General features: G+C 45.5%; 3 protein-coding genes across 10 annotated transcripts; all 3 read right to left on the bottom strand.

Moving 5' to 3' along the window:
• Window positions 1–23,069: 23,069 nt before the first annotated feature.
• On the bottom strand, window positions 23,070–68,966 carry LOC139411072 (tet methylcytosine dioxygenase 3). 5 transcript variants are annotated; one of them, XM_071156896.1, is made up of 11 exons: window positions 68,835–68,966; window positions 67,963–68,022; window positions 41,504–44,501; window positions 39,271–39,361; window positions 33,211–33,304; window positions 32,154–32,362; window positions 31,674–31,824; window positions 31,385–31,474; window positions 30,965–31,102; window positions 30,038–30,398; window positions 23,070–28,278 (listed from the first exon to the last, which is right to left on the bottom strand). In XM_071156896.1, exons 3-11 carry the CDS (start codon window positions 44,451–44,453, stop codon window positions 26,519–26,521), a joined length of 5,844 nt encoding a protein of 1,947 aa, XP_071012997.1. In that variant the 5' UTR covers window positions 44,454–44,501; window positions 67,963–68,022; window positions 68,835–68,966; the 3' UTR covers window positions 23,070–26,518. The 5 variants fall into 5 exon arrangements, with proteins under 5 accessions (XP_071012997.1, XP_071012999.1, XP_071012995.1 ...); XM_071156898.1 differs by lacking the exon at window positions 68,835–68,966 and having other exon boundaries at window positions 41,504–42,292; window positions 42,473–44,501; window positions 67,963–68,048; XM_071156894.1 differs by lacking the exon at window positions 68,835–68,966 and having other exon boundaries at window positions 67,963–68,048.
• An 18,106-nt stretch (window positions 68,967–87,072) lies between these two features.
• On the bottom strand, window positions 87,073–99,711 carry LOC139411071 (adaptor related protein complex 3 subunit mu 2). Of its 4 annotated transcripts, none has more exons than XM_071156889.1 (10): window positions 99,598–99,699; window positions 98,832–99,109; window positions 97,352–97,523; window positions 96,920–97,057; window positions 96,698–96,783; window positions 91,646–91,779; window positions 90,129–90,152; window positions 89,435–89,642; window positions 89,066–89,210; window positions 87,073–88,362 (listed from the first exon to the last, which is right to left on the bottom strand). In XM_071156889.1, exons 2-10 carry the CDS (start codon window positions 99,102–99,104, stop codon window positions 88,262–88,264), a joined length of 1,281 nt encoding a protein of 426 aa, XP_071012990.1. In that variant the 5' UTR covers window positions 99,105–99,109; window positions 99,598–99,699; the 3' UTR covers window positions 87,073–88,261. The 4 variants fall into 4 exon arrangements, with proteins under 4 accessions (XP_071012990.1, XP_071012992.1, XP_071012993.1 ...); XM_071156891.1 differs by lacking the exon at window positions 99,598–99,699 and adding an exon at window positions 99,386–99,469; XM_071156892.1 differs by lacking the exon at window positions 90,129–90,152 and having other exon boundaries at window positions 99,598–99,711.
• Window positions 99,712–104,786: 5,075 nt separating this feature from the next.
• LOC139411070 (histone acetyltransferase KAT6A-like) lies at window positions 104,787–142,382 on the bottom strand. The gene is made up of 17 exons (XM_071156888.1): window positions 142,181–142,382; window positions 138,850–140,226; window positions 122,798–122,906; window positions 122,372–122,487; window positions 122,057–122,138; window positions 121,578–121,692; window positions 118,721–119,046; window positions 118,125–118,237; window positions 116,896–117,011; window positions 116,618–116,759; window positions 116,074–116,235; window positions 114,238–114,331; window positions 113,504–113,735; window positions 113,073–113,256; window positions 112,289–112,978; window positions 111,854–112,109; window positions 104,787–110,323 (listed from the first exon to the last, which is right to left on the bottom strand). The coding sequence occupies exons 2-17, from the start codon at window positions 139,519–139,521 to the stop codon at window positions 107,064–107,066; spliced, it is 6,669 nt and encodes a 2,222-aa protein (XP_071012989.1). The 5' UTR covers window positions 139,522–140,226; window positions 142,181–142,382; the 3' UTR covers window positions 104,787–107,063.
• Window positions 142,383–144,179: the final 1,797 nt, after the last annotated feature.

Below are 144,179 nucleotides of genomic sequence, written 5' to 3'. Positions count from 1 at the left end.
ATTGCCAGTGAGCTATAAGGGATGAGAAGTAATCTGTCAATCATTATGACGTTTCTACTGGATCAGAGCATTACATTTTTCTCTTTCATGTCGAGTGGTTATCGATCTGGAAATATTTTTCAAATACTTGACTGCCTCCTCCTCAGACTCAAAGTTAAGATCATCCATGGCGAAGGAGAGCATCTATTCAGAAAGTTCGCCCCAGGGGTTCCTCCCGTTTTCCCTCTGGGTGGGCCAGGCTGCTATTGTCATTTTCAATTGATTCTAAAAACACTTTGTTTACTTGCTTTCTGAGGTGAAGAAAAATGACTTTGAGAAGCTCCACAGCTCAAAAGTGGTGGTGAGTTAAGACAATAAGAAATACTATCAGACGTCACCAATTGGGCACATGTATAGGCCTACATTTACACGCAGGCCAGGTAGACGAGCCCTACTTCTACACTCAGCAAAAAAAGAAACGTCCTCTCACTGTCAACTGCGTTTATTTTCTATATTTTCACAAATATGTGTAAATATTTGTATGAACATAACAAGATTCAACAACTTGAGACAAACAGAACAAGTTCCACAAACATGTGACTAACAAAAATGGAATAATGTGTCCCTGAACGGGGGGGGGGGGGTCAAAATCAAAAGTAACAGTCAGTATCTGGTGTGGTCACCAGCTGCATTAAGTACAGCAGTGCGTCTCCTCCTCATGGACTGCACCAGATTTGCCAGTTCTTGCTGTGAGATGTTACCCCACTCTTCCACCAAGGCACTTGCAAGTTCCCGGACATTTCTGGGGGGAATGACCCTGGCCCTCACCCTCCAATCCAACAGGTCCCAGAGATCTGGGCTCTTCGCTGGCCATGGCAGAACACTGACATTTCTGTCTTGCAGGAAATCACGCACAGAACGAGCAGTATATGGCTGGTGGCATTGTCATGCTGGAGGGTCATGTCAGGATGAGCCTGCAGGTAGGGTGCCACAAGAGGGAGGAGGATGTCTTCCCTGTAACGCACAGCGTTGAGATTGCCTGCAATGACAACAAGCTCAATCTGATGGTGCTGTGACACATCGCCCCAGACCACGACGGACCCTCCACCTCTAAATCGATCTCGGTCCAGAGTACAGGCCTCGGTGTAACGCTCATTTTTTCGACGATAAATGCGAATCCGACCATCACCCCTGGTGAGACAACCGTCAGTGAAGAGCCCTTTTTGAGGATTGTCTGGTCCAGCGACGGTGGGTTTGTGCCCATAGGTGATGTTGTTGCCGGTGATGTCTGGTGAGGACCTGCCTTACAACAGGCCTACAAGCCCTCAGTCCAGCCTCTCTCAGCCTATTGCAGACAGTCTGAGCACTGATGGAGGGATTGTGCGTTCCTGGTGTAACTCGGGCAGTTGTTGTTGCCATCCTGTGCCTGTCCCGCAGGTCTGATGTTCGGATGTACCAATCCTGTGCAGGTGTTGTTACACGTGGTCTGCCACTGCGAGGACAATCAGCGGTCTCTCCTGTCTCCCTGTAGCGCTGTCTTAGGCGTCTCACAGTATGGACATAGCAATTTATTGCCCTGGCCACATCTGCAATCCTCATACCTCACGCAGATGAGCAGGGACCCTGGGCATCTTTCTTTTGGTGTTTTTCAGAGTCAGTAGAAAGGCCTTTTTTAGTGTCCTAAGTTTTCATAACTGTGACCTTAAATGCCTACCGTCTGCATCTTCATGTTGCATGTTCATTAATTGTTTATGGTTCATTGAACAAGCATGGGAAACAGTGTTGAAACCCTTTACAATGAAGATCTGTGAAATTATTTGGATTTTGATGAATTATCTTTGAAAGACAGGGTCCTGATAAAGGGATGTTTCTTTTGTTGCCGAGTTTATATGCGTAATCAGGTGCGGTCCTTACGCTACATTGACAGGAGCATTTCAAACAAAAGACAATGAATAAATTGACAAAACTCGTAAATGAAATAAATAGAGTTGTTTCTCATAAGTGTAGCATAGGTTGTGAGTCCTATAAACAAACAGTCCATTACTGTAGTAATAATATACTGAGTGCATTAAGAGAAACGATACAACCAAACAAACATTGCAGATTAGAAATTATGGTAATTAACAGTAAATGTAGGCTACTACTGGTGATTCATTTAATGGGGAATTGATAGGCACAGCTAACAATGCACACAATGAATTCAATGAATTCCCACGAAATGGCGGGAGAGAGCGCATTCTGGAGAGAGACATGCCTTGTGCATCTGAGCCACAATCCACAAATTCTTGGACTGTGCCATCCCCGCAGCCTCCTCAATGGAATAATCCACTGAGACAGGAGCAAATCACACAGGTGTCTCATGTGCCATGAAAAAATATTTATATTTGTGACTGCTTGACAACAAAAAAAATAATGTTTTCAATAAAGACCCTTTTGTCATACATATTCCATATAAGGTACCTTATGAAAGTTGCACAGTATACCCTTAATCTTGTAATAAATCAAATATAATGACAGACAACTTGACATTTCTGCCATCCATTGGATAACCAACCTTCCAATGAATGGAAATGCATTTCTTAGTCGCTGTAAATGCTAGGTTTCACAGTGTCTTCTGATAACAGTCTCCAAGATGAACATTTCCAAGAAAACAAAACCAGGGAGAAGGGAGAATCTGTGACACTCTGAGATAAAATAATACTCTTTGCCAGAATTCTGCCAGCCTTCACAAGATCATAACATATGCAAATATGTCCCCTTTTGTGTGTTACACCTCCAGCAAGGAATTACATTTCTGAGTGCATTATATTTAGTTTCACTGGCAAACGTCAGTAATTTATTTCTGAAATTATGTGAACATGACTGGGCACTCAAACATATCTGTATCCATTCATTATCATCCATAGTTTGTTGTGTACTGACTGTGCACCATGATAGTGTCACAGGTGTAGAGAGGAGTAGGCAGGAGGCAGTCGCAGGTTTAGAACTACTGAATTTATTAAAGCACCATAGATCAAAGCTGGACAAAACCCAAAGTGCAAAATAATAAAGTACTCAAGAAATAGTAGGAGAGATTCCTCTCAGGAGAACAAACAACATTTACAATGACCAACAAAGACAAATGACAGAGGGAGTATATATACAGTGATAGAATGGAGATTGGAATCAGGTGTGTGTCATGATGATGAGACAAGTCCGGGGTTGATGAGTGAAGGGCGTTTTCTAGCAGCAGGTTCGGCAGCAGCTAGAAGCCCTGCGACGCCGAACGCCTGAAATGGACAGGACGGGGAGCCAAAGCAAAGGCTGGTGTGAGATATAGTGTAGTCTGTAGAGCTGTTTATACTGTGTCAGTGTGAAAAGTAGGGAATTAGCTGGGCAAACTGACAGATCAATAACATTACATTGCTATACTGACTCTAAAACAAACTCACATTGGGCTGTCAAAAAACGTCAGAATATCTGTCTTCAATCATTTGTCCACTGGTTTCATTGTTTGATTCAGGTCTAGTGTGATTGAGGCAAAAATAATAGCTAAAGTTAGTGAGCTAGCTAGCTAATGTCAGTCAACTTTTGGCTAGCTCTAATGGTACATCAACTGCCGAAAACTAGCCAAGTTAATTTACTTCTGTTGAAACGGGACAAAAAAGCTACAAAACATTTCCATACACACAACAGATGTTAGATACTGCTACATTATCTGATAGATACTGTAGCTAGAGGCTAGAGCTGAACGAGCTGTAGAGCTGAACTAGCTGTGGGAGCTAGCTACAGCTAGCTAGTAGCTAGTTCAGTCTCTTCAGACAGAACTTCAGTTGAAAAGGAATGAAACATTAGCACTGAGGCATCTGCATGGTCTTACTTTGGCAAGAGGAAGGCAATGTCAGTGTTGGCAATTTTCGGGTTTATCATCCCAGCTCTAGTACATAGGCCTACCCTCAACCGAGATGTAAAGTAACAGTGGATTCCTCTGGACAATGGATAAGTAACAGGTTGCATAAAACATCTTAAGCTTTAAGGATTTCACTGGTCTCTTGTAGCTGATTTAGTTCTGGGTGCCGAGATTAGGGTTTCACTTAAGGGGCTCTATTTTAACAGAAAAAGTCACATCCGGTCAGTAGCTGTATCAAAGTGGCGTGAAAATAGTGTTTCTCGGAGGCGAAAGGGCTGGGTTTTGATGAAGCAACAAGTTGTGGGTGTGTCCAGGCTTGGCCCCTCATTATCCAGTCAGAACATGCTCCATGGCTAAATATGTGGTTTCTTCAAGTTATGTATTTATGGTCTTTTATGTATTGTGTTGATATCAACTCCAATTCAAATGTTAGTCCGATATAGCCTAGTTCATTAAATAACCGGCCCTATATTTGCTAAATATTTTGAAAAATGTTCAGTCCACATTGTTCTAATGGCATTGCTTCAATATGGAAACACAATGTTAAACATACGCTGTAACATTCACACTGATATAGGGGCTAGACCTACTGTAAATTGTAGTCTTGTCATGGACATGCCACCATAGTCAATAAGAACGATTACATGCCTATGTCTAAATACAGTTACAGGCACCATTGCTCCCCATAGGCATATAATACAGACAAGGCTCCACTTAGATTATAGAGGTTTTACGCACATACAAAGTTTTCACAGAAGCTGGATAAAGATCCTATATAAAGAGTGTCGTGTCTTTGGCTATGCCGGATTAATTGTTATGACATGCTATTCTATAAAATACTTTCTCCGTAATTAATATCACCTGATTGAGCTAATCGGGTAAATGTAGTTAACTAGAGAGTCGGGCACCACGAAATAATATTTATAGAGCTGTTATCTTCCATATAAACTCTTAAAGATTTAGCAATATTTTACATCAATAGCAGTCAACATTAATCATCATCTTACTTCAGTCTCATATTCTGAAAGTTGTAAATTCTTGGTTATCTGCAAGAATCCTGGCTAAAAAGTTGCAATAAATATTTACTCTGAGCTGCGCTTCAGTAGGTTGGTGGTAGATGGAAGACCGTGTTGCCAAACCGAGTCCTTTGTCCTTTGAAGAATGTCTCTGGTGGTCACTTGAATAAGTTGTAGTGACGTCGTTGTGTGGTAAAACGCTGTTGTGTGGTAGATGGGATACTCTGTCTGTTCCTTCCTAACCTGCGTTTGCAGCTGCGGTCGCTAACTCAAAGGCTAGAAGGTTCACTTCTGTCGTGAATAAGAGTTCAAAGTTCATACCATTCGCAACCAAAGCTCATGCTGATGTTGGCTTCGTTCTTGTAGTTTTGTCTGAACCATTCTGACATGGGATCGTCATCTCACATCCGCGGAACAGAAAGTTATGTTGTAGTCAAGAGCTTATATAGGAAGGAAGAGGAGGGTGTGTTTGAAAAGTTTTATAGCCTTTGTCCCTTCACAGGGGAGGGCCACTGATTGAGCAGCCCTATCTTATGAAAATCCAAATCTCACATTTTAGAAGCTAAAATCACATTTCATCCCATCACAAATAATTTCATATTCAAACATTTAAATTAAACAACAATTCCATGTGAATCTGATAACTCTGTTGTATAGACTTTCCATTGTGGAGTTTATGTCATCTTATCATTGATGAGAATGTCTCAGATGACAACCGAACTGACATCATATTCATTAAGTACCACTGCATATGTTCAATTGTTCGGATTACCAGATGACCATTTTCCCCACATACTGATATTCCCAGAATCTCTATGTTAACCAAGGGGTTTTTAAATGTAACCTCAGTAGGTTAGAGAAGAGAAAAGGGGGGAAGAGGTATTTATGACAGTCATAAACCTATCCCCCAGGCCAACTTCATGACAAGAGAAAGGGGGAATGTCCACTCACATTTATACTGCTCACATGTAATGTTTAAAACATCATAGACCTACAGTGCCTTGCGAAAGTATTCGGCCCCCTTGAACTTTGAGACCTTTTGCCACATTTCAGGATTCAAACATAGAGATATAAAACTGTATTTTTTTGTGAAGAATCAACAACAAGTGGGACACAATCATGAAGTGGAACGACATTTATTGGATATTTCAAACTTTTTTAACAAATCAAAAACTGAAAAATTGGGCGTGCAAAATTATTCAGCCCCCCTTAAGTTAATACTTTGTAGCGCCACCTTTTGCTGCGATTACAGCTGTAAGTCGCTTGGGGTATTTCTCTATCAGTTTTGCACATCGAGAGACTGACATTTTTTCCCATTCCTCCTTGCAAAACAGCTCGAGCTCAGTGAGGTTGGATGGAGAGCATTTGTGAACAGCAGTTTTCAGTTCTTTCCACAGATTCTCGATTGGATTCAGGTCTGGACTTTGACTTGGACATTCTAACACCTGGATATGTTTATTTTTGAACCATTCCATTGTAGATTTTGCTTTATGTTTTGGATCATTGTCTTGTTGGAAGACAAATCTCCGTCCCAGTCTCAGGTCTTTTGCAGACTCCATCAGGTTTTCTTCCAGAATGGTCCTGTATTTGGCTCCATCCATCTTCCCGTCAATTTTAACCATCTTCCCTGTCCCTGCTGAAGAAAAGCAGGCCCAAACCATGATGCTGCCACCACCATGTTTGACAGTGGGGATGGTGTGTTCAGGGTGATGAGCTGTGTTGCTTTTACGCCAAACATAACGTTTTGCATTGTTGCCAAAAAGTTCAATTTTGGTTTCATCTGACCAGAGCACCTTCTTCCACATGTTTGGTGTGTCTCCCAGGTGGCTTGTGGCAAACTTTAAACAACACTTTTTATGGATATCTTTAAGAAATGGCTTTCTTCTTGCCACTCTTCCATAAAGGCCAGATTTGTGCAATATACGACTGATTGTTGTCCTATGGACAGAGTCTCCCACCTCAGCTGTAGATCTCTGCAGTTCATCCAGAGTGATCATGGGCCTCTTGGCTGCATCTCTGATCAGTCTTATCCTTGTATGAGCTAAAAGTTTAGAGGGACGGCCAGGTCTTGGTAGATTTGCAGTGGTCTGATACTCCTTCCATTTCAATATTATCACTTGCACAGTGCTCCTTGGGATGTTTAAAGCTTGGGAAATCTTTTTGTATCCAAATCCGGCTTTAAACTTCTTCACAACAGTATCTCGGACCTGCCTGGTGTGTTCCTTGTTCTTCATGATGCTCTCTGCGCTTTTAACGGACCTCTGAGACTATCACAGTGCAGGTGCATTTATACGGAGACTTGATTACACACAGGTGGATTGTATTTATCATCATTAGTCATTTAGGTCAACATTGGATCATGCCAACATTGGATCACTTGTTGTTGATTCTTCACAAAAAAATACTATTCATAATATTCATTTCGTGTTCAATAATAGTGGTTAATATGATTTTTGAATGACTACCGATCTCTGTACCCCACATATACAATGATTCCCAGCACAGATTCAACCACAAAGACCAGGGAGGTTGTCCAATGCTTCGCAAAGAAGGGTACCAATTGGTAGATGTGAAAAAAGAAAAGAAAAGAGCAGAAGCTGAATATCCATTGAGCATGGTGAAGTTATTAATTACACTTTGGATGGTGTATCAATACACCCAGTCACTACAAAGATTCAGGAATCCCCAACTCAGTTGCCAGAGAGGACTTAGACTTTTCAAGGTTTTAATGGTTGTGATTTGAGAAAACTGAGGATGGATCAACAACATTGCAGTTACTCCACAATACTAACATAATGACGTGAAAAGAAGGAAGTCTGTACATAATAAAAAATATTCGAAAACATGGATCATGTTTGCAACAAGGCACTTAAGTAATACTGCAAAATAATGGCAAAGAAATAAAAATGTTGTCCTGAATAGAAAGCGTTATGTTTGGGGAAAATACAACACATCACTGAGTATCACTAGTTTCAAGCGTAGTGGTGGCTGCATCATGTTATGGGTAAAATCGGCAAGGGAGATTTTTAGGATAAAAATGAATGGATTACAGCTATAAGAACAGGCAAAATACTAGAGGAAAACCTGATTCAGTTTGCTTTCCAACAAACACTGGGTGACAAAGTCACCTTTCAGCAGGAAAATAACCTAAAACCCAAGAGTTGCTTACCAAGAAAACATTGAATGTTCCTGAGTGGCCTAGTTGGAGTCTTGACTTAAATTGGCTTGAAAATCTATGGCAAGACTTGAAAATGGCTGTCTAGCAATGACCAACAATCAACTTGATAGAGCTTGAATAATATTTTAAAGAATATTGGGCAAATATTGTAAAATCCAGATGTGCAAAGCTCTTAAAGATTTACCCAAAAAGACACAAATCTTGAATCGCCGCCAAAGGTGCTTCTCCAATGTATTGACTCAGGGGTGTGAATACTTATGTAAATATGATATTTCTGTATTTCATTTTGAAAACATGTTTAGCAGAAGTTATTTTGGATGAGCCATGACTAGAATCCAGTATACCTATAAAGTGGGTTAAACAGTAAGGAAACATTATTAAAGTGACTGGTGTTCAATGACTCTATGTATGTAAGGCAGCAGTCTCTAAGATGCAGGATAGAGGACTGGGTGGTAGCTGGCTAGTGACACAGTCTAAGGGTCAGAGCAGGGTACTGTGCAGAGGCCTGCTTGTGGTGACAGTTTAACAGTCTGATGCCTGGAAATAGAATAGAATCTGTTTATTAGTCTCTCGGTCCCATCTTGGATGCACCTGTACTGTCTCTGCCTTCTAGATGACAGCGGGGTGAACAGACGTGGCTCGGGTGGCTGAGGGCCTTGATGATCTTCATGGCCTTCCTGTGACACCGGGTGCTGTAGATGTCCTGGAGGGTAGGCAGTGTTCCCCTGATGATGCGCTGGGCTGACCGCACCACCCTCTGGAATGCCCTGTGGTTGTGGACGGTGCAATTGCCGTACCAGGAGGTGATACAGCCCGACAGGATGCTCTCAATTATGTATCTGTCCCGTGTGGCTCAGTTGGTAGAGCATGGCACCTGCAATGCCAAGGTGAAAATGTATGCACACTGTAAGTCACTCTAGATAAGAGCGTCTGCTAAATGACTCAAATGTAAAACTATAGATGGTTGTGAGGGTTTTAGGGACCAAGCCAATTTCTTCAGTCACTTGAGATTGGCGCTTTTTCACCATGCTGTCGGTGTGAAGGGACCATTTCAGGTCTTCAGTGATGTGCACGCAGAGAAACTTGAAGCTTTTGACCCTCTCCACTGCGGCCCCGTCTGAAGGTGCTCTCTCTGCTGTCTCCTGTAGTCCACAATCAGCTCCTTCATTTTGTTAACATTGAGGGAGAGGTTATTTTCCTGTCACCACTCTGCCAGGGCTCTCACCTCCTCCCTATAGGCTGTCTCATTGTTGTTGGTAATCAGGCCTACCACTGTTGTCTTGTCAACCAACTTGATGATTGAGTTGGAGACCTGCACTACTACGCAGTCATGGGTGAACAGGGAGTACAGGAGAGGGCTGAGCACCCACCCCTTTGGGGCCCTCGTGTTGAGGATCAGCGTGGCGGAGGTGTTGTTGCCTACCTTTACCACCTGGGGTCGGCCCATCAGGAAGTCTAGGACCCAGTTGCACAGGGAGGGGTTCAGAGCCCTGAGCTTAGTGATGAGCTTGGTGGGCACTATGGTGTTGAAGGTGGGGCTGTAAGCAATGAAAAACATTCTTACATAGTTATTCCTCTTGTCCAGGTGGGATAGGGCAGTGTGCAGTGCAATGGTGATTGCGTCGTCAATGTATCTGTTGGGGCGGAATGCCAATTGTAGTGGGTCTAGGGTAAGGTGGAGGTGATATGACCCTTAACTAACCTCTCAAACCACTTCATGATGACAAGTGAGTCCTGCGGAGCAATAGTCATTTAGCTCAGTTTCCTTTCTCTTTCTTGGGAACAGGAAAAATTACATCTTGCAGCAAGTGGGGAGGGAAAACAGACAGTAGGGAGAGACTGAATATGTCCATAAGCACTCCAGCCAGCTGGCCTGCACATGCTCTGAGGACCCTCAAAGCTCATCACTAAGCTAAGGACCCTGGGACTAAACACCTCCCTCTGCAACTGAATCCTGGACTTCCTGACGGGCAGCCCACATGTGGTAAGGGTAGGTAACAACACATCCGCCACACTGATCCTCAACACAGGGGCCCCTTAGGGGTGCATGCTCAGTCCCCTCCTGTACTCCGTGTTCACTCATGACTGCACCTCCAGGCAAGACTCCAACACCATCATTAAGTTTCCTGATGACACAAGTTTGCCTGATCACTGACAACGATGAGACAGCCTATAGGGAGGTGGTTAGAGACACCACCGTGTGGTGCAAGGAAAACAACCTCTCTCTCAACTTGATCAAGACAAAAAAGATGGTCGTGGACTACAGGAAAAGGAGGACTGAGCACGCCCCCATTCTCATCGACGCGGCTGTAGTGGAGCAGGTTGAGAGCTTCAAGTTCCTTAGTGTCCACATCACCAACAAATGAACATGTTCCAAGCACACCAAGACAGTCGTGAAGAGGGCACGACAAACCTATTCCCCCTCAGGAGACTGAAAAGATTTGGCAAGGGTCCTCAGATCCACAAAAGGTTTTACAGCTGCACCATTGAGAGCATCCTGACGGGTTGCATCATTGCCTGTTATGGCAACTTCTCGGCCTCTGACCGCAAAGCACTTCAGAGGGTAGTGCGTACGGCCCAGTACATCACTGGGGCCAAGTTTCCTGCCATCCAGGACCTCTATACCAGACGCTGTAAGAGGAAGGCCCTAAAAATGTAGGTATTTTCTTAAAACTGCATTGTTGGTTAAGGGCTTGTAAGTAAGCATTTCTCTGTAAGGTCTACACCTGTTGTATTCGGCGCATGTGACAAATAACATTTGATTTGATTTTGATTTGACACGGATTGGGATGTCATCTGGGCGGAAGACGCTATGGTATCGGTTCTAATACAAAGTATAAGTGCTGTGACCAATGAATTATTATCCGGGGAAGTGTGTAGTGCTATCTTAGAACATAGTTAATAGAAGGTGTGTATTATAGATGGGAGTGAAGAAATCTAAAATACCCTGAACACTGTCTGGAGTATAGAGCTAGCACATTTTAATAAAGCCATGGAGGCGCTGAAAGAAGTGCACAAGCATTCTACCAATTCGACTGGAATATGGGAAAAATTTTGCAAATTAGATAAAGATTTGACAACATTTTCCTGCTGACGGAGAATTCAAATCAAATAAAGACTTCAGGGAGGCAAATTATGACTTGGCATAAAAACATAAAACCAGAATCAAAAGCTCAATATACCAGCGTTTTGATGTCAGTATTCTATCAACAAAAAATGCATCACGATAAACCCAGAATGAATATCAGTACACTACTTCAGAAGGACTGGGAACAGGAGTGTATTGATAGAATTTGCACTTCTGCTTTGATGGCAGGTTTGAACCCTGTGATCAAAACGGTAATTGGGGGGGCGGTAGATTTAATTCAAGACGATGTTTTGAGACTGGAATATAACTCCGCTCACCTTGCAGACGTGCGAGGGGTTAATAGGGCCATAGAGAAAATCACTAACTATAGTTTCAATGGCAGAGATAAGACTAAGAAACGTAGCGAAAAAACATCAAAGCGTAAGGAGATAGCTCCCTGTTTTAGATGTGGGACTATGGGGCATTGGAAGGTATGAGTGTAAGGTGATACTGGAACCTACTGCATTCGAAGGAAATGCCGTTATACAAGAGTTTGCATCTTTTTCAAAAGAGCAACAACTAATCGTTTTGAGATTAGCAAGAATATAACTTTCATCTAGCGGTGTATAGTCTCTGTTCGATCGATAAGTAGTTCATAGAGATTACAGTTTCTATGTGATGGAAGACGTATGAGATCACGTTCTACCTAACTTTTAGTAGAGTACCTATGGGATTTAAAAATAGTTCCACTTGGTATCATTTTGCATTGAAACAATCGTTAAATGGGTGTCAATTTGTAGGTTCTGTGTTGGTACAATACGTGGATGATTTGTTATTAGCGTCAAAAGACGAAGAAACTCATATGCGAGACCGCACCACATTGGTAGACAATTTGGGGGAACAGGATCATAAAGCATCGTCTGACAAAGCACAACTAGGAAAGCAAGAGGTAACATATTTTGGGATTTCGATTTCTTAGGGCAAGATACACAATTACCCGGGATTGGGTAGAAACCATGCGTTCTTTGGCACGGTCAAACACTCCTCGCACGCTCAGGAAAACTTAACATTTTGTTAGACATTTTATTCCGTCATTCTCTTAAATTGGTGAGACACTTACATAGTGGACGAAAGGGGGGGGGAGGATCGCCATGAGAGGATAGAGTGTAATCAAGAGTGTGAGGAAGTATTTGTCGAGTTAAAGAAGCAATTGTCAAGTGGCAGCATTGGGATTGCCAAACCTAAAATTATCTTTAAAAAAATGTTGTTCATGAACAGGAAGAACATTGTAGCGCAATGGTTACTCAAAAATCAGGAGGGGCAAGAGGAATGCCATTGTGCCTTAGGGCGGTACAGGCAATCGAAATGGTGCTGCATAGCACGGCTTCCATTACAATGGGTCAAAAAGTAGATTTGTATGTTCCACACGCAGTAGCAACCCTAGTGGACAGCACGAAAGCACAACATGTTACTGGTGCAAGATGGACAAACTGGGAGTTAACGTTAAATGGGGAAAATCTACAATTTCATAAGATTGGTGATTTGAATCCTGCATCGTTGATGCTGTTGCATGGGGAGGGTGAATCACATACATGTGACCCAGATCAGATTACACCAAAACCTAGGCCTGATTCGCAAGAGACAGCATTGGAATCTGGAAAAGTATTGTATACTGATGGCTCTAGTAACATGACCACAAAAAAGGAAGCGAGTAACGGGGTACGCTGTGTGTGGTAAGCATTTGGAGTAGTTGATGATTTGGGTACATTGTGGTCACAACGGGGCATGTTAACAGCGAAAGGAACACCAATAAAAAATGGACTGGAGGTAGAGGCATTATTAGAAGCATGTCAGTTAACCAGTAAATTAGCAGTGGTGAAATGTGAGCCTTATACTAGTCGTACAGATAATATTGGCATAGGTAATCGTAAAGCAGACGAAATGGCTAAGGCGGCTGCCTTGGTGAGAGAAAGAGTTAGAGAACCACATGTAATATTGCGGATTCCTTACGATGAGAAATTGGCTAAACACTCCTTGCAAATGCAGAAGGCCTTAGGTTTGTTTAAATCATTAGACATTTTATGTGGTTTTATTTTTAAATACATTTATATTTTATGTCGTCTTATTCTGGAATGGAATTCTAGAATGGACGAAAGGGTGGAGGGGTCACGAGGAATTAGTATAGGGGTTACAAGACCTAAAATGTACTTTTAATTTTTTGGTGTAGTGGTTATGGAGAATCATGGAGAAAAGGAGACCAGTGAATCGCTAGACTCGGTGGAGAGATAATGTCACCGTGTAGTGGGATTTATTGGATGGGGTCTTTTCAATTTAGTTGTGATTGGGATACAGCGAGAGAGAATTGCTGAAGCACGATGAGGGGTGGGGGGCGCTGCTAACATTTATTTGGCCGAGAGTCTCCAGAAACGTATCTCTAAGTGTCATCCTGAGGGGAGGTGGTTTGTTAGGGGAATCACTGGATGACAGCTTGGGACAACCATGAACTGTTTTTTGTTGTCTTTTGTTTTACCCTGTATTCAGAATTGTTGTTACATCGCATCAATGAGTGGTGCTAAGTTATTAAACATGTACTTTGTTTCTCTTTTCTTTTCAAGTCAATATGTTTTTAGGTTTTGTGGAACATGAGGTACATTGTTCCAGAGGAGGGAATGATGTATACTGACTAACTGACTTGAGAATGTGTTTGTATGTTTATAACTGTAGAAAATGCATTAGGAGTAGTGACGTGTGTGTTCTGGGTTAGATGTAATGATAGAGGAGTACAGTGTGTTCTGGGTTAGATGTAATGATAGAGGAGTACCGTGTGTTCTGGGTTAGATGTAATGATAGAGGAGTACCGTGTGTTCTGGGTTAGATGTAATGATAGAGGAGTATCATTCCCCAGAGACTGTATATTGTTACAGGAGATAGCTCATAGAAGAGGGAGAGCAGCTAACTGTACACAATATGGGGATTTAGTTGAACATTACACATACTGTACCTAGATCATGGTGAGAGTAAAAGAGATAGTGGTGGCATATAAGACACTATGGGAAACTTTCACGACATCTGTGACTCAGAGTTTTGTTACTCCCAACTCAGTAATTTTTCTCCAATTTCTAACCGACAGTGAACATTTGACAGATTACATGCAGTTATTCTCATGGCAGTCGCGGTAGGGACAGTAACTGAAGGAGCAGTACTAGTAGCGAAGGATACTATATTGACAGCATGGAATTAGACTACTGTGCAAATGAGGGGTATTGTGAGACTATAGTCATGGGCCATGTTGGAAGTAGCAGTGGTTACTTTAGTACCGGGGTTGGGATATCAGTTTATGACGACTCATGTCACATGGATTGGTAACTGGTAACTGGGGGACCGATGGGAGGACAGGGGATGGTAACTGGTAACTGGGGGACCGATGGGAGGACAGGGGATGCGGTTATTCAAATGTCACAAATTACGTTGTCAGGAAATGACCCATGTGTTGCAGTGTGTATTTCCTCAGGTGAAAGCAGAGATATAACTAAGGGCACGGGCTGAATTCTGGAGATTGAGTGTACATCAAGAGACACCAGGCGGGGATGTTGGGACAAAGTTGGTTTGGGACACACACTACTCCGTACAGTACCTGCAGTGATAAAGATTGTCATGTCTCTCCTTGGGGGGGTGCATAGTTCTCACGTGAAGTGAGGTCCAGCTGCATAATGGGTGACGACACCATGACAGAGGAAGCAGAGAGAGAGAGAGAGAGAGAGAGAGAGAGAGAGAGACTAGAGTCCACTGTAAGACATACAGATGGGTGGGGTCTGGGAGCTACTATAAACATCATAGTTGGTTTGGGATTTAGCTGCTTTATTGGTTAATGCATCATATGATAGAGGATAGAGGGGTAATTGTACTCTGAACAAAATGTTGAAGGCATTGATGTGAAAGCATGTACAGTGCTGAGTTACCTCAAGAGGATGGAACGTGGATTAGGGATACGCACTTGCATATCAGGTGACGTGCCGATCAGCTGAAATGGAGGAGACGGGGAACAAAGTGAAAATGACTTGGGAACACCTCTCGGAACCTGGGGCCTAAAGAGGAAGACTGGGCGAAAGCATGTGGAAGCTTTTTAGAGCTTTAATTTTTGTGGAACCCAACAGGAAAGTATCCTGGAGGCATAGAGCCAGGTGAAGATGGAGTGGGAATTGTCATGGTCTCAGACTTTGGTTTTCATGCATATATAATTATGCATAGTTTATCACATAATTAATACTGTCATGTTTTGTGTATCTTTTTGTTGCTTTCCAATTATTGTGCTACTACTCTCTTAGGAACTAGAAGGGGGAAGTGGAGAAACTTAAAGCTGCTCCATCTGACATAGAACGAGACAGCAGATTCAGCTGGAATGGCTTTTTGTTGTGTGATGACAGATGGAAATGAAACTGTGTGATCATAGTACAGAGGCCATACGTCTCTAAATTTGTAAACCTCGCGGTGAATGTTTGTTCATCGTTTGTTCCATTTGTTAGTTTGTTTAATTCATGTTTTATAATCATTTGTTCGTTTTTTTCATTCATGTTTTATTATCATTGTTTATCCATTTATTAGTAATTTCTAAGTTTATGTAAATTGAACATTAGGATGCTATTGTTCAAGAGGAGGGACTGTTGGATTCGACATTTTGAACATTGAGATATTAAAGACATGATAGATCAGACGCATAGTATATTAATAAGGAGTGAGATCTGTAGAAAGACAGTGGCTGTGGAATGTGCTGGGTGGACGGGAGGAGCTCAAATGATTGCTATAGGGGAGGCAGATGGACACCTGTGGACTAGAAGAAGGAGGGGTTGAGGTCAGGAGGTGAGGTCAGATCCCCTGAAGGGAGTAATAAAGGTTTACTACCCTTTTCCTGTGGAACCATAAGATGTAAGGATTGGAGAGAAGGAGGAGTGTCTTAAGCTGATATGGGAGAAATGTTGGGTTGTCTGAATAACAGCTGTACAGAACCTTCGGGAAGAATTCAACTTTGTTAAAGCTTCTCTTGTGTCTGTGAGTAATTTACTCTGTTAAAATAAGAACCTAACACCCTGAATCAAATGATGAAACCAGCGGCCAAACGATTTAAGATATTCTGGTGTTTTTCTTCAGCTCAATATGAGTTTTTATTAGTCAGTAAAGCAATGTAACGTTATTGATCTGTCCGTTTCCCTAGCTAATTCCCTCCTTTTCACACTGACACGGTATATACAGCTCTATAGGCTTCACTGTGCACAGTCAGTACACAACACTATGCTCATCATGTCTTAGCAGGATCAGATGGTGACAGGTGTCCCTGCAGGGTCAGACAGCCAGGGAAGACCAGTCTGTGACAGTGCAGAGGTGAACTTTTGCAGATGCAACAATTTATTTTCTCTGTGCAGCAAACACTGGACAAGCAAGAAGCTTCAACGATTGACAAGGCAGTCCGACTAACCTCTAAAATTGATTTCCAAACTGTATCAAGGGTTGATAGGCTTTTCCCGATGACACAAAGCATATAAAACAAACATGGGAGAAAGACCTGGGAGACACTATTGATGATGAATGGATACAGATGTGTTAGAATGCCCAGTCATGTTCATAACATCTCAGTCATAAATTACAGCAGTTTAAGACCATCCATAGAACATACTATATGCCAGTGAAACTGAATTACATGCACTCAGAAATGTTATTCCTCTGCTGGAGGTGTAAAACACTAAAGGGGACATATTTGCATATGTTATGATATTGTGAAGGCTGGCTGAATTATGGCAAAGAGAGTATGTTCTTGTATCTCAGAGTGTCTACAGACTCTCTCTTCTCCCTGTTTTTGTTTACTTGGAAATGTTGATACTGGAGACTGATATCAGAAGAAACTACGTAAACTAGCATTTATAGCGGCTGTCACGCCCTGATCTGTTTCACCTGTCCTTGTGATTGTCTCCACCCCCTTCAGGTATCGCTTATTTTCCCCAGTGTATTTATCCCTGTGTTTACTGTCTCTCTGTGCCAGTTCGTCTTGTATGTTTCCAAGTCAACCAGTGTTTTCCCCGTACTCCTGCTTTTTGCGTTCTCCTTTTTCTAGTCTTCCTGGGTTTTGACCCTTGCCTGTTTCTGGACTTTGAACCTGCCTACCTGACCATTCTGCCTGCCTTGACCACGAGCCTGTCTGCCACTCTGTACCTCCTGGATTCTGATCTGGTTTTGACCTTTTTGCCTGTCTATGACCATTCTCTTGCCTACCCCTTTGGATTAATAAACATTGTAAGACTCCAACCATCTGCCTCCTGTGTCTGCATTTGGGTCTCGCCTTGTGCCTTGATAGCTGCTACGAAATGCATTGCCATTCATTGCAAGGCTGTTTATCCTCCCACAATGGATGGAAGAAATGTCAAGTTATGTATCACTAGACTTGATTTATTACAAGATTAAGGGTACACTGCAACTTTCATAAGGTCTGGATGCCTTATATGGAATACTGTACGACAAAAGGAGTTTGTATTGGAAACATGCCCACATCAGGGGAATTACCTATTTAGGCATGCCCTAGCTGCCGGGCAGCTCAGTCCTGACCCTGGGGGTCTGCTGTCCTGTTGGTTGTCACTCTGGCCTTGGCCTAACACACCTGGAACCAATTATGAACGTTTCACTAAGATCCTAAAGCTGAGTGGGGTGTGTTGGGTTGGGGCGCTGCAGGGCTGTGGACCCCTAGGGGCAGGACGGGTTGACCCAGCAATATTGTATTCAAGTAAAAAAAGAGCTCCACGGTACTATTGTGCCTATTATATCAATTATATGGAGGGTCTACTGTTTCTGTGTGTTAATGTGTATGTGTTTTAGAAAACACTTATTTTCCAAACCTTTCCTTGGGAAGGAAGTTGTGTTTTGGGAAGAGTTGACTAGATTGGTGGGGGTCGGGGCGTGCAGGCGGCTTGGGCTGATTGGTCGGTCTGGCTGAAATTTGATATAGAGGTTGTCTTAAGACATTCAAACGTCTTTGGACTTTATCTGTAAGAGTTGTTCATTTGTTAGGCTACTGGTTAAAGGTGCAACACAATATTGACTATTGAATTACTTTTGATCTAGTTCAGTCTTATCAATCTCTTAAACATATTTCATACCTAGCTTGATGATTGTGGTCATTTTTGCTTACTTTGTCATTCTAAATAGAGACCGCTAGAAGGGCCATGGGTCATATTAGATTGTGTAGAAACCTTTAGATGCCCCCAAAGAAGGGAGGACCCCCCCCCCCCCCCAGACCCCTGCCAAGTTATGCCCCCTCTTCCAAAACCAAAGTTGCATCCCTGTGTATTTAATTTGTATTTCAGAGCTGTAGTCTAACTTTCCAATAAATGGTGAAATGATATTAGGATAGCTATGAGGCTCGTATGTGTAAAATAATTCTATTTTGAGACCAAAGTAATGGTGGATTGATGAGAAACATATGAAATGGTTTCTGAGGGAATTGCCCTGGTACTGACATTTTCAGTGTCTTCAAGAATTGTAAAGATGCATTTAAAGGTATTCTCCGGGTTGGCTGGTTGGGAAGTGCTTGTAATGAAGAAGAGAACAGGTGGGAGCCATACTGTAGGTGTAAAGAGCAATGAAATGTATCTGGCAGAAATATCACACTAAGTCTTAAGTCCAGCCATCATCTATTTCAATGACAGAACAACAGATTTGGCACTTATGTGAGCAATTTTGTTGTTTGTTCTTGTGGTGATTTAGAACATTTTGGCAGCAGGGTTAAATGACTCTTGCATTATAATGGTCTTGCTTTTGACACTTAAATAGATTTGCTTAGAAACGACTGCTCCTGGTCACCGTCATTACATCCTGCGGGGCTTTGACATGCTAACTGTACCAAAAATGGAGGGACACTCAGTCAATGACATTGAACAAAGGACAAGTCTTCAGTTCCTATTGATTTTCGCCACAAAGTGCTTCTTGGCAACAATGCTTTGGCACAAGTATTTCCCATTGAGGAAATGATTGAAGATGTGAAATTGAAGTCTTCCACCAGAAAAATAAAACTTAATGCTGGCGTAGACATAGACCTTGACCTTTTCTCAATTGGATTTCCTCAACTCCTGCGTCCTCTCGGATCCTTTTGAAAAAGGTCAAAGGTTATTGAAGGTTGGCGGCGAGGAAAGGGAACGTGGACGAAAATATGTTTGTATGAAATCAAATGTTCTATTATCAGGAAACAAGGTAAGACCCAAGTGTAGACTGTGTGAAGTAACAATGTTTATTGTAACAGGCGCAGGCAAACAACAGGTCAAGGCAGGCAGGGGTCGATAATCCAGAGTAGAGGCCAAGGTAGAGGACTGCAGGCAGGCTCATTCAGAGTGGTCAGGCAGGTTGGTACAGGTTCAGGACAGGCAAGGGTCAAAAACCAGGAAGCCGAGAAAAAGCGAGACTAGGAAAAAATCCAGGCGCTGAGAAAAACCACTGGTTGACTTGACCAAACAAGACAAACTGGCACAGACAGACAGAAAACACAGGTATAAATACCCAGAGGATAAGTGGGGAAGATGGGCGACACCCGGACGGGGTGGAGACAAGCACAAGGACAGGTGAAACAGATCAGGGTGTGACAATTACATTGACAAGATAGTCGAGCAACCACTCTAACAATGGGAATACATGTTCTAAAAGGTGGAAGGCAGGCAGGTGAGAGGATGCGAGACCAAGTGGCACCATTCTAGCCAATGAGAGGGCAGATACGTGTGTGAACAACAGCCACAAATTTTATTCAAAGCTAATCTGCCCTGAGTTCCCTGTAAATGTGAATGTGTCTATTTCTTTGATTTATTCTATGCTATCCTTCCAATTTGAATGGCAGCTGAGCTCTGTGAATGAAATCAGCATATTTGACATATCATTGTGTTTTTTCTCCTGCTTGTGGGATTTTGCAGCATGGGCGCACACACAGACATCTATAGAACACAATATTACTGTGCTACCACCACGTGGACATGAAGAGGTAACTGAACTGTGCGTTGAGTGATCGTTATTCTAGTTCCAAATGAACATGCTATAAATCAAATTGACAACAAACTGTCAAAAATGTTGATCATACCACAAATGATTTTCTTTTAGCTTTTTATTTATCGCGCAACATAAAACAATATTGTGGGTTGTACCACATACACTATGTATTCACATAATACACCATACAGCTACAAAGAGAGACTGAACAAAAACAAAACAACTTTTTTACATACTGCATACTTGACATGAAAAAATAGAACCAAGAACAATCTTTGAACTCAAAAAGGAATGTAGCTGCCAGTTGTGGTGTTTTGTTTGTTTTCTGTTTATTTGGGGCAGGATTTAAGCTTGAGCCCAGCTTGAGAACTGAGAGGGGGGTATAAATTGTGATAATATTTGTGTGTGTGTTTATGAGAAAGAGAAAGGGGGACAGAGAGGGGGGTGAGGGGGGGGGGGGGTGAGGGAGAGAAGGAGAAAAGGATAGAGAGATGGACTGATTATTATATAATTAATTTCAAAGTTGCTGAAATGACAAGTCCACCTATATCAATCAGAGCATTTGTAACAACCTAAGTATTACAATACTTATATTTGATCAAATTAGCCTCACGTAGCCAATTAGCAATTACATTTTTTGTTGACCAAATTAGATTCTCTCTCATTGACCTCCATACAAAAATTCCTCACTTCGTGGTCATATTTTCACGTACAGATTTTGGGCTGCGTAAACCCTCTCACTTTGCCTCTTCCTCTCTGATGAAATGAGACTCTCCTATTCCTCCTGCGTGTCATCAGGCAAATTACGTTTCCAGTGGTGTATGCCAAAATAAATGTGTCATTTTTAAAATTTAAATTAAGCGAATTAAATTAGTTACGCAAGACCTTTTATAGATAAAACGAGACGCATCTTTTTCTTCTTCTTCGGTCATGCTTTAACCTCAGACCTCCAAGGAATCCTTGCAGGAAAGATATCCTCCCATTATGAGAGAAAATAGCGTAATGGCATCAAAGTACACCCTGCAACTGATTGGCGACTCTTTTGATTTGGGTGATGAGGTTGAACGATGTTGGATTGGACGTTGCAGGATGTTTAATTCGGTCCAACATGTGTAATTTGTTGACCTGGTCAGTGGTTATTTCATTGCTACAGTGTACAGATGGGTAATGGAGGGCGAGGCAGAAATGACAAGGTACTGTGTCATGTCCAGAAGTCGTGATAGAGGCAAGGCACAATGAGGTGCAAAATACATTTTATTCACAGCTAATCTGTCCTGAGTTCCCTCCAAATGGGAACGTGTCTATTTGTGTGATTTATTCTATGCTATACTTCCAATTTGAATGGCAGCTGATCTCGGTGAATGAAATCATCATATTTTGCATATCATTGTGCTTTTCCTCCTGCTGCTGGGCTCTTGCTGCAAGGTCGTACATGCGCACACACACAGAGACAGACAGTCAGACAGAGACAGTCAGACAGACAGCGGGAAACAGTGAGAGACAGACAGACAGACAGACAGACAGACAGACAAACAGACAGACAGACACAGTGAGAGAGAGACAGTGAGAGACAGTGTGAGACAGACACAGACAAATAGACAGAGACAATCAGACAGAGACAGTCAGACAGACAGTGAGAGACAGTGAGAGGCAGACACAGACAGACAGAGACAGTGAGAGACAGACAGACAGACAGACAGACAGAGAGACAGACACAGACAAATAGACAGAGAGAATCAGACAGAGACAGTCAGACAGACAGTGAGAGACAGTGAGAGGCAGACACAGACAGATAGACAGACAGACAGAACATAATATTGCTGTGCTGCCACCACGTGGACATGAAGAGGTAACTGAACTGTGCTTTGAGTGATCATTATTCTAGTTCCAAACTAACATGCTATAAGTAAAATTGACAAAATGTTTTAAAAAATGTTGATCATACCACAAATTATTTTCATTTTTAACTTTTTATTTATCGCGCAACATAAAACAATATTGTGGGTTGTACCACATACACTATGTATTCACATAATACACCATACAGCTACAAAGAGAGACTGAACAAAAACAAAACAACTTTTTTACATACTGCATACTTGACATGAAAAAATAGAACCAAGAACAACAATCTTTGAACTCAAAAAGGAATGTAGCTGCCAGTTGTGGTGTTTTGTTTGTTTTCTGTTTATTTGGGGCAGAATTTAAGCTTGAGCCCAGCTTGAGAACTGAGAGGGGGGTATACATTGTGATAATATTTGTGTGTGTGTTTATGAGAAAGAGAAAGGGGGACAGAGAGAGGGGGGAGGGAGAGATGGGGGGGGGGGGTGATGGAGAGAAGGAGAAGGAGAAAAGGATAGAGAGAGAGAGCTGGAAAGTATGTGAGGAAATATGTGAGATGTGTAAGCAGTTAGTGAGTGTATAAGTACGTAAGAAAATAAGTGCATGAGGGAGAAAAATAGCGTGGGAGTACACAATTGTTCCAATATTGTTCCAATATTTTCACATTCTCCCCTCACCATTAAAATGTACAACATACCCAAAACAGTAATGTTTAATAGAATAGCTTCCGCACATACACTGCAACAAGTTTTCAATTAAGATAACAGTCTCTTCACTTCAATATAATATGATCATTCAATCCCCATACCAGTTAAAAGTACCTTATGGGGACAAGGATTAATAAAAGTGTATGTATGAAATGTGTGAGTGCTTCAATTCAACAGTTGTCTTTTGTTTGTTTGTTCACTGCCTTGAACATGAATGGGACGTTCCCATAAGATCAGCACCGGAGCAGTTCCCCACCCACTGAAACTGACATATTTAAAATAATAGTTCCTCTTATCATTCTAAGAGCTCTAAAAAATATCAGTGATATAACCCCCCCCCCCCTCCAACACACACACACTATTCCACGGGGGGGGGGGGGGGGGGGGGGGGGGGCACCATAGCACCAGCCTCCTTTGAGCATGTTTCTGTTATTTCCATCACATCTTGTATAGAAATGTACAAAATTCATCTGAAGAATATAATGACCGGCACCCATTATTACATACTGAATGTATATGACTGAATCATTATAACTGTGTGAGACTCATGCATTGTCGTTTTTTAAAAGGGGGGAGTTTGTTCTTAAAGTGAGAATAGAATACAGTTGAAACAGGATCATGAGTAGTGGTGAGACAAAGGAACAGGCATATTTTCCCCCAGTCCCTAAGTTAGTCAAAGTCCTGTTGGTCATGTCTGTGACAATCTATGACAATTAACAAAAGACAATATTACAAACTATACTACCAGGTATTACCTGGTGTCTTCCAGTAATACACTGTACCTTCAGTCTGGCACTACAAGTGTTAAGTTGTCATGGTTTTTCATTACGGTTACATCGTTTACTACTGTTATAATCACTATCGTTGATAATAATAACCAACAACCACATTAAAAATGAGTTACGGCGGTGGCAACCTCTCACCTCATAGTCTAACACAATGAACAAGATCGATGGCTGGGGCTACACCTCACCTCTGTCACTAGAGTTCTCTCACACATTTCTGATGAGTTTGATTCTGCACCTGTTTGATTCTCGTGTTTAAAAAAAAAGAAAACATATTTTGAGCTCTATTCAATCCGTATCGTTGAAGCGTTAACAGATTTCGTGATAGAAATGTAGTCATTTCCGATTTCGCCGACATGTGATGCATTTAGCGGGAATGCCGTCTCTTCCAACACCAGACCGTTGCGTTTACATTTCAATTGGGCTTTACCACTGAATTCCTGCGATACGGATTGATTACAGAGCCCTTCGTTTAGCATTGGTTCTCAGAACGGACAGCTAGATATCATACTCAGGTTTATAAGCAGCCTGATTACTGATTAGGTCTATCTCTTCTCACGAAGGGGGACTGGTCGGTTGCTGTCAGAGGTATCGTGTAGTACAGTACTAATGAAATCCGGACAGCAGTATTGAGTATACATCTACAGACACAACAACCTATTGGAAATCACTGTGTTGCTTTCTGCTGCTGAAGGCTGTCTGACAAACTGACTGGACTTAAAAGCCTGGAATCATTCATGATTTAGTCATTATCCCTCACCAGTTAAATAATCTTAGCTAAATATTTGTAATATTTACAGTTTTTTTTATCTCCCCCCAAAAAAAACACAAACCAAAAAAACGAAGCTTCAAGTTGTCAATAATCTGTTATTTTTTCAAGATTAAAAGTGCTTTTATAAAATCTTTTCTTCTGTATGTACAATTTGTATTACCTATTAAAAAAAAACGAAAAACAATCATCATTATCATGTAATAAATAAGAATAAAAAAGTGGATTAAAATGAGTTTAGATAAGAGAGCACACAGGGAAGCTGTGGACTAATGTTCATCATGTTTCTCTGTCCTCTGTGGTGCCTGTGTGTGTGTGTTTCTAGCTTTTTGCAACCATGACCAGTGTCTCTGCAACGTTGAGGTATAGAGAGCTCTATATCGACAACTTCATAAGCACCAGGGTTTTTCATCTCAGAAGTGAGCACCAAGCAGGCTCTGGTTCTCACACGCACTTACACGCGCGCACGCACACACACACACACACACACACACACACACACACACACACACACACACACACACACACACACACACACACACACACACACACACACACACACACACACACACACACACACACACACACACACACACACACACACACACACACACATAAAAGCTAAGAGCTGGATACAACATGCAGCACTGCACTGCACTGAGTGAGAGGCCTCTCTAACAGGCTGAGGAGGATCTTAGTGCAAGATGTGGAAAAAAGATTCACAACCTCTTGTAGCCCAGTCCACTGTGGTGCACATTAGATAGAGACAGCTGGGGTTCAACCCACTGACTGCAACACTTGATGACTTAGGGCCAATGCAGAGGCAGCCAGGATTGGTGAATAAGGTTTTACTGGCTCTGTTGTGACAATGTATGCATAGAGACAAACCTAGCTCTGCTTCAAGACAACAAACAGCACCATGCAGAAGCAGGACTGACTGACTGAGCCCTTGGTGTGTCGACATGCGTAGAGAAAGCACCAGTGTGTGTTTAGGAGTGCATTTCTGTCCACACACTATTCCCATCTATGTCTCCGGTTTCAGTGTAAAGGCCTTGCGTGGCCTGTGCTGCCTGCGGTCGTTGGAAGGACCAGACTTTGGCGGCCATGCCTCGGTGGTTTAAAGCAGTAAGGCATAGCTCTGTGCTGGCTGGATGACAAGAGCTTTGTGTGTGTGCGTGTGTCTGTGTGTATCAGTGCACCATTTTACAGGGGCTTACAGGGGAGTCATAGAACTGGAGGGATAGATCTCTCAACCAACACCTGAAGGATGACGAGGACTTCCAGTGCCTGTTGTTCTACTCACTCTACGTCTATGCCATAGAAGCACCCAATTCCTTATATTCAGCATCTAGTGCCATGAAGAGTAGAGAAATGGAGTGACTGACATCCTCCCTGTGAAAAGGATGAAGGTCAACATGAAGCACCAATAGAGTGAGATGGATTGGTAGGGTGAGAGTAACAATGGCGAGAGAAGAACCCTTCTCTTCACAGCAAGGCAGACAAGAGAGGAGTTTTAAAAAAAGAGTTTCGGGGCGTTGCTAAAAATCGGATGGTTCTGAGAAGTTTCTGTGGGTGGTGGCGTTTCTCTTCACTCTTTTTGGAAATGGTTAGTGATTCAAATGTTTAGAACTCCATGCTGGAAAGACTGTGTTGAGGAGCCTTGCAGTGCTGAGAAAGGCCAAGTACAGTCACAAGAATGTCAAAGGCCTACGCAAAAACAACAAAGAAATGGGCAGATTTCCAGAAATATGGGAAAAAATAAAGATCCGACTGAGAGACAGAACCCCTCGGGGAAAAACCAAAACCAATCACATCATTAATAACAACATGAAGGACAAAACAGCCATATCAAACAAAACAAACAAATCAACTCAGCATCATAAAAATAACAATACCTGTAATAACAACATTGACAGTAACAATAGCAATCGTAATAATATTGATAATAATAGTAATAATTAGGAGGATCATTAAAATTCTATGAAGAAGGAGAAGCGATGGAGTCCCCCCGCGGAGGAAAGAGGACGAGCACCACAGGCAGCGTGTCTGTATGGCCCAGGGTCTGGTCCAAACTGCTGCCTGACATGAGGTACAAAAACAAACAAAACAAAACGAGGAGTTAAACCAGTAGTCCCCCTCCTTCCAGCCCAGAGGAAACAGAGCAGGAAGAGAAGGATGGAGAGAGACACGGGACTAAAGGAAGGGCTGAGACACTCCTCCCTGGCCTACTCAGCCCTCTCTCCCTCCACCAGTCTGTGTCTGTGTGTCCATCCATCCTCACACAAAGTGGCTGTAGGGCCCGGTGAGGGTGGTAAAGGCGTAGGGGGATACAGTGATGGTAGAGGTGGTGTGTCGCGTGGAGGCCAGCCGTGTCACCGGCCCCTCTCTCTTGTCTGTGGTCTGGCCAGGCCCCGGGCTGGCCCCTGCTGCCGTGGCCCCCAATTTGCGTTTCTTCCCAGGTTTGATGTCGTCGTAGGGCAGCCCCAGTAGAGCTGCCTCCTGCTGCCTCTCTCTAGCCCGCTCCGCCAGCATCTTCATCTTGGCCTCCCAGATCCACTGGCCGTGGCACGGCTGGTTCATGTTCTTGTGCTGGTAGAACACTAGGGAGATGCGGGTGGGGTGAGAGCGGTCGGGCCTCTTGAGCGGCGTGGTGGCGTGCAGCTCGCGCCGGGCGCACTCAATCAGGATGGACCCGTGGGCGGGCGCCACCGCCACCCCTCCGATGCTGGGGTCCAAGAAGTTATGCTCGCTGTCCGACCACCGCTCTTCCTCCTCGAGGTTCCGAGGAGTCTCAGCCTGGGACTGTCCATCCGACTGCTGTAGGGCATCGGGGAACAAGCGTCCCTCTGGGGCCGGGGACGGTGTACCTGCCATAGAGCCTCCGGAAGACTTCCAGGCCTTCTCCTGGAGCCCCAAGGGGGTCGAGCCCCAACTCTCGCCCGCCTTGGACCACATCTTGTCGGGGAAGCCTCCGACGGGACTGGGGCTATAACCAGCAGGAACCATGCCCATGGGCCAAGCCTTAGGCTGAGGGCTGGAATCAGGGCTGTCCCAGTGGTGGGGGGTGCCGGGGTGTGAGGAGGGAAAGGGGGACGGGGGTATCTTTATGGAGGGGGACGGGGAGGGAGCAGGGGAGGCAGTGGGGGTGTTTGGGCCATGGTAAGAGTTCCACTGCTGGGAGTATGGGGAGGGCTGTTGTGGGGGATGCTGATGCTGCTCTTGGAGGTATGGGGACTGGAAAGTCTGGCGAGGTCCCTGCTGGTGAAACTGCTGCTTGTCTGAAGTGAAGGGAGCCTCCGGGGGGCCTGGTGGTTGGAGGTTGCCTTCCCAACTGCTGGGCACCCTAATGCCGTTGGGCTTGTGCCCATGCCAGGGCCCTCCAGCAGCGCCAGGCTGAAGGGTGGTGCTGGGCATGCTGGGACAGCTCTGGGCATTGACCTCCTTATAAACTGGCATATCCATGGGCTCCTGCTTGATGACGGGGGTCCCTCTGTGGGAGGGCTCTGAGGAGGCTGAGGAGGGACGTGATTGGTTGTAGTCAGGCTGGTGAGGGTGTGGGTAAGCGCTGCGTTGGTGTTGGTTGGCTGGGTCTCCGTGCTGCTGCTGCTCAAGGTGGCCTGGGCTCGAGTAGGAGTGAGCCAGCCTGGCCTGGAGGCTCTGAACGTCTGGCTTCTTGTCCACAGGACTGGGGGAAAACTTGGGCCCCATGTGGTGCCAGGAGCCGTTGCAGCCCTCGTAAGTGAGCTCATGGGGGAAAAGTGTGCTAGGGTTGGGGGGGTAGGTGTAGTAGCTATAGGGCAGTGCTGCCGGTAGATTAGGGCGGTAGCCATTGACAGGGCCTGGTGGAGGTGGAATGGCAAGGGGCTGGCCATTGGAAGAGAGGCCTCCCCGTGCGTAGTAGCCAGGGCGGGAGGGGTAGACGTGGTAGGGGTCGGCAGCCTGGGCAGGGTAGCCCTCCAGCTGACCATGGAAGGGCTGGAAGCGCTGGTCCACTGGCTCCTTCTTTATAGTGGGCTTCACCTCCTGCTTAGGGATGGCTGTGGAGGAGGGAAGATAGAGGGGTGATAAGACAGGTAAGATCAAGCGGTTTTAACCTCTTGAAGCTAGGGGGCACTATTTTTATGTTTGGAAAAATAACGTTCCCAAAGTAAACAGCCTATTTCTCAGGACCAGATGCTAGAATATGCATATAATTGACAGATTACGATATAAACTCTAAAGTTTCCAAAACTGTCAAAATGTTGTCTGTGAGTTAAACAGAACTGATATTGCAGGCTAAAACCTGAGGAAAATCCAATCAGGAAGTGCCCCTGTTTTTGAAACATCTCTGTTGTTATGCATCCCTATTGCCCATTTAAAGGGATATCAACCAGATTCCTTTTTCTATGGCTTCCCTAAGGTGTCAACAGCCTTTAGACAGGGCCCTCCAGCAGCGCCAGGTTGAAGGGTGGTGCTGGGCATGCTGGGACGGTCTTAGTGAAAAGCCAACTGTCCCGGTTGATATATTATCGAATAGATATTTGAAAAACACCCTGAGGATTGATTATATAAAACATTTGACATTTTTCTGTGGACATTATGGATATAATTTGGAATTTTTGTCTGCGTTGTCGTGACCTTTCCGGTGGATTCCTGGGCATAACGCACCAAACTAACGGAGGTATTTGGATATAAAAAATATCTTTATGGAACAAAAGGAACATTTGTTGTCTAACTGGCAGTCTCGTGAGTGAAAACATCCGAAGATCATCAAAGGCAAACGATTCATTTGATTGCTTTTCTGATTTTCTTGACCAAGTTACCTGATGCTAAGTGTACTTATTGTTTTGTCGAGTGATCGATAAACTTACACAAATGCTTGTATTGCTTTCGTTGTAAAGCATAATTTCAAAATCTGAGATGACAGGTGGATTAACAAAAGGCTAAGCTGTGTTTTGCAATATTGCACTTGTGATTTCATGAATATGAATATTTTCTAGTAATATTATTTGACTGCTGATGACAATTATACCGGATCCGGAATGGGTGGTTCAGAGAGGTTAATGGTTCTGGGATTGATGGGTTTGATTCCTGCATGGGCTGCATACTGTAAGCCGACTAGCTATAGGTTCGCAACCGGCCGCGACCGGGAGGACTGTGGGGCGACGCACAATTGGCCTAGCGTCGTCCGGGTTAGGGAGGGTTTGGCCGGTAGGGATATCCTTGTCTCATAGCGCACCAGCGACTGCTGTGGCGGGCCGGGCACAGTGCGCGCTAACCAAGGTTGCCAGGTGCACGGTGTTTCCTCCGACACATTGGTGCGGCTGGCTTCCGGGTTGGATGCGCGCTGTGTTAAGAAGCAGTGCGGCTTGGTTGGGTTGTGTATCCGAGGACGCATGACTTTCAACCTTCATCTCTCCCGAGCCCGTACGGGAGTTGTAGCGATGAGACAAGATAGTAGCTACTAAACAATTGGACACTACGAAATTGGGGACAAAAAGGGCAAAAACATTTTTTTAAAGTACAAATAAATAAAAAAAGACTAGCTATAGGTGTTAAGTGTAGGTCAGTTTAGATTAAAGCATCTACTCTCGGGCTCCCCAACTGGTAGACCATATGTTCCAGCCCACAGACCGTCCGTCCAAGAAAAACGATCCCTGATCTGCTCTATGACCACACTATTATCATCGTACTGTAAAGCTGGTTGGAGTTTTGCTCACAATACTAGAGTGATAGGTTTATTGTTATCATCAACCTCACAGCACTCATAAAGCCACTCTCCTACATGTTTATAGTAGAGTTCAGAGGTCATCTCACCTTTATTGCCATTCTGTCTGACAGGGGAGCCAGCGTGCCGGACCTCCATCTTGATCCCGGGTTTCTCCGGCGTCTCTGTGGGCGTTGGCGGCTGCTGCTTGCCCTTCTTCTTCTCGGAGGCACGGTTCTTAGCGTCCAGGCGGCGCTGGCGGCAGGACTTGGCGCGCTCGGGCAGCTTGCGGACCTCGCGGCGGAAGTTGTTGAGCACCTGAATGGCGCCTGTACGCATCTTTTGACGCTGGCCCTCCTCGCTGCCGAACTCGTCTGTGAGGGCGGCCTTGTAGAGGGGAAGTACGTGGAGCTGCTCGTCCTCTGGGATCTCCCCCACCGTACGGTTGTCCTCTTTAGTCAGCGTGCACACCTGGGGGTGAACAGAGGGGTGTTAGCGTAGCGAGAGAGACAGCGTAACTGCTGTGTGTCGTACAGTTGTCCTGCACAACTTTCAAGTTTAATGTACAAGGGCAATACACTGGCCCACAAAATTCTTACTTGCAAGTTCCTTCGCGACAATGCAACAACAATAAGAAATAATAAAAGATAAGAATATGACCATAAAGTAAATGGCTCAGTAGAATAGAATAAACATTTTAGCATAAGTACAATATAGGAAGGCAGAATTTAAAGTCCAATATTTACACGTGCTTTGTGGAAGGGGGGATTGGGGGGCAAGTGTACCTGGACCGTACAGGGGGAGTGGTAGGGGTGGAGGAAGGGTTAGGGTGGGACACTCACTGTCTGTTCTATCCTCATGTAGTCAGACACAGACTCTATACCAACCCCCATAGTCCCCCCCACACAGCGGAGCATCCATACAATGTCCACAAATAGAGAGGGAAAGAGCGAGAAAGAAGATTGACGAGAGAGTGACGGAGAGAGCGACAAAAAGAGAGAACGAGACAGGGGTAGAGGTAAGGCTGTGTGTCGTACCACAGTGCAGCCGTTGTAGAGGTTGTGCTGGTCCTTGTGGGCATGGGCACAGAAGTCCATACAGGCGGTGACGCCGGAGAACGGCCGGCCTTCCTTCAGACCCAACCTGCAGTCTGTGGCTTTCGTCTCATTCTGACACTGAGGGACAGGAGAGGGGACACAAGTTGGGTTAGCGTGGTTTTACTCTACAGACCATATCTAGCACTCATTGCAGCCGTGAGTTTTTATTTGCACTTTTTGGAGGGAAGGGTCCCACAGAGGGTTCTACACGGAACGGGTTCTACACGGAACCAAAAAGGGTTCTTCAAAGGGTTCTCCTATGGGGACAGCCGACGAACCCTGTCAGGCTCGAGATGGCACCTTTTTCCCTTAAGAGTGTAAGTGCAGGTAGGTGATGGTGTGTGAAAAGGCAGATGTTACCTGGTTACTGTAGGCCTGTGGGGCCAGCTGCTTGTACAGGGGAGCCACCTCAGTGGCCAGATCCTGGAAGTTATCCCTGAGTTGATCCTCCTAACATACACACAAAGACAGATACCCTGGTAGCTCAATCACAGTGTTAGCTTAGTGTGGTGTGGTCAATAATAATAATTGTACACAGGTGGTATGTAGTTTTTGGATATAAACGCGAGGAAGGGAGGCATCTCTTGTCTGTGGAGGCTGCACAACCTTTTTCAAGTCTCAGTAGTACAGATATGGTACTACACATTACCTCTTGGGGGTGGTCTCCTGCTAGTCTGAACTTGCGTGGTGTTTTGCTGCGGGCGTACTTGCAGCCGTTGAAGTACATGCTCCAGGAACAGCCGAAGGAGAAGGAAGCTCCACAGCTGTCGGGGTCCTTGCCTTGGCACGCGCACGTACGACTGCAGGCAGGCAGGGGGAGACAGAGAGCACGAACACAGTCAGCACCACTCACAACCCCCATCAGACACTCACAAGGTAATGTTCATCGTTCAGAAAGAGAACACCTCAGTGCATTGAATGTCTATTGACAACGTCAATGAAGTAGTCTGCAGTCCATAAGTAGACTAACTTGCTCATTTATTTTCATGCACAGACGTTCTGTCTGAAAGCCTCCCTCAGTGCGCCATCTAAACATCTTTGCACTGCTGAGTTTACTGCTAATTTACGAAGAATATAAGCATATTCAGCCGACTCATTCGTGGTTCTGTGAACGTTTCCTGTCACTCACTCGTCGTTGAGTCCACAGCGGCGGCTAGTGGGGTTGCCGAACTGTGTGAGGGTGGCGGAGAGCTCTCGATAGAGCTTGTCGCCTAGCGCCCGGGGCACGCCCTCCCACGCCATGATGAGGATGATGATGAAGGCGTTGGGACAGTGGTGACCCGCCCGGGGACGCACCAGACACAGCAACTTCTCTGTATCACTGCCCCGACGAATCACCTGACGGGAGAGGGCGAGAGAAAGGGAGAGAGAGAGTGAGAGATTGACATCCAGATTCTCCTCTACTCTACTCCTCTACTCAATAGTGTCTGTTGAGAAGCCATGAACCCGTTAGCAGGGTGTCAAAAGAGAGTGACAGAGGTAGAGAGTGACAGAGGTAGAGACCTCTAGCTGGGCAGGAGAGGGCTCAGGGAGACCCCCTACTGGACCCCCTACTGCTTTACTGTCTGAGGGTGAGGCTGTGGTGTTTGTCTACTCCCTCTGCTCTACTCCCCCTCATTTTCACTAATGGCTATTAGTATATAGAAGGAGTGAAGTGTGAAATGTCTGTTTGGTTTTACAATGTCTGGTGAAAGTTGTGTGTTGATAAGAAATTGTTTGTGGTTACCTACACTAGTGTGTTGTGTCAGCCCAAGGGCCAGTCTGTTTGTGCTACCATGTCAACCCCCTGTCACTCATGGTCATGTTTGGCTTGGTAATGAGACCAATGGAGTTGGTTAGAGCACACACAGATCTGGGACCTGGTGTTGACACACAGATCTGGGACCGGGTGTTGACACACAGATCTAGGACCGGGTGTTGACACACAGATCTAGGACCGGGTGTTGCCACACAGATCTGGGACCGGGTGTTGACACACAGATCTGGAACCGGGTGTTGACACACAGATCTGGGACCAGGTGTTGACACACAAATCTGGGACCAGGTGTTGACACACAAATCTGGGACCGGGTGTTGACACACAGATCTGGGACCGGGTGTTGACACACAGATCTGGGACCAGGTGTTAGGTAGGGTTAGGCTTTGTTTGTTCTGTGAGAGGTAGGTTCAGTGTTTTATGTACTCACCCACTTGGCGATGGGACATCCCTGAGAGCTCTTGCCTTCCCGGCCGGTGTAGACTACCTTTTCAATACGGATAGCATCTCCCTTCTCTCCATACCTGCACCGAGAGACAGACAGTACAGTGTGAGTGTATGTCTTCCTGAACACAACAGTTCAACTGATTTGTTTCCAGTATAAAATGTTCACATCGTGCCTTAAAACACCCGTTAGCTGTGGTATATTAACTAATGGCATTATTGGTTAGTAAGCAAGTAGCCTATGAGCCTCTGCATGACCATAATGCAAATGTTTGAGAGTTGAAGGTGTCTTGTCAAACACAGAAACCACAAGCTGGCTGGCCAAGAGGAGTGTTCACAGGACACCGTTGATATTCACAGAGGCGTGACAGGAGTAGCCAAAGCCCAACATAATCTGACCAGAACATTGTTAGTCAGTGTGTCTGACGAAGAGAATGAAACCCGAACCCTTCAGGGCCGTCCACGCCGTGCGATAACTATAACGATAATTATAACCATATCATTTTTTTATTTTTTTTTAATCATTCTAGTTCAAGTGAACAGGAGCATTCGAGGCTTCAATGATAACCACAAAGAGAGCGGAGATCGACTAACGAGAGCTACGGTTTGTCCCTGTCCCTCCGATGATAAAACGTTGACAACCAATCAAAAAACGTGTTCTATTGAAGAGTTTGTCCTTGGTTCTAGGTGTGCGAGGCTGCTTGGAACAGGAGAGAAGGCAAAGTGCACAGTAACGTTGCCTGAATAACTGGGCATGTGTGAGCATATTGGTGGCCACATTAAATTATAGGACGACTTGGGAGAATGATCAACGTCAAAACAGCGCCTATCTGTACGAGAAGGCCATGTTTTCTGATGGTATCTGTTAACGGAGATACAACCCGACATAATACACACTATGACGAGCCTGCTAATGTGCCTTTCTGGACCTTGTAAACTGCAAAGAAAAGTCCCATTAGCCTACTGATCCAAATGGCTGCATAATCAGGCCAAGGCTTTATGCAGTTATATCGGCATGAGTCATTCAAAACAGGACGTTGGAGCAGTTACTCAAATTAGCATATACATCACTGCAGTTTTACAGTCCTGTAGAATGACTGTGTACTCACTTGATACAATAATACATTCCTCATTGCACTGTGTCGTTGTCTCCTAGGTAGAATAATGTTCTTGTTTAAAAATGTAGAAGTAATCAACAGTGGAGCTTTGTGTGCCAGAGGGGAATCAAATTTGATTTGATTTGATTTGACTTGCAGAGCGCAGCCTGGAGAAATGCACATATTTATTTATTTGTCCTGCACTTTGACAGGTAAATATGTATAGCCCTACTATTTAGATAATGACTGGCCTGATATTTAGCTTCTTACTTTGGCTACAACTCTAGCCTTTCTCTTCCAGCTGTTCCAGTGTGCAATAGGCTATATGGCTACAATAGGCTATATGGCTACAATAGGCTATATGGCTACAATAGGCTATATGGCTACAATAGGCTATATGGCTACTCCACTATTGCTCTTCTCGTGAAATCGCAGGAAAAGCTATAGGCTACAAAATAGGACATTTCTTTAGCACTTTTTATACTAGGCCTAATATCATTTTGTGGAGAGAAGCAGGCCTGCTCTTGCTAAAATGTAAAAAAGGCCTTGGGTAAATGAACTGTCAGTTAAGGAGAGAGAGTGCGTTGGTGTGATCCCTTTGGCCGGTTATGATACTATGGTTGCACTGATGCATTGCACATGGTTGCACAGGACATACAGAACGATGAGCACAGTGGAAAAAAAGATCCAAGCGAATTGACGAGCATAAAAAAAAATGGAAATCACTTGCAAACGACTTGAGCAAAGAGGCAAGCAATGTCACGTCAAAGACGTGCAGGCTAAACAGCGTTTGTTGTAGAACTGCTACATTCAAATACAAGTTTCAATATTATTATTCATTTTCATTTTCATTTGTTTAAATAATACCCGCAAAACACCAGTCTCAACGTCAACAGTGAAGAGGTGACTCCGGGATGCTGGCCTTCTAGGCAGAGTTGCAAAGAAAAAGCCATATCTCAGACTGGCCAATAAAAGGAAAAGATTAAGATGGGCAAAAGAACACAGACACTGGACAGAGGAACTCTGCCTAGATGGCAAGGATCCCGGAGTCGCCTCTTCACTGTTAACGTTGAGACTGGTGTTTTGCGTGTACTATTTAATGGAGCTGCCAGTTGAGAACTTGTGAGGAGTCTGTTTCTCAAACTAGACACTCTAATGTAGTTGTCCTCTTGCTCAGTTGTGCACCGGGGCCTCCCACTCCTTTTTCTATTCTGGTTAGAACCAGTTTGTGCTGTTCTGTGATGGGAGTAGTACACAGCGGTGTGCGAGATTTTTTGTTTCTTGGCAATTTCTTGCAAAGAATACCCTTCAATACCCTTCAGAATAGACTGATGAGTTTCAGAAGATTGTTCTTTGTTCCTGGCCATTTTAAGCCTGTAATCGAACCCAGAAATGCGGATGCTCCAGATACTCACCTAGTCTAAAGAAGGCCAGTTTTATTGCTTCTAGTCTAAAGAAGGCCAGTTTTATTGCTTCTAGTCTAAAGAAGGCCAGTTTTATTGATTCTTTAATCACAACAACAGCTTTCAGCTGTGCTAACATAATAGCAAAATGGTTTTCTAATGATCAATAGCCATTTAAAATGATAAACTTGGATTAGCTAACACAACGTGCCATTGGAACACAGGAGTGATGGTTGTTGATAATGGGCCTCTGTATGCCTATGTATATATTCCATTAAAAAATCTGCCGTTTCCAGCTACAATAGTCATTTACAACATTAACAAAGTCTACACTGTATTTCTGATCAATTTGATGTTATTTTAATGGACAAAAAATGCGCTTTTCTTTCTAAGTGACCCCAAACTTTTGAACTGTAGTGTATATATATATTTTTTTTTGGGGGGGGGGACATAAAAGAATGTAAAAACTCCAGGAATTCAGCTTCAAGTGATTTTACTTTAAGAAATCTGTCCCCAAGTATTCACACGCATAATAGAGATACGTGATCATATACAAATGTAAGCAACATGTCGATCTTGTCTTATCGCTGCAACTCCCCAACAGGCTCGGGAGGCGAAGGTTGAGTCATGTGTCCTCCAAAACACCCGCCCGCATAACCCGGAAGCCAGCCGCACCAATGTGTCGCTGACATCCGAGGTCACCCTGCAGGTGCCCGGCCCGCCACAATGAGTCGCTAGAGCGCGATGAACCAATTAAGGACCCCCCAGGTCCAAACCGTCCCCTAACCCGGACGACGCTGGGCCAATTGTGCGCCGCCCTATGGGACTCCCGATCACGGCCGGTTGTGACTCAGCCTGGGATCGAACACAGGTCTATAGTGATGCCTCTAAAACTGCGATGTAGTTCCTTAAACCGCTGCGCCACTCGGGAGGCCCCAAAATGATGATGTTTTAATCAAACATTATACCTGTTTGAGCTCCTTGCGGTCAATTTGCAATCGACAAATTATTTGTAAATATGTTTTGGCCCCCCGACCATCTGCTGAAGAAGAAATCCTCCCGCGGCTGAATCTAGTTGATGATCGCTTGCCTACAGTCTGCAATAGGATGCTTCGATCAGTCGATTGACAGGTGTACTGCAGAACGGCCCTTACTCCAACCTTAAACCTGACCCTTACTCCAACCTTAAACCTAACCCTTACTCCAACAAACCTAACCCTTACTCCAACCTTAAACCTAACCCTTACTCCAACAAACCTAACCCTTACTCCAACCTTAAACCTAACCCTTACTCTAACCCTAAACCATAACCCTTACTCCAACCTTAAACCTAACCCTTACTCCAACTTTAAAATTAACCCTTACTCTAACCCTAAACCATAACCCTAGCAAGCGGTTGCATATCAACATGTGCAGTTGATAATTTGTGGATATTATGACCTAATCTCTTGATCATCTATAGGGAACTATCCAAATCAAGTGTAACCGCATCCGTGTGCGTTGGCTTGGTATATGTGTATGTGCCTGGTTAGTTTCTGGCGCGTGTGTCCCTCGCTGCACAATGTGTAGAGAGATGTGGCTGGGTTAGCTACCAGCATTACTCAGATGTTCCTTCTTCCCTGTGTATCATACCTGTCATGTTGATAACGTCACCCCTGACCGGGTCTATCATGGTGGGACACATGTGGCTTTGTCCTTAATGGGAACTCATTCACCAATCATCAGCCGGTCAAAGTGTGTTGGCTCGGCCTCCACAGGGGTGGGCCAATGGGGTCAGAGGTGAGTCAGAGGTCAGGGGGAGACTATGGAGGGCTTTAGTTCTTACGTCATCTCTCAAACAAAGAAGGCTCTCCCTCCTCTCCTCACCTACCCCCCCCCCCCCCCCCCCCCCCCATCCATCCTGATGAGTCACTGGTCTATAGAAACAGTCCTCTGTCAATATAATGATAATGGCCAGTCACTCTCGGTCCCGGCCCCCTATACAACAATGTGTGGGACCCAACCTAAGCAGCCCCCCCATGTTTAGTCAGTGAAAACTCAGCTGCATTTGAACTATTCCTGTTTTGTCAGTTGATATTTGCGTAAGTATTAGGATACATGGTAAATGTGAATGTTTCCATTCCCTAGTTTCACGTTACCATTCTCCCAAGAGGAATTCTGAAACTGAGCCTATCCATTCCCTAATGCAAATGTACTCGGTTTGATTCTCATTCTCTCTCTCTCTCTCTATATATATATATATATATATAGAGAGAGAGAGATATATATATATATATAATATATATATATATATATAGAGAGAGAGATATATATATATATAATATATATATATATATATATATATATATATATATATAAATATATATATATACCTCTCTCTGTCTCCCTCTCTGTCTCCTCCTCTCATCTCTCCCTGCCTCTCCTTTCTTTGTCTCTTCCCTCATCTCTCCCTACCTCTCCTTTCTCTGTCTCTTCCTCTCATCTCTCCCTACTTCTCCTCTCTCATCTCTCCCTACCTCTCTCCTATCCTCTCTCTATGCCTAGCCCTCTTCTCTGTTTGGTCTGATCTGCTGATGCGGTTATTTCCTGTTCCTCCTATTGGATTCTGGGTCAGGGATTCCCTGGGGACAGGATCACAGGGGTGTTAAGGGGGGGGAGTAGGAGGACAGCAGCACTGGGGAGAGAGAGCAAAATAGAGGGAGGCATGGAGAGAGAGAGAGAGAGAGAGTGGGAAGAAAAGAGAGAGTGATGCTAGCTCACAGCTGTGAGAGAGTTTGATGCCAAGACTCTTGTTCATAGGCAGAGGAAAGGAGAGAAGGAATGGAAAGAGGGGGAGAGAAAGGGAGAGGGCGAAGGGTAGAGAAAGGAAGAGAGAGGGAGATGGGGAGGGAAAGGGGGAGAGAGAGGGAGAAGGAAAAGGGGAGAGAAAAGGAGCGAGCGAGAACGAGAGAGGGAGAGGGGGAGAAAGAGCAAGCGAGAGTGAGAGAATGTGAGGGAGTGGGAAAGGAGAGGGAGAAGGGGAGAGAAAGGGAGATGGGGAGAGAAAGGGGGAGAGAAAGGGGGAGAGAGAGGGAGGAGGGGAGAGAAAGGGAGGGGGAGAGAGAGGGAGAGAGAGGGAGATAGAGAAGAGGAAAGGGAGACAGAGAAGGAGAAAGGCAGAGGAGAGACGGAGAAGGGGAGAGACGGAGAGAGAGCGAGAGGGGGATAGAGAGGAAGAGGGGACAGGAGAGAAGGAAGAAGAGGGAGAATGAGAGAGAGACTGTGAAGAAGAGGACAGCTAGCTCTGCTCTAGGTGAATCAGGAGACTGCCATTGCCAGTTGCGTGGCTGTAATCTAGGGTGCTAAAATCCCTGGACAAGCACACCAGCTACAACAGTATTTTGTAGTGTTTCCTCCACTCACCCGTCAATTTCAGTCCATGCTCCTTTTCCCTGCCTTATCTAGAGGTAAATACTAGTATGTATCATACTCCTATGGTTTCTGAGTTATTTCAGTCTATGTCAGTCTCTTCTCTAACAGGTATCAAGTATGCTCCGGAAGTCTCACCTGGTCTCCATCAGGTCTCGTATGGAGGCCACAGTGGGCCCAGAGCCCAAGTGATTGTAGTACGGACCCTCATCCTTCTCTAGGATTTGCTCTGTAAAGAGAGAGAGAGAGTTACAGACAGAGTTCACAATGCAGTCCAAATTCAACCAACATTGTAACTTCCATTTGTATGATTTGGATTAGTGCAGGACAGTTCTGTGACATTGCAGGTATTAGAAGTAGTAGTGCCCAATTATTCAGATCGAACAAGCCATGGAAACAATGAGGAACCATAGATTGGTGTGACTGAAGCCAGATGTAAAACCACACACACTTCCTGTATCCTGTGACTGACTATGTTATGACAGGGGAATAGTGGTGAGCTTCTGAATAAAGGGAGAGTCTGGGTGGGGACACTACAATAGAAACAAGGGTGTTTGAGAGAGCGAATGAGTCTGTGTGTGTGTGTGTGTGTGTGTGTGTGTGTGTGTGTGTGTGTGTGTGTGTGTGTGTGTGTGTGTGTGTGTGTGTGTGCCTGCATGCGTGTGTGTAAGAAGGAAAGCTAGAGTATGAGAGAGTGTATCTGAGGTCACATTCCTGTGACAGTGCAGGGAGGAACCAAGGCAAGGCGTGGTCAGAGAGAAGCAGGAAATACTACACAGGACTACTAGCCTAAATAGTGTGTGAGAAAATAGTTGTGTGAGGGGGAGTAGTGGTTCCATGTTTGGAATCAGCAGAGTAGAGGGATTTGTAAAACTATGCTTGCTTCTCTGAGAGAGAGAGAGAGAGAGAGAGAGAGAGAGAGAGAGAGAGAGAGAGAGAGAGAGAGAGAGAGAGAGAGAGAGAGAGAGAGAGAGAGAGAGAGAGAGTGGGGAAGAGACAGAGAGAGAGGAAGAGACAGAGAGAGATAAAGAGACAGAGAGAGACAGAGAGAGACAGAGAGAGAGAGAGAGACAGAGAGAGAGACAGAGAGAGACAGAGAGATAGAGAGGAAGAGACAGAGAGAGACAGAGAGAGAGAGAGACAGAGAGAGAGAGAGAGAGAGAGAGAGAGAGAGAGAGAGAGACAGAGAGAGAGAGAGAGAGAGAGAGAGAGAGAGGTGAAAGAGAGGGGCGAATGAGTCCATGTGTTGGTGTGTGAGGGAGTCGGGTTACACATGGGGTGTTTCTGTGTGGTGTTGACAGGGCAGTGTGTAAATAGGCTTCACTATGGAGACCCGTTGTCTGGTGGCCTTTTCTCTTGGTAACAGCCTTACAAGCACACGGCATAGCAAGTGTTCCCTGCAGCTGCTCTCTCTCTCTCTCTTCTCTCCCTCCCTGTGATCCCTGGTCAAAAGTAGTGCACTAAATAGGGCACGCAAATAATAGTGCACATTTGGGAAGCGGACCGAGAGGCCGTGTGCCACTTTGTCAGACATGTAGCCTAGACAGTGGCCTGCTCTGTGCTGTCTGCCAGCCAGACCCTCACAATGGACTCCTTCTCGTGTTGTATTACTCTCACCGTCTCCCTCTGAACCTTGCACTGTAGCTGACTGGAGAGTAGAGGCCTGCATCACACTCACCTCGGCAGCACACAATCCGGCAACACAAACACACTCCGGCTGGCAACACACACATTCTCAGACACACTCATGTGATGTTCAGAGAGAGGAGCTGGAGCAGAAGTGACTGGGCCACTTGATGTATACCTCTTGATAAACTGGGTGGTTGGTGCCCTGAATGCTGATTGGCCTACAGCCATGGTATATCAGACCGTATACCATGGGTATAACAAAACATGTATTTTTACTGCTCTAATTACGTTGGTAACCAGTTTATAATAGCAATAAGGCCTCGGTGTTTGTGATATATGGCCAATAAACACGGCTAAGGGCTGTGTCCAGGCACTCCACGTCGCGTTGTGCCGAAGAACAGCCCTTAGACATGGTATATTGGCCATATACCACACCTCCTCGGGCCTTAGCGCTTAAATATACCTGCTGCTGCCTGCTGTATAGCATCAGCCACTGCTGTACAGTATATTTCATGTTTTCTAGTCATCCTAAATGTATGGAGTAAGAGGATTTCAAGATAGCATGCATGTCTTCTATAGGAGTTTGTTTGTTTCCATACTAGATACTATATCGTTTTCTGGTTTTATTATTGTGTGCAGCCCAGTCACTGGGAGTGTAAAGCATCTGTAACTCTGGGGCCCAGCAGTGGTCGAAATGTAGCTACATTAAAACGGCGTAGTTCAACACAGACACACTACTCACCGACACAGTCGCAGGTGGGGAACTCAGCCTGGAGGTCCTTGGCGGGCATGTCTAGCAGGCTTTTAGTGGGCGTGTCCAGGTAGCGTAGCGGCGACTCCAGGAAGCCTTTTAGGGAGGGGTTGAGGGGGAAGCCGTCCTTAGTGGGGGTGTCGTCCTCGCCCCCCTCAGAGAATGATCCAGTGGTGGAGAGGACAGCCACGTTCCCATTCGTCTCGATCTTCATGCGTTTGGGCAGCGGGGACATAGAGGGGGAGAGAGGCACGGTGAAGGGGTCTTCAAGGACGCGGTGCTGCTGCTGCTCCAGATGGACCTCTTGGCGCAGCGAGAGTGGCAACTGGGCCCCCTCGGGCTGCTCCTCCATGGGGCTCTCAATGCAGGGCGGTGTGGCGGAGGTGTAGGATGCTTCACTCACACCCCTTGTAACATTCTCCTTGTCCACCTCCATGTCCTGGTCTGCTGGTGGGGCTGTGGTAGAAGCTAAGGGAGTAGGGCTGCAGGACTGGGTGGCGGTGCTGGACGGTGACGCGGTCCTGGCTTGTCCTGAGGTAATGTTGGGCTGAGACTCTATCACCACGGGCTGGGCTGAGGCTGAGGGGGACTGGTCCTGAGGCTGGATCTGAGGAGGGCAGGGCACTGGGGCCGAGGATGAACTGTCCCCGAACTCTGCCTCGAACTGGAGGATCAGCTCCTCAAACTTGGGGTCCAGGGAGCTGAGGCCTGGTATGGACTGAGAGGTGGTGGAGGTCTGTGTGGCACCGGCCTCCCCTGAGCTAGCCGGGGCGTCCGGGGCTGCAGGGAGAGGCAGAGGGGTTGAGACGGCTGGACTGTTTACAGAGAAGGCAGGAGCAGTGACAGAGCGTGCAATAGAAGAGTTTAAAATGGATACCTGAGATTGGGCCGGGGTTGGGAGGCCTGCGGCAGCCTGAGTGGGGTTACTGAGGAGGGGGAAGGTAGGGAAAGGGAGAGAACCTGAATGTGCGCTGGCCAGAGGCAGGGCTCCGATCATGGTGAGTGGAGACGGTTTTTGTATGGAGATCTGGCTGTGAGGCAGGAAGGTTGGCAGGGAGGCCTTCTGCTTGGTTTTCTTGATGACTATGGTCTTGGGTTTTGGACCTGGATAGTGCAGCATCCCCGGCTGCTTGAGGAGCGGCGATGTCCCCACCGTGCTCTTCCTCCTCTTGGGCTCCTTGGGCTCCTGCTTGATGGCCACAGGGATGAGGTGGCCCTCGGGGCCCATCTGTTGGGGCCACCACTTGCGGAGGTTCTGGCAGGCCTGGGTAGGCCGTGGAGGGCAGAGGCCTGGGGGGCCGGGGGGGTTAGAGAAGAGGTTCCTCTTGTGGTGAAGGTGCTGCTGCAGGGCTGTCTGGGTGGAGTAGTGGATGGCTGTGCTGCCCGCGGAGAGAGGTGGACCAGGGTACCCAGGCTGCTGCTGGCCGTTCATCAGGCCGTAGCGACCGCCCATGTAGGCACAGGCAGAGCTCTGGTACTCCCCAGAGTTTACCTCCTGCTTGACCTGAGGCATCCCTGGTTCCTGCTTGATGTGGTGGTGTGGGACGGGCAGCTTGAAGGGGTCATTTATGTACTTTCCGCTGGAGTCCCCCAGTAGCTGTTTGAGCTCGGACATGGGGTCGCCAACGCTGTGGCCACCAGATGGAGGGGCGAAGTGAGACTGCTGGGAGTCTGAGTTCATCATCATCCACCGGTTCCTCTGCTCTTGGATTCCCCCAGGGGCCTGCTGCTGCTGCCACTGCTGAGGGTGGGGGCTGCCTGCCTGGGTCTGCCCGGGGAAAAGCAAAGTGGAGGACGGGAGAGGGGAGGCGTGGGCCGGATGACCCTGGGACTGGGGTCTGTGCTGCTGCTCCCACGACCCGGAGCTCTGCTGGGGGTACAGTCCAGGGGGGACAGATTGTGACCGCGAGGAGGACAAAGAGGACATGGGGCCAGGGGAGGACGGGAGCAAGCGGTTGCCGTGCTGGGGGTGTAGAGGGGGTTGTTGGTGGCTGGTGGAGGAGGCCTGGGCAGGAGGGACCACAGTCTGGGGGGCGGTGGCAGACAGCTGGGTCAGGGCCTCGATAGCTATGGCCGTCTGCAGACTGACGTTCTTCTCCTTGGCGATGGAGAGGACCTGAGGGGAGCAGGGGACAGAGCCTGGGTGTTGGCCCTGTTGGTGTGGGTGAAGGGGTGGACAGGAGGGTGGGTTACCTCCATTGACATGGGGGTGAGGATGGTGGTGGGGGTGAGGGGGCAGCTGTGAGTGTGGTGGCTGTTGATGAGGCGGCGTGTCGGCGGCCATCTTGGAACAGGGTGTGTTGTTGTCCTGCTCCTCCCCTGCCCCCGCCTGTTTGAGCCTCTTTTCCAGCCACTCCAAGTAGTCTGGGCAGTCGGGCCCATCACAGTCACAGTTTGGGGGCTTGTGGCCGTGCCTCGCTTGGCTCAGGGCAGTCTTCAGGGCAGTCTTCAGGGTGGTCTGCAGGGTGTTCAAGTCCTCTGGTGGGCTAGCCTGGTCCCCTCCCTCTGGGGCTTGGAGCCTGGCTTGAGCCGCGGCCCCCTTAGCAGTGCCCATCTCCTGGTTGAACTTCTCATACAGCTGGGCGGTGTAGGACTGGGCCTCGGGGATGGGGGCCAGGGAGCCCACATTAACGCTGGCTGAGAAGGCTACCAGATTGCATGCGTCCTCCATGTCTGCCTCGTGGACAGGCTTCCCAGGAGTCCTACCACTACTGCTCCAGCCACTGCAGGGCAGCTGCTTCTGGGGTTGAGGGGCTTTGCCCTGCCCAGGTACCCAACCCTGTCCCGGGGGAACACTACCTGACCGATGGGGCTCCATCTGGGTGTCCAGGCCGGCTCCACCCTCTTCATTGGTGTCACTGGGTTGCCGGATCACCCCATTGGTCGGTTCCAGGCTCAACGAACCGCCTTCTTCGAGGCGGTCATGTGACCCAGTTTCCATCTGGCCTCCTCTTCTGGGGCCATCCACTGAACCAGTGTCCGAAACAGTCTGCGAGAGAGAGAGGGAGGGCACAGAGGAAAGAGGTTAGAGACCAGAAAAAAATTAATAGGAACTGTGCACCAAGTTGGAATAAGCAATAGCAATCAATATACAAAAATATATTGTTTTAACATGTTAACAACAAGTTTTTATTCAGTTGATCTTAGCTTAAAATCATACTCAAACAAAGCATTCACAGAGAAGGGCAAATCAAGATATCATAATGATTATGACAGGGCACTGGCTAGAATCCATTCCTCATTTCAGATGTCTTGGTTTGGGTTCCACGCACACGCACACACACACACACACACACACACACACACACACACACACACACACACACACACACACACACCACACCACACCACACACACCAGTTGGGGAAATGAATTAACTGTTGCTTCAACAGTGTTTCCACAATGATCAGAGTGTTCAAGTCACAGACCATGTGACAACATTGCGCAGTAATGCTCACGCTACTTACTACACACAGCAGTCAGCCCATGTAAAGATTTACCATCCCCCCAAAGGCACAAAGGACCACACAAATGATCATTTAAAAAGTAATCAAATATATAAAATTCATGGCAATTACCGCCACATATCTGTTTTACTCAAGGAAGAACGAGGAGAATGCTGTGAACTACGGGCAGCATTACTGCATCTCTACCATAAACTTTCAACTCCACTTCCCTATTTAAATGTCAACATATTACCAGTGTATATATTAGCTCTATACGTTGTCAATGACTGTCTATTAGCCAAGCGGGGTTCCTGGTTCCTGATCCTGTGGTCCTGAACCTCTCCCTCCCTTCGGCCTTTATGACTGGGGAGTATCTATCTGTCTCTACGGGACTGCTGCATTCAACACCTGTCATATCACCATGAGGTAGGACTAGACACGCTCAATAAATGCATGATGGGTCAACAAACGTAATAAGAATGTGTCAAGGATCTAGAGAGCAAAGATGTAGCAAAGAGTGATGTGGTGATTAAGCAATAACGCCCGAAGGGGTGTGGTATATGGACAATATACCACGACTAAGGGCTGTTCTTAAGCACGATGCAACGTGGAGTGCTTGGACACAGCCCTTAGCCATGGTATATTGGCCATATATCACAAACCCCCGAGGGGCCTTATTGCTATTATAAACTGGTTACTAACGTAATTAGAGCAGTAAAAATACATGTTTTTACTGTTGTTTTTATATTTCCTTACTTATCTATTGTTCACCTAATACCTTATTTTTTTTACTTAAAAATTGCACTATTGGTTAAGGGCCTGTAAGTAAGCATTTCACTGTAAGGTCTACTACACCTGTTGTATTCGGCGCACGTGACAAATAAACTTTGATTTGATTTGATACCTGTGGTATACGGTCTGATATACCACGGGTGTCAGACAATTAGCATTCGAAGCTCCGACCGCCCTGTTTATAATACCAAATCATGTGCATTGATGGTCCACGGTGACATTCCTGATGCCATTTCACAAGTGTGCTTCGTAAGATGATAGTAGAGCCTTGTATGACTCTCACCTCCATTAGAGTCCATTAGAGATAGAGCACGATGATCTCATCTGATTGTTGACGCTGCTCATCCCAATACATTAGCTGTGATGACATCACTGTTTACTGGAGCTGCAGAATGAAGGCTGCAAGGTGACAAGACTATAGGGGAGGATCTGGTCTCCTGGCTCCTGGTTTTGGAGGGGGAAACTAAAAGTGACATTTCGACCGTGTAACCAAAGCACTGCTGTTGTCAAAACACACTATGTTGCTTCAAACAGCCTTCTCAACACGACACTGACTTCAAAACAGGTTGGAAATGCAACCGATCTGTGCTTGAATCGTGTATCTGCAGTGACACCCCTTAAATGGACATCATGCAAGTATTGGAAGGACTGGGTCTGCTGTTTTGCTTTGTCAAAACGGAGCCCGTACTAAGATGAATTGTTTCCTATGAGTAAAACTGTGTCCATATTTTCAGTGTGTCTTCAAACTGTTTACAAACTGACAAGCATCTGACATACAAACAGGGAAGGTGATCTGTTCTACACAGGCTTCCGTTACTTCCTATTTGGAGCTATATGACACTGTCTGTCAGTGGTGTGTATAAAACAGGGAGAACCCAGGTCTGAAGACGATTCATTATGATCTACTGTGTTTGAGGAGGCATAGCAAACAAAGATAATCCAAGTACAAACACAGAGTACAGGTAATGAATATGCACCACAGTTCAAAAGTTTGGGGTCACTTAGCAATTTCCTTGTTTTTGAAAGAAACCCCCCCCCCCCCCCCCCCAAAATGTGTCCATTAAAATAACATCAAATTGATCAGAAATACAGTGTAGACATTGATAATGTTGTAAATGACTATTGTAGCTGGAAACGGCTAAATATCTACATAGGCGTACAGAGGCCCATTTTCAGCAACCATCACTCCTGTGTTCCAATGGCATGTTGTATTAGTTAATCCAAGTTTATTATTTTAAAAGGCTAATTGATCATTAGAAAACCCTTTTGCAATTATGTTAGCACAGCTGAAAACTGTTGTTCTGATGAAAGAATAATTAAAACTGGCCTTCTTTAGACTAGAAACAATACAACTGGACTTATTTAGACTAGTTCAGTATCTGGAGCATCAGCATTTGTGGGTTTGATTACAGGCTCAAAATGACCAGAAACAAAGTACATTCTTCTGAAACTCGTCAGTATATTCTTGCTCTCAGAAATGAAGGCTATTCCATGCGAGAAATTGCTTAGAAACTGAAGATCTCGTACAGCGCTGTGTACTACTCCCTTCACAGAGCAGCACAAGCTGTCTCTAACCAGAATAGAAAGAGGAGTAGGAGGCCCCGGTGCACAACTGAGCAAGAATACAAGTACATTAGAATGTCTAGTTTGAGAAACAGATGCCTCACAAGTCCTCAATTGGCAGCTTCATTAAATAATACCCGCAAAACACCAGCCTCAACGTCAACAGTGAAGATGCGACTCCGGGATCCTGGCCTTCTAGGCAGAGTTCCTCTGTCCAGTGTCTGTGTTCTTTTGCCCATCTTAATCTTTTCCTTTTATTGGCCAGTCTGAGATGTGGATTTTTCTTTGTAACTCTACCTAGAAGTCCAGCATCCCAGAGTCGCCTCTTCACTGTTGGCATCTGTTTCTCAAACTAGACACTCTAATGTACTTGTCCTCTTGCTCAGTTGTGCACCGGGGCCTCCCACTCCTCTTTCTATTCTGGTTAGAGCCAGTTGGCGCTGTTCTGTGAAGGGAGTAGTACACAGTGTTGTATGAGATCTTCAGTTTCTTGGCAATTTCCCGCATGGAATAGCCTTCATTTCTCAGAACAAGAATAGACTGATGAGTTTTCAGAACAAAGTTCTTTGTTTCTGGCCATATTGAGCCTGTAATCGAACCCACAAATGCTGATGCTCCAGATACTCAACTAGTCTAAAGAAGGCCAGTTTTAATTATTCTTTAATCAGAACAACAGTTTTCAGCTATGCTAACATAATTGCAAAAGGGTTTTCGAATGATCAATTAGCCTTTTAAAATGATCAACTTGGATTAGCTAACACAACGTGCCATTGGAACACAGGAGTGATGGTTGCTGATAATGGGCCTCTGTACGCCTATGTAGATATTCCATAAAGAATCTGCCGTTTCCAGCTACAATAGTCATTTACAACACTAACAATGTCTACACTGTATTTATGATCAATTTGAGGTTATTTTAATGGACAAAAAAAATGTGTTTTTCTTTCAAAAACAAGGACATTTCTAAGTGACCTCAAACTTTTGAAATGTAGTGTATGTTTAACCACTTCTACACTGAGACACAAATCCATGACACTCTGAGGATCCAAATAACCAAATAACACATTTCATATTTTTGACTTTGCCTCGGAACATCTTCAAGTCCTATTCTACAATAGCCTAAACTAAATAAGGAAGTCTTCACCATGGCACTGTGGACATGTCAGTACAGGGAGTGCAGTGGCATTGAGGCTATAGCAGGTGAAAGGCAAGCCCTGCTCTTTGCCCCAGACAGACACACGTTGATAACGCTTGATGTCCTGTGAGCTCAGACAGACTGAGCTCTATGAGGATTACACACAGTCATAATCATATCCGTACACTATGTTGTACACACGGTACATACTGTATACTACACCGCCATGCACACACACCGTTTACTGCACACAGTGATCCACATAAAGGTAGACTACACCATGTCAAAAGACTGCCTGTACCTAGAATAGGAACTAGGCTGGTTTGTTGTTTAGAGTTATGATCCAACAGGTCTGTGTGTCTGCAGACTACATCACATCTATATTCACAGTGAGAACACAGCTCTCGTTTGTAGCTCCGACAGTTGGTTGACAGCTGAAGTGGACCAGACACCCTGCTTCCCGTGATTTAAATATATTGAAATTAGCCTTTTGAAGTGTCTAATTATTGGACGGGCCGCTTGCTCGGGCCCTTTGAATTCACCTTCTGTGCCGGGTGTCTGGTGGGGGTCCCTGGGGGGGGTGGAGGGGGGTGAACAGCCGGCCGGCGATACGTGAGAGGCCCCACGTTGCCCCATCACAGACTGATCATCAGACTGAGCTTAGTGGATGGGGGGGGGGGGAGACAGAGTGAGTAAGAGAATTGCAATATATTGAAACAGCGTGGTCACAGAACTATACAACCCAACAACCCCAGAACCAGTCACATTGTTGTTGTTCATCTCCGTTTCTCACAGTCGATGAACTGAGACACTTCCTCTCACACGTACAGCACCAATTGAATCGCCGGTTCCACACGCCCGGCTTAAACCCAAAACACTTTAACAACACGATCATAACGACAGTTCTCATACCCAGTCAACTGGGACTTCACAGATGTATTTAGCCAAATGAGACTGTCACAAATACCTTCTCTCTCTTCATGCACACTGCGTTATACACACCGCGGCACGCTTACACCTGCGGGCACCTACCACGGTGCTTCTGACAGAGCAGACCACGTGCTCGGACAACTACTGGCGCCGCGTGAGAGCCTACTCTTTCCTGCCAGGACACACACACGCACACACATACACACAAACAAACGGCACGCACCGCACAAGGCTTCCAATCCAAAACATCAACACGCCCAACCAGAAGAGACTGCCTAACCTGTTAGACACCCTAAACTCTGAGACTAGTCCCTTTAAATGACACACAGGCAGTACGTTGCCGGCTAAACAGTCAAGCTGGTCTATCCTACAACTGGACCACTACGCGTTTGTCCCCACCTCACGTCCCCACCTCCACCAGACCAGAACAGATGCCTCCAAGGTTGACAGCACAAAGTCAAAAAGGAAGGAGGGTGGGGAGACAAAGGGGGTGGGGGGCATAAAGCCTGGGAGTAGACATAAATCCAAACAGTTAGACGCACGACACCCTCCCTCTCTCCTTCCTTCTACCCCCCCCCCCACTGGCTTTCCTGCCGTGTCTGTCGTCGAGAAAACATGGAGGAGGAACCATGAGAATAAAACCCAGAAAAGAGTAGAGAGCCCCACACAGCTTCAGTACTTACATGGGTCTAGACGTCCTGCCAGTGGAAGTGGAGAGACACAGCAGGGAGAGGAGGGGAGCATGCAATAGTGGTGCTATGAGGGGAGCCACTAGCAATGTGGTGGAGGCTTTTTTGTTGTTGTTGCGGCACACAAGCACCGACACGCACGTACACACACACGCACACACCTCCCCCCATGGAACTCACGGCCGCTCTCTGTCTCTTCTTACAGCCGTCACTTTCTGTTTTCTCCTTTTTCCTTTCTCATTACCTCTCTCTGCTCCTCCCTTCCCTTTTCAATATCCTTTTTCTTTCTCTTACACTCACAGTCTGGTTCTACTTGCAGCCCCCACCTTCCCCTCTCTCTCTCTCTCGCTCACTCTCCCTCCCCCTCTCTCTTCTGTGTGTGCAGAGCGAGAGGCCATTATCTGAGGCACAGTGGGCACGTACGAGGGAATGGAGGAGTGTGCAGTGAGCAGAGAGAGAAAGAGAGAGCTCGGGGATGGACGCTAGCGGCAGCCCTAGAAACAGCAACACATTGCAGGAGAGCGAGAGCTGTTACCAGGCAAAGCTCTCTCTCTCTCTCTCTCTCTCTCCACCAGCACAATCCCTTAGTGAATAGGAACACCTTGAATACATAACAATGTGTTTCGGATAACATGATGTTATGTGTTTTAGTCTATCTAGTCAGGTCTAGTCATTTGGGTAATCTAAGAGCGGAGCGGTTTCTGAGCATGTGGACGCGATGGAAACCACTAGGCGAACGCCAATCTCAGCGGCACTTGCTGGAACATCAACAAGAAAATGAGATCAAAAAGCAACAACATTAAAATGTCCACATATATGTGGTTTGAACTCGACCGATTCAGACTCAGACTTTCTCCTGCGAGACAAGCTGTACGTCCATCTTTCTGTTTCTGTCATAGTCCGTTGGTCGTTACAAAGCCGCTGACGATCTCTCTGTTCGTCTCTCTGTCGTCTACCACAACAACAAAAAAAAACGTTAATAGTAGCTACTTCTTTACAGGTCTGTTACCTGCCCCGGCCGCTGATGTGTCGCTCAATGCGAGGTGATGCCCGGGGGAAGAAGAGAAGCCTAGGACTTGTAAAAGCGAGACGAAGCATAGCGAGTCTCCCACATACCAGAGGACAGCGATGGCTTGAGAGGACTCTCAAAGGTGCCAATACGTTTCACACTCAGTCGTTTCTAAAGCCTACAATCTCCTGATTAATACATACGCGAAAGAGGAGCAAATGGATTGAATGTGATTGAGAGATGGGGACAAAGACTACAGGACTGGAGGCTGGGGAACTGCACAAGCAGCAGTCGATGGCCGTTTGGTAACATACAGATACACAGGGATAAAGGAAGCCAGAGGGACAGTAGAGACGAGAGGAACATCGAGGGGAGACTAAGGAGAGATGTTGAGCTACAGCAATGCAACATGCACACACACACATAACAACCTAGTAAGTTGTCTTATTCGTGTGACTTCGGCTCGGGCGAGAGAGGAGACCATGGATAAGAGGAGGACGAGGGAGCAGAGGAGCAGCGATCGAGCGGCTTGTCGCCTGACAGAGACCGTCCGCAGTGGCATGGTGCTACTAGAGACATCGACAAACGGCAACATCATTTGCACCGACGTCTACGAGGACAGAAGTGATTCCGCTCTCTCTCCTTCTCCATGGCGTGCCTGCTTTCCCTCTCCTCCCATCCGGCCGGTCGGTCACTCTGTCCCGCCAATGTTCTCCCAACGTTATCCCCTCACCATTGCTTCAGCTTTAGCACCACCATTGCTAGCTCACTCCACATGCTACCCCTCTGACCGCCCTTCTCTCTGCTCCTTCTCTTCTCTCTGTCCCCTCTCTCTATCTGGAATCAGATTTATCAGAGAAGAAGGGGGAAAAAAACATGGCCGACGTCACGTCTCTCCTCCATGCAGTTGAGATCCTTGTCAGCTCCTGCACAGTATCGTTTTATTATTATGAATGAGCATGTGGACTCTGCACATTGGCTGGATTTATTTGAGTAATCTCTCTTTCACTCTCTCTTTTTTCCGCTCACACTTTCTCTCTCGTGTTTTCTGTCCATTCCTTTCCATCGCTCCAGGTTCATGGCAGACAGTGTCACTCCAACCCTGTCGGTGGCTTTCGTTGTCTGGCCCTGTGACTCACACAGTCCTCCACCAGCGCTGCCTGGCATTCACACACACCGCACGCGTGCGCACACGCAACCCAAAGACAAACACGGCACAACCCAAGCTGGTGCCTAGTAGTAAAGGGAAGTGTGTTGTGTCACATGTCCAAGAAGCACCAATGAGAGCGTGAGTGAGAGAGAGAGAGAGCTAGTGAAAGCATGTAGTTATGACATAACTGTTACATCATCAGAACCCGCCTGGATGCCCCGCCTCACACAGGCTGGACTTAAGTCTCATATGACACCGTGTGTAGACCCCCCCCCCCCCTTACCCCAATACACACACACACACTCTCATTCATTCACCCTCCTGACTAGCGCTCGCTCTCTCCCGCTATGCAGTGACACAGCATTTCTCGCTCTTAGAGCAAACTTAACCGTCTCCGTTCAGCGTAACACACTCATCTGCTCAACGCCAACAAGAGAGTGCATGTACAACAAAGAAAGAAGCAAACTGTGTACCTCCCCCCACCCCCCCTGTTTTAAGAACCTGAATACGATATGAATTCCCAATATGAATTTGATTAGCCCCAACCGATATCTAAAAGGCTGTTCTGGCCATGTCATATAGACAGTTCAAACAGCGTAGGATAATCCAAATGCTTTTAAGCAACTAGCGGGCCAATCACAGGAGGTTGGGGAGGGCGGGCTGGTGGTAACGGCTGGAGCAGAAACAGTGGAATGGTATCAAATACATCAAACACACGGTTTACAGGTGTTTGATGCCATTCCATTTACTCCGTTCCAGCCATTAATGTGAGCCGTCCTCCCCTCAGCAGCCTCCACTGGCCAATATATAGATGCTTTCTGCTAGTAGCAGACTACACTTGTCAGAACTATACTGTTTTTTAAAATACATTTTCTCTCACATTTTTTGAAGCTAACATTTTCATACAAATAATATCTTCCCAGAAAAAAGCTATATATTATGGTAACACTGGGGGAGTTTTAGGTTAGTGCTACTGTTCTGTGATACACCCCCTGGGATGAGCAGACCAGCAGCCACCACAGCTCAGACAACAGACTCACTTATTTAGTGTGTCAAGACCCCCCTGACGAGCCCTATAGGCCCTTGTAGTCTTCACCTCAGTACGTCAGAGCCACACCAAAGTTGACGGCCCTGTCCATGTGTGGACTCATAAAGGGACAGTTTACTGGACACAGATTAAGCCTAGTCCTGGACACTAAAAGAATTTGATGTAAAATCTCCCATTGAGTTTGTTTCTAGTCCTGGACACTAAAAGAATTTGATGTAAAATCTCCCATTGAGTTTGTTTCTAGTCCTGGACACTAAAATAATTTGATGTAAAATCTCCCATTGAGTTTGTTTCTAGTTCTGGACACTAAAAGAATTTGATGTAAAATCTCCCATTGAGTTTGTTTCTAGTCCTGGACACTAAAATAATTTAATGTAAAAATCTCCCATTGAGTTTGTATCTAGTCCAGGACTAGGCTTAATCTGTCCCCGGTAAACTGGCGCTTTATGTATAGGACGAGATAAACTAACATCCACTCTTGTCAAAGTTAAATGTGAAAAATGATTTTAACTTAAATCGACCCACGATGATATAAATCTATACACATATTAGCCCTACAGTGCCTTGCGAAAGTATTCGGCCCCCTTGAACTTTGCGACCTTTTGCCACATTTCAGGCTTCAAACATAAAGATATAAAACTGTATTTTTTTTTGAAGAATCAACAACAAGTGGGACACAATCATGAAGTGGAACGACATTTACTGGATATTTCAAACTTTTTTAACAAATCAAAAACTGAAAAATTGGGCGTGCAAAATTATTCAGCCCCCTTAAGTTAATACTTTGTAGCGCCACCTTTTGCTGCGATTACAGCTGTAAGTCGCTTGGGGTATGTCTCTATCAGTTTTGCACATAGAGAGACTGACATTTTTTCCCATTCCTCCTTGCAAAACAGCTCGAGCTCAGTGAGGTTGGATGGAGAGCATTTGTGAACAGCAGTTTTCAATTCTTTCCACAGATTCTCGATTGGATTCAGGTCTGGACTTTGACTTGGACATTCTAACACCTGGATATGTTTATTTTTGAACCATTCCATTGTAGATTTTGCTTTATGTTTTGGATCATTGTCTTGTTGGAAGACAAATCTCCGTCCCAGTCTCAGGTCTTTTGCAGACTCCATCAGGTTTTCTTCCAGAATGGTCCTGTATTTGGCTCCATCCATCTTCCCATCAATTTTAACCATCTTCCCTGTCCCTGCTGAAGAAAAGCAGGCCCAAACCATGATGCTGCCACCACCATGTTTGACAGTTGGGATGGTGTGTTCAGCTGTGTTGCTTTTACGCCAAACATAACGTTTTGCATTGTTGCCAAAAAGTTCCATTTTGGTTTCATCTGACAAGAGCACCTTCTTCCACATGTTTGGTGTGTCTCCCAGGTGGCTTGTGGCAAACTTTAAACAACACTTTTTATGGATATCTTTAAGAAATGGCTTTCTTCTTGCCACTCTTCCATAAAGGCCAGATTTGTGCAATATACGACTGATTGTTGTCCTATGGACAGAGTCTCCCACCTCAGCTGTAGATCTCTGCAGTTCATCCAGAGTGATCATGGGCCTCTTGGCTGCATCTCTGATCAGTCTTCTCCTTGTATGAGCTGAAAGTTTAGAGGGACGGCCAGGTCTTGGTAGATTTGCAGTGGTCTGATACTCCTTCCATTTCAATATTATCGCTTGCACAGTGCTCCTTGGGATGTTTAAAGCTTGGGAAATCTTTTTGTATCCAAATCCGGCTTTAAACTTCTTCACAACAGTATCTCGGACCTGCCTGGTGTGTTCCTTGTTCTTCATGATGCTCTCTGCGCTTTTAACGGACCTCTGAGACTATCACAGTACAGGTGCATTTATACAGAGACTTGATTACACACAGGTGGATTGTATTTATCATCATTAGTCATTTAGGTAAACATTGGATCATTCAGAGATCCTCACTGAACTTCTGGAGAGAGTTTGCTGCACTGAAAGTAAAGGGGCTGAATAATTTTGCACGCCCAATTTTTCAGTTTTTGATTTGTTAAAAAAGTTTGAAATATCCAATAAATGTCGTTCCACTTCATGATTGTGTCCCACTTGTTGTTGATTCTTCACAGAAAAATACAGTTTTATATATTTATGTTTGAAGCCTGAAATGTGGCAAAAGGTCGCAAAGTTCAAGGGGGCCAAATACTTTCGCAAGGCACTGTATATTGTAACCATATGTTCCATCAGACTCATCAAAACCAAAGGAGACTACTTTACTCCCAAATGGCAGAAACTATTGTTCTGTGATCTCCTCAGCAATACACCAGAGAGAGGGGTTCTTATGTCTCAACCACCTGCAGACACAACTGTCACGTGTACTTTGAAGTCCTTCAGGCAAACCCCTGACTACCTTGTGTTCCCTAGACCCAAACCGCCAGACAGTCACAACAACTGAAGTCCTTCAGGCAAACCCCTGACTACCTTGTGTTCCCTAGACCCAAACCGCCAGACAGTCACAACAACTGAAGTCCTTCAGGCAAACCCCTGACTACCTTGTGTTCCCTAGACCCAAACCGCCAGACAGTCACAACAACTGAAGTCCTTCAGGCAAACCCCTGACTACCTTGTGTTCCCTAGACCCAAACCGCCAGACAGTCACAACAACTGAAGTCCTTCAGGCAAACCCCTGACTACCTTGTGTTCCCTAGACCCAAACCGCCAGACAGTCACAACAACTGAAGTCCTTCAGGCAAACCCCTGACTACCTTGTGTTCCCTAGACCCAAACCGCCAGACAGTCACAACAACTGAAGTCCTTCAGGCAAACCCCTGACTACCTTGTGTTCCCTAGACCCAAACCGCCAGACAGTCACAACAATTGAAGTACTGCCAAACCCCTGACAGACATATTTTGTTTCCAACTGTAAAGAACACAACTAGCACATAGACAACTCTCAAGCATTACAGAAATGAGCTAAAGTGAGTGCTCTGCTCTCAAAACACTGCAGGGTAGCCACTCTGCAAAAACTGGTCGAATAAACATTGTTTCCACGTCATTTCAACCAAAAAATATAATGTGAGGATGTTGAATCAACGTGGGAAAATAATTGGATATGGAAAAAGTCATCCGCGTAAGGGAATTGAGTCTTTTTTTCACCCAACTTTAGCTAAATCCAATGACATGGTGAAATGTTTTGTCGATTTTACGTTGAATTCACGTTAGTTGACAACTCAACCAAATGTAAATCAAAACTAGTCGTTGGACTGACGTCTGTGGTCAGTGGGTAGTTCCATAGCAACAAGTGGTCAGCTGATGTACTAGTGAATAATAACAAGACAGTGCTGGTTTAATGAGGGGGCCTAAAGAAGGAGAATGTGATGATTTGAAAAAACAAAAGGGCAATTCAACACTTACGGTAGGAGTACTCTATTTGAGCATGAGGTGCGTGGTATGTGGTAACTCAGAAATGAAATAATTATCTGACTAGTTCTCAGATTTATCAGTAGATGTGATTCCACATCTCAACTCTCCCTCTCTCTCTCACAACGCATTGTAGGAGTGATGACAGAATAGAGTGAGTGCAGCTGGGGCCGTGTGTTGGGTTCACCTCTTTCTACCATGACTAAGACGGACTGACTCATCTTTTCCTTCAAACAGTCACCCACACACACTGACAAAGAAAACACACACCCCCTCACACACAAATCAACACATGTATGCGTTTACTGTATCAAGAAGGCACAGGTGGTGGGTGAAACTCAAAGAATGTATCATTTATTTCTACAGGGTACAGAGGAATCCAGCTCTCAGTGTTGAGGAAACAGCAAATATAAGACAGCATGTAAGCCTAGTGGCTGATGCAACTATGCTCAACCCTCTCACCTTATTTGTAGGGAGGCTTGTGTCAGAACATACCATATGTCTTAAGTCACATCTTCTAAAACAACAGAGAGGTCTAGGGCGTGTACAGTGCAAGTCTTCTAAGGAGTAACATAGCCTAGGTCAAATACCATCAATAGATTAGACGGTCCAGCCACCCAAATTAGATCATTGCTCAAGGTTCCTGACAGAGCAGAGACCAACCCCCAACCTAATGTTTTCCTGTCAGTCCCTGACCCCATCCCTCCGTCCCCCAACCCACGTTACACACCCTACTCCCCTCCAGCCTCATGCCATCAAGGTCATCTGGTCTGATACACACTTCATGTAACACACACAGAGAGAGAGAGAGACGCACACAGGCAGAGATACACACAGGCAAACGCCTGGGGAGCACAAGCAAACAGGGGAGCACACGCAAACTGGGGAGAACACGTTAACTGGGGAGCACACGCAAACTGGGGAGAACACGCAAACTGGGGAGAACACGCAAACTGGGGAGAACACGCAAACTGGGGAGAACATGCAAACTGGGGAAAACACGCAAACTGGGGAGAACACGCAAACTGGGGAGAACACGCAAACTGGGGAGAACACGCAAACTGGGGAGAACAAGCAAACTGGGTAGAACACGCAAACTGGGGAGAACACGCAAACTGGGGGGAACACGTTAACTGGGTAGAACACGCAAACTGGGTAGAACACGCAAACTGGGGAGAACACGCAAACTGGGGAGAACACGCAAACTGGGGAGAACACGCAAACTGGGGAGAACACGCAAACTGGGTAGAACACGCAAACTGGGGAGAACACGCAAACTGGGGAGAACACGCAAACTGGGGAGAACAAGCAAACTGGGTAGAACACGCAAACTGGGGAGAACACGCAAACTGGGGAGCACACGCAAATTGGGGAGAACACGCAAACTGGGGAGAACACGCAAACTGGGGAGAACACGCAAACTGGGGAGAACACGCAAACTGGGGAGAACACGCAAACTGGGGAGAACACGCAAACTGGGGAGAACACGCAAACTGGGGAGAACACGCAAACTGGGGAGAACACGCAAACTGGGGAGAACACGCAAACTGGGGGGAACACGTTAACTGGGGAGCACACGTTAACTGGGGAGAACACGCAAACTGGGGAGAACACGCAAACTGGGGAGAACACGCAAACTGGGGGGAACACGTTAACTGGGGAGCACACGCAAACTGGGGAGAACACGCAAACTGGGGAGAACACGCAAACTGGGGGGAACACGTTAACTGGGGAGCACACGCAAACTGGGGAGAACATGCAAACTGGGGGGAACATGTTAACTGGGGAGAACACGCAAACTGGGGAGAACATGCACACTGGGGAGAACACGCAAACTGGGGGGAACACGTTAACTGGGGAGCACACGCAAACTGGGGAGAACATGCAAACTGGGGAGAACACGTAAACTGGGGAGAACACGCAAACTGGGTAGAACAGGCAAACTGGGGAGAACACGTAAACTGGGGAGAACACGCAAACTGGGTAGAACACGCAAACTGGGTAGAACACGCAAACTGGGGAGAACACGTAAAATGGGGAGAACACGCAAACTGGGTAGAACACGCAAACTGGGGAGAACATGCAAACTGGGGAGAACACGTAAACTGGGGAGCACACGTAAACTGGGGAGCACACGTAAAGGCTCTCTGCGGAGTACAGGCTGGCTGGCTTGTGTAACACACTGTTGCACCCTCAACAACTACTGTGATTATTATTATTTGACCATGCTGGTCATTTATGAACATTTTAACATCTTGGCCATGTTCTGTTATAATCTCCACCAGGCACAGCCAGAAGAGGACTGGCCGCCCCTCATAGTCTGGTTCCTCTCTAGGATCCTTCCTAGGTTCCGGCCTTTCTAGAGAGTTTTTCCTAGCCACTGTGCTTCTACACCTGCATTGCTTGCTGTTTGGGGTTTTATGCTGGGTTTCTGTACAGCACTTTGTGACATCAGCTGATGTAAGAAGGGATTTATAAATACATTTGATTGATTGATTGATTGATTGATTGATTGATTGTGCTCTCACTCACACGCATACAATGACTGAAGGTGGCCCCAAGTGGCTCAGTTAGTGGAGAATGGCGCCTGCAACGGCAGGGTTGTGGGTCCGATTCCCACAGTGGACCAGTATGAAGAAGAAAATAAAGTATGAAAATGTACGCACTCACTACTGTAAGTTGCTCTGGGTGGGACCTTCTGCTAAATGGCTGAAATGTAAACAAGGGTCATTGGGTGTGTTGGTGAGGGTGAATGAGCAGGTGCTGAGTGGAACTGGAAGTGTAGCATAGAATACAGATATCTGAGAATCTATCCTCGTCGTTCCGCTCACTCCTTCTCTCTGTTTTTCCTTCCTTTGTCTTATTTTATCTCACACTCTACACTCTCAGAAGAAAAAAAAGAGTTACCTTTTAGGCAGGGTGTCTGTTGTGTGGCGCCAGACATCTGAGAAATGTACCGGACCCATATGCATCGGGGTGCGTAACCTGATTAGGGCGTCCACCCACGGTGCTCAGAATGACAGGAATCACATTTACATTATGGTCATTCATATTCACAGAACATGCAAATTGAGTCTGAAACGATGTGCCGGGCCCTTCTTACCGAATCCTGATGTGCACTTTGAACATGTTAGAAGAACAGTCCACATGTACTTTTCCTCAGCCAACAAGAGGAGTAATGAACAGCAGAATCACTAGCCTATGTCAATCTACTATCACCCATAGCAGAAAAGCGTACCTATTCCATTGGTCAGCTTGTCAGGAAAGAAAAGGTCTATTCCAAACTGACTCTGGGACAGTTGGGGGACGATAGATCCCAAATTCATACAACTAGGCTATATAAGAATGAAAAAAACGTTAAAAGGAATGAGTCAGATGCAACAGATCAGAACTTTTAGCTTAAAATGTTGATAGACTATTATGCTCAACAATGCACACAAGGCAGCAAGCAGTTTCCTCGGGAGAGTTCGTTCCATAATGCAATTAGCAGGAAAACACAGTTGTCAAAAGGGCACGGCACATGCGAGCGGTTTCATGTGACAGAGAGGTACATATATCAATTTGAAATGTAGAAAGAGGTGAGATCTAATAGGCAAAAACTAGCATGGGTTGCTAATAGCATGGGTTGTGTCTTTGGCTACTGGACAATGAAAGAAAGTTGATATAAAATAGTTGCCTCCACAAATATGGTCTGATTTTGGCTCGGCTACTTTGAAGCAAGGTAAGACATGCCTCATAATATGTCTAAAAAAAAATGTTTATGTTTCAAACAATTAAGTATATGTTTTCAAAATGCATACTGCTTCCAGCTCATTGCAAAGTGGCGTGTGACGCGCTGATGAAGCCTGCCTTCCGTTGCCTCAGCGTTGGCTGTTTGCGATGCTGTAGCAGCGGCTCTCGCGCTGTCTGACAGATGTTTAGCTCAAAGGCTCTGTATCTGTATGCTGTTCACGTGTGATAAATAAAATACATAGCAAATATACGCTACACGCCGAAATTCAATTCCACAAGATTATGCTAAATTAACCTATAGACCGATAAACATGACCAGTCAAATGCATTTCAATCCACTGTTATGTCCATCAATGAATAGGGGGGAACATTATTTCGCAATTCGATATTTTTCTTCTTCTCCCGGACAATTGGCCAGCGGCAATTTTATTTATCGGCTTTTCAAAACAAACAAAAACATTGCCCAAAAGACAGCTAATACCGGTTAATGGAAAACCCTGAAGTTTTTACTATTTCTCTGTCTTTCTCCATCCGTTTCTTCTTCTTTCTCTCTTGTTTTCTTTAACTCTGTCCCTGTCCTCTCCTCGGTGTTGTCCCTGACCTGTGAGCTCATCCTCTGCTCTGGGCAGGGACAGAGAGGTACGGAGAGGGGGACAGGGAGAAGGACAGAGAGGTACGGAGAGGGGGACAGGGAGAAGGACAGAGAGGTACGGAGAGGGGGACAGGGAGAAGGACAGAGAGGGGGACAGAGAGAGGGACAGACAGATGGACACAGAGAGGGAGAGGGACAGAGATATGGACAGACAGGGGGGACAGAGAGGAACAGGGAAGTGTAAGGTATCCACTGTGTCATAGCTCCTGACTATGCCCTTCCTGACACATGGCACGTGCAAGTCAGCACGCACACACACACAGCCCAGCTGGGAGGGAGAGGTCTGCCTGCCTGCCTGCCCCACTACACCACTCCTCACAAAGAGAAGGGGAGAAAGGAGGAGAGGAGGGAGGAAAAGGGAGGGGGCGGAGCCACCAAAAGCACTCCAGCACCAGCAGAGGGGGAGGAAAGTGAAGGAGGAATAGTGTTTTTGAAAGACTGGTCTTTGTGGGAAAGACTTGGGACTGAACGAAAAAATAGAGGGAAATATGAGGAGGCAAGGAATGGGTGGAGGGAAGATGGTGGAGAGAGGGGGGGGGGGGGGGGAGAGAAAGGGTGAAAGGGTTTAAAGTAGTAGTGGAAATAATACCCGTACATACTGTAGTTGACAAAGACAGTAGAATTGATAGCAGATGATGTCACTAGCGCGATGAGGTTATACTGTTTAAATCAGTACTAACTTTCAGTTGGAACACTTTGGGGAGGAGTCTGACTTACGACCCATCCATCAAAGACAGACAGACAATAAACAGTACAGGGAGGGAAAATATTAGAGAATAAAACCACTCCGGTGTAACAACATAACACCTAGGGGGAGGGCTACACTGGGAGCGGAATAGAGAGAGAGGGAGAGAGAGAGAGAGGGAGAGGGAGGGCTACACTGGGAGAGAGAGAGAGAGAGAGAGAGAGAGAGAGAGAGAGAGAGAGAGAGGGAGAGGGAGAGAGGGAGAGGGAGAGGGAGCTAGAGAGAGAAATGTATAGATACAAGGGAAAGAATCGAGTGAGAACCTTCCCCCCCCCATATGTTCAAGTCAAGGTCCAGCGATCTCCTTGCCTGTCACGCTGCAGAGAACCTATAGCATCAATCGCCTTGCTCTGTGTCATGCTTTACATCAACTACTACATACCCTACATATCCAACAACCATGACGTTTGTTGTAAACAAACATTTTCAAGCCACTTGAGGCCCTCCTGTATCGCCTATAAGTTTGTAGCCTACACTCGTAGAAAAAAAAGGTGCTATCTAGAACCTTAAAGGGTTCTTCGGCTGTCCCCATAAGATAACCTTTTGAAGAACCCTTTTAGTTCCAGGTAGAACCTTTTTAGTTCCATGTATAACCCTTTCCACAGAGGGTTCAACATGGAACCCAAAAGATTTCTACCTGAAACCCAAACGTGTTCCACCTGGAACCAAAAAAGGTACTCCTTTTGGACCCCTTTTTTTCTAAGAGTTTAGCCGACTGGAACCATGTGTTTTCACACCAGACTCCAATACTGTATCATGAAAACTCAAAACAGAGCTACAGGGATAACTTCTAAATCCTGTCATATAGTCATGGTTTGGCGGAGAAAGGTTGTGGATTGGCTGGATTCATTACTGTACTATACAGAGTTGGTTCCTGTGTAGTGCTGTACTATACAGAGTTGGTTCCTGTGTAGTGCTGTACTATACAGAGTTGGTTCCTGTGTAGTGCTGTACTATACAGAGTTGGTTCCTGTGTAGTACTGTACTATACAGAGTTGGTTCCTGTGTAGTACTGTACTATACAGAGTTGGTTCCTGTGTTGTACTGTACTATACAGAGTTGGTTCCTGTGTAGTACTGTAATATACAGAGTTGGTTCCTGTGTAGTACTGTACTATACAGAGTTGGTTCCTGTGTAGTACTGTACTATACAGAGTTGGTTCCTGTGTAGTACTGTAATATACAGAGTTGGTTCCTGTGTAGTACTGTACTATACAGAGTTGGTTCCTGTGTAGTACTGTACTATACAGAGTTGGTTCCTGTGTAGTACTGTACTATACAGAGTTGGTTCCCAGTCTCCGAGAGAGAGAGCAGCCAGCAGAGAGGTGAGAATTTAAGACATGACACAACAGCCTCCTCTTCCTCCCTCCATTCATTTTTCATTAACCGTGGCAGGCAGCGGTGCTCGGCCGCTCAGCCACTCTGTCCTCCAGGAGAAACCAGACGCCATCCGGCACGGACGAGAGCCACGACACTTCAACCACACAGGGCAGCGCCAATGATCCATGCCAGGACTTAAGCCAAGCCACGGGCACTCAGTCAGCCCCACAGACAAGACCCATGACGGGGAAGAAACATGACTGGGAACTGGGACGAGCGTCTGTTAGAGAGCATTAATTAGAAAAGACACATTACAAGAGAGCTGCTGATGACAGTCAATCCCTTCTTGACATTTGAGTGGTCCCTGGAGTCTGCATCAGGGGAGGTGAATTAGTGGGTGAATGCAGAACATGAATCAAAATGTCATTTCGGATCCCATTGGGGCTCAATATGTTTCCTGCGCATCTTGATTGGTGAGTAATACGGGGAGACAGTCACTTGATTTGAAGTGGTTTGCATAACGGTTTGATGATTTCTGAGTAATAATTCTAGAATATCTGACGTAACCAATGGGAAAGTAATCACGATGAATGATTGTTCGTTGTGCTCGACAAGTTTCGTTCTTAAGACGTTGCGAGCTGTCATCTATAGGACACAAGTGCATTGAGACTCATAGCGGAAAGCACTGACACTTGGTCAATCACATTCAACAATCGGCTCCATTTGAGTTCAATTCCTCTACACGGGGGCACTATAAAACCCCACCTCCTCAATCCAACAAACAGTAGATGGACATTTGGCAACAGGCATCAGGACCATGATTACGTTTCCATGCACAGTAATAATTCGATATTAAACTGATTATGGCAGTAGGCAGATAATGCAATAGTCATGCAAACAACTTACTCTGCTTATCTAAAATCGGCGTCAGGTCAAAGTCGAAGGAAGCATACGCCGATTAAAACACCTGGTTTCCTGAGCCATCTTTCAAATGATTAGGACGTGTCAACACCTTCAAATCGGTGTTCCAGGGGTGTATTTGATCTGTGCATGTGTTAGCACCAGCCGAGAGAGCCTCCCTCTTTTGCCCGAATCAAGTGAGTTCAGAACAACTTAATGAATGAAGTGAGTTCAGAACAACTGAATGAATGAAGTGAGTTCAGAACAACTGAATGAATGAAGTGAGTTCAGAACAACTGAATGAATGAAGTGAGTTCAGAACAACTTAATGAATGAAGTGAGTTCAGAACAACTGAATGAATGAAGTGAGTTCAGAACAACTGAATGAATGAAGTGAGTTCAGAACAACTGAATGAATGAAGTGAGTTCAGAACAACTGAATGTATGAAGTGAGTTCAGAACAACTGAATCTATGCGACTTAGCAATCGTTTTCACATACAAACTTTATATGTCCGAACTCAGAATCAAATACGCTTCCCAAAAAGAACATGGTCGCTGTGGTGGAACGTTTATTTTGAGTCCCATCAGGTAGCCTGAATTCAGATATGTCCATGTAAACAGGATTATTGGGGAAATAGATAGTTTATTCTTTTAAATGAACTATTATATTCATCTGACTATCGACAGTAATCACATCATTGTCTGCCTGTAACCGTATTCAGTGACAGGTCAACAACAACAAAAATGACGCTGAATGTAACTAACCTGGAAGGCCGCACGCTTTCTGTAAATACCACCCCACACACACACGCAACCCATCTCATCACAGTTCAAATTACAGTGATGTCATCTGCCACTCACTGTTACCACATAAACGAGGTCACGGTTAACCCTTTCTAATCTAATCGAGGGTGGGGATTCCACAACATGGCTGTGTTCCAAATGACACCTTATTGCTTATATAGCTAGTGTTTGACTAGGGACCATAGGAGTAGGTTGTCATTTGGGACACAGTACAGTTCAACCAAACCTGCTAGCGCTGTACTTTCCATTTGTAATCAGAAACACAATGACTAATTCATGTCTTTGCTCCGTCTACCTTTCCGGTAACCAGTCTACATGTATCTGCAGATGGTGGAAGTGCACATTTGATGATAGAAAAGGAAATAACTGCGTATGAAGAGAAGAGAAATCACGCCAGCACAGTCTGTTGCAACCGCTCACGTTGCTCTAGTGTTTCCTGAAGAGATACTACAAAGACCAGTAACCCTTCTAGAGCTGAAGCTAAATGTAAAAAAAACAGCAGTGTATACTTCAAATGTATACATTATATGTACAGTTGAAGTCGGAAGTTTATATACACCTAAGCCAAATACATTTATACTCAGTTTTTCACAATTCCTGACATTTAATCCTAGTACAAATTCTCTGTCTTAGGTCAGTTAGGATCACCACTTTATTTTAAGAATGTGATATGTCAGAATAATAGTAGACAGAATGATTTATTTCAGCTTTTACTTCTTTCATCACATTCCCAGTGGGTCAAATTAGTATTTGGTAGCATTGCCTTTAAATTGTTTAACTTGGGTCAAACGTTTCGGGTAGCCTTCCGCAAGCTTCCCACAATAAGTTGGGTGAATTTTGGCCCATTCCTCCCGACAGAGTTGGTGTAACTGAGTCAGGTTGCTCACACATGCTTTTTCAGTTCTGCCCACAAATGTTCTATAGGGTTGAGGTCAGGGCTTTGTGATGGCGACTCCAATACTTTGACTTTGTTGTCCTTAAGCCATTTTGCCACAACTTTGGAGGTATGCTTGGGGTCAATATCCATTTGGAAGACCCATTTGCGACCAAGCTTTAACTTCCTGACTGATGTATTGAGATGTTGCTTCAATATATCCACATCATTTTCCTTTCTCATGATGCCATCTATTTTATGAAGTGCACCAGACCCTTTTGCAGCAAAGCACCCCCACAACTTGATGCTGCCACCCCTGTGCTTCTTCCTTGCTGAGCGGCCTTTCAGTTTATGTCGATATAGGCACGGTCAACTTAGTGTATGTAAACTTCTGACCCACTGGAATTGTGATACAGTGAATTATAAGTGAAATAATCTGTCTGTAAACAATTGGTGGAAAAATGACTTGTGTCATGCACCAAGTAGATGTCCTAACCGACTTGTCAAAACTATAGTTTGTTAACAAGAAATTTGTGGAATGGTTGAAAAACTATTTTTAATGACTCTAACATAAGTGTATGTAAACTTCCGACTTCAACTATATATATATATATTTGTATATTGTATGTGTACACTGGAGAATTAAAGAGTGAAAACTTGATTTTTATAGAGTGCTTCTTCAACAGGGCGTTGTTTGTGTGGATGTATGAGCCAGTCTTGACTATTTTCCAGAATGATCCTTGAATCATGACAACAACAGATGGTGACCAACAGCCTTAGCTGATGAGAAGTATGTGTCAGCACTTGGACCGTAGTAAGTTCACTGAGTTCAAAAGTAGCATGACAACCAATTCCCTGACCGTCTGAACATGTATAACGGAAACCGTGAGGATCATTAGCGCAACAAGAAAAGCCTACGGCTAAACTTGAATCTCCTTCCTCATATTCAACTGATCATCAACATGCCCAAACTCAACTTTGACAACCAATCTTACAATGAAAGAATCCATTCAAAAAACAAGACATACGTCAGAATACTGGACATTGATTAGCTATGCCAGTCTCTCTAAACAGATTGCCAGTTCAGCGACAGCATGGGCGGAATCCTCCGTCTGAACCCAGAGCTCAGAGATTCACCTCGTATATAAACACACAAGCGTGCCACGACTTGGCAGACCAGAGAACAGCGGCGCGCCAGCACTTAGAGGCCACGTGCTAGAGGTTACTATAGTACACACACACACACACACACACACACACACACACACACACACACACACACACACACACACACACACACACACACACACACACACACACACACACACACACACACACACACTCTGCCAGATAAACATGTGCGCATGCGTGTCTGTCTGACCCGCTAACTTTTACTCCCTCGGCCGACTTCCGAACTCTGAGAGGAGGGCCCACTCCCTGGCTCCTGAACCTGTGGGTACGGTTCTTCCTCCTCTCCTCCTTCTCTCATCCTCCTCCTGCTCTCGCTGGCCGCCTCTCTCATCACATGCCTGGATCTGCCGCCAATCGCCGCCCAGCCCGGGACGCTTCAAACCCGGCCCAGCCTCGCCGCCTGCCACTTAATCACAGCAACCTAGCACAAAACGCAGCCGCCAGATAAAGCCTGCGCTCTGAGCTAGCAGCCATGCAGCCAGCTAGAGGGGGAAGATAACTAACTAACTACACACTGCACCGCGCTGCAGTATAAGTCTGTTCACACGCCTGCCTTTTTAAAGGCCTCTCTTCTCCTGTGAGATGGAGCTCAGACAACTCTGAACACAAACCACACGTGGTCACCGGCATGAGCGCCAACAGACAGATGACATGTGGATGTCTATTTACTGTCAGTTTGTCTGTTGATCAAGGGCTAGTGTAAAGCTCCATGATATAAGTGCACGCGTGCACACAAACACACACACACACACACACACACACACACACACACACACACACACACCGGTTTCTGCAGCACTATATGCCCTTCCTCCCTTCTAACGTCTGCAAGCCTCCAACTACTCTTCTCTCTTTTAAACCAACAACACCAAGACAAACAGAACAGACACACGGGGAAATCGCAGACAGATGACAGCCCAGTCAGTGTATCTGTCAGTCGCCCCCCCCCCCCCCCCCCCCCCCCCCCCACTGCGGTAACACGAGGATTCAAGCCCTCCAATCCCACTAATAACCCAGAAATACAGCACATAATAGGCCGTCTGAAAGAGTAGCTCTGTCTCCACAGTATTTGCCCCAGGAGTCTTCCTCTTACCTCTGTTGCCAGACTGGGCTTTACCGACCAGGCTTTCCTGTAGTCCTCAATATGTCCCACCTTTCCAGCCATTCAGGAGAGGGAGAAAGGGAGAAAGGGAGAAGGAGAGAGAGAGAGAGAGAGAGAGAGAGAGAGAGAAATGGGGGGAGAATAACAATCAATCGAACAATGCGACAAGAGCTTTCCAAAGAGACGACACGTCAATCCAGACAACATGAGCACCTAAAGAATACCCTGTCTTCATAATCCCCTTCTCAAATTCTCTCCTCCTGACAGGAAAGGACCCTAACACATATCACTTCTATTTGCCTTCAAATGGCAAGCCAAGCCGGCGCGTCCCCACTGCTATGAGCGAGTGTGAGAGACAGTGAGAGAGCAAGGATTCTATTTTAAATGATAGAATTATGTAATGCATCAGGAACGAGGATGATAGCCTCTGATCACGATTGTAGCAATGTGCCTTTGAATATCACCATGACAACATGCACATATACAATATTTCTGTAAATGGTCATGCATTACAGCGTCTTTATAATTCATATACATTGTTCACGCATAGGTTACGGTCAATGCGATGATAATAACACGTTTAAATAATCCACTCCATCACACTAGAAAGGGGCTGTAACAGTAACAGCAGTAATAATTGAAGTCCTGAAACAATGAACACAGAATAGCAGCAGTGTACATTGGATATGCCCCTCTAACCACTTCTAGCTGTTGAGAGTGCCGGCAGTGTTTTGTCTCCAGCTAACCCTCCTGGTCTCTCCACCCCCCTCTCCTCTATCTCAAATAAACCCCACAGACTCCCCTCTCTCTCTCCCGGCTCTCTGTGTCCCTGTCCGGCATTCTGCCTGGTAATTAATATTTACCCAGTGTGCCAATCTGTCTTGGTGTGCTGCTCTCTCTCTCTCCGTCGGATGGCCGTATCCCCATCAGAGGACTCAAGCTCCCTCTCGTCTAACCTCTACTATCACTCTCTCTCTCTCTCTCTCTCTCGCTCTCTCTAGTCTGTGCTCCAACCCATTCAGGAAGCCATCTTGTGTTTTTAATCCTGTTTTACATTAGCCCTAGTACACACACATTCTCTCCCTCCCTCCCTTCCTCTCTCCCTCCCTCCCTCCCTCCCTCCCTCCCTCGTTCCCCTATGCTAATAGGTCTACCGCACACACACACGCACGAGTGAGGATTTTTTTACAAATCCAGCCTCTGTGATCGTTTTCACTGCTGCTCTACACACTCTCTCCCCCCATTCCTTCTCCTTTCTTTAAACCCCCCTCCTCCCTCCTCTCTTTCTCAGTCTTTCCATCGAGTAAAACTAACTGCACTCGTGATGTGAATACTCCCCCCCTACCTCCTCTTCAACAATACACTCGCATGAACACACGCACACACACGGCCGGCGAAACGTCACGCTACACACCGCACACAAAGAGAGTCAAGCAACCAATCAGCGGCCAGCCTGAGCTCTGCTGCTAGGGTGAAAGAGAGAGAGAGCGAGAGAGAGGGAGGGGGGGGTCTGTGTATGCTTGCTTGCACATGCAGCCCTATATCGAGTTAGTGAGAATAACACAGAGAAAGAGAGAGAATGAGAGAGATAGACGGAAGGTGGACTGGGGGATGGGACCTCTCTATGGCTGTCAATTATCTCCTTGAGCTCAGCTTCCCTAAACAATGCCTCTGGTATGTGGTATAGCTGAAGACCATCTGTGTCAGGGCTGCCTGCAATAACTGGACTGGACTACAGTGCACAGTGCACACACACGGACACACACACACACACAAACACACACACACACACACTCTCTGTGTACCGGGGAACAGACACTTACACAGCACCACAGCCATTTAAACATGCTGACTCAAGATCCACACACACAGACATAATGTAGCAAACATTTCTGAATTGTGCAAATTTATGGAAATTTGTACAAACGTAACACAAGGTAGAATATGAAACATATGTTTGTACCGTGTGAACACTGTGTTGCACAGTTCATTGACAAAAGTTCAAATGAAATTAGAGAAAACACACTGCCCTAATTAGTATCATTCTGAAAGACTAAATAACCCCCAAGGTTGTACAGTAAAATAACTTCCCCTCCATTCTGAGTTGTTCTCTTTTAGGAAACTGACCCTACGAGACTAACATACCGATCATATTTAGGAGGTCTGGGGGGGGGGAGTGTTTTGTTTATGTTGGTTTTAAAGGGAGAGAGATCTGCTAGTACCATCTCAGACGCAGGTAAAATATGCTCTCGGTTTAGCTTTCACTGACACTAGTAATGTGCCTCTGAATGCCAGCCAACTATTGAACAAAGTTGTATCTGGGGTTTACCAGTTTCTTCTACTTTTAAGTCTAGGTGAAGAAGGAAAAGTGGCCGTTGTGATTTCCAAGCTTCACAGAGTGCCAGGCACCTGTAGCGCCGATGTATATGGGCTTACCTGGATTCATTGTTGTTAGTTACACAGGTTTACTGACAATCTCTTTTGAGAGAAGTGTAAAAACATTTTAAACAGCCATTTAGTCAAAGAAAAAGCACAAATCACAAAAATAAAGAGAACGAGTTCATGTTGAAGACAGAGAGAGAGAACGACAGAGAGAGAGAATGACAGAGAGAACGATTGAGAGAGAGAGAACGACAGAGAGAGAGAATGACAGAGAGAGAACGATTGAGAGAGAGAGAATGACAGAGAGAGAGAATGACAACGAGAGAGAGAGAACGACAGAGAGAGAGAATGACTGAGAGAGAGAGAATGACAGAGAGAGAGAATGACAGAGAGAGACAGAACGACAGAGAGAGAGAGAATGACAACGAGAGAGAGAGAATGACAGAGAGAGAGAATGACAGAGAGAGACAGAACGACAGAGAGAGAGAGAATGACAACGAGAGAGAGAGAATGACAACGAGAGAGAGAGAATGACAGAGAGAGAGAACGACAGAGAGAGAGAACGACAGAGAGAGAGAGAGAGAGAGAGAGAACGAGAGAGAGAGAGAGAGAATGACAGAGAGAGAACGACAGAGAGAGAGAACGACAGAGAGAGAGAACAACAGAGAGAGAGAACGACAGAGAGGGAGAGAACGACAGAGAGAGAGAGAGAACGACAGAGAGAGAGAGAGAGAACGGCAGAGAGAGCGAGAACGACAGAGAGAGAGAGAGAACGACAGAGAGGGAGAGAGAACGACAGAGAGAGAGAGAACGACAGAGAGAGAGAACGACAGAGAGGGAGAGAACAACAGAGAGAGAGAGAGAATGACAGAGAGAGAGAGAACGACAGAGAGGGAGAGAACGACAGAGAGAGAGAGAACGACAGAGAGAGAGAGAGAACGACAGAGAGGGAGAGAGAACGACAGAGAGAGAGAGAATGACAGAGAGAGAGAGAGAGAGAGAGAGAGAGAGAGAGAGTGGTAGTAAAGCAAGCAACTAGTCAGTGATACAGCGTTTGTGATGCCTTTCTGAGCCTCAGCCTCTTATATGGCTGGCATGGAAATTCCCTGCTCTGACGTCACTCAGTGTGTGTGTGTGTGTGTGTGTGTGTGTGTGTGTGTGTGTGTGTGTGTGAATGTGTGTGCATAAAGGGGTGTGTTTGTAGTAAGCGGTACAGCAAGAGCGGCTGCGCAGCGTGTTTGTGTTATGGGTGACGACCGAGCAACGTCATTGTACCTGCCGGCGTGCCGTGGTTCCGTTGTGTGGCACGCCTAAATTACCGCTCCAACATGAGTGATACAAATATCTGAGCTAAAGTCTGTTAGCCTCGACTCAGACACGCAACTCTAACGCCGGACGTTTGTGGACTACTCTGCCTTGGGTAGTGTAGTATATATCTCCAACTCATCTCATAGTCAGCACTGACTGATCTGATTACACTGCACCTGGCATCCCCAGACAGCCCTCCCCATTTTCTCTCTCTCTCTCTCTCACACACACACACTCTCACACACTCTCACACTCACACACACACACACACACACTCACACACACACACACACATGCACGCACGCAGGCACACACACACACGCACGCACGCACGCAGGCACACACACACACACAGACACACACACGCACGCACGCAGGCACACACACACGTTTGAGTCATTTAGCAGACGCTTTTATCCAGAGCGAGTTAGTGCATTCATCTCACAATAGCTAAGTGGGAGAACCACATCTCAGTCATAGTAGATATATTTTCCATGAATAAATGTGCTATTAGCAAAGTCAGTGCTAGCACACACACACGCACACACACACACACACACAAAATCCCATCTGCTCAATGACATTACTGTAATCCTGTTGTATAAATAACCTCCCCCAACTCAATCTCAGCTAATTCCCACGTACTCTGTATGTCAGTCTCCCTCACCCCCACAAATGACAGATAACTGTTCTGGTAACCAGGACGTCACCATCTCCCTTACAACTTTGGTTACAACAAATTGAACAAGTGAAGCAAGAATGAGTGGTGTTCAGTCTGGTGTAACCGGGCTACCAACCCGGCAACCCTCCAATATCCTCCTCACTCACCCAGACCTGTGACAACCCACTACCACTCCCACATCCCTCTAGACTAGGACAAGAATCAGGGGGAGGGAGACTAATTACAACCACTTTAACAATGAGTTGTAAAAATCAGCAACTCACAGTGATGAGGGTAGGGGGAGGAGTGGAAAGAGGTGGCCGGCTGTAATTACAACACTATTAACAGTATTAATTAACTAACACTCTGACTTCCCACAGCCGTCCCCTCTGTCCTCTCCTGTCCTTCTCCCCTCTGTCCTCTACTCTCCTGTCCTCGACTCTCCTGTCCTTCTCCCCTCCTGTCCTCTACTCTCCTGTCCTTCTCCCCTCTGTCCTTCTCCCCTCCTGTCCTCTCCTGTCCTTCTCCACTCCTGTCCTCTACTCTCCTGTCCTCTACTCTCCTGTCCTCTACTCTCCTGTCCTTCTCCCCTCCTGTCCTTCTCCCCTCCTGTCCTCTACTCTCCTGTCCTTCTCCCCTCTGTCCTTCTCCCCTCCTGTCCTCTCCTGTCCTTCTCCACTCCTGTCCTCTACTCTCCTGTCCTCTACTCTCCTGTCCTCTACTGTCCTGTCCTTCTCCCCTCCTGTCCTCTCCTGTCCTTCTCCACTCCTGTCCTCTACTCTCCTGGTCTTCTCCCCTCCTGTCCTCTACTCTCCTGTCCTTCTCCCCTCCGTCCTCTCCTGTCCTGTCCTTCTCCCCTCCTGTCCTTCTCCCCTCCTGTCCTCTACTCTCCTGTACTTCTCCCCTCCTGTCCTCTACTCTCCTGTACTTCTCCCCTCCTGTCATCTCCTGTCCTGTCCTTCTCCCCTCCTGTCCTCTCCTGTCCTGTCCTTCTCCACTCCTGTCCTCTCCTGACCTGTGATGTCCTTGTCCTGTTCTCTCCACTCCTCATGTCCTCTCTAAATGACCTATCTGGCTTATTTAGCCTTGGGTTAAATAAAAGTGGCAGTAGACATATAAACACCATATGCATCTTTAAGAGTAATCTACATAGGCTATACTAGTCTTGCGTGGCCTTCCTTCCAAATTATAAGCCTGGCTTCCTGTGACTAAGGCAATAGAGGTGTAAACACCATGAGATGTGTGGTCAGACCTCGTGTCTGGAGAGGAGAATAATAGATGGAGATGATGGGATGTGGTTGCCAAGGCAATGGGGACACAGCTGGTGGACCCACACAGGGGCCAGAGAGGACAGAAGAGGAGAGGGGGATGTGAGGAGAGGGAGATGTTCAACCTCTGCTCAATATAGTTCACCTAAAGAGCACAGCTACAGCTTCCTCTCTCTGTCTATCCTACTCACTGCTGGCCTAACCAATACAATCTTACACTGTAAATACAGTTGAAGTTGGAAGTTTACATACACCTTAGCCAAAAACATTTAAACTCAGTTTTTCACAATTCCTGACAATTAATCCTAGTAAAAATTCCCTGTCTTAAGTCAGTTAGGATCACCACTTTATTTTAAAAATGTGAAATGTCAGAATAATAGTAGAGAGAATGATTTATTTTAGCTTTTGTTTCTTTCATCACATTCCCAGTGGGTCAGAAGTTTACATACACTAAATTAGTATTTGGTAGCATTGCCTTTAAATTGTTTAACTTGGGTCAAACATTTCAGGTAGCCTTCCGCAAGCTTCCCACAATAAGTTGGGTAAATTTTGGCCCATTCCTCCTGACAGAGCTGGTGTAACTGAGTCAGGTTTGTAGGCCTCCTTGCTCGCACACGCTTTTACAGTTCTGCCCAGAAAATGTCTATGAGATTGAGGTCAGGGCTTTGTGATGGCCACTCCAATACCTTGACTTTGTTGTCCTTAAGCCATTTTGCCACAACTTTGGAGGTATGCTTGGGGTCATTGTCCATTTGGAAGACACATTTGCGACCAAGCTTTAACTTCCTGACTGATGTCTTGAGATGTTGCTTCAATATATCCACATCATTGTCCTCCTCATGATGCCATCTATTTCATAAAGTGCACCAGTCCCTACTGCAGCAAAGGACCCCCACAACATGATGCTGCCACCCCCGTGCTTCACGGTTGGGATGGTGTTCTTCGGCTTGCAAGCCTCCCCCTTTTTCCTCCAAACATAACGATGGTCATTATGGCCAAACAGTTCTATTTTTGTTTCATCAGACCAGAGGACATTTCTCCAAAAAGTACAATCTTTGTCCCCATGTGCAGTTGCAAACCATTGTCTGGCATTTTTATGGCGGTTTTGGAGCAGTGGTTTCTTCCTTGCTGAGCGGCCTTTCAGGTTATGTCTATATTGGACTCGTTTTACTGTGGATATAGATACTTTTGTACCTGTTTTCTCAAACATCTTCACAAGGTCCTTTGCTGTTGTTCTGGGATTGATTTGCACTTTTCGCACCAAAGTATCTCTAGGAAACAGAACGCGTCTCCTTCCTGAGCGATATGATGGCTGCGTGGTCCCTTGTGGAGGTCTCCAATTCTTTTTCTGAGGTCTTGGCTGATTTCTTTTGTTTTTCCCATGATGTCAAGCAAAGAGGCACTGAGTTTGAAGGTAGGCTTTGAAATACATCCACAGGTACACCTCCAATTGACTCGAATTATGTCAATTAGCCTATCAGAAGCTTCTAAAGACATTACATAATTTTCTGGAAGTGTCCATACTGTTTAAAGGCAGTCAACTTAGTGTATGTAAACGTCTGACCCACTGGAATTGTGATACAGTGAATTATAAGTGAAATAATCTGTCTGTAAACTATTGTTGGAAAAATGACTTGTGTCATGCACAAAGTAGAGGTCCCAACCGACTTGCCAAAACTACAGTTTGTTAACAAGAAATTTGTGGAGTGGTTAAAAAATGAGTTTTAATGATCCAACCTAAGTGCATGTAAACCTCTGACTTCAACTGTATATACTGAACAGAAATATAAACACATCATGTAAAGTGTTGGTCCCATGTTTCATGAGCTGATATAAAAGATCTCACAAATTGTCCATGCACACAAAAAGCCTATTTCTCTAAAATGTTGTGCACAAATTTGTTTACATGCCTATTAGTGAGCATTTCTCCTTTACCAAGATAATCCATACACCTGACAGGTGTGGCATATCAAGAAGCTGATTAAACAGCATCATCATTACACAGGTGCACTTTGTGCTGGGGACAATAAAAGGCCACTCTAAAATGTGCAGTTTTGACATACAATGACACAGATGTCTCAAGTTGAGGGAGTGTGCAATTAGCATGCTGACTGCAGGAATGTCCACCAGAGCTGGTTTCAGAGAATTGACTGTTAATTTCTCTACCATAAGCTGCCTCCAACGTCATTATAAGGAATTTGGTAGTACGTCTAACCAGTCTCAGAACCGCAGACCACGTGTTAACCTCGCCAGACAGGGACCTCCACATCCGGCTTCTTAACGTGCACGATCATCTAAGACCAGACACCCAGACAGCTGATGAAACTATAGGATTGCACAACCGAAGAATTTCTGCACAGACTGTGAGAAACCATCTCAGGGAAGCTCATCTGCGTGCTCGTCATCCTCACCAGGGTCTTGACCTGACTGCAGTTCGGTGCTGAAACTGACTTCAGTGGACAAATACTCACCATCGATGGCCACTGGCACGCTGGAGAAGTGTGCTCTTTACGGATGAATCCCGGTTTCAACTTTACTGATGGCAGACAGCGTGTATGGCTTCATGTGGGCGAGCGGTTTGCTGATGTCAACGTTGTGAACAGAGTGCCCCATGGTGGCGGTGGGGTTATGGTATGGGCAGGCATAAGCTACGAACAACAAACACAATTGTATTTTATCAATGGCAATTGAAATGAACAGAGATACCGTGACGAGATCCTGAGGCCCATTGTCGTTACATTCATCCACCACCATCATCACATGTTTCAGCAAGATAACGCACAGCCCCATGTCGCAAGGATCTGTACGCAATTGCTGGAAGCTGAAAATGTCCCAGTTCTTCCATGGCCTGCATACTCACCAGACATGTCACCCATTGAGCATGCTTGGGATGGATCGACGTGTTCGACAGCGTGATCCACTTCCTGTCAATATCCAGCAACTTCGCACAGCCCTTGAAGAGGAGTGGGACCACATTCCACAGGCCACAATAAACAACCTGATCAACTCTATGCGAAGGAGATGTGTTGCTCTGCATGAGGCAAATGGTGGTCACACCAGATACTGACTGGTTTTCTGATCCACACCCCTCCCTTTTTTTTATGGTATCTGTTACCAACAGATGCATATCTGTATTCCCAGTCATGTGAAATCCACAGATTACGGCCTAATGAATTTATTTCAATTGACTGATTTCCCCATATGAACTGTAACTCAGTAAAACCTTTGAAATTGTTGCATGTTGGCATTTATATTTCTTTGTTCCGTGTAGTTTGTGTTGTCATGGCCTTATAGTCTAATGCTTAAACACATATGTACACAAACACACATGTACACAAACATGTACACAAACACACATGTAGACAAACACACACATGTACGCAAACAAACATGTACACAAAGACACATGTACACATACATGTACGTACATACAATCGCCCACCCTCTTTCTCTGTGAGGGGATTGTCAGGTTCCGACAGACAAGACATTATTAGTCACATATCATCTATAACTCTGATCTCTCTAATCACACTGTTACCAGGTTGCAATGGTCTGTTTCTATGAGAAAGTCACCATCAATATCATATACAGACGTGCTCAAATTTGTTGGTACCCCTCCACAAAAAAATGAAGAATGCACAATTTTCTCTGAAATAACTTGAAACTGACAAAAGTACTTGGCGTCCACCATTGTTTATTCCATATTTAATAGAAATCAGACTTTGCTTTTGATTTTTTTATTCAACATAATACTGTAAATAATAAAACAAAATGAAAATGGCATGGACAAAAATTAGGAGACCATTAACCTAATATTTTGTTGCACAACCTTTGGAGGCAATCACTCCAATCAAATGTTTTCTGTGGCTCTCAATGAGACGTATGCACCTGTTAACAGGTCGTTTGGCCCACTCTTCCTGAGCAAACCGCTCCAGCAGTCTGAGGTTTGACGGGGGCCAAGTTTCAGCTCTTTCAATAGATGTTTGATAGGACTCAGATCATGACTCATAGAAGACCACTTCAGAAAAGTCTAATGTTATGTTCTTATCCATTCTTGGGTGCTTTTAGCTGTGTGTTTTGAGTCATTATCCTGTTGGAGGACCCATGACCTGCAACTGAGAGCGTAACGTTGTGCGCTAAGAGTCGGGAAGCAAGTTCAGGGAGTGAGTATTTTAATAAAATAAACAGAACATAATACACAACATGAAACACTAACAGCACACAGACATGAAACTGAAACACATGGGGAAGGAACCAAAGAGAGTGACATATATAGGGAAGGTAATCAGGGAAGTGATAGAGTCCAGGTGAACGTTACGATGGTGACAGCTGTGCACCATAACGCGCAGCCTGGTGACCTAGAGGCCGGAGAGGGAGCACACTGACAGAGAGAGGGTTTTCTGACACTGGGCAGTACGTTTCACTCCAGAATGCCTTGATCGTCTTGAGATTCCATTGTGCTCTGCACAGATTCAAGGCACCCTGTGTCAGGCGCAGCAAAGTAGCCCCAAAACAGAACCCAGCCTCCATGTTTCACTGTAGGTATGGTGTTCTTTTCTTTGAAAGCTTCATCTTTTCCATCTGTGAACATAGAGCTGATGTGACTTGCCAAAAAGCTCCAGTTTTGACTCAGCATTTTAGCAAATTCCAGTCTGGCTTTATGTTTTTCTTTCAAAAGGGGAGTCCTCCTGGGTCTTCTTCCATGGAGGCCACTTTCGCTCAAAAAAGCGACGGATGGTACGATCAGAAACTGACGTACCTTCACCTTGGAGTTCAGCTCGTATCTCTTTGGCAGTTATCCTTGGTTCTTTTTCTACCATTCGCACTCTCCTTCTGTTCAATCTGGAGTCCATTTTCCTCTTGTGGCCGCGCCCAGGGAGGTTGGCTACAGTTCCATGAACCTTAAACTTCCTAATAATATTTGCAACTGTTGTCACAGTGATATCAAGCTGCTTGGAGATGGTCTTGTAGCCTTTACCTTTACCTTGCTTGTCTATGATTTCCTTTCTGATCTCCTACTTTGCTTTCTCTGGTCCGTGTTCAGTGTGGTGCACACGATGATACCAAACTGCACGGTGACTACCTTTCTCCTTTTAAATAGGCTGAATGACTGATTTACAAGATTGGAGATATGTGTGATACTAATTAAATAAACTAATGTGCTTGAAATATGACTATAATCCAATTATTTCTTATCTTTTCTAAGCGGTACCAACAAATGCAAGTATACATGATAAAATAGCTTTACATTTCATCACTTTTCAGGAAGAAATAAGCATTATTGCAATGAGCTGTAAGGGTACAAACTAATTTGAGCACGTCTGTATATACTGTTTGTCTAACTTTTAACTAGACCTAAACTAAGCAAAAAAAGAAACATCCCTTTTTCAGGACCCTGTCTTCAAAGATAATTCGTAAAAATCCAAATAACTTCAGATCTTCATTGTAAAGGGTTTCAACACTGTTTCCCATGCTTGTTCAATGAACCATAAATAATGAATGAACATGCACCTGTGAAACTAACAGCTTAAGGCAATTAGGTCACAGTTATGAAAACTTAGGACACTAAAGAGGCCTTTCAACTGACTCTGAGAAACACCAATGAAAGATGCCCAGGGTCCCTGCTCATCTGCGTAAACATGCCTTAGGCATGCTGCAAGGAGGCATGAGGACTGCAGATGTGGCCAGGGCAATAAATTGCAATGTCTGTACTGTGAGACGCCTAAGTCAGCGCTACAGGGAGACAGGACGGATCGTCCTCACAGTGGCAGACCACATGTAACAACACAGGCACAGGATCGGTACATCCGAACATCACACCTGCAGGACAGGTACAGGATGGCAACAACTGCCCGAATTACACCAGGAACGCACAATCCCTCCATCAGCGCTCAGACTGTCCGCAATAGGCTGAGAGAGGTTGGACTGAGGGCTTGTAGGCCTGTTGTAAGGCAGGTCCTCACCAGACATCACCGGCAACAACGTCGCCTATGGGCACAAACCCACTGTTGCTGGACCAGACAGGACTGGCAAAAAGTGCTCTTCACTGACGAGTCGCAGTTTTGTCTCACCAGGGGTGATGGCCGGATTCGCGTTTATCGTCGATGGAATGAGTGTTACACCGAGGCCTGTACTCTGGAGCGGGAGCGATTTGGAGGTGGAGGGTCCGTCATGGTCTGGGGCGGTGTGTCACAGCATCATCGGACTGAGCTTGTTGTCATTGCAGGCAATCTCAACGCTGTGCGTTACAGGGAAGACATCCTCCTCCCTCATATGGTACCCTTCCTGCAGGCTCATCCTGACATGACCCTCCGGCATGACAATTCCACCAGCCATACTGCTCGTTCTATGCGTGATTTCCTGCAAGACAGGAATGTCAGTGTTCTGCCATGGCCAACGAAGAGCCCGGATCTCAATTCCATTTAGCACGTCTGGGGGATCAGAGGGTGAGGGCTAGGGCCATTCCCCCCAGAAATGTCTGGGAACTTGCAGGTGCCTTGATGGAAGAGTGGGGTAACATCTCACAGCAAGAACTGGCAAATCTGGTGCAGTCCATGAGGAGGAGATGCACTACAGTACTTAATACAGCTGGAGGCCACACCAGATATTGACTGTTACTTTTGATTTTGACCACCCCCCACCTCCCCCACCCCTTTGTTCAGGGACACATTATTCAATTTCTGTTAGTCACGTGTCTGTGGAACTTGTTCCGTTTATGTCTCAGTTGTTGAATCTTGTTATGTTCATACAAATATTTACACAAGTTAAGTTTGCTGAAAATAAATGCAGTTGACAGTGAGAGGACGTTTCTTTTTTTGCTGAGTTTACAAAGCTAAAAAGGCAGCTACAGTAAGAGACAGAAAGACAGCTACATGTCAGTGTTACTATTACTATGGTTCAGACCCTAGCTACTGAACAGCAGGTTGAATAGAGGAAGAGTTCCCCTAGAGTTCACTGGTATAATCTATGGTGGCCATAAACATTCTACTTTTAACAACAATGGGACTGAGTGAGAACCTCTGGAAGGTCATATATCCAATCCATAAACACTAGCTGGGCTGCTTCTGTATTCCTCTCTGAGACAGATAGAAGATGTCCTCATGAGTATCATGTTAGATATAGCTGGACGTTTCTACAATGTTAGGCTATAAAAATGGTATAGTCCCTGAATATGGAGTTACTAAAAGTGAATGCAAGACAATAAGTTAGGATAAATCCATAAACGTAAGTTATTCCCACTCAGGACTACTGAAAAGTCTGGGTTTACAACTCCTCTCCAAGAACCTCATCTTCAACTATGACCACATGTGAGGTCTAGGTAACCAATCACAAATTGGGACAGCGAGTGTCTGAAAACAAAGGGGACAGAGTGACCGAGCAGGGGAGGGCAGTCCAGGAGGGAAGCCAAGATTTCCTGTGATTGACTGAACCTGTTCCCCCCTCTTCAGACCTTTCCCCTCTGTCCCCAAGGCTGCAGGCCACCATGTCCTAACTGTCATCCATGTCCCTGTCTACAGAGTCATCCCCCATCCTAAAACACACACACAGAGGGAAAAAGGCCTTCCCTAGCCAGTTCAGAGTTGTTCCTGAGCCCTCCTCCCTTCCTCCTCACTGCTGACTATTTATTTACATTCTTCCTGTCCTCCTGCCTTTCAGCCCCATCCTGTGTACGCACCGCACACACTATCCCCGTCTCCCTGCCTCCCCTCCTCCCTCCGTGGCCCTGGACCTTAGGTCAACCCCCACCCTCCCTATCCCTCCTCGGCCCTGGCCCTAAGGTCAACCCCCACCCTGAGTGTCAGTGCGGGGCCTCAGGGGTCAGGGGAGAAAACGCAGAGGGCGCTGGAAGGAATTCTACACTGCTGCTGTTTGTTGACTGGAAGGAGAAACCAAACACGACCCTCATCTCAATTATTCCACAAATAGAGCTAACGGAGACAGTTCTGCCGTTGGCATAAAACCTCAGTCAAACCAAAATAGAATGTAGTCAAATCTTCTGTAATACATGTATATCAAGTTTTCTATACCCACGCATGCACATAGCGCACATGAACATATACCCACACTTCAGTGGATATCTCACCTGTTTCCATTACTTATAAACAGGCTGGAAATCTGCTGAGTAATAATTCCTCCAACGGATTTACATTGTCTGTTTGGGGCATGGACTGGTCTTCTAGTTGCTCAACAACTTAGTCCATTCCTGCTATTTGGAGCACACTAAAGGCTTCTTCTGCATGCTTCGGTTCGGCTGGGGCTTAGCCGTAATCAGCTAGGCGAACCGAACGAGTGTGCTCCCATACTCCCTTAAAAACCTATGCTTGAAAAATTAGAAAAATGCGGCAATAGTACTATTTGTCCATCTTGAGACGCCGTAGCCAAAACAGTCCAAATGAATCTAAGATAACTCAAGAAATATGTCATTAATTTTGACGTTTTTGTTGATCTTAGTCGCGCAATTTTACATCTAAATAATATGTTTGGTACAGTACTTCTCAAGTGAAAAAATGTGCATGAGAACGAGTCGGCTATCATTGAATGACAACGAACACCTCATTGAAGAATCCCTACTGTTGACCAATGACCGATGAAGGGGCGTAGACTTCGGCTCCCAACTTCGACTTGCCTCATTAAATAATGTTGTGTGCACGAACAGCCGATTAAACCCTTGCCAAAGACCAAAACAAACAAAAACATCACAAACTGTTAATACATGCACAAACTGTTCCGAACTGTTTCGGATGGGAAGCATGCGAACGCCTTCAGGGGTCCCTCTCTCCACCACTGTTTGTTCCTAGGTAAACTTTAAGGTATAGGCAAGATTAGGTGTACTGTATGTGTAATTTGGGTGGACTGTTCATTTAACCAGGCCTTGGGGTGATGCATGTCCAGATTTGACAACTAAAGGATGTTCAAGGGGATCCAGACAGGGGCTTTAACGTCAGCTTGTCATGGCTTTGGTGGTCTGATGAAAACCTTCTAAGACAGCCAGCTGCATGCACTTAAAAAGTTAGCTGTTTTTAAATTAATGTGATTCATCAGTTATCGAACCCAAATACAATCCTCCTCTACTGTGGTATGTACACATATGGTCGTTATCTGTATACCAACTAAACCTAGAAACCCTTTCATGTTTAAACTGTTAAACTTATATGGGTCATGACACTTACATTTTAGGGCCATATATCTTAGAGAGATTTTCTAGTAAACATTTTCAACTTCAATTTCCCTCAATCAGCTCTAAACAGTCTCACACTGAAGTATGAGAAATAGCCACTGGGAATCAGTCTCACACTGAACTAGGAGAAATAGCCACTGGGAATCAGTCTCACACTGAACTAGGAGAAATAGCCACTGGGAATCAGTCTCACACTGAACTAGGAGAAATAGCCACTGGGAATCAGTCTCACACTGAACTAGGAGAAATAGCCACTGGGAATAAGTCTCACACTGAGCTATGAGAAATAGCCACTGGGACTATATCATGAAAATGTGTGTTAGTTAGAAGTTTGGCCAGTCATTTCCACTCACCTCGCAGTCCTTTTGTCCCTTCTTCTTCAGCTGGTCACATTTACGCAGCTTACAGATCTGCTTCCCAATCTTACGGTTCATACAGTTGCTGCAGGTGCCACAATTCTCCTTCTGCATACAGGGTGCACATACGCCGCACCGCCTCCTCTTCTTACCCTGAGGGCCAGCGTGAGGCACTCCATGGGCAGGGGGCCTGAGAGAGAAGAGACCGCCTTGCTGGTGCTCAGTCTGGATATATTCGGAGTGAGGGGACAGGGGCACCGCGGGGCCCTCCATGGCTACCCTCGGGCCCCGCAGAAAGATCTGGGCCCCGGTCTCGTCACCGTCCATGGAGAATTCATAGATGTCCTGGAAGGGTGGGGGACCAGGCCCTCCCTTGGCCCTGTGCATTCTGACAGACAGTAAGCCTAAAGCCTAGCTGCACAGTCCTGGTAGCAATATGAGGGATAAAAACAGAACAGCAGCAACACAGAGTAGTGTAGTCTAATGGGAGAGTTCTGGAGTTGGGAAGGTAATTGTTGTAAGAGCTGAGAAGGGCTGAGACATACGCAACTTCTAGATGCTAGTCTAGTCCATCCTGTCCTGTCAGTCTCCTGGTTGGCCTGCTGGATGAGATTGGTCGTTGGGGATAGGGCATCTTTCCCAGCTACCCAGAGGGACAGATAGGGGTCAGCCATAACCACAGCAGGGGAGGAGGTGTGAGAGGAGACATGGTCTGGTCTTGCCAATCCAGCAGTAGCCTACCTGGTTGCTATCTGAAAGTGGCAATAGACAGCATGGAGAGAAATATGGAAGAGAGAACAGTCACTTACAATGGACAATAGCAATGTGTGTGTTCCATGTAGGCCAATAAACAGAGAAAATATGAGAATACAAATTTACCAGTCATCCCCCCCCACACACACAAATGTATCAATTACTGCTTTACAGGGAAATACATACATCTCGCATCAGGATAGGTATTAGTAGTCTAGACCTGTCATTAGAAATGGCTGGGTCTGGGGATGCCAGTCTATTTTAATATTGTCTGGGAGTCTTACACAGGCAGATGAAATGCACATGGGTCGATATGGGCCTACGTGCAAATTGAGAAAAATGCCGAGTTCTATAATGGCGATCCCTCCCCACGAGGAGGGGGCTTTGTTTGTCCTGTATGAATGAGAAAGGGAGTTTCGTTGATGCCCGCGACCGAGCTCTTTGTTCTGCAGTCAGACTCATTAAACTGAAATGTTTTAACTGCGTCGATACACCCGTTGTAGCCAAATTGTTTCTCCACGGCAGCAGGCCTACGCCGACGTTGAATCACGCTCACGTTGAATCACTGCGGTAGCATTTTGTTTCATATTTTGCATATACAAAGATAGGATACACTCAGAAATGTATAATTCTCCTTTCTAATTGAACGTGCTTTGACGACTTATTATCAGCCCCCCTAATATTGTCAACGTGTCTGGAATTCGAATGACATGAAGAAGATGCTTTTCAGTTGTGCAAATCCGCAGATGAGGTGAAGACTTTATTTTTGCGATAGGGAGAACCCACTAGTTACTTTCTTACTTTAGTTTTGCAATGTTGTCAGTCGTCCCAAACATTGTTACAAAGTCGTTATTATTGCAACATTAGTCACAACCACTATTCAGACGGAACAGTGTGTCATTATGAGAACTTGGGACTAAGGTTCTATCTGCATTTGTATTTTAAAAAGTGTTTTTGGCATAGCCTTGTTTTATTCAATGTTCTCTACCTATATAGTACTTTAAATAACCCAATTCATGTTGTTAAGTTCAAAAGAATACAATAAAATAAAAAAATGCTGACACTATTCAAACCAATGAGGGTTCGGTAATGTAAAGCCAATTATATCAGAATCATCGTTTTGCAAAATTAACCTTTTAGTCCCAAGCTCTCTGATACAAACCAATCACATGAAGTTTGACTTCATTTATTAGGCACGATAGAGACCTAAAAGTCTGCATATTGGGTGTCAATCTTCTACATCCAAGCCTAGGCTTCATCGACCCCTATTGTTGTCCAAAATAATAAATAAATCTACAACCTTTTTAGGAAGCCTATGCATCATCAATGCAAATATATAGATGCCAAATGAAGAGCCTATGGACAGGTGTAACCATGCATACTGAGCGTAAATACAGGGTGAATTGTGAAATATTAGTTTATTTTTGTCTAGTTTGGTTGTGTGCAAAAACCAATATGCATCAAAAAAAGAATTATGCTGGAATGGAAAAATCGTTAAGAAAAAGCCTAATAATAGGCTATCCAATGAGACCTGACATGCTCGCTAATATAGGCCTAGCCACACAATTAGACAGTATTTGGCAACGGGTATTAATTAGGCTACTTTCCTGTGAAAGTCTTGTGCAGAATCAGATGCAATGGCACGTTGCCACAATGCAACACGCGCTCCACTACCCTACTTCCCAAATAAGCACATGGCTTATTCAGCAATTTATACCGGGTGCTTTAACTGGAGGCAAACTCCAGCGCTGTACAAGACTGGTACACAGTCCCATTATTATAACCAACGATGGTTTAACTCGTGTATTAAACACTTTGTCAATAGTTTATTGAAGTGTCAGTTAAAGGGGTTAGAGGGGAAAAAACTTCAAATCGACTTTTCAAATATCACCCTCGGGAGCAAATAGACAAGAACAATGATCAAAGGATAAAAAGTGAGAAAAACATCAGATAAAACAATACACAATTAGATGGTATCAATACATTTACAAAAACCTCAATATCTGTGAAACAGAACACATAAATCTGTTAAGGCATGTGTGAAGTCGCACACATTAAATAATGGGAGTTTATCAGTGGGCCCAATGTGTATTTGACTAATTGCTTTACTGATGAGATACTACTCACTTTCATTTGGTGGAATACACATCCAGATTTATTTCGACAACAAGCTGTTAGGCTATTGGAAAGGCTGATGGCCACAGAAATGAAATAGAGAAATATCTCAAGAGATAGGATACATACCACGTTTGACGGGTGGGTCTTTAAATCCCTCGATTTTTTTTTTATACCTTAGATAAAGTTTATAAAAATAAAACAGCATAAACTCCCCCTTTAAAGGCAAAGCAAAAGTCTAGATATTATTATTGAAAAGTTGTTCGAAGGTGAATTATGAGAAAAATTATGCAAAAATTGCAGTGGAACAGTAACACAAAAAGCAACTCAACTCCCAGAATAAAAAAAAAACGTAGCCAATAAACTTTGAGAAAATGCGCGATTCTTTTACACAGTTGTTCACTTAGTGACTAGTTGAAGGTCCGAGGTCTGGTTAGAGTTAAAAGACGAAGAAAATAATAGCAGAAAACGTTGTGGAGCGCTTAAAGTGATCAGCAAATTACGGAGTGGAGTTCGATACACACAGTGGAACAACAGGGTTAACGCTTCTCCCTATGACGTCATTTTCATCTCAGACAGTACACATTTTTTACGTTTTACACACGAACCCTCAAAATTAAAACATGAAATTACATTAGTTATAAATCATGGGATTTTTTTTAAACGGTAAGAAAACAAATATGAGACGGGCTATGTCCTCCTAATCAAAATGATGAAAATTGGTATTTGCCATGATGTCATTTCCCACATAATAGTAACTGTTGTGGGCTATTTGTCGAACTGTTAAGTTTGGAATATCTGTGCAATTCAAAGATCGAATAAATTGAGAGGAATGTTCATTGTAGCCTACCCATGACGTGGGATAGAAAAGAAGCACAACCCACAACGCGTGTTTATCATTTAGTTCATCAAACCAAAAACATTAAAAGCTCCCATACATCCTCATTAATGGCCTCTCATAACAAGATATCATGACAGAAATGTGTTTGAAGTTAGACATGTAGAAACAGTTGGCCAGATTGATCTACACCGACTACATTGTAGTCATTACAAAGTATCCACTAACTGAGAGGACCAAAATTAACCAATCAATTCTTAAATCTTTAATATCATACCATTGTAAAACTCAAGTTTGAATTAATTTGACAGACACACAAACAAACGCCGCAAACACAAAAGCAAACCTTTTAACATTCTTGATAGGGCAACCCATCGTCATCAAACGGTAGTACGTCAGTCAGTATAGAGTAAGAAAGATACATCTGTGCTGCATTATATAATAGGGCTATACAGTATAGGCTTGTGCTTGGATCAGGATTCAGTCCCTGATCAATCATTGGTCAATAAATAATCATTTAAAAAAAGGTAATCAAGAGTGATTAAGGTGGACAAAACTTCAGGTAGGCCACAGCAAAGTGCTCAACATGACACCTTACCTGATATAAAGAGAGAAAAGCAGTAACATATCACCAGCATAATACAACCGTTAGATGTCCTTCCATATCACATGGTTACACATACAGTATTAACTGATGATAAAACAATGAATATGGTTGTGCATAATTCAGGGGAAGGGATTTCATGTCACATTCTCAAACTCTAATGTGTTGACTTCAGTGTTGATGACAGACAGGCAAACAGACAAATCCATAAACATGGTTCGGAGGACTGAGAAGAAAAATTCAGGAAACAGGGGAGTTTCGGAATAAGTGAGGGGACCGAGGAATAACATAGGAATGTAATAGAAGTAGCACCAGGAGTGTTTCCTGGCCATGTGACCTGACCAGAAGAAACTCTGGGCAATGTTGATGATAAGGAATTGATTGAAGCACAAGAAAAAGGGTACTAGCAGTAGACTGTAGTGACACATCTGAGGGAAGCACATAAACCGTTTTGCCTGCCATTCTCACTCACAAGAGGAACTCAAAAGGATAGCAAAGAGCTTGGAAAGAGAACCAGAAATGACAACAGAGATACCCATTTTAGGCCTGCTACAAAAGCCGTAGCTACGCTGAGACTGGTAACCTCATAACTAACACATTTGACAGTGCAAACAACTCCATTAAAAACAGGATGTTGTGTGTCGTGTCACACATTCTGTAGTAGTTCAGTTAGACAGCAGAGCCTCTAGTTTGTGAGGATAAATCCTGAAATGCATTTACACAGGGAATGCATCATAGCCACACACAACCTCCCCCCCCCATCTGAAACCACCTCCTATCTGTTGTACAGTAGTGGTGCAGAGGCCAGAGAGTGACGAGTCAAGCCTCTATGTCCGGACCTGGAATTTGCCAGCTTTGGTCATGTACTTGATGCCTTTGAATGGCTTGTACTTCTCCCCGTACATATCCAACCGATTCACCTTCAGTCCTGGAGAAGAACAAGGAAATTAAAAAGGAGAAAAGGTGTCACATTGCTATTCAAAATGTATTTCTACAGAAAGTCACATAAAACGTTGATTTGGTCACTGCAAGGGTCGTAAGATACACGTAAACCCCTTTTGGAAACAGATACAAACCTCTCTGAGGATCAGATAGATTAAATAGAGATTGAGTATCTTGTTTCCATCTAATGGGAAAAGGTGTCACTGAATGAGCTGTGTGGATGTCATGTGATTGTCTGCTGAGCATGCTTTGTAATATGGAGTTAGTAGATAGAATATTAATAAGATCTGATCTAGGGTTAGATATTTATTTAGTCCCTGAAATGATTATGGGTCAAGTAAACTGATACTAAATCAGCTGCTAAGTGGCAACGTCTACTCTAGAGTGTAATAACCAATTATGATAAAGGTGTGTGTATACTACTAATAATTTGTGGGGGTTCTTATATTAGTCTGTTAAACACAATTGTGTAATGTATTTTTGTTGTTGCTGCATATACCAACTTCCACTGACACCTGCGGGGTCACGGCCAGGGTCACCATTGTACAGCCCCCCTGGAGCAATTAGGATTAAGTGCCTTGCTCAAGGGCAGAGCAAATTATTTTTTTTACCTTGTCAGCTCCAGTATTTGAACCAGCAACCTTTCGGTTACTGGCCCAACACTCTAACCTCAAAGCTGTGTGTTTTACCAGAGAGGGCCGACTGTTGGATCTTGAACTGGATGTTGATGGTGGGGTTCTCGTCTGGCTTGGAGGCCCCTGCCTGCAGGCTCATAGAGCCTTTTAGACTCGGCAGTTTCTGAGGGTTGATCTTACCCACGTCCCACGACAGGAGCTGCAAAGGGACAACACAATATCCTCACAATGTTATTACCCCACATAGGGAGAAGGGTATAATTATGAATACACAGAGGTGGGTGGGGGGAGAAATCAACCATTCCATGGAATGTATGACCACTGACCCTTATGTAAGTTTACAGCATACACCACCACCTGGTCGGGTTAATCCATATCGGCACACACGCACGCATACATGCACTCCCTTCCCCACCACCTTACCTTAGTGACAGGGTCGAAGGTGTATGTCCCCTGGGTGGGGTTGAGGTTGGTGTTGAGAACTCCGCGGGGCAGCTGGCTGCTGACCAGAACAGCCTCTACTCCCTTCCCCATGGTCTGCTTGGGGCCCAGGGTCAGCTCAAAGCGGCCCTGAGAACTACCCTCCCTGAACGTGATGTTGTGCTTGACGTACACTGGGATGGCCACCAGACTGAGGGGCAGACACAGAGAGTGTCAGAATAACACAAGTAGGACAGACACCGAGACAAAAACATCCCAGAGCACACTGAACAAAGTGTAACAGTGACTAGGACTAAATTAAACAAGTGAATCATTTGCTGCTCAGATGTCAGTTTGTTATTACAACTTTTAAAAATGTGAAACTTCTTAGTAAAAATGTGGAAATACAAATGTAAACTGTCCGGGTCATACTGGCGTTGGTGACAAATATCGCAAAAACCACAAGAGATAATGATCCAATCTATACCAAGACACGTACAGTACTGCACTACATTCCTAAAAACTATACTACTTACATCTAATGCTTTGTCAAATGGGTGTTTTGTGAATAAAAACAGCCATTTAATAATTCATGTAAACATTCAACCAAACACGGGTCTTCATCTAGCTAACACTTTAAAAACAACTCTAGTTTTGGGTCGAGTCACAACTACGATGTCAATTTACTTTGAAATACCTTGCTGACCTTAATGGGTGGAGACTAAAATTAAGACAACGACAAGAAAAAGTCAACATTCAGAAAATGGGAAGCAAGCAGACGTGTGTGCTATGCCTTAAGCACATGCACGACATGGCCAAGACTATGTGGACACCCCTTCAAATGAGTGGATTTGGCTATTTCAGCCACACCAGATGCTGACAGGTTTATAAAATTGAGCACACAGCAATGCAACGTCCCATGACAAACTTTGGCAGTAGAATGGCCTGTACTGAAGAGCTCAGAAACGTTCAATGTGGCACCGTCATAGGATGCCAACTTTCCAACAAGTCAGTTTGACAAATTTATGCCCTGCTAGAGCTGCCCTGGTCAACTGTAAGTGCTGTTATTGTGTAGCGGAAACGTCTAGGAGCAACAACGGCTCAGTCGCGAAGTGGTAGGGCACACAAGCTCACAGAATGAGAACGCCAAGTACTGAAACGCATAAAAATCATCTATCCTCAGTTGCAACACTCACTACCGAGATCCAAATTGCCTCTGGAAGCAACAGCAGCACAATAACTGTTCATCAGGAGCTTCATGAAATGGGTTTCCATGGCCGTGCAGCCGCACATAAGCATAAGATCACCATGCGTAATGCCAAGCGTTGGCTGGAGTGGTGTAAAGCTCGCCGCTATTGGACTCGGGAGCAGTAGAAACGCTTCACCATCTGGCAGTCCGATGGACGAATCTGGATTTGGTGGATGCCAGGAGAACGCTACCTGTTCGAATGCATAGTGCCAACTAAAGTTTGGCGGAGGAGGAATAATGGTCTGGGGCCGACTTTCATGGTTCGGGTTAGGCCCCTTAGTTCCAGTGAAGGGAAATCTTAGCGCTACTGCATACAATGACATTCTAGAAGCGAGGTCCATACAGAAATGGTTTGTTGAGATCGTTGTGGGACATGCAGAAAGACAATGATCCAAGACACAATCAAGTCAACATGAAAATGGTCCAAAAGCAACAAATTTTAAGTTTTGGAATGGCCTAGTCAAAGTCCAGACATAATCTCAATTAAGATGATGTGGCAGGACTTGAAACGAGCAGTTCATGCTTGAAAACCCACAAATGTCAATGAGTTAAAGAAGTTAACTCAGTGACAAGAGTGGGCCAAAAGTCCTCCACAGCGATGTGAGACTGATCAACTACTACAGGAGGCATTTGGCTGTAGTCATTGCAGCTAAAGGTGGCACAACCAGTTATTGAGTGTAAGGGGCAATTACTTTTTTCACACAAGGGAATTGGATTTTGCATAACTTTGTTAAATAAGTATCTTTGTTTTGTTATTTGTAAACTTATGTTCCATTTACCATTACCACATCTTTTTGGTTGAAGATCTGATAACATCCAGTATAAAAAAATAAAAATGCATTAATAGAGAAAATCAGAAACAGGACAAATACTAGTTAAGGCACTGTATGTGGTATAATATTTTAAAGCCAGTGTAAAGCCTGAGAAAACAGAGCAGAAGAATAGAGGTGAACAGAGCTACTGACTTCTGGGAGCTGACGTGGTAGGAGAGCAGCCGGAAGTTTCCATCTGGGGGGATGAAGGAGAGGATCCTCTCCGCTTCCCAGCGCTTGAACCTCACACACGGGTGGAAGCTCACATCATCCAGCAGACGAGGGTTCTGTGACAGGATCAAACAGGGGTATCAAGACAGAGAGAAAGAGAGTGGGAGTGACAGAAACCGATACAGTGCCTTGCGAAAGTATTCGGCCCCCTTGAACTTTGCGACCTTTTGCCACATTTCAGGCTTCAAACATAAAGATATAAAACTGTATTTTTTGTGAAGAATCAACAACAAGTGGGACACAATCATGAAGTGGAACGACATTTATTGGATATTTCAAACTTTTCTAACAAATCAAAAACTGAAAAATTGGGCGTCAAAATTATTCAGCCCTCTTAAGTTAATACTTTGTAGCGCCACCTTTTGCTGCGATTACAGCTTTAAGTCGCTTGGGGTATGTCTCTATCAGTTTTGCACATCGAGAGACTGAACATTTTTTTCCCATTCCTCCTTGCAAAACAGCTCGAGCTCAGTGAGGTTGGATGAAGAGCATTTGTGAACAGCAGTTTTCAGTTCTTTCCACAGATTCTCGATTGGATTCAGGTCTGGACTTTGACTTGGCCATTCTAACACCTGGATATGTTTATTTTTGAACCATTCCATTGTAGAATTTGCTTTATGTTTTGGATCATTGTCTTGTTGGAAGACAAATCTCCGTCCCAGTCTCAGGTCTTTTGCAGACTCCATCAGGTTTTCTTCCAGAATGGTCCTGTATTTGGCTCCATCCATCTTCCCAGCAATTTTAACCATCTTCCCTGTCCCTGCTGAAGAAAAGCAGGCCCAAACCATGATGCTGCCACCACCATGTTTGACAGTGGGGATGGTGTGTTCAGCTGTGTTGCTTTTACGCCAAACATAACGTTTTGCATTGTTGCCAAAAAGTTCAATTTTGGTTTCATCTGACCAGAGCACCTTCTTCCACATGTTTGGTGTGTCTTCCAGGTGGCTTGTGGCAAACTTTAAACTACACTTTGTATGGATATCTTTAAGAAATGGCTTTATTCTTGCCACTCTTCCATAAAGGTCAGATTTGTGCAATATACGACTGATTGTTGTCCTATGGACAGAGTCTCCCACCTCAGCTGGAGATCTCTGCAATTCATCCAGAGTGATCATGGGCCTCTTGGCTGCATCTCTGATCAGTCTTCTCCTTGTATGAGCTGAAAGTTTAGAGGGAAGGCCAGGTCTTGGTAGATTTGCAGTGGTCTGATACTCCTTCCATTTCAATATTAATCGCTTGCACAGTGCTCCTTTGGATGTTTAAAGCTTGGGAAATCTTTTTGTATCCAAATCCGGCTTTAAACTTCTTCACAACAGTATCTCGGACCTGCCTGGTGTGTTCCTTGTTCTTCATGATGCTCTCTGCGCTTTTAACGGACCTCTGAGACTATCACAGTGCAGGTGCATTTATACAGAGACTTGATTACACACAGGTGGATTGTATTTATCATCATTAGTCATTTAGGTCAACATTGGATCATTCAGAGATCCTCACTGAACTTCTGGAGAGAGTTTGCTGCACTGAAAGTAAAGGGGCTGAATAATTTTGCACGCCCAATTTTTCAGTTTTTGATTTGTTAAAAAAGTTTGAAATATCCAATAAATGTCGTTCCACTTCATGATTGTGTCCCACTTGTTGTTGATTCTTCACAAAAAAATACAGTTTTATATCTTTATGTTTGAAGCCTGAAATGTGGCAAAAGGTCGCAAAGTTCAAGGGGGCCGAATACTTTCGCAAGGCACTGTAGGACCATTTTGACACAGTTAACTTCAGTATGTCATACAGAGAGGCAGAGAGTGATCGGCTATTTGCAGGGGACAGGATTGGAGATAAACGATTGGCTACAGAGGTCCGGCTCGCCAGCCCATTCAATCTGTTCAGCGGGAGGTTTGAGTAAAATTAATGTATAATAAAAAAATTATAATAAATAAAATAAATATATAGTACCAGTCAAAAGTTTGGACACACCTACTCATTGCTCAGCATATGTGGGAACTCCTTCAAGACTGTTGGAAAAGCATTTCTCATGAAGCTGGTTGAGAGAATGCCAAGAGTGTGCAAAACTGTCATCAAGGCAAAGGGTGGCTACTTTGAAGAATCTCAAATCTATTTTGATTTGTTTAACACTTTTTTGGTTACTAGATTATTCCATGTGTTATTTCATAGTTTTGATGTCTTCACTATTATTCTACAATGTAGAAAATAGTCAAAATAAAGAAAAACCCTTGAATGAGTAGGTCTCCCCAAACTTTTGACTGGTACTGTACATACATTCACACTCCTCTGCGTATTTATTTTGACTTCTACATTAATATGGATGCTACCATGACTACAGATATTCATGAACAAATCCTGAATAACTACGAGTGAGAAAGTTAGAGGCATAAATCCCCCCCCCCCAAAAAAAAATGTTAACCTCTGCTGTTATTGGCTGGTAATGGTAGGAGGTTTTAGGGGCATGATACACTATATATACACAAAAGTATGAAATCAAGCACACAGCCATGCAATCTCCATAGACAATCATTGGCAGTAGAATTGCCTTACTGGAGAGCTCAATGACATTCAATGTGGCACAGTCATAGGATGCCACCTTTCCAACAAGTCAGTTCTTAAAATTACTGCCCTGCTAGAGCTGCCACAGTCAACTGTGTGTGCTGTTTTGTGAAGTGTGAAAGTCTAGGAGCAACAACGGCTCAGCTGCGAAGAGGTAGGCCACACAAGCTCACAGAACGGGACCGCAGAGTGCTGAAGCGCATAAAAATGGTCTGTCCTAAGTTGCAACACTAACTACAGAGATCCAAACTGCCTCTGGAAGCAACGCCAGCACAAGAACTGTTTGTCGGGAGCTTCATGAAATTGGCTTCCATTTCCGAGCAGCCACACACAAGCCGAAGATCACCATGCGCAATGCCAAGCATCGTCTGGAGTGGTGTAAAGCTTGCCTCCATTGGACTCTGGAGCAGTGGAAACGTGTTCTCTGGAGTGATGAATCACGATTCACCATCTGGCAGTCTGACAGACGAATCGAATTGGAACGCTGACTGCGAGCCTGGCCTAATCGCTCAACATCAGTGCCCGACCTCACTAATGCTTTTGTGGCTGAATGGAAGCAAGTCCCTGCATTTAGTGGAAAGCCTTCCCAGAAGAGTGGAGGCTGTCATAGCAGCAAAAGGGGGGGGCAACTCAATATTAATGTCCATGATTTTGGAATGAGATGTTCAGGAAGCATTTTGTCATGTAGTATTTTTGTGCATCTGTACTTTCCACTGATCATTAAACATGATTAATTCAGAATTATCCATAATCATGGTAGCATCAACATTAATGTAAAGTGTTCAGAAATATATTCTAAATCAAATTTTGAATTACATTTTTTTTATATTGACATACAAATTGGTGGTTACAGTCTTGTCCCATCGCTGCAACTCCCGTAAGGACTCAGGAGAGGCGAAGGTCGAGAGCCAATGCGTCCTCCGAAACACGACCCTGCCAAGCTGCACTGCCTCTTGACACACTGCTCACTTAACCCAGAAGCCAGCCGCACGTACAACTGGCAACCGTGTCAGCGTGCATGCGCCCGGGCCGGCCACAGGATTCCCATCGCGCTCTAGCGATAAGGACATCCCGGCTGGCCAAATCCTCCCCTAACCCGGATGATGCTGGGCCAATTGTGCGCCCCATCATGGGTCTCCTGGTCGTGGCCGGCCTCGACACAGCCCGGGGTCGAACCCGGGTCTGCAGTGACTCCTCAATACCACTGCGCCCAAGATATTATATTCGTATTTACAATAAGTGACTACAAAATGACAATATATAATTTACCATTCATTTCTATTGGGCCCATCACATCCAAAAAGTTCTAAAAAAAGAAGTGAATTTGTCCAAATACTTATGACATCCTCAAAAATGGGGACTAGATACAAAATGCATTCATTTCTAAAATGGTATAACAGGTATGAAAATAGCACTACAAAAAGAAGGTGACATTCTGTTCTGTCGCCTCATAAATAATGTGATCTCAAATACAAGATGGTGTGTAGAGACAAATGTAAATATTATTTGTGGTAAAAACATATTAAAAAAACACTCTTGAACATCTTAAATTATACTGAACAAAAACGCAACAATTTCAACAATTTTACTGAGTTACAGTTCATATAAGGAAATCAGTCAACTGAAATCAATTCATTAGGCCCTCATCTATGGATTTCACATGACTGGGCAGGGGCGCTGCCATGGGTAGGACTGGGAGGGCATAGGCCCACGCACTTGGGAGCCAGGCCCAGCAAATCAGAATGAGCTTTTCCCCACAAAAATGGATTTCTTACAGACAGAAATACTCCTCAGTTTCATCAGCTGTCCGGGTGGCTGGTCTCAGACAATCCCGCAGGTGAAGAAGCCGGGTGTGGAGGTCCTGGGCTGGCGTGGTTACCCGTGGTCTGCGGTTGTGAGGTTGTTTGGACGTACTGCCAAATTCTCTAAAATGATGTTGGAGGAGGCTTATGGTAGAGAAATGACCATTCAATTATCTGGGAACAGCTCTGGTGGTCATTCCTGCAGTCAGCATGCCAATTGCATAGTCCCTCAAAACTTGAGAGACATCTGTGGCATTGTGTTGGGTGACAGAACTGCACATTTTAGAGAGTGGCCTTTTACTTGAGAGAAATAAGCTTTTTGGGCATATGGAATTTTCTGGGATATATTATTGCAGCTCATGAAACATGGGACCAACACTTTACATGGTGCATTTTACCTATTTTCTGTTCAGTACAGATAGAAAGCATGCCAAAATGATCATGAACCTATATTTTAAAATAACTGCAATTTTTTTCTGGCCCGTAATGCATTTGAGGAAACAAATTGCCCCCCCCCCCAAAAAAAATATGGAATTTCGTAATCACGATGTGGCCCTCGAGACAAAATGACTGCCCGCCCCTGGGCTAGAGAGACTGAGCGAAAGAGAGGACTCACCATGAACGAGAGAGTGAGGTCAGGCATGCCTGTTAATTTCACACAGGCATCAATCACCCCCTGGATCTCTGCTGTGATAGTGGAGCCTAACAGTGTGTGAGAGAAACAGAGAGATGGAGAGAGAGAACAACTCAATCAGAAAGTCAAATTCTGTGTTGGTTATTTTTAATGGGTCAGGATAGATTTACAGGAGAGCGTGATGGGGCAGTATGCCTACCATACCTGATTTATCGATTATGGCATCAATCTCCTCCACTACATCAAAGTAGGCCTCGTTGTTTGTGTACTTCACTCCAGTGCGTCGCCATGGCACCACGGACAACTGGCCAGTAGGGAGCTGCTCCCCTACATTGGTACTGCCTACAAAACAACAGTCAAATATAATGACACACAAACAGGATGCACACATTCAGATAGTTGTGTACAGTGACATGGGTCTAGATGCAAAGTTTAAAAACAAATCATAGCCAACTCCCACTGCCAATAATCTGTAAATAAATAGAACTATTGATGAACACATATGTCATGACTAGGGGCCAGAGTTTTTCCTGGTCAAGTTGCGTTGTGTAATACTAGGGTGTTGAGGTTGTTATGGTCAGGAAAAAGTGATGACATAGTGACTGTGCAGAGGCAAACTTGGTCATCTTCAGGTACCTGTGATGGTGTTGACCACTGTGCGCAGGATGGTGGGCGGCTTGATGAGCTCTTTGAGGATATTGGACTCTGTGGCCAGGGGGAAACCATTGTCCAGCATCTCCTCTAGTAGCTCATATACTACCACCACATTGTCCTTGATCGCTGCCTCCGTGCACACCCCAAAGTAGTCCTGACAACAGGGAGGGAGGGAGTGAGAGGCCAGGGGAGGGAGGGATCAGTTGAGGGAATGAAGAGTGAGAAGATATTTTTAACTAAATGAATTACAACATTTTAAAAAGTAACACTTTAACTTAACAATAAGACAATCAGTAACTCAAAGAAACAGTTGGATTACATTGCAAGGTAGACTTAGGGTGCATTTGTAAATTCCCTCTGGACATCTACTCTGATTTCAAAGCGCAGAATAACTGATGCATTTACAAACGCTCAACACCCGTTGAATATATGGCCGGTGTCAGTAAACGTCAGCAAAAAGCGTAATTAAATTGTTGCCAGCAGCACAGGTAGTCAAGCTCTGGATAACATGAAAACAGCCTAACAAGCTCTGCTAGGGTGAAAGATCTGTTCAGAGTGAGGTGTTCTCTCATTTATGTCTGGAAGTAGCTAACTAACTTTAGACAGTTAACTACGGGATCAGTGTCCCTAACCCAGGACAGTTGTTGCTCAATTTGCGATAATGTGACTAGAATGACGTTGTAAACAGCTAATTCCGGGACATAGACATGTTTAATATGGGCAGAAAGAGCAAAAAAAATACCATGCTATTGTTTGAGGATAGTGCACAGCAAAACACTTTTATCACGACAACTGGTTTGATACATTCACCTCTGAAGTTAAATAATGTACTTACATTCTTGCTCTGATTTGTCATCCTGAGGGTCCCAGAGATAAAATTGATTTTTATATTTAAATGTAGGAACTGGGTTCTACAGTTTGACCCTGCTTGGTTCTACAGTTTGACCCCACCCCCCAAAACCTTTTGCACACACTCTTATGGACAACATCTAAATTACACCTAGAATGCTATCCCAATGTATGGCCTTTCTCTTGCATTTCAAAGATGATTGAACAAAAACAACAAATATTTTTTTTAAATGTTTTTTTTGTTTGTATTATCTTTTACCAGATCTAATGTGTTATATTCTACTACATGAATTTCACATTTTCACAAGTGTTTCCTTTCAAATGGTATCAAGAATATGCATATCTTTGCTTCAGGTACTGAGCTACCTGGAGAGTTGGGAATGTCATTTTATGCGAAAATTGAAAAAAAGTGCGAGAGCAAAAGGCTCTGAATTTACAAACTGACAATCTGACAACTCTCGTTCTGACAACTCTCTGAATTTACAAACGCCCTGAGCACATGGAGCGCACTTGGCACTCCAGAGTGAATTTAGGAACGCACCAAGGTGATTAACAACCTGAACATGTGAAAGTGAATGGACGAAAAGTAAGTATACCAAGTCCAAGTACAAACCTGGAATGTATCAACCACCCTGTGTAAGAACTCAATGACAAAGAGCGGCGGCACCTCGCTCTGGATAACTGCCACAAAGTAAATGCGGTGCCTTAGCACACTGATTAGGTAGTGGTGTGGGGTCGGGATGACTGGGGGCACGTTCTCCGGCTCGCTGGCGCGCTCTTGCGCCTCGAAAAAGTAGTCGCACACGGAGCGGCTCACAACGCTCTTCCAGTGCTTCTCCAGGAAAATGTCCCCCGAGGAGTTCACGAGGAACAGGCTGTGGATCATTTTGGCTGGAGGGTGAGACAGAAAAATAACAAATATTTAGCTAGCGACTCTAAAACGATTCTAGCTATACCATCCATGCAGTTGGAATACAATATAAATGAGTTACACAGCGCTTGTGGTACTCTCAATATAGACATACATCTATGATGAGTGACAATGTAACTTGTGATGTGGAGAAAGGGATAGGACAGGTCACAGGCGACACCGTTTCATTAAATATTCGGCTGTGCTATCAGGTTCCGCCGTGGACGGCCGTAATATCAGTAGGCATGCACACGAACCTGTGAAATAAGATGACTACAGATGATGGTGATATATGGTGTTTTACTGGACGATAGGCCTGCCTCTGTATTCTTACAACATCCCCTCCTCGCCGTTGTCTTGTGACAGCAGGCGAGCGCCGTCATACAGCGATGATGAAAACGGAATTATTCATGGTTTGCGCTCAATATTTTAGTGCTATTCCTTATATTCATAACGTGTAATTACTTACCGGTGTCAATCTATTTGTGTTTTCGTCTCGCCTTCGTCTTTTTTCAATGAAAGATTAGAGAAGGCCGTCGCTTGTTCTCAGTTAGCTGGCCTGAATGACGAGAAATCTGACACCAGATAGGACCAATCGGAGACGAAAAAAAGCAAGAATGCCCTCCTCTCCCAAATAGTGATTGGTCCATAGTGCGGAGGTTCGTGCCTGTCTCTACCACTCGGAACTCAATTGTAATTGGACAACGTCCAGTAAACACAGGCTGAACATGCACCTTGATTGGCTAAACGGCACCGTCGTGTCTGACATTTTGTGTCAAGACATCGTCCACGGATCATATCAGATTTCATTTTGTGGATACATTTTGTGGATACAAAATATATATATTTCCAATGAATAAAATGTAATGGAAAATAATTTACTTGGTTACACTGAAACCACCATGTATCTAATCTATCAAACCCATAGCCCATGGGAGGGGTAAAATCTATATATTTTTTAAAGTGTAGGCTTTTTGAATATACATGTGTATATAATTTATATCATTGGCACTTACATACTGTATGTGAAATGGAGATAAATTGGCCTACTGTTAAATCAGAATATAATTGGTCCCTTTGGTAGTGTTTTCCATATGTGAGTCTGTAAATATGATAAATTGGATAATGGACTCACTCATATTGAAGATGTCTTATCAAGTAGATAGCCGTTTATGGGGGTGATTGGCAATTTTCTTCAAATGGATCCTTTTAAATGGATGCCAAATATGTATTTGCATTCAGTCTGACCTTTTGCAGTCACAGACTAGCTTCTGATCCACTCTTATACTGAACAAAAATATAAACACAACTTTTTTTATTTAACTAGGCAAGTCAGTTAAGAACAAATTCTTATTTACAATGACGGCCTACCCCGCCAAACTCGGCCGACGCTGGGCCAATTGTGCGCCGCCCTATGGGACTCCCAATCACGCCCGGATGTGATGCAGCCTGGATTCAAACCAGGTACTGCAGTGATGCCTCTTGCACTGAAATGCAGTGTCTTAGATCACTGCACCACTCGGGAGCCTAACATGTAAAGTGTTGGTCCCATGTTACATGAGCTGAAATAAAAGATCCCATGTGTTTCATATACACAAAAAAGCTTATTTCTCTCAAATGTTGTGCACAAATTTGTTTACATCCCTGTTAGTGAACATTTCTCCTTTGCCAAGATAATACATTCACCTGACAGGTGTAGCTTCTTCTTCAGTGGTGTTTATCGCCACCCTATGAGACTCCCAACCACAGCCGGTTATAATACAGCCTGGATTCGAATCAGGGTGTCTGTAGTGACGCCTCTAGCACTGAGATGCAGTGCCTTAGACCACTGCGCCACAGAATCCTGCCAGCCTGTCCCATTTCTCTTAAAAAATATAAAATATTTGAGATTGTCTAATGACGTTCTACTCAATATACTCTTTATACTAATTTCCTGTATCCCCTTCTCCCTCATACTAGATCTAAGCCTATCTCTTTCTCTCTGATACTGCCCACACTGTATCAATACATGCCCCAATGTCTTTGTTTCCTGGCAACAATCACACTTTCCTGTTGGATGATATCCTATCACATTTAAGGACTTATTCAACTGGCTGTGTCCTACCCTTAATGTTGTAAAAATAGCCTCCCCAACTTCCCTCTGCACTTGAAATAAATGCCTGCTCTTAGTATCTCTATTCCACTGCTCCTGCCATCTCTGCAACATCACTGTCCATATCAGGCTTTTAGCCTCTGCCTTGCTCATTGAAACTACAACATTGCCACTTCTAAGTGCTTATTTAGCCAGTACATCAACTGCCTCGTTCCCCTCCACCCCCACATGGGCTGGAACCCAAGTAAATCTGATCTGTATATCCATCTGTCTAATCCTGCCATGGGCTTGTAGCACCTCACAAAGCAGGTCTTGTCTGCTACATGACCTAAAGGACTGTAGATTCATTAACACTGCACATGAATCAGAGCAAATAACTTCTGGCTGGACTTCCTCCACCCACTGCAAGGCCAAGAGTGTGTCCATCAGCTCCACTGTATATACAGCCAGATGATCTATAATACATGTCCTTACTTCCACCCCACATTCCTGCACTACAAATGCTGACCCAGTACTTCCTGTCCTTGGATCTTTTGAACCATCTGTGTAAATGGCCACAAAATCCTGATACACAGTATCCAGATGTCTCTTAAACAAACCAGATGGATCAACACCGTCCCTATCTTTCTGTCTCTCCAAGACAGGTGTGGCATATCAGGATGCTGATTAAACAGCAAGATCATTGCACAGCTGCACGTTGTGCTGGGGACAATAAAAGGCCACTCTAAAATGTGCAGTTTTTTCACACAACACAATGCCACAGATGTCAAGTTTTGAAGGAGCGTGCAATTGGCATGCTGACTGCAGGAATGTCCACCAGAGCTGTTGCCAGAGAATTGAATGTTAATTTCTCTACCATAAACAGAGTTGGGTAGGTTACTTTCTAAATGTAATCTGTCCAAAATTGTCATCAGTAACTCAACTTTTTGATTACCCAAACTCAGTAATGTAATCTGATTACATTCAGTTATTAAGAAGCATTAGAAGACAAAAATGTATGTTACCAATTGAACGTCATCTTTTGCAGGATAAATCAGTGTTAAAGTGTACATAGCTGGACATATATTAATGTATAGCTTTACATTAATATATAATTTATAAGTCCAAAAATGGATGAGTAACTACAGATTTCCCCTTTAAGTCTATAAAAAGTGTTCGAGTTTGAGCCTGTGTCCATTAGGCCTATTGATATTATTTTTTTTATCAGCATGAATTAGATTAAACAATAAAAGTCCCATTTTCATTCCATAGGCTTGGATCCGCACTATACACCTGTTGGAAGAGTGCATTTTTCACTGAATGTCCACTGGTTTCAAAAACAATGATTGATAGGCAGCTTAAACTTCTTGAATTCAACCATTATTGGGTTCAAATACACATTTAGATTTGTGAACAGCCATCCACAACCACAATCCGTAAGGCACAAATAGCTAAATGAGAGCAGCAGTGTGATTCACATCAATGCGCTATGTAGATATCAATAATAAGTGATATCCATATCGCTGTAGACTACAGTCGTGGCCAAAAGTTTTGAGAATGACACAAATATTAATTTCCACAAATTTTGCTGCTTCAGTGTCTTTAGATATTTTTGTCAGATGTTACTATGGAATACTGAAGTATAATTACAAGCATTTCATAAGTGTCAAAGGCTTTTATTGACGTTGATGCGAAGAGTCAATATTTGCAGTGTTGACCCTTCTTTTTCAAGACCTCTACAATCCGCCCTGGCATGCTGTCAATTAACTTCTGGGCCACATCCTGACTGATGGCAGCCCATTCTTGTCAGAATTTGTGGGTTTTTGTTTGTCCACCCGCCTCTTGAGGATTGACCACAAGGATGGGATTAAGGTCTGGGGAGTTTCCTGGCCATGGACCCAAAATATTGATGTTTTGTTCCCCGAGCCACTTAGTTATCATCATGCTGGAAAAGGCATTGTTCGTCACCAAACTGTTCCTGGATGGTTGGGAGAAGTTGCTCTCGGAGGATGTGTTCTTAGGTAAAATTGTGAGTGAGCCCACTCCCTTGGCTGAGAAGCAACCCCACACATGAATGGTCTCAGGATGCTTTACTGTTGGCATGACACAGGACTGATGGTAGCGCTCACCTTGTCTTCTCCGGAAAAAAGCTTGTCCGGATGCCCCAAACAATCGGAAAGGGGATTCATCAGAGAAAATTACTTGACCCCAGTCCTCAGCAGTCCAATCCCTGTATTTTTTGCAGAATATCAGTCTGTCCCTGATGTTTTTCCTGGAGAGAAGTGGCTTCTTTGCTGCCCTTCTTGATACTAGGCCATCCTCCAAGTCTTTGCCTCACTGTGCGTGCAGATGCACTCACACCTGTCTGCTGCCATTCCTGAGCAAGCTCTGTACTGGTGGTGCCCCGATCCTGCAGCTGAATCAACTTTAGGAGACGGTTCTGGCGCTTGCTGGACTTTCGTGGGCGCCCTGAAGCCTTCTTCACAATTGAACCGCTCTCCTTGAATTCTTGATGATCCGATAAATGTTTTTTTTTTTAGGTACAATCTTACTGGCAGCAATATCCTTGACTGTGAAGCCCTTTTTGTGCAAAGCAATGACGGCACGTGTTTCCTTGCAGGTAACCACGGTTGACAGAGGAAGAACAATGATTCCAAGCACCACTCTCCTTTTGAAGCTTCCAGTCTGTTATTCAAACTCAAACGGCATGACAGAGTGATCTCCAGCCTTGTCCTCGTCAACACACACCTGTGTTAACGAGAGAATCACTGACATGTCAGCTGGTCCTTTTGTGGCAGGGCTGAAATGCAGTGGAAATGTTTTTTGGGGGATTCAGTTAATTTGCATGGCAAAGAGGGACTTAGCAATTCATTGCAATTCATCTGATCACTCTTCATAACATTCTGGAGTATATACAAATTGCCATCATACAAACTGAGGCAGCAGACTTTTGTTAAAATTAATATTTGTGTCATTCTCAACTTTTGGCCAAGACTGTTACACCACTGCTTTATTCAAATTGGATAATCTTTGGATGCCGACAGCAGTCACACCATTGGAAGACAGCTTGGAGAGTAGCCTACAAAAGCCTATTCCTGCTCTTTTCCCACGATCCATCAAACATATTTGGTGTGTCATCATAGTGGTCAGGCTTACTCAGGTGGAACAAACTTAAACTTCCGGGGGGGGGGGGGGGGGTTTGCTGGTAAAGTAACGGATCAGTTACCATTTTTTTGTAATCCGTTACTTCCCAACCCTGACAATAAACCCCGCCCAGGACTTCCACATCCAGCTTCTTCACCTGCAGGATTGTCTGAGACCAGCCAACTGGACATTTGGAGTATTTCTGTCTGTAATAAATCCCTTTTGTGGGGAAAAACTCATTCTGATTGGCCCAGTCATGTGAAACTCATAGATTAGGGCCTAACTGACTGATTACCTTATATGAACAGTATATATGAGCCAGCTTCACATAGCAAATAAGAATTGAAATAAATTAATTTCTGGTTAAAGTGAGAAAATCACTGCCAAGGAGCAGCAATTATTAAAAGTCCGAACAATAGATAAAAATAACATGACAACATACATGGCTCAACATAATTTATTTTTGTTTTATGTTAAAATGTACAGAGTTCTTTGAAAGTACTTGCTAAGAAAGAAAAACAAATGGAAATACATACAGGGACAAAGTAGAGAGACAGAGGCAGCAGGGCACTATCAACCATCGCTATGCACCCAGCCAGCCTCACCTCTATCTTGTACTCTCTTAGCTCACAATGCACCATGTACAATTACAAAGGATACAAAAAGGGAAGCGATATAAACAGACAAATATACTGAGCTCATTTTTACATGCCTCTTAAAACGCAAGGAAGTCGTCCTATACACACACACAAAATCAAAACAAAAGAACGGCTAAGTGGCCTTCAGATATGTTTTTTCCTTTTGTTTTAAAATAGCATTAATATACTACACAAAGATAGAAAACTCTAGAGATGAGATGGAATGGAGAGGTTTTAAAAGGCATCTTAAATTCACTAAAAGTGAGAATTTTTTTTGTTTTGAATTTCTTAATAATATTACCTCAAGAGTCGAGCTAAAAAATGTAGTTTTTTTCCTGAAACAGAAGTGAAAAAAATGACAGTACCAATGTCAGAATATTTCTTTTTTATATTATAGAAAAAACATTCTCTACAATAGGTTTTCTAAAGTCAAAAAGAGTCAGCTTGTGTCATAAAAGAAAGCTGCCCAGTCTGATAAAGTTCAGAGAAATTAAAAAAACAAACAAAAAAACAAATAATATATGAAAACGTCAGGTCTGTAAGAAAAGTATCCTCATTTTGACTTTGAATACTGGAACATTGAGACAACTGGGTCAATTCCTCCACCACCCGTCCCATCCTAACACAGTGACCATCCAGATGTCTGTGTGTGTGGGGGTGCAAGGCGTACACAATGCACAGTATTTGGCATTGGCCACCTCTCCGTATGTCGATGGTCCATAGAGTGCAGACATCTCTACTAATCAATGGAAGTGCACTGCAGACTTGCACAGATTGACTCCTTTTAACAGAAAACAGTGTTCAGAGAGGATGCCTTGACCTCAGTTTGTGGGTTACTAACACTTGAATGAAGTGGCTCAGCTAATTTCCAACAGCTGGTTTTCCTTAAAGCAGTGAGTTACTCCACCTGGCAGAACTCATCTCTTTCCCTGGAAGGTAAACTGCATGGGGATGACAGACATACACCATCAACTGGGTAAAAAAGCCTAATAATAGCCTTCTGTAGAGTGTGACCAACATTTTTTTTATATTTTTTATAAAATGTAAGTGCTGCAATGTCTTCTGCCTGCCACTGAGGGGAGACTAGCTGGCTCGCTGACTGACAATGCTGGACTGTGAATCGACAGGAAGTAGCAGAATATTTACATCTAAACATTCCAGAACGAACAGCTACAGCATCCTGGGTTGAGTGGTGCCCCCCCAGATACACACCCTTCTACCAGGAAGACAGACTCCTGACACTGTTGTGACACTTAGGACCCATGAATCTCAACTCTGCGACTGAAGTGCCCCGGCTCACCAAGTGGCAATGGAGAGGGTTGTGTGTGCGCGCGTGTGTGTGAGAGAGAGAGAGAGAGAGAGTGTGTGTGTGTGTCAGCGCTAGAGGGTGTACCACCATTTCAGTATGCCATACTTCAAGACCAAAGCATAGAGAGGTTGGACTGCACGTGAGTTGTTGTCAACGGTTGTCAAAATAAAAACAATGAAAGTATTCAAATATATTGAAAGAAAAGTCCATCTACAATTATAATTAGTCTCTTTTTTTCCAAGTTAAGGCTTCCTATGTCAATTACAATATTGTGTGCATGGTTTAATATATTTAGTTAACCTCTCAGTTTTGACAATGTAAGGTCCTCCAAAGTCCATGTTTCAGCCCATCTTCTTCCTCCTCCTCCTCCACTCTCCTCCCAGTAAACAGTGGAGGGGAGCCTTCCGTTAGCGTAGAAACTGTGCCAGAGAGGAGCGTGTTGTGTAGGTCTGACGAGACTAGTGCAGTCTGCCAGACAGTACCAGAGGTCCAGTTACACGTTATGTATCGTGCCAGCATACTCCCTACACAGCCAGCTTGGGGGTGGGGGATGAATCCAACTGAATAGAACAAAATTACACATACAAAACATTGAAAATAGTCTCCCCTTGCTCTCCCCTTATGCTCGCTCTGGCTTTGGAGAGGGTGGATTCAACACCAAGTAATACAGTAAAGAGAGGCGACAGCAGAGTCCCTCCCTACATCAGAGTGCCAGGTCGGAGAGTGTCCCCCCCATCTCTTGAGAGCTGCGGCGTTGCTGTGGGGTTCTCTACTCATCTGCTCATGTAAGGCGACTGTTTGGGGACGCCGGCGTAACTGTGGTGGGTGGGGCCCGTGTACATCATGTTGCCGTGGTGATTGGGCTGCATAGGCTGCTGCGGGTACCCCTGGCCCCCCATCATGCCCATCTGCATTTGCATGGGGTACTGGGCGGGCTGGTTCATGTAAGGGGGGTTCCCATGGTAACCGCTGTTCATCATAGGCTGTGGCATGCGGTAGCCGGCCGACATGGCGTTCAGCTGGTTCATGTTCATGGTGTTGTAACCGGCCGGGGTGGGCATGAGGTTGGGCATCATACTGCGCTGCACAGCCAGGGTACGGGGCGAGCCCTGCATGGCCACGGACCCAGAGCTGCGGCCGTACAGCTGCTGCTGGTGCGGGGAGGGAGCGGGGGCCAGCTGGGCCTTGGAGCGGATGGCGATGTGGCCCTTCACTGTGGCCATCTGGCCCTGCAGCCTCTGGGTGTGGGGCGGGGGAGGCAGGCCGATGTTGCCTGTGGACATGTTGCACTGCAGCTGCAGGGAGCCCAGGTTCATGGAGCCAGAGCTCATTTGTGGAGGGGGGCTCATGGTGGCCTGGCCCTGGGTTAAGGGAGGGTGTGGGGAGGGGGAGAGCTGGGCCAGACCAGGGTTAGACAGAGAAACACTGGTGGCGTATGACGTGACAGAGGCCGAGTGCGAGTAGGGCATGGCGTGGGGGTCCATGATGGTGTTGGTGAGCTGCTGCAGCTTAGCCAGGCTGAACGTGGCTGAGGGCTGGGGGTAACCCCCTGCACCAAAGTCCTGGCCCATCCGCTCGTACAGGCTGCGGCCCCCACCCTGGGAGGCACTCTCAGGGATCTCCATGATCATTGGCGTGGAGCCAAAGCCGTTCCCCATACTGCACTGGGATAGGGGCTGCTGCTGCGTGTGGGGGTTTGGAGGGGCCGAGGGCTGGGGGTTGGGAGCCTGCTGCTGCTGAGGGGGCTGCTGCACTTTTTTCTGGGACTGCTGGCTGGCGCTGGGCGGCCTCTCGTTCACAAAGCTCTGAGGGGACTTGATGCCTTGGTGGGTGTTAGCAGACGGCGGACGGGGTGGCAGCGGAGGCTGAGACACACTGTTGTTGCCACCCATGTTGGCTCCCGGACCATTATTGGGCCCTGGCCCGGTCTGTTGGATGAGGCTGCAGCTGCCCATGGCGAGCTGTGATGTCACGGCGCCACTGGGAGACGTGAGGCCGGGCGCCGGGACAAAGGAGCAGCTGTTGCCCTGTGAGGAGGGCGTGGCCGAGTTAGAGGAAGGGCCCGCCGCCGACGAGGTCGAGGCGACCGCATGGTTACCGCTGTTGTTCCCTCCCCCGCTGCCCATGGTGGAATCGTAGCTGCTGGGATTGTCATAGTTCTCTGTGGTGCTCTCGATGCTACCCAGGTCACTGAATCCACTGTCCACCACCTGCTGGGAGTGGTCCGACACCGACGGCACGTCCATCATGGGACTGGTTTCCATGTTCTGCAGGGACGGGGCTGACAGAGAGCTGGGGTGCTCAGGGGTGATCTGGGTGTACACCCCTCCTCCTGTTCCCCCAGTAGGGCCTGGCGTGCCCTCTCTCTGCTGCCCCAGCCCAGACTCCATCACCCCTCCCGGGGTCACGCCTGCTGGACTGTTGACGGAGCGGACTGATTGGCTGGGTAAGGGGGTCATGGGGGGGTTGGTATGGGGTAGGGGGCTGCTGTGTTGGGAGGATCCACACTCCTCCACCAAAGTCAGGTGGGTAGCCTCCTCCTCGGCCTCCCCGGCGTGGCTGTAGCTCTGCAGGGTGCGGCATGCGGCCAGCGTCTCTTCACAGTCCTGGTAGGCTCCGTGGGAGACCCCGTGGCTCTCTGGCTCCTCGTCCTGGGCCTCTCCCTGGGTCAGAGACTGGACCGCCTGCACCGTCTCCAGGTCCAGCTCGTTGTTGTGGTGGTGCTGGCCGTGGTGGGACCCGTGGTGGGTCAGCTCCTCCTTGAAGGAGTCGGGGTGCTGGTGGGGGTGCTGGTGGGGGTGCTGGGGCTCCATCAGCACCGTGACAGCCTTGTCCTCGGGGTGCAGCGGCTGCAGCTCTAGGGGCTCAGAGGGGACTGAGATGGCTGTCACAGTCTCCACCGCCGCAGCTGCCGCTGCTGACTCCTCCGCCTCTCGCCGCCGTCTCCTCTCGTCCTGTGCTGCGTCCACCGGCCGGCACTTCACCTCCTGCAGCTCCTCCGCCGCCTCCTCGTCATCCTCCTCTTCGTCCTCCTCCTCTTGCTTGCTGACATAGGCGTCTCTGGCCTGCACACTTCCCTGCATGTCTAAAAAACCTTCCCCACCCTGGGGTTCCTCTTTGACGGGCGGAGAGCAGGCGGGGGAGGCAGGCTCTTCCTCCTCTTCAGAGTCCTGGCTCTTCCTCTTCTTGCTGTTGCTCTTGTCCTCCAGGTGTCCATCTCCTTCGTCGTCTGCATCATGGTCTTCACTGCGTCTGCTCCCCGAGCCTGGCATTGCCACGGTCCTCCTGCTGCTGCTGCCCAGGCTCGCACACTCCTCGTCCTCCCTCTCCTCGTCTTCCTCATCCTCCCTGTCAGCCATGTCTCTGTTCTTGTCTGGCCTGCTGGGCTGGGGGGCACTGGGGCCTCCGGTAGAAGACGGTGAGAGGAGGGAGCGGGTCGGTGGATGGCTTGGTTTGTCCTCTACCCAGCCCCTCTCTGTCTCCTCCTCCTCCTCCTCTGGCTCTGAGACAGGGAGCGGCTTAGGGACGGGTTGTTGTAGCAGGGATGGGTTTTTGGGCGGTCGCCCCCGCCTCTTGGGGATCTTCTGCTCCACGGGCTTGGGGGGGTAGTCGTCCTCTTCATCAGAGTCTTTGCGTTTGTCGTTAGCTGCAGCTCTGGAGGACCTCTTGCAGGCTCGGTCCTCTAGCTGCTGGGGAGGCTTGTCTAGCTGCTGCCCCCCTCCCAGACCCAGCCTCGGTCTCTCTGCCTCCTGCCTCTTGGCCTCCTCCTGGGCCCGCTGTAGGTACCAGCTCTGGGGCTTGCGGCCCGGCTTCATCTTGATCTTGGGGGGCGGAGGGTCGCTCAAGGTGGTCAGACTGGTGTCCCCCGCGTTCTGGTTGGCCCCGCCCGGCCATTTCCTCAAGTGCAGGGGCTTGCGGGGCTTGCCCTTGGGCCAGCCTTTCTTCTTCTTGACGGGGGACTCTGGGGTGTCTGCGGAGGCCGTGGGCTCTGGGTTCCGTAGGGAGGCAACTGACTTCAGAACAGGAGTGGGTTCTATACGAGAACAGAGGGGGAGAGATTTCCATTGTTACACATACAGATCTACTCAAGCAAGTACTGTATATCAATGCCTAGCTACTGTACATTGCTACATACAGTGGGGCAAAAAAGTATTTAGTCAGCCACCAATTGTGCAAGTTTCTCCCACTTAAAAAGATGAGGCCTGTAGTTTTCATCATAGGTACACTTCAACTATGACAGACAAAATGAGAAAAAAAAAATTCTCCAGAAAATCACATTGTAGGATTTTTTATGAATTTATTTGCAAATTATGGTGGAAAATAAGTATTTGGTCAATAACAAAAATTTCTCAATACTTTGTTATATACCCTTTGTTGGCAATGACAGAGGTCAAACGTTTTCTGTAAGTCTTCACAAGGTTTTCACACACTGTTGCTGGTATTTTGGCTCATTCCTCCATGCAGATCTCCTCTAGAGCAGTGATGTTTTGGAGCTGTTGCTCAAAATCTCATGATACATGGCCCCATTCATTCTTTCCTTTACACAGAGCAGTCGTCCTGGTCCCTTTGCAGAAAAACAGCCCCAAAGCATGATGTTTCCACCCCCATGCTTCACAGTAGGTATGGTGTTCTTTGGATGCAACTTAGCATTCTTTGTCCTCCAAACACGACAAGTTGAGTTTTTACCAAAAAGTAATATTTTGTTTCATCTGACAATATGACATTCTCCCAATCTTCTTCTGGATCATCCAAATGCTCTCTAGCAAACTTCAGACGGGCCTGAACATGTACTGGCTTAAGCATGGGGACACGTCTGGCACTGCAGGATTTGAGTCCCCGGCGGCGTAGTATGTTACTGATGGTAGGCTTTGTTACTTTAGTCCCAGCTCTCTGCAGGTCATTCACTAGGTCCCCCCGTGTGATTCTGGGATTTTTGCTCACCATTCTTGTGATCATTTTGACCCCACGGGGTGAGATCTTGCGTGGAGCCCCAGATCGAGGGAGATTATCAGTGGTCTTGTATGTCTTCCATTTCCTAATAATTGCTCCCACAGTTGATTTCTTCAAACCAAGCCGCTTACCTATTGCAGATTCAGTCTTCCCAGCCTGGTGCAGGTCTACAATTTTGTTTCTGGTGTCCTTTGACAGCCCTTTGGTCTTGGCCATAGTGGAGTTTGGAGTGTGACTGTTTGAGGTTGTGGACAGGTGTCTTTTATACTGATAACAAGTTCAAACAGGTGCCATTAATACAGGTAACGAGTGGAGGACAGAGGAGCCTCTTGAAGAAGTTACAGGTCTGTGAGAGCCAGAAATCTTGCTTGTTTGTAGGTGACCAAATACTTATTTTCCACCATAATTTGCAAATAAATTCATTAAAAATCCCACAATGTGATTTTCTGGATTTCTTTCCCCTCATTTTGTCTGGCATAGTTGAAGTGTACCTATGATGAAAATTACAGGCCTCTCTCATCTTTTTAAGTGTGAGAACTTGCACAATTGGTGGCTGACTAAATACTTTTTTGCCCCACTGGAAATAAATGCTTTGTTAGCCCTGTGGACTCACCGTCCTCCTCAGACTCTGTGAGGCTGGCTCGTCGGCCCCGCTTGGCCGTAGGGTCCGTGTGTCGGAGAGCGGAGCGGCCCGGGGGGTAGCGCCTCAAGGGGGTCTCCTCCTCCAGCCGGGGCATTGGCCTCTCAGAGTCAGAGTCCACGAAGGGCTCATCTAGCACCTCGGTGGTCTCGGAGATGGTCTCGGTCACCACGCTGCTATGTGCGTGGCTGTGGCTGCGCTGACGCATGCGCCTCTTCCTCAACGGTTTCTGGGGAGACATGGAAAAGCTATTGAAAACAGTAAAACGTTGCAAGCAGAAAGTGTGAATTTCTTATTTTGGAAGAGGTCAACACATATGTCACTAATGTTTCTTTCGAGGTCACAACGTTCTTATCATTTGGAGTGACCTATATCAAGCAGTTCAGCAGATCCAGTCTTTCCATTCACCTTGCATTTGAGCCCCAGGGTGGGTTTTGTGAGGATGGGTGGGGAATGATCCCCCGTCTCCACGTCATCGTCGCCATCCTCTTCCTCGCTGCTTTCACTGAAGCAGCTCCGTCTGACCGGCGACAGGTCGCTGAGCCTGGGTGACAGGGGCAACTGGGGCAAGGCCTCCCCGGGCCCCTCACTCAGCCTGCGCTTGGGGCCCTTCTTCCTGGGAGGTCGCCCTCTGCTGCGTGGGGGTGGGACAACAGATTGCCTGCCAAGCATCTCTAGGGGCCTGATGGTGCCTGTAGAATCCGCCTGCTGCCTGTCTGAGGAGAAGAGGGAGCGTGGGCTGCTGCCGAATGTGGGGCTGGCATTAGTGCCCTCAGTTCTGTCCTCCTCCTCCTCATCATCATCCTGCACTTCCACCCGGCTTTTTGGGGGTCGTCCCGGGCCCGGCCGCCTCTCGGCCCGCGGCCCATCCTTCACCTTGCCCCAGGGCCAGTTCTTGGGTGGGCGGCCCCTGCCCCGGCGCTCTCCATTGGCGGGGGGAGGGGGGCGGTGGTCGGGGATGGGCAAAGGGCAGCGGACTGGGGAGGAGGCTGGAGAGCTTTGGCTATCGGGGAACCCCGGGAAGCACTTTCTCTCCTCTTCTTCCTCGCCTCCTCGGATGAGCCAGGAGAACGGAGACACCTTGTGGCTAGGCTTGATCTGTTTCAAAATATCAAATTAACTCCATAATTTACCACCCTAATACACACAATATTGTAATTTTTTTTAGAACCTGAAGCGCCATTATCCTCACCTCCTTGCAGGTGTCCTCCTCTCCCTCTTCCTCCTCCTCCTCCTCTCCCTCCGACACCACAGTGTTGGTGATGATGACGGGGGTCCAGCGGAGAGAGTCAGGGTCCACTTCTAGCAGCCGGGGCCTGGCGGTGAGACGAACCATGTGGGTGGACACCAGCTTCTCCTTGCGCACCAGGACTAGCCTACAGGACAGGGGGACAGAGACAGGGGAGGTCAAGGTGTTGTTCAGACAGATGGGTAAAACCCCACAGGGAGGGAAGAACCACTCTGAACAAATAACTCCCAAACAGACACATGTTCCATGCTGTAGAATAGTCTCGTCAGCTTTCAAATGGCCTTGGTAGTCAGCATGTCGTTGCTCATTTCTGCGTCGTTGAATTTGTGACGGCATCGTGGTTACGCCTCTGACGGTGTGAGCGCATGTCTCACCGCTCCCCTCTCTGCTCCAGCATGTTGAGGTGGTGCAGCGTGGCGGTGATGTCCTGGGGGCAGATGCCCGTGATCTTGCTGAGGCGTCGGATGGTGAGCTGGCGGTCGCGGACCTCATGGAGACACTCCAGCACCACGCTGCGCCAATAGGCCGTGTAGGACAGCCGTCCCAGGTCTGACAGGGGCTTCTCTGGGGAGCCGGGCTGGCCCTCCCGCTTGGACAGCAGGTAGCCTGGTGGGGAGAGGAGAGAGAGACAGGAGCGAGCGGAGAACAAGGTTCATTTTAAAAATCAGTCGGCGGCACGAGGCGCATTTACATTTGACGGCATTTCAGTCTGACTATTGGTGTATACGATTCAGTCAGACCGTGTGAAATAAATTCATGCTACCTTTTCTACCACTACTTGCCCTGTTACTACATGATAGTAGTCCAGCTTTTCCTCAGAATAACCAACACCTTCTAAACCATCCAATTCGACCAGCTAAGCAGAGTAGGAAGGGGTCAATACGGTTTTGATTATTCAGCTCAACAAGGAATTGGACCGGACGTTATTCATTACAGGCACTTTGAGTCAGATTCCAACATGTTGCTAGTTCAATTGAATGGGATTGACTGCTATTCCGATGTCATTGACCAAGAACTCTACAGCAGCTTAGAACCCCTGGTTTGGCATCAGAGAGGTCTGGGGAGCGGAGGTAAGAGCCTAGCTGAGAGCCTGAGTGGATCTCCTTACTGAAGTCGATGAGGAAGCGGCCGTAGCCCTTGCGCTGGTACTGGGGAAGAATCATGATGCAGGACACGTTGTACTTCTGTTGACAGTGTTTCTCCTGGAGAGGAGAGAGAGGTAGAGAGAGTAGGCATGGAAACACACTCAGAGCAAGCCTGTGCTAGTACATACAGCAGGAGTCTTGTGAGCGTGGTAAGATAATTGCTGTGTTTTGGCCGATTCCAGGAGCACCTGCATCCGTAGACAGACAGACAGGGGGGTGAGACAGCATCAAAGCAGCGGTGGTTTCTCTGCATACAGAGGGATTCACCGGAGTAGAAGGAAGGTGCGTCTAGACCAAGGTTCCCCGGAGAGCTACCGTCCAATTGGTTATCGCCAATCTAGAACAGCTGATTCTAATAATTAGCTGGTTGATAAACTGAAAAATCAGGTCAGTTACATTGGGTTGGAGCAAAAAACCTACAGGAGGGTAGCTCTCCAGGAACAGGGTTGGAGAGCCCTGGTGTAGACACCGACGACCTAAAGACACATTGTCGTTGAATTTGTGATGGCGTCATGATTTTGACTATGTGTGGGTGTCTCACCACTCCCCTCTCTGCTCCAGTATGAGGTGGTGCAGCGCGGCGGTGATGTCCTGGGAGCAGCGCAATAGTGTGTGTGTGTGTGTGTGTGTGTACTAAGATAATTGCTGTGTTTTGGCAGGCAGCCTATGTGAAGAAGAGCCCTTACATCCATACAGACGCGGGGGACTCAGAGAAAGCGTCAAAGCAGCCGTGGTCGTTGCTCTGCACACAGGGATTCACCAGGGTTAAACGAAGGTGCACCTAGACAGTGATCTACACAGTTTGGGCTTTTCCACTCGGAACGGTTAAGGTTAGGATTTTTGGGATGGTAAGCTGGTCCTAGATCTGTACCTAAAGAAACGTGTGGGTTCTGTTGTGTTTCCTAATGTACAACTTCCTCCAGGACTGACGCAAGAGGTGGAGTTCGCCCCATTAGTTTGCGCTACATAAATCAATGTTTTTTTTCTGTGATCGAATAAACATTGCATCTCGGCCCCTTTTCAATGCAGCAAAATTAAGTTGGATTTTGTTTTAGGCAGAGCCAGAGCACACGGAGTAGAATTCTATTGACGGGGGCTAGTCCACGAGAGGTCTTTCAAGCACCCACAAGTGAATACGCTTTTCAGATCAGCGCAGCGCGAATGCACAATTGTTGCTGTTCTTTGCAAGTCTGCGCGTTATAAAGCCCAGTTATAGATAAGTATAGGTCAGTAATGGGGAGTTACTGCTTCCTACAAGAGCACAAAACGTGTCGGCCACATTTCAAGCCGTCTATGAAACGCCGGTCAGGCCAACTTAAAAAAAAAGCTTGTGTCTTAATTAAAGGGGCAGTGTTGTATTTTGAGACCGGCTTGAATATGCAAATAAGCCAATAGGCAAAGGGTAGCCTACGTTGCCTAATTCTACATTTACAGTTACATTTTGTTGAATGTTTTTTTGCGTCATTCAATAAAATGCCATTTTCAGTCATCTAACAAAATCATTCATCAATGTCAAGCCCTTCATAATATACACACTTTTTAAAAAGTCTCACGCAATGTAGGCCCGCATTGACCACCGCATATAGGCTACATGGACAAATCAAAAGCTACAGTATTTCCCTGTGAAAATGTTATGGGATTTGCTCCTTTGGTTTTATTGGTAGGCCACTCTGATAGTCCTACATTATGCTCAAATAGCCTATTGGCTACAAGACCTGAAATTTGCTCATTGCCCCCCAAGACATTTGACGGAACGTTGCTTATGTGTGTATCTGCATTTATTTGGTGGTTAGACGTACCTTGGAGAAATAGCCCACCAGGTGGCAGCCCTTGCTGTCGTTCTGTGTGAGAACGTAAAAGAGGAAGGGCTCCACGTCGTAGTACAGCGTCTTGTGGTCCAGGAACAGCTTGGCCAACAGACACAGGTTCTGACAGTAGATTGTGCTCATGTTCCCATCCACCTGAGACCACACACACACACACCATGAATGAAATGAAAACCTATATTTCCTAGAAGGGAATTTGATTTGCACACCATGAGCACAGACAGCAACCACCAATCTGACAAAGACAATTATTCACAATTGACTACAATGACCCAAGGTCAAAAGGGCAGTCTTCACTGCACCATTCAGCCCGTTTCCGAACCGCAACGTCAGTAACTCTGAGACACTCATGGGATACGGGAGGGGAGTCGATTGCTTTTATAGCCTCAGACAATGATGCCAACGATGTGAAGCCATGGCATCCTTGGTGTCCCAGGCTGGGCGAGCGAGGGGCTCCCTGGCAGGCAGCCAGAGGTGACCCCCCCCCCCCCATCTTGTATCCCTCTTTCAGTCTCACCTCGAACACGGAGACGTCGTCCTTCCTGTAGATCTCGTCGGCTGGAGGGTGGAACCAGGCGCACTTCCTCATGTGCTGGAAGAGGATGCTGCGACTCTTGACGTAACGCAGGCAGAACTCACACAGGTAGAGCTTAGGCAACCTGGGCCAGGCAGAGGGGGGAGAAGATTGAGGGGGAAAGGGTGAGACATCCCGTTACACGAGCGCAAACTAACAGTGGACTGACTCAGAGTGGAGCGTGTGTGGGGAAAAGCAGCGTGGGTCGTGTCGTTCGTTACCTGCTGTACTCTTGTGGGTACGGAGAAGAGTACCAAGTCTGGATCTCAAACTTGCCGAACTCGATGACAGACGGGCAACGCATTTGGGGATCTGGAGGGCCGGTCACCCCGACTTTCTGCAAAGGCAAAAAAATATAGACCAAAGAAGACAAAAAAGAAAGGGAGACAGACACACACGGAGCGAGAGAAAGAGAGGAAGGTTCAGTTTTGGAGCTACAGCATCAAGCGAAGGCCAGGTTTTCCAACAGGGGATTAAGAAGAGCATGGAGCAGACAGAGATTACACACCAGGGATTACTGGGCTTTCTGACTGCCCCCTGCCTAACCCAGCACAGCGTGTGGTTGTGTTTGCCTGCCACGCACCAGCACTCAAACACAAGCACACACACTTAAGTGACACAAAGACACATACTCACACAGGCACAGTAAAGCAGAAACAAACTGGTCTCCTGTGCTCATAGGATTATTATTAGCTCTCTGGTCTGTCTTGAGTGGAAACTCTAGGCATCTGCCACTGGGTGCTGTTGACACGCTGGTAACCACACGCTTCCACACACACAGAGAGGCCCCTCACCCATGCCTACAGTGTCAGGTCTTTTTCACTGACTGCCATGACAGGGGAGAGAGGATCCACTCTAAGACAAAAGCGAGCAGTACCAGAATGTGTCTATTCTACACCATTTGTAAACAAACCACAACACAAAAAAGGGAAGCCATCAATTATAAAATCCAAAGTGGACATTTTAATCGCTGAGTGTGCACCTCTACCTTTCACCTGCCTTTCCTATTCTCCTACCGAGCAAGACTAGAGAAAAGTCTGACGGGAGGAGGAGGAGAATAAAACAACGTTGGCAATGAGAGTTTCTCCTGTGATGTACAGCAACGCTCTGAAGCTCTGCAGCATCTGTACCAGTGAGGAATCACAACGGAATAGACACTGATAGAAAGATATGGAGGGCAGCTGATCTCTCACACACAGAGAGAGAGACAGTCAAAGAGACAGACACACAGAGCGAGAGAGACAGACAGACAGGACAGAGACACAGACAGGACAGAGACAGACAGACAGGACAGAGACAGACAGACAGGACAGAGAGCAAGGGACAGCGAGAGTGAGACGGACAGCGAGAGTGAGACGGACAGCGAGAGTGAGACGGACAGCGACAGTGAGACGGACAGCGAGAGTGAGACGGACAGCGAGACTTTCTTTCCTTCTCCGTCTGTGGTTACCTGTAGTGCCAGCTCCTGGATGCGTCTGAAGAGTTCCACGTCTTTCTCGGTCAGGTTCTCATGTCCTGGCAGCTTGTCCTCATCCTCACGCCAGTCACTACTGTCCTGATTGTCTGTGGAGGGAAGAAACAGCCGGCGGGACACGTACAGAAAGGGAACAGAACAGTCGTGTTTTAAGGTTCTGACAGACACAAAGTGCTGGAACTTGTAAATGGTATTTGGTATTTTATTAGGATCCCCATTAGCTGTTGCAAAAGCAGCAGCTACTCTTTCTAGGGTCCGCACCAAACACGACATAATACAGAACATTAATAGACAAGAACAGCTCAAGGACAGAACTACGTCAATTTTAAAAAATGGCACGCGTAGCCTACATATATCAGCACACACACAAACTATCTAGGTCAAACGGGGGGAGAGGCGTTGGGCTGTGAGGTGTGTGGACAAACGTCTGGACAGTAAGCAAGTTCTGCAGGTGTTGAGTCTGACTGAGGAACATCGTATGAATTGCGTCGTTTGACTGACACAAATAAAGCCACTACAGCCTCTCCTTCACCCTCAGTATTCAATGCATTATTCCAGCCTCCCCTCCTCACCTGTCCTGTCGTCGCCCTCTCCCTTACGTATGGCCTTCTTACGGATGCGGTACTGCTGGGAGTAGTCCACCTCGTGCCGGGCCTTGCGTCCGTCTGGCGAGGGCGTGAAGAACTTGGTGAGGGCATCAATCAGGCCCTTGGTCTTCCTGTTGAAGCGCAGGCCGCCTTGCTCCGACGAGTCCTCCCGCAGGGAGAAAAGCAGCCGATCATCGCCAGGGTAACCCTCGCAGGACGAGCTGGACGACGAGCGCGGGGAGGAGCACTGCGAGCGACGGTCCGCCTTCCGCCGGCCACGCCCACCTAGCTTCTTGAATGGCCGGCCTGGTCTGCAACGGGAGACAGGATTGGTCAGAGACCCAGCAGGAAAAAGCAACACACTACACAGACGACTAAGGACTAGAGGTCGACCGATTAATCGGAATGGCCGATTAATTAGGGCCGATTTCAAGTTTTCATAACAATCGGAAGTCGGTATTTTTGGACACCGATTTGGCCCCCAAAAAATACCTTTATTTCATCTTTATTTAACTAGGCAAGTCAGTTAAGAACAAATTCTTATTTTCAATGACGGCCTAGGAACGGTGGGTTAACTGCCTTTTTCAGGGGCAGAACAACAGATTTTTACCTTATCAGCTCGGGGATTCAATCTTGCAACCTTACAGTTAACTAGTGCTTCTACACCTGCATTGCTTGCTGTTTGGGGTTTTAGGCTGGGTTACTGTACAGCACTTTGAGATATCAGCTGATGTACGAAGGGCTATATAAATACATTTGATTTGAACTAGTCCAACGCACTAACCACCTGCCTCTCATTGCACTCCACGTGAAGCCTGCCTGTTACGCGAATGTAGTAAGCCACGGTAAGTTGCTAGCTAGCATTAAACTTATCTTATAAAAAACAATCAATCATAATCACTAGTTAACTACACATGGTTGATGATATTACTAGTTTATCTAGCGTGTCCTGCGTTGCACATAATCGATGCGGTGCGTATTCGCAAAAAAGGACTGTCCTTGCTCCAATGTGTACCTAACCATAAACATCAATGCCTTTCTTAAAATCAATACACAGAAGTATATATTTTTAAACCTGCATATGTAGCTAAAAGAAATCCAGGTTAGCAGGCAATATTAACCAGGTGAAATTGTGTCACTTCTCTTGCGTTCATTGCACGCAGAGTCGGGGTATATGCAACAGTTTGGGCCACCTAATTTGCCAGAATTTTACGTAATTATGACATAACATTGAAGACTGTGCAATGTAACAGGAATATTTAGACTTATGGATGCCACCCGTTAGATGAAACACGGAACGGTTCCGTATTTCACTGAAAGAATAAGCGTCTCGTTTTCGAAATTATAGTTTTCGGATTTGACCATTTTATTATTAAAAAAATGTAACCTTTATTTAACTAGGCAAGTCAGTTAAGAACACATTCTTATTTTCAATGACGGCCTAGGAACAGTGGGTTAACTGCCTGTTCAGGGGCAGAACGACAGATTTGTACGTTGTCAGCTCGGGGATTTGAACTTGCAACCTTTCGGTTACTAGTCCAACACTCTAACCACTAGGCTACGCTGCCGCCCTTAATGACCCAAGGCACGTATTTCTGTGTGTTATTATGTTATAACTAAGTCTATGATTTGATAGAGCAGTCTGACAGAGATGGTAGGCACCAGCAGGCTCGTAAGCATTCATTCAAACAGCACTTTCGTGTGTTTTGCCAGCAGCTCTTAGCAATGCTTCAAGCATTGAGCTGTTTATGACTTGAAGCCTATCAACTCCCGAGATTCGGCTGGTGTAACCGATTTTAAATGGCTCGCTAGTTAGCGGGGTGCGCGCTAATACCGTTTCAAACGTCACTCCCTCAGACTTGGAGTGGTTGTTTCCCTTGCTCTGCATGGGTAACGCTGCTTCGAGGGTGGCTGTTGTCGATGTGTTCCTGGTTCGAGCCCAGGTAGGGGCGCGAGGAGAGGGACGGAAGCTATACTGTTACACTGGCAATACTAAAGTGCCTATAAGAACATCCAATTGTCAAAGGTATATGAAATACAAATGGTATAGAGAGAAATAGTCATATAATTCCTATAATAACTACAACCTAAAACTTCTTACCTGGGAATATTGAAGACTCATGTTAAAAGGAACCATCAGCTTTCATATGTTCTGAGCAAGGAACTGAAACGTTAGCTTTCTTACATTGCACATACTGCACTTTTACTTTCTTCTCCAACACTGTGTTTTTGCATTATTTAAACCAAATTGAACATGTTTCATTATTTATTTGAGGCTAAATTGATTTTATTGATGTATTATATTAAGTTCAAATAAGTGTTCATTCAGTATTGTTGTAATTGTCATTATTACAACAACAAAAAAAACTAATAATCAAATCGGCCGATTAATAGGTATCGGCTTTTTTGGTAGACCTCAACTAAGGACTGGTCATTTGGAAGCGTTAAGAGCCACTGAACACAGCCAAAACTTAAAAACTAAACTAATGATCGATTGTCATTCATGTTTCCAATGATCAAAGTGTCAACAAATGAGTAAGGCTCGGTCCTCGACTCCCGACATTAAAACGTCGATCGGTGAGTTTCATATTTAGATTCTTATGCTCCGACTAAGCTTCATTTCCAGCATGAAACACAGCAGACCTTTTATTTTGAGTTATTAGGCCCTGTCATTAAACAGTTTGTGGTCATGGGAAATGGTCTACTTCGGCCAGTGAAACTGTAGCGGGGCCGATCTGAAGTTGCCTGCTGTGTTTCACAGGTCCAGCGACACGCCGTGCCCGAGCTGCTGGCTCCCGGACGGTGCTACCGGGCAGTCGCCCCTCTCCGTCGCGTTACCAACCTGTTCTTGGGTCGTCCCAGTGGTGCGTTGTAGCGCCGTTTGATTTGTGCCGCCTTTTCATGTAAGAGCTTTCTGCCCTTTTTCCTGGGCTGACACATCTGACAGATCCACATGCCTGGTGGGAGAGCAGAGCAGAACCGATCAGAGCATTGTGTATTAGCTTAGCTGGCATTAAACCTCTTCGGTACTACTACTATTCTAGGACATGCACCAACCACACAGTACTAGCAGCATTAGAACAGCAACAAAAAAAAGTATATGTTTCATTACACTGCCGGAAAATGGGTTTGTGGTCCTTCTGAGCTTTGTCATTCGTTACCAATTACCTCGTGGCCATAGTCGTTCAGATGCACAGTGGATCCATTTACTGCAGAGAGGCGCAGGTCTTTCCAGGGACTGTGTATGTTTAAGTGGGTTTTATTGGGTACGTTAGACAGGTCAGGGGTGGGAGAGGGGGGAGGGGGGGGGGGGGGGTTTACCTTTTGGCATCCGCATCAGTGGAGGGTCACAGCACTCCATGTGGAAGCCCCGGTCACAGGAGTCACAGAACAACATGTTCTCCTACACACACACACACACACAGTACATATTTGGTCACTCCCTGCACATCATGTTTACGCTGAACTTACATTTCCACCATTTGCCTTCAACCAGTCCTGTACTTGGACATTCAGAAGAGAGAGAACCATCTGTAGCAGCAGTCTAAAATAGTTCTCAGTCAGTTGAAAAACACAAAAAACGATCTGAGTACCGACGTACTGAGCCGAAGCACAACCAGGCACACAAGCACTCACCGCGTTTTTGCCTTGATCCTGACAGTTGCTGCAGGTCTTGCATTCGATGCACTGCCACCACAGAGCTTTGACTCGCACCGTGAGCTCCGGTGAGAACTTCAGACAGGACGGGTGGCCTAGGGGACACAGATCAACAACGTCGAAACACTCACAAGCCTGACAACCACACGAGATCAAAACACCACTCCAAAAGCCGTATAGATCCAGCTCAACCATGACGACAAACTGAAAGATTCAGACATCTAACAGAACAGCCTGTCGAAACATACATTTAGCCTAGTTCGACGAATCAAAAACTACATCTGACCTAGTATTCAAATGAAACCCGAGACATAAATCCAAGGTGCAGGCAGGGAGGGGAAGTAGCAGGCAGCGCTTCATTGATGTCCCAGCATATATAAACCGTGCTGCCACAGTGCTACTCACCGCTGTTGCCACAGTCTGCACAGGAGATGAGCTCCTCTGGCTTCTTGTCGCGGTTCGACTCCTTGGTCCCCAGGCAGAAGCTGCAGATAGGGATGGGCTCTGCCACAGGCTGAGAGAGAGAGACAGACAGAGAGTGAGATATATAGATAAACGGTAGTCGGGGGGGGGGGGGGGGGGGGGTGGAAGGACAGGGACACAGAAAGAGAGTCACAAAACAGCTCCATTCAACTGCTTCATTGTACCAGACAGGAGGGGGAGGGGCAGTAATCGCTGTGTGTCCACATTCAGATCACTGTCAATGTGCACAGAGACAGCAGTTACAGTTCACTCAGACAGCAAATGAATAAAGAATTTGTCAGTCAGATTAAGGTAACGGCAGAGGCAGCAGACTATTCCTTGGTGATGAGGTTGTGACCTAACAGATGACCATTAAAGGCTATGATGATGATGATGACAACCTGCCTATACTCTCAGGTTATAACTGACGATCTAGGAGACAGTTTTGCCTTTTAGATTGGAATGTATGGACACGGGGACCTGATCCTAGATCAGCACGCCAACTGAGACGCTTGACACATACGAGCCCAGAGGTGATAGTTACTACACTACCCAGAGGTCTTTGTTCCACTCAACTGGATTCCCATATCATTTCCAGAGCAGCTCTGCGGCGTGAGCACCACTAAAGGCCCTGTTCTGTTCCGATGCTTATTCTGTAGCACGTCGTCTTGACATTCACTTCTGGGGCACCATAAATCTTTTAGCATGGAGCAGTAGGAGAAGAGAGTGACCCATGAACCTGTTTCTGAGACACACACAAACATACATAGACAGACACCCACAAACTCATCCACACACAAACTCTCCCTCTTGCAGGGCAGCTACACAGCGCCCAGGGGGGTAGCCAGTGGTAGAGGGAGGCTGATGACCAGGCCTGGAATTTTGTGATTTTAGGCCGTTTGACCTTCAAGGGAGGTGCCCAATCTGCTAGGGCACCAAGGCCACTAACCTAAATAGCCAATTAAATTGATTTGAAAACCCTGAAACAGTAGCTATTCTGTTAAGAAAAACACAAGTGTATGTAAATGTACATAAAGAATGAGCCTAAATGTAAAAGTGTAGGTGATAGCCTTTGGCTACAGCCTGTCATGTACAGACCTATGCGGACATGAGGGAGGCGCCTGAAATGGTAAAATAACCCATTCTGGTATCTGCGAGAGCTAAGCCTTGCCTCATGGTATATTTTAGCAATAATGACACTTTTAATTACACATACTTTTGAATATAATGTGTATGTGTGCCTATGTGGACACCGCTTCAAATTAATAGAGTCGGCAATTTCAGGCAGACCCGTTGCTGACACCTGTTGCTTACTGAAGTGCTCAGTGACTTTCAACGTGGCACCGTCATAGGACACCACCTCAGTTCGTCAAAAGTCTTCCCTGCTAGAGCTGCCCCGGTCAACTGTAAGGGCTGTTGTTGTGAAGTGGAAACAACGGCTCTGCTGCAAAGTGGTAGGCCACACAGGGTCAAAGAACAGGACCGCCGAGTGCTGAAGCGCGTAGCATGTACAAATCATCTGTCCTCAGTTGCAACACTCACTACCAAGTTTCAAAACTGCCTCTGGAAGCAACGTCAGCACAAGAACTGTTCATCGGGAGCTTTATGAAACAGGTTTCCATGGCCGAGCAGCCGCACACAAGCCTAAGATCACCATGCGCAATGCCAAGTGTCAGTTGGAGCGGTGTAAAGATTGCCGCCATTGGACTCTGGAGCAGTGGAAACAAGTTCTCTGGAGTGATAAATCACTCTTCACCATCTGGCAGTCTGTCTGACAAATCTGGGTTAGGTGGACGCCAGGAGAACGCTACATGCCCGAATGCATAGCGCCAACTGTAAAGTTTGGTGGATGAAGCATAACGGGCTATGCCTCTTAATGCTACAAAATACAGTACTATGACAGTCTAGGCAATTCTGTGCTTCCAACAGTTTGGGGAAGGCCCTTTCCTGTTTCAGCATGACAATGCCCCCGTGCACAAAGCGGGGTCCATACAGAAATGGTTTGTCGAGATCGGTGTGGAAGAACTTGACTGGCCTGCACAGAACCCTGACCTCAACCCCATCGAACACTTTTGGGATGAATTGGACCGCCGACCGCGAGCCAGGCCTAATTGCCCAACCACACTAATGCTCGTGGCTGAATGGAAGTCCCCACAGCAATGTTCCAACATCTTGTGGAAAGCCTTCCCAGAAGAGTGGAGGCTATTAAAGCATAAAAGGGGTACCAACTCCTTATTAATGCCCATTATTTTGGAATGAGCTGTTCGATGAACAGGTCTCCACATACTTTGTCATTACTTATACACATACATACGCACACACGATCCACTGTTCGGACCTCCACGCTGGACATGGGATCTTATCCCAGAGGCCGATCCAAAAACAACGCGGTCGCCGCAGGATAGGCAGAAGGTGAGCATGTCATACACCACTTCCGAGCATATTACTCACCACTATCTAGACAAGGTGGACAAAATTATGGCACGAGTTGCCTTCCAGAGAGACAGAGAATGTAACATTCTCTTTTGCAGAAACATGGCTCACTCCGGATATGTTGTCAGAGTCGGTACAGCCACCCGGTTTCTTCGCGCCGACAGAAACAAACTCCTCTCTGGTAAGAAGAAGAGCGGGGGTTGTATGCCTTATGGTGTAATCATGACAACAAACAGGAACTCAAGTTCTTTTGTTCACCTGACCTAGAATTCCTTACAATCAAATGCCAACTGCATTCTCTACCAAGAGAATTCTCTTCGATTATAGTCACAGCCGTGTATACTTTAATAATGTCTACATATCCTACATATCCTCATCTCATATGTATATACTGCATTCTAGAGGTCGACCGATTAATTAGGGCCAATTTCAAGTTTTCATATCGGAATATGGTATTTTTGGGCGCCGATTTGCAGATTTGTATTTATTTTTTAATACCTTTATTTAACTAGGCAAGTCAGTTAAGAACACATTCTTATTTTCAATGACGGCCTAGGAACAGTGGGTTAACTGCCTGTTCAGGGGCAGAACGACAGATTTTCACCTCGTCAGCTCGGGGGATTCAATCTTGCAACCTTAGTTAATTAGTCCAAAGCAATAACGGCCTGCCTCTCTCTCGTTGCACTCCACAAGGAGACTGCCTGTTACGTGAATGCAGTAAGCCAAGGTAAGTTGCTAGCTAGCATTAAACTTATCTTCTAAAAAACAATCAATCATAATCACTAGTTAACTACACATGGTTGATGATATTACTAGATATTATCTAGCGTGTCCTGCGTTGCATATAATCTGACTGAGCATACAAGCATACAAGTATCTAAGTATCTGACTGAGCGGTGGTAGGCAGAAGCAGGCGCGTAAACATTCATTCAAACAGCACTTTTGTGCGTTGTGCGTCAAGCATTGCGCTGTTTATGACTTCAAGCCTATCAACTCCCGAGATGAGGCTGGTGTACCCCAAGTGAAATGGCTAGCCAGTTAGCGTGCGCTAATAGCGTTTCATACGTCACTCGCTCTTATCCTTCTGGTAGTTGTTCCCCTTACTCTGGATGGGTATCGCTGCTTCGATGACGGCTGTTGCGTTGCTGTTTCGAGCCCAGGGAGGATCGAGGAGAGGGACGGAAGCTATACTGTTACACTGGCAAAACTGAAGTGCCTATAAGAACATCCAATAGTCAAAGGTTAATGAAATACAAATGGTATAGAGGGAAATAGTCATATAATTCCTATAATAACTACAATCTAAAACTTCTTACCTGGGAATATTGAAGACTCATGTTAAAAAGGAACCACCAGCTTTCACATGTTCTCATGTTCTGAGCAAGGAACTGAAACATTAGCACATATTGCACTTCTACTTTCTTCTCCAACACTTTGTTTTTGCATTATATAAACCAAATTGAACGTTTCATTATTTACTTGAGGCTAAATTGATTTTATTGATATATTATATTAAGTTAAAATAACTGTTCATTCAGTATTGTTGTAATTGTCATTATTACAAATTTAAAATTAAAATTAAAATAATCCGATTAAATCGGTATCGGCTTTTTGGTCCTTGGTTTATCGGTATCGGCGTTGAAAAAAATCATAATCGGTCGACCTCTACTGCATTCTATACCATCTACAGCATCTTGCCTATGCCGCACGGCCATCGCTTATCCATAGATTTACATGTACATATTCATCCCTTACATTTGTGTATAAAGTAGTCTTTGTGAATTTGTTAGCGTACTTGTTAGATATTACTGCACTGTCGGAAGCACAAGAAGCACAAGAAATTCTCTACTCTCGCATTAACATCAGCTAACCATGTGTATGTGACCAATAAAATTTGATTTGACACACACAGTCAAAAGTTTTTGAACACCTACTCATTCAAGGGTTTTTATTTTTACTATTTTCTACATTGTAGAATAATCATGAAGACATCAAAATTATGAAATGGAATCATGAAGTAACCAAAAAAAGTTAAACAAATCCAAATATATTTTATATTTGAGATTCTTCAAAGTAGCCACCCTTTGCAGCTTTGCACACACTTGGCATTCTCTCAACCAGCTTCACCTGGAATGCTTTTCCAACAGTCTTGAAGGAGTTCCCACATATGCTGAGCACTTGTTGGCCGCTTTTCTTTCACTCTGCGGTCCAACTCATCCAAAGCCATCTCAATTTGAGGCATTTTTTTGGCATATCTGTATTCCCAGTTATGTGAAATCCATAGATTGGGGCTTAATTAAATTTATTTCAATTGACGGATTTCCTCATATGAACTATAACTCAGTAAAATCTTTGAATTTGAAGCATGTTGCATTTATATTTTTGTAGGCTAACCACCAGGCATGTTTTACAAAAAGAATGTAGGATAACTATTAATATGTAAAGGCTCGATTCTGTGACATACTTGAGACACTGTTCGTTCCGATAGGAGAAAAAGGCCAATGCCTGTTTTGCACTGCAACATCCCCCACCTTGCAATCAGAGTGGAGGCAGCCAACATTTTGAAACTATTAAACCATAAACGTAATTACTAAAACCTCAATGTTTTGTCATTTTATGAGGCATGTCTTACCATGTTCCGGCCATAGGAAAGTTAAAAGTATTATTTTATAAACACTTCCTCATATGCCGTTGAAACCAGCAATTCTCTCATGTTCCCAACTTTCTTTCGTTGTCCAGCAGCCAAAGACACAATCCTAGTCATATTAAAAGGCCATGCTTGTGGTCACTTCTTTAGATCTTCACTCATTCTACATTTTGTTTTGATAATTTCATCTCAGTCATATCAAACCGCTTGCATTTGCGGTGTACTTTTGAGAACTGTGTTTTCCCGCTAATTGCATTTGGGAACATTCGCGTTTATGCCATGTGCGCATTGCTACGTTTATAAAATGTGAGCAAATAGCCTAATAGTTTAGCAACATTTTAAGCTAAACGTTCTGATCTGTTGCATCAGCCTGTTATTTATGTTTTTATTTTTTATGTACAGTGCTAGTATTATTTGGGATCTATCGCATCCCACAACTGTCCCAGTGTATGTTTGGAATATTTATATTTCGCACAGAAGGACAAGCTGACCAATAGAAGAATAGGTAAACTTTTGTACTGTGGGGGATAGTAGATTGACATAGGCTAGTGTTTTTACTGTTTGTTAGACCTACTCATCTTATTGGCTGAAGAAAAGTTCATGTGGACCGTTCTATCATCTTCAACATGCGCCTCGAAATTCAATAAGGACGTGCACCGTTCCATCCCCAATGTGTCTGGCTTCACTTGTAGCCTACTTCGGAGCTGCAATGCCTGTGAGAAGGACCCGATCACGTGATGGGTATTGGCTAATAAGAATTGAGATATCGGAGAGAGCCATGCGAGTGTGAGGTGCTTCGGAGTAGGCTACGGCGATTGGCAGCCGGGAGAAGGGAATTATGAATATTATATCCAGTCCAAGGGAACAATGGCCACAAGGCATGATTTTTTTATCGGGGGTGGGGGGTTGGGGTGGCATTTCGGCCACAAAGCGGCATCGATGGCCATGGCCGCCAATAAATTTGAGCCCTGCCGATGACTAAATGGGGGCTGGGAGGTAGGGGGCCTGGACTGGGGCTAGGCTATAGGGCTGGCGCTAGGGTACAGGTTTGGGGCTGTGGGGTAGGGTGGGAGGGGCTCGGTGGGCTGGGGCAGGTACAAAGATATTCCTGGCTGGCTGGCCATAGCTCAACACAGGGAGGGAAGGAGCAAGTCCAGGCAGGCAGTAAGGAGAGACGGGCTGAAGAGCTTGATTTATTGAGTTCATTTATCTCGGACTCAGGCTCCCGCTTTCCATACAGTGACACCTCTCATCACACCACAAACACACAGAGACACAGAGAGAGAGAAAGAGAGCGAGAGGAAGAGAGAAAATATGGCAGCAGCCCTTTGTGCAGCCTCCCAATCATTCCTGCCAGTTCAGCGGGAGGGAAGGGATTGACCTGTGTCTGTGCGCTCACACACTCACACACTCGTTTGCTTTCTCCGCGAGTAACTAGCGCAGGCAGAGTCCAGGCATCGTGTTTCATACAAACATTACAGTGCAGGGTTTCATTTGTGACATGACTAATTACTGTCTGACTGACTAAAATAATCCAAAAGATACAAAAGAGCTAATCGTTTTCCAAGATATGTGTGGGAGAAATGGAATAAGCCTACATTTCCTTTACAATCCTCATGAGGTTTGCTTTCTTTATTTCAAAAGCCAACATTTGTCACGTTAGTCTTAGGTTTCTCTCCTTTTTTACTTTACTAGCACCGGACTACTGCTGGGCATATTTTTAAACCTCTGTCTCTGTGTGTGTGTGTGTGTGTGTGTGTGTGTGCGTGTGTGTGTGTGTGTGACCTCTATGCTACTATGCACACTAGATAAGAGAGATGATTTCAACAGGAAACACCAGTTAGTCACAACACAGACACGCCTATAACGTCTCACCATGCCAACAGAGTAATCTACCCGCTCGACTTGAACAACAACTACAGACAGAGACCAAAACACGTCCTTCAGGTTAGAGTGAGGGCTCAGGTCCTTTATACCGAGACGGGCAGGGAGAGTCTCCATCTCTATCCTGACACGTCTATAACCCTCTGTATCACTAAGGGCCTACACTTGAGAAAAAACAGAGGCTAGCTGATAGAAAGGTTTGTAGGACTGCATTTTCCACAGATTAGATGTGAAAGATACACTGGCCCATGCTACGGGGGAAGATGTGTGGGGTGTACAATACACTAGCTGAGAGATGTACTGTGAGAGTGGCCTGGTTTCTCCTTGTCCATTTGCAGTGGTACTGGGTGTAATAGAGGTGGAGGGAGATAATGAAAGAGAGAGCAATGAAGAGAGGATGGGAGGATAAGGATAAAGGGGGTGAGGAGGGGAATAGGATGCGAGTGTGCAACAGAGAGGGGGGGGGGGGGGGTGAGGCGAATGGGAAAAGCTGTCCTGTTGTCCTTGTCTCCTCTCAAGTCAAGGTTCTCATTAACATGTGAAACCCATCTCAATGTCCAACCAGGTGGTGCCGGGCAGCCACCTCCCCAATACAGACTCAAACCTCTTACCACAACCTCATTGATCATTGTTACACACTGCTCGCTCGCGCACACTCACGTCACAAGAAATACACACACTCACACACACAAGAAACACACGCCCACTTGGCCATAGCAGGAATATGGAATGAAGGAGGACTACTTAACATACAGTTGAAGTCTGAGGTTTACATACACCTAAGCCAAATACATTTAAACTCAGTTTGTCACAATTCCTGACATTTCATCCTAGTTAAAAATTCCCTGTCTTAGGTCAGTTAGGATCGCCACTTTATTTTAAGAATGTGAAATGTCAGAATAATAGTAGAGAGAATGATTTATTTCAGCTTTTGTTTCTTTCAACACATTCCCAGTAGGAGCTTACATACACTCAATTAGTATTTGGTAGCATTGCCTTTAAATTGTTTAACTTGGGTCAAACATTTCGGGGTAGCCTTCCACAAGCTTCCCACAATAAGTTGGGTACATTTTGGCCCATTCCTCCTGGCAGAGCTGGTGTAACGAAGTCAGGTTTGTAGGCCTCTTTGCAAACACACTTTTTCAGATCTGCCCATAAATATTCTATGGGATTGAGGTCAGGGCTTTGTGATGGCCACTCAAATATCTTGCCTTTCTTGTCCTTAAGCCATTCTGCCACAACTTTGCGACCAAGCTTTAACTGATGTCTTGAGATGTTGCTTCAATATATCCACATAATTTTCCTGCCTCAAGATGCCATCTATTTTGTGAAGTGCACCAGTCCCTCCTGCAGCAAAGCACCCCCACAACATGATGCTGCCACCCCCGTGCTTCACGGTTGGGATGGTGTTCTTCGGCCTCCAAACATAACGATGGTCATTATGGCCAAACAGTTCTATTTTTGTTTCATCAGACCAGAGGACATTTCTCCAAAAAGTATGATCTTTGTCCCCATGTGCAGTTGCAAACCGTAGTCTGGCTTTTTTATGGCAGTTTGGAGCAGTGGCTTCTTCTTTGCTGAGCAGCCTTTCAGGTTATGTCGATATAGGACTTGTTTTACTGTGGAAATATATACTTTTGTACGTTTTTCCTCCAGCATCTTCACAGGGTCCTTTACTGTTGTTCTGGGATTTATTTGCACTTTTTGCACAAAAGTACATTAATCGCTAGGAGACAGAACGTGTCTCCTTCCTGAGCGGTATGACGGCTGTGTGGGCCTATGGTGTTTATACTTGCATGATATTGTTTGTACAGATGAAAGTGGTACCTTCAGGCGTTTGAAAATTGCTCCCAAGGATGAACCAGACTTGTGGAGGTCCAAAAGAAATGAGGACTTGGCTGATTTATTTTGATTTTCCCATGATGTCAAGCAAAGAGACACTGAGTTGGAAGGTAGACCTTGAAATACACCCACAGGCACACCTCCAATTGACTCAAATTATGTCAATTAGCCTATCAGAAGCTTCTAAAGCAATGACATCATTTTCTGGAATTTACCAAGCTGTTTAAAAGGCACAGTCAACTTAGTGTATGTAAACTTCTGACTCACTGTAATTGTGATCGATTATTTCACTTATAAATCACTGTGTCTGTAAAAAACTGATGGAAAAATGACTTGTGTCATGCACAAGGTAGATGTCCTAACCGACTTGCCAAAATGATAGTTTGTTAACAAGAAATTTGTGGAGTGGTTGAAAAACGAGTTTTAATGAGTCCAACCTGAGTCTATGTAAACTTCCGACTTCAACTGAAGGTGGAGTAATAAAACATGGTTTGATGGCTCAGTTGGTTGAGTGGTGAACGCTGTTAGGAACACCCGAGTAGTGAGATTGACTCCTGCACGGACCAGTGGACCACATTCTGAAAAGCTGTAAAACGGACTAAATCCATTTGGATTAACTACATCACCATATTATTATTATACATGTTGGGGTTTCAGTTGAAATAGACATGCTTCCTGCCAGTCTAGCTGTTGGAAGCAGTGGGGCACCGTACAGTAGTGAGATTAACGAGGTAACAAGGGTAAATCCCCTGTATCAAAAAGGTACAAGTTGGCCATGTGTGGTGTTTGTGGCAGCAAAATACTTCCCAGATGGAGAACACATTGACCCCATTTGCTGGATTACAGGTCCAGTCACTCCCAGCAACAAACAAACATTCTCATCGCTCTCTCCCTTCCTAACCACTTTATCTTCAGTCAGCCTGATAATGGCTCTCCGCCAGACTATTGTCCAGATGATGTGTGTCTGGGTGTTAATGTTAGCACCTCTGGTGTGAATGTGGAAAGTGGGAACACATAGCCAGTGAAATATGAGCTCTGTTAGATTATAATAGTGACACACCATCACTAACAACCTGTTCATAATACACCCCTACTTAAAGTCCAAGCATAGGCTGAATACGTCCATAAGGAAATATCACTGCCCGAGTGAAGAATAGGTCAATGGACGTGGACTGAGCACAGAGTAGAAGCATATTCAAATTTTGCCAGCAGCATACCACCCTGCATACCACTGCTGGCTTGCTTCTGATGGGAGACCAGATGCTGCTGGAAGTGGTGTTGGAAGGCCAGTAGGAGGCACTCTTTCCTCTGGTCTAAAAAAAATATCCCAATGCCCCAGGGCAGTGATTGGGGACACTGTCCTGTGTAGGGTGCCGTCTTTCGGCTGGGACGTTAAACGGGTGTCCTGACTCTCTGAGGTCATTAAAGATCCCATGGCACTTATCGTAAGAGTAGGGGTGTTAAAAACTTCTTAAGGTATAGGGGGCAGCATTTTCACTTTTGGATAAATAGCGTGCCCAATTTCAACTTCCTGCTACTCATGCCAAGAATATAAGATATGCATATTATTAGTAGATTTGGATAGAAAACACTGAAGTTTCTAAAACTGTTTGAATCATGTCTGTGAGTATAACAGAAACTTATGTAGCAAGCAAAACCCAGAGGACTAACCGTTCAGATTTTTTTTTTTTTTTTAGGTCTCTGTCTGTTCAGTGAGTTCTCATTGGAAAATGCTATTTCTTAGGCACTTGTTTTCAGTTCCTACTGCTTCCACTGGATGTCACCAGTCTTTGGAATTGGTTGAGGTTATTCCTTTGTGCAATGAAGAAGTACGGCCATCTAGAAAATGGGTAACACTGTTGAAAGTTGCGTTAGACTTGAAAAGTAGCGTTAGTTTCCTCTCGTCCTCTATTGAAAACAGATAGAGACCCGTCTTTAATTTGATCGATTATTAATGTTTAAAAATACTTAAGTTGTATTACAAAGGTAGTTTGAAATGTTTTGGAAAAGTTTACAGGCAACTTTTGAGATATTTTGGAGTGAAGTTGCGCAATTTGGAAGCTGTTTTTTCTGGATCAAACGCGCCAAATAAATTTATATTTTGGATATATATGGACAGAATTAATCGAACAAAAGGACCAATTGTGATGTTTATGGGACATATTGGAGTGCCAACAAAAGAAGCTCGTCAAAGGCATGTTTTAAATTGTATTTCTGCGTTTTGTGTAGAGCCTGCAGGGTTGAAATATGCTACTCTCTTTGTTTACTGTTGTGCTATCATCAGATAATAGCTTCTTATGCTTTCGCCGAAAAGCCTTTTTAAAATCTGACATGTTGGCTGGATTCACAACGAGTGTAGCTTTAATTGAGTATCTTACATGTGTGATTTAATGAATGTTTGATTTTAAATCATTATTTGAATTTGCCGCGCTGCATTTTCCCTGGCTTTTGGCCAAGTGGGACGCAAGCGTCCCCTATACCATAAGAAGTTAACCCCGGTGTCCTGGCTAAATTCCCAATCTGGCCCTCAAACCATCACGGTCACCTTATAATCCCCAGTTTACAATTGGCTCATTCATCCCCCTCTCCCCTGTAACTATTCCCCAGGGCGTTTATGCAAATGAGAACGTGTTCAGTCATCTTACCTGGTAAAATAATAGATAAATAAAATATAAAAATTACACCTCAGGACGGGGCGACCAAGCAATATTGTGAGCAAGTAAAGAGAGCTCTACATTATTATTCTGAAAGGAATTATATGGAGGCTGTGCTGTTGCTGTGTGTATAAGCAGGTATGTGTGTAGATGTATGCGTGCGTTTGTTAGACAACTCAAATTCTTTCCAATTGAGGATCATTTTTTTATTACTGGGAGTAATATTTTTCCGGCTAAAATAAAATATTGTAAAAATAAAAAAGTGATGTCTCCTCTCTAAGGACACCGGGTGATGCGTTGGTTAAAAAGGTAAACAATGGCTGCCTCCAAAGTAAATCAACCTAAACTTCCCTAGACTCCATACACCTCCCTATAAGATGGTTTCGTCCACTACCAAATATCAGCGCTGTATTGGCTGTGAATGTTTTCCTCAAACCTACTTGTTCCATTGGTTTAGTAGTCTGCTAATATATCTGCTCTATTGTCAACCACTACCCAAAAGGCTTCAAAGACATTGCCATCACGGCCCTGAAAGATGGTCCTCTCTCTTGACCCCAATGGTGTCCACTACTAAGAGAAATGGCTTTGTTCTTAACTGACTTGCCTTGTTAAATAGAGGTTGAATAAAGTACTCTGCCCGGCCACCTCTCTGACCTGGACGGCGCCACACACAACCACACAACCACACACATACAACCACACACACACAGAGAGAGAGAGAGAGAGACAATGACGTAGTGGTGGGGAGACTGCACTGACCCAGAGCACATAATCAATGTTTACTGGTATTTTGTATTCATGTCCTGTGTAGCACTCTTCCTTCACCTTGAGCAGAAAGAAATCACTAGAAAGAAAACACTAGATGGTTGTAATGTTCGCTAAAAAGGCAAAGGACAGCTAACATCTATGCGAGAGGTTTCAGTAATTAGCCTAACCTACACAGGGCGAGCATACATGCATATGCCATTACGTTTTGAAAGTGACTGGGATAAAGATCAAATTAGGCCTAACTACAGTACAGCTCATTCATAGGTAGACATCCACCATGCTAGCTGACAGAACAAAGCCCACAAGGTCACAGAACACCATCACCCCGGTCAGTGTCGTTTCAGTTGTCGTCCCTCCCGCGACACGGCAACGTCAGTGAGGAGAACTCTGCTTCTCCTGGGTCCAGCTGCTGTGAAAAGGGCAAGCACAGGGCCATAATCGCTCTTCACCTCACCGCTCTTCCCGACAACAGACTCAGGCCCATCCCCATCATATCCCCGTCCACTAGCCTCCTAATGGCCCACTAGGCTACAGCCAGCTACGGGTGGCTCATCTCAGGAAACGCAGAGGTTTCCCATGTATATATCCGTGACCCTTGGATGACTCCACACACCCCTCGCCTCCCCCAATCTGGCCCGCCAGTGACCTCCTAATAGGGGGAGAGCGAGTGGGTCTGCGATCCTGTTTGAATGGAGCTGGGCGACACCGTCATTCGAGTGTCGAGTACACAAATCTCCCCTGCAATGGGGTCAAAGCCGAGGCTTATTCATTTGTTTTGCTTTATTTCCCCTCCTTTCCTCCTCTCCCCTCACCCACCCCTTCCCTTTCTAAATCACAACCCATAGCATTCATGCAGGCAATATGGCACTGATGAGTCTTCGCCTGAGTGAGAGAAGTGTGAGTGTCGCGTCACACCCCACCAGCCACACACAAACACAGTGGGGCTAGCTAGAGGACAGGAAGCAGAGAGAGGCTCTGTAGCTGAGATATGGAGAGACGGCTACTTGAATACTGCAAATAGCAGCATAAGAGGAACAGAGCTGTCTGGAGTGGAGGCTGTGTGAATGCCAAAGAGAAACATTCAAATAACTCTCCGCCAGACTGGCAGCTGTTGTAGTAGCAGTACACCCACGGTTCACCATGCAACGCCTCCAAGCAACACATGAACACTACAACGAAAGAGCCCGTTAACTCACTATGAAAGTCATTCAACTAAGTCAAAGACTGATCAGTCTTCAGCGGAGGCCCATCTGTGCCAGAGGGTCGGTAGTGCGTTAGCCTACACAGCCCTCGAGCCAGCAAGCCAGCCAATCAGTCAGCCGGTCAATCAGCCAGGCATATGACTCCTGGCTGCTCACACCACTCTAATCCCAGGGTGTATCCCAAATGGCACCCTATTCCCTTTATTGGGCACTACTTTTGACCGGGGCCCGTAGGGCTCTGATCAAAAGCAGTGCACTGTGTGGGGGATAGGGTGCCATCGGGACCCAACCCTGCAGAATGAACCCGAAGCCCACACGAGACAAGCCACCTTGCACGGCAGAGTAGAGCAGAGATTTACAACACCCCCAGTCACAACAAAGTCTGTCTGGAGGGGCAAGGGCAGGACCTTTCAAATCACTATACACTACATCCTGGGTGGGACATTAACACTAGACACATGCTGGTAGATTTTGACATCCCCTGGTAGAATGTCTATTCCTCCCAGCCACACTGACAGTTGCTCACACAGAGCAGTTGGGCGCAGTTATTTTATAATTATCTTATTATGCAAAAAAAATAATACAAATAAAAAAACTGTGTGTGTGTCAGTTCTGGATGAGAGAATCTCAAATGGTACAGTGGTGAAAGCAGGATGGGGTACAGCTGCAGCATAGGTTCAATATTTGGTTCAAACAATAGAGAGAGAAAGGTGGCGCTCTTGCCCACTGAAATGGGTCAATAACACACACTGATATCCACATCTGTCTGTCAAGTTCTGGGTTTTCCTTTGAAATCACTTTCAATCAATAAAAAAAAAAACATTCATTAACTGTTGTTTTAATGTTACAAAACATGTGCGTGCGTTTTCTGTGATATAGCGCCATAATTTATTCACCTGCTGAAAAACAAATGAGTGGCTGGTAGCATTAGGTCGTCTACCACACGCTGCAGCAGCTGGACCAAAAAGTTACATTTCCACCCTTCCACAATTCCAACTGATGGCTGATATGTGTGTGTACTGTATGTGTTACTGTAGGGGTGCATGTGTGTGTACTGTATGTCAGCTTGCACGCACTTGTTCACAGTGCATGCCATATGTTTATATGTGTGCATGAACGCATGCAATGCAATGGGTCTTATGCATGTTAGCTATGCGTGGTCCTGCCCATGGGTAGTAGGAGAGGTTAGTGCCCATCCGGCTGCGGACTGTCAGGTTACCCTGTGGGTGTGTCTTCTGGCACCGTACTGGCCTGCATGTCTGCTCCTCTGCCACTGTCTCAGTCTCTTTTCTCTCTCCTCTCCCTCTTCGTGACTGGGTAAGGTGGCCCAGACCATGCGTCAGCCAGGCCTCTTCCTCGGCTCTTCCTGTGTTTTTTTTTCTCTCCCACACACACACACACACACACACACTCACTCTCTTCCTCTCATCTCCTGACAGCTCCTGACAGGGAGCAGCCCTGCAGCTGGTCGCCAGTCGCTCTCGCCCCAGCAGGACGCTCGCTATGGCGCCATGTGAATCTTCCCTGACCTCCTCCTCCCCTCTCTTTCTCCTCTTGCTGCATGCCTGAGACAGAAGGTTGGAGAGCAGCCCTCGCCCCTGGCAGCCGACCAAAGAGCACTAAGCTCATCCGCCTTGCACGGCGCTCCACTCACTCCTGCTGCCTCCTGGAGCATGCGACACGCCACCACTACGCCCAGACCCATCGCTGGCCCCCTGAAAGAGACACTGAAAGCCCTGGTACTCTGTGCCCAAGCCAGGGCTCCGAATACACACAGGTCGAATCGACCCACTGACTGCCACAGCGATGATACGCTTGTTCCCCCCCCCCATGGAGCTACATGACCGACCTCTTGTACGCTCACATAGGGATTAAAACAGACTGCTGTCTAAGGTCTCTCTCTCACAGCTTTCCGACGGTCTTCCGGGTCAAGCGTCTCAAAATTGGGAGTCAATTTAGCAACAGTGTGTGGCTTTAGGGTCATGTTAATCACACAGAGACATGTAACACATCTCGTCTCGTCCCTTGCCTATATTCACGCTCCTATCTACGAAAATGATTCGACCATTTGACACCAGTGACCACTCACTCCAGCAAAGACAGTATCAGTCAACCCACGGCGTGCAAACATATTGATCATGCAATCTGTAAGTTATTGCCCTAAAAAGGAGCAAGGGATTTTGTGAGAGTACAGTGCACTGACTGGGTAAAAATGAAACTAAGTTCCAGGCTCGGCTTTGTGGGTTGCCAAACTCTACTGCCTGGCTGCCTGACCTGGCTACTAATTACACGTGATAAAGTAACATTTTAGGAGCCTTCCCTGGCAGCCTTACCACGACATGGAATCTACTATTCAGAATAAAGGTTGAGCCCTGCTAAGATTGATTGTGTGGTGGGTGTTCTGCCTTCAGCCTTGATTGTTTATTTCTTCCCACTGCCACAAAGGACAAATAAATTACCAATTTCTCTTTTAACAGTTAACCTTTTACACTTACACTGCATGTTTACATAGAGACATTACATTGAGGAAGAGAATGTAGATGTATGGGACGGTGTGTGGCTTACCTTGTCCTTCTCGTGTGGCAGGAGGCGGACGGGCGGCAGGGAGTCCAGCACCACAGTACCCGTCCCATCTGACTGGGAGCTGCGGCTGATGAGGCGGAACAGCAGCCCATTCTTGGCCACTCTACCGTGGGCACACGCCCGCTTCAGCGCAACCCTCAGCTGCTGGTGGAACAGGCCGGGCCCCATGGAGCCACTGCCGGACAGGTAGGCCGCCACGTCACCCTGGCACTTGAGGAAGCGCTCAACACTCTTTAGGGTGGAGCCCCCTGGCTCATGAAGCCCCTCCAGGGAACGCTTGATCAGCTTGTTCCAGTCCAGTCCTGGTTTCTTCCCAGAGTGATGGTGGCTTCCCCCATGACCCCCCTCCTCATGATGACCATCCTCTCCGTCTCCTTCCCCTTCACCGCTGCCCAGGCAGGGCTTGGGAAAGGCCAAACGGCCGGGATTCTCTGGGTCCTTGTAGGAGTTGAGCCCCTTGTTAGACACTTTGAGAATAGTTCCATCCTTGACGCTGAGCTCCAGCTGTTCCAGTACAGTCTTGCGGTCCAGCCCGTGGGACATGGACACAGCGTTGCATATCCTTTCCTCCGACGGCCGCTGCTTCTGCTTCTTCACCTTCTTGATGGCCTCCAGGATCCAGGTGGTGTACATCGGGTTGGCCAGCTTCACCATGGCTGTGGCTGGAGGTCACGATGACGACACACACGCTAACACCCGTGGCGGGCAAAAGGTAAGCGTCCTGCGGCCTAAGCCGCCGCCTCCTCCTCGCCCCTCTGCCCAAGGACTATCCTTTGTCCCGGGGCTGCAAAGAGTCCCTCAGAGCCTAAGCACGAGCAGCACGGCAGGGAGCAGATCACCATAGCATAGCCCACCCCACCCACCCCCCCCAAAAAATAAAACCTGGTCACCCACTACCCTCTCCGGGTAGGGTCAGTTAGCCTGAGGGAGAGCAGTGTCGTGGAGCACCAGATACTACACTAACTCTGGAGCTGTGGAGGACTGACTCGCACACTACGGCGGCTTTCACAATAACACTTAGGTATCTCCAACTACTGCCTGTTTCAAAAGGACAGAGGGAGAAACAGATAGAAACCTGTTGATTCAGTCTCCAATCAATGTAAATAACAGGCTCTCAATGTGATGTTGAAACTGTGACCGTCATCTTGAGTTGAAGATCAGTTGTAGTGTTTGGGAAGTCCAGGAGGACTTAAATGTCTTTCAGCCACGCGGCTCCAGTCGTTCTCTAGTCGTTCTCTTTCCTCTCTCCCTAGCGGTATCCACCTGTTCTAAGGCCTGGAAGGGAACAGATATCACACCCCATGGAACAGCAAGGGCTAATCACCGTCATGCCAATTGCACTTCAACAGGAAACGCACTCTGCGGAAAAAAAGGACACACATATGGCAGGGTCAGAGAAACGATGTGCAAGAGGGACAGCAACAAGACTGGGTCACAATCGCTAGACAAAAATTGTAATAAAAAAAAAGTGTCTTAAAATGAGTTTTATATTGGAGTTGAGGTAATACTGCTGTTTCAAAACATTTGCTTCCTTTAGTGCTTACTGAATGCAACCTGTCAGAACACATGTACAAACACACTTCTCAAAACACCAGCAGCACATAAACACGACAGTTAACCCACATGTGTTGTATGTGATAAATACATGCTACCTGAAGTCTAGATCAACATTACAGGACATGGGCAAAATAAAAAGCTAAAAGATTAAGGTTAAAGATTTGAGATACAAAACACATTTAGGTGGGGAAGAGAAACCCGAGCAAAGAGGGCATAAACCCAGATCTAAACATTGTCTTCCTTCACCAGTAGCTCAGGACAGTCCCAGACTAGTGTCTGTGAGTAGGTAAACCTAATCAACTGTGATAATGGAGGTAACTTTACAAAGTCTGGTTCACTATGTTTTTGTCTAATCCCCAAAACCACAGTAACTTTCATAACTGTGATGATAGTAACACAAACACTAGCGAGAAGGCCACACCACACTTACATGCTACATAACTAGTACAGTATCTTCATATACTTTTCACAACATCATGAATTGGGTCAGAAAACAGAGATTGGTCGCAGGTAATAACAACACAACTGCACAGATTATGGGAAAACTAGCCACATGTGAGGAACACTTGTTATTATGACTTTGCCAAGCAACATGGTTATCACTTTGCATAGCAGAACAAATCAACTAAAATAGCAACAACAACAAAACACCAGCAAGCCACTTCTCATGGCTAGTTAGCTAACGTTAGTTGTATTCAAGTGCCTTATATCAGCAAGCATGCGAACGTTAGCTAGCTAGCTTTCTACTCCATGCACAACATAAACATGATCATTGATTACATATTCAGTAACTGATGAAGATAAATCGTTTAAAAACTATGCTGTGACTTAGTAGCTGTGTTCGTTATCTGGCTAACATTGAACATGTGTCTATCGTTAGTTAGCTAACGTTAGCCATGTCGGTCAAAACAGATTGGTGGTTAACGTTCCAGTTAGCACAGCTAGTTACAGTAACGTTAGCGATCCATGAAACAGCCCCAAGTGCCTAACTTTCTCAATATTTACTGCTCTGGCTCTTTACGTCACTCTAGTACTGATATGAATTGTCAGGCAATTATGTGGTTACAAACCTTCCCGCGAACTGAAGTTATTTGCTTGGGAGTAGTGACGAAATAGCTCAAAATAGTAACAACGTGTAGTCTCGGTGAAGGAAAACCGTGTTTTGACACAATCAACAATGACAGATTCATACAACGCCCGAGGCTTCAAACAATAACACATAGCCATCACAATGAATAATTCCATTTAGAATGTCATGGATGATATTCGCGGTGAGATCACGGCCTACAAAGCCGAGGCACAATGTAAATTACAAAACGGCCATAACCGCTATCCGGCAAGTGCAAACATGAAGATCTCAAAGTACTGGAGAATGTTCCATTAACATGACATGTTCTATGGCCGCTCGGCCTCCGCCTCGGCTCTGGGTGAAAATATTTCCCCGCAAGACGCGTCCCTACACACCGCTAAATAACCATCACCTCTCCCTACTTCCTTCCTCCATCACCCACCCTCCCACCTAGTGCCTGCGGTGAAGCCAAGGCCGTTGGAGCGAAGTAGGCCTCGGCTCACTCACTCGCCCCCTCCTTCCTTCCATCCAACCAACCAACCACGGCCCCCCCTCGCGATCTTCATCTCCCGTACCCCTTTCCCTCTACCTCTCGCGGTTCCCAGAAAGCTAGGACGGATCCAGTTCGGGTTTTAAAGGGAAGCTCGGAGAACTTGTAATATCCTCTCCCCACTAGCCGCTACTCACCGTAATTTCGTGTCGAGTTGCCGAGTAGAATGTGCCAAAAATCATTCGAATCAGAGACAACAACAAGCCCAAAAATGCAGCCAGAGACCAGAGGCTCCAAAGCTGACGCCATCTTTGAGTGGAACAGGAGCTCAGCTAGTGGGGGAGGGGGGAACAGTCGGGGCAAGGGACCGTCTGCATCGTTCAAACGCAAACCCTAGTGGACCGGACAGGAAAATACACTGCAAGGGGAGAGGGGGGGGACAACAGAGTTGAAGCTGTGAGGGGTGGATATTGGTTGAACACATGAAATGGAAGAAAGGGACAGATGGTGAAGGGATAGGTGTTCTTGCTTTCTCCACTGGGGCGCGCGCACACGGATATTGCCGTTTAGGGGAACGTCTGAATTTATGCCTTACAGCTGGCTCGTAAGAGAAATCAAAGCAACTGAGTGTGGTTTTAATGTTAGAGGGTATTTAAAGATCAAACAAGAGCCCTCCACACAGCCAGGTAGGTTCTGCAATCTATTGCAGCAGCTCTGTTATTTATTAGAGCAGGAGAATGAACCAGCAACTTATACAGTCTCGAAATAGGCCTAAATGTTGAGGGCTTGTTACTATATATCCGACCATGCTTAGTAGGCTATCACTTGACAAAGCCTATCTGTTTATGTTGAGCGCTTATTCCCCGCCAGTCAGATTATGATACGTGGGCAGCTATTATCCTCCCACAAAAAAACGATTATGTAAATTGCCCGCAATGCCAAGCAACAGTAAACCACACCATAATAATAGAATTTCGGATTTCAACCTTCAATAGCTCTTACACAAAGCTTGCCATTACTATGTAAATTATATATTCTGAATCAGGGTAGGGTGGACAAAAATACACAACTTTTTTTTGTTGGAATTTCAATTTTTTCCTTATTTACAATCATCGATAGCTCCTACACAAACGTCCACGACTATGAAATGATATATTCTGAGTCAGGGGAGGATGGACAAAAATATAAATATTATACATGTTTTTCTTCAGGCTTTCAATCTTTAATATTTCTTGCATAAAGCTCTTACACAAATGGCAAGCTTTTTTATATATATATATTTTTGTCCATCCTCCACTGACCCAGAATATATACTTTCATAGTCATTGCACACTTTGTGTAAGAGCTATTGAATATTGAAAGTAAGTACATTTTTTAAATTAAATTTTTCTAAAAAATGTTTTACTTTCACCAACAACAAAAAATAATGGTCATTGTCCTGGCAAGCTATGTGTAACAGTTATTCAAGATTGAAAGCCAGAAGATTTTTTACAATTGTACCACCCCCCCCTCCTAAAAAAAAGCGGTGGATTTTTGTCCATCCCCCCCTGATTCAGAATACATCATTATCAGATTCATGAAATGCTTTGTACTGAAGATTGAAATCCAAAATATATTATAAAAACATTTTTCTAGGTGTGGATTATTCTCCATCCACCCGATTCAGAATATACCTTCTTCATAGTCATCGCAAGCGTAGTTCAAAAGCTGTTGACGAGAGAAACCCGAATATCCAATACAAAACTAATTTCACCTCGGTACCATATCAACACCACCTATGAATGTTCTGCATTTCAGAAAGCGGCCTGCTTTCAACCCTGCTTGAAACAATATAATGTTTTTTATTTGCATATTAGTCTGAAAGGTAAGTCATTTAGGCATATCAAGAAGCTGATTAAACAGCATGATCATTACACAGGTGCACCTTGTGTTGGGGACAATAAAAGCCCACTAAAATGTGCAGTTTTGTCACACAACAATGCCACAGATATCTCAAGTTTTGAGGGAGTGTGCACTTGGAATGCTGACTAAAAGATTGTCCACCAGAGCTGTTGCCAGATAATTTAATGTTAATTTATCTACCATAAGCCACCTCCAATGTCATTTTAGAGAAATTGGCAATATGGCCAACCGGCTTCACAACCGCAGACCATGTGTATCCACACCAGCCTAGGACCTCCACATCCGGCTTCTTCA

Source organism: Oncorhynchus clarkii, chromosome 6 (assembly GCF_045791955.1).
Source record: "Oncorhynchus clarkii lewisi isolate Uvic-CL-2024 chromosome 6, UVic_Ocla_1.0, whole genome shotgun sequence".
Lineage (NCBI taxonomy): Eukaryota > Metazoa > Chordata > Actinopteri > Salmoniformes > Salmonidae > Oncorhynchus > Oncorhynchus clarkii.
This window is presented reverse-complemented; position numbering and strand designations above follow the sequence as displayed.

Bases quoted from the DNA above. Each gene is read 5' to 3' on its own strand.
- LOC139411071 (XM_071156889.1), bottom strand. From the start codon at position 99,104: ATGATCCACAGCCTGTTCCTCGTGAACTCCTCGGGGGACATTTTCCTG. The intron at 97,524-98,831 runs GTTTGTACTTGG...CCCTGTTGTCAG, and splicing joins GGGTGGTTGATACATTCCAG to GACTACTTTGGGGTGTGCAC. The intron at 90,153-91,645 runs GTCAGTAGCTCT...TCTTAATTTTAG, and splicing joins TACCACGTCAGCTCCCAGAA to TCTCCACCCATTAAGGTCAG.
- LOC139411072 (XM_071156894.1), bottom strand. From the start codon at position 68,034: ATGGCTGGAAAGGTGGGACATATTGAGGACTACAGGAAAGCCTGGTCG. The intron at 32,363-33,210 runs GTGAGTACATAA...CTCTCCCGTCAG, and splicing joins GATGTCCCATCGCCAAGTGG to GTGATTCGTCGGGGCAGTGA. The intron at 28,279-30,037 runs GTGAGATGACCT...CCTCCTCCACAG, and splicing joins CAGACAGAATGGCAATAAAG to CCATCCCTAAGCAGGAGGTG.
- LOC139411070 (XM_071156888.1), bottom strand. From the start codon at position 139,521: ATGGTGAAGCTGGCCAACCCGATGTACACCACCTGGATCCTGGAGGCC. The intron at 113,257-113,503 runs GTGAGACATGCG...CCTGTCCTGTAG, and splicing joins CTGGAGCAGAGAGGGGAGCG to GCTAGTCCTGGTGCGCAAGG. The intron at 112,110-112,288 runs GTGAATGGAAAG...ATGTCTCCCCAG, and splicing joins CCCTGGGGCTCAAATGCAAG to AAACCGTTGAGGAAGAGGCG.